This window comes from Condylostylus longicornis, unplaced genomic scaffold (assembly GCF_029603195.1).
Source record: "Condylostylus longicornis isolate FDR11 unplaced genomic scaffold, ASM2960319v2 ptg000030l, whole genome shotgun sequence".
Classification (NCBI taxonomy): domain Eukaryota; kingdom Metazoa; phylum Arthropoda; class Insecta; order Diptera; family Dolichopodidae; genus Condylostylus; species Condylostylus longicornis.
The window spans coordinates 10,615,023-10,759,201 of record NW_026577999.1 but is presented as its reverse complement, the minus strand read 5'-3'; the positions used below and the strand labels follow the sequence as shown (position 1 = coordinate 10,759,201).

Sequence of the window (144,179 nt, the reverse complement as noted above, 5' to 3'; positions counted from 1 at the left end):
GTAAATAAGCAAGTACAAATATATATATATATATATATATAGATGCATGGTTTACGTTCATCACACTGTTATTGAAAAAAGTATAAAGATATAAACAGTTTAAATTTTATAGTACCTACAAAGCACAACATTCTTTAAATTTAAGTATATTATTGTGTATATGTATATAAAATGTATTTAAATTTGGAATTAAAACTACAGGTATGTATTTTGCAAGCTATATGCATTTTTGTTCTTATTTTCGAATGATAGTATCAAATTGTAACAGTTATATTTTTATGTTTTATAGTATATAATTAAATAATATGTATTATGCCTTTCTTTGATTAAATTATTTATTATTTTGTATACGTTTACGTATATATAAGTTTTTTTTTAAAGAGTTACTAAAATTATTAAGTTGTTGAAATTTTGTACAATTAAAATTATTAATACCTCAGGTTATTAATATGGGGATTGAGCACTTTTTATATTTATAATCTTATAGATTATTATATTAGTAATAATTACAAATTAAATTAGAATTTTGCAAAATGATCTTAAATTTTGTAAATTTATCTAGAATTTCGTATGTACTTGTATATTGATATGTACATATGCAGATTTATTAAGAGTGAATTTTGAATTAATTTTATGACATTTTTTAACAAAACAATATTTTTGATATGTACCTATGTTTTACGTTAAGCATTCATTACAAGAACTATTATAGGACGTATTGTGTTGTTGGTGTGATTCAAAGTAATATCGATTATTTATTGCAAGAAATATCGATTATTATCTGGTCTAGTTTATTTTGAAGTACTTAAATAACAATAATGTTATTTTAAACTTCAAATGAATTATGTCGGCTCTTAGCTATATTTAGATAAATGTGTTCAAGTATTTTTCAATTCTCAATTCAACTTCAACTTCGGCCTTTGCTTCGACATTGACGATCCCAAATTCATTTAGGTCGACTTTGACTCCGACTCAGACTCCGACTCCCATTCCGACTCCGACTCACACTCCGACTCTCATTCCCACTCCGACTCCGATTACGGCTCAGAATCCGATTCCGACTTCAACTCCGACTCCGACCTCAAATCCGACTCCAACTTCGACTCCGACTCCAACTCCGAATCCGACTCCGATTCCAACTCCAACTCCGACTCTGATTCCGACTACTGGTTTTGATTCTGACTCTGATCTCTGTTACCTTCGACTGTGTTCATTTGAACTCAATTCCGTCCCTGTAGGTCTCTGTAAGAATAATTAATTAAAACGAGAAAAAAAATAGAGTTGACCTTGTCAACTCTGTGATACCCGTACGAATTTGTTATCCTATGTGCTAATAATTAATGTGCCATAACTAACTATGGGGCAGACTATGACTTTAAGTTGCCGTATTACCATATTAATTTATGCAAAATTTCAGTACTATGTGTTATTCAAAATACTGGTTGTGCCAAACTACTATTGATGTTGTATGGCAGCTACCAGAAGGAGCCAAGAAATTTTAGCGAATTTTATCAAGCACATCGGCCCTACTAATATACTCACTTGTGTGAAATCTCAATATCACAGCTTTTATAGTTTCTGAGATATAGTCAAATAAATTTTGAAGTTGTATGGCAGGTACCAGGAGGAGCCAAGTAATTTCAACGACTTTTATGAGACACATTGGCCCTACTAATATATTCGTTTGTGTGAAATTTCAATACCATAGCTTTAATAGTTTCTGAAATATAGTCAAATACCTTTTGAAGTTGTATGGCAGGAACCAGAAGGAGCCAAGTAATTTCAACGACTTTTACCAGACACATCGGCCCTACTAATGTATTCACTTGTGTGAAATCTCAATATCACAGCTTTTATAGTTTCTGAGATATAGCCAAATAACTTTTGAAGTTGTATGGCAGGTACCAGAAGGAGCCAAGTAATTTCAACGACTTTTATGGGGCATATTGGCCCTACTAATATATTCGTTTGTGTGAAATTTCAATACCACAACTTTTATAGTTTCTGAGATATAGCCAAATAAATTTTGAAGTTGTATGGCAGCTACCCGAACCGGTACCCCGATCATGTCCAATTTAAATAGGGTTCTGGCACTTACTACAATAAATCATTTGTGAAAATTTGGTGAACTTAGCTCAATTAGTTTTTGAGTTATCGTTCGGACGGACGGACGGACGGACGGACGGACGGACGGACGGACGGACGGACGGACGGACGGACGGACGGACGGACGGACGGACGGACGGACGGACAGACAAAGCTAAATCAACTCAGAATTTGACGCTGATCAAAAACATACACTTGAGTCTATATCTAACACCGTTATTTCTTAGCGTTACAAACGGTAAGGCAAATTTAGTATACCCTTCGAACATACGTTCGTACGGGTATAAAAACTGCGAAGAAGATGCTACCAGCAAAGATTTTTAGTATAAACAATATTGTTAATTCATTACAAACTTTTCTTTGAAATTAGGCATAGTTTCAAATTGCAAAAAAATATAACAATCTTATTTGGATTATAAAAAAAGTTTAAAAAATGTTAAAAATAGATTTTTGAAAACATCGTCTGTACTTAAATTATAAATAAGGATAACAGTCTGAAAAATTAATAACATAAAATCATTATTAAATATTTAAAGGTAGAATTAAGTAGAATAAAATTATGTCCTTGCGAATTCTGGTATTTAAAGTATTCACATTAAGAAAAAAATTAATTGAAGAAAAAATAATTTTTTATGAAAAATTTACTTAAAGAATGTACACGTGTTTCTAAATTGAATGTAAATTAAATTACGTTGCAAATCCATAATAAAATTACTTGGGAAAAAAAATAGACGTGAAAACAATTTAAATATCTTGATTACTTAAAACAAGAATGAGAAACTGCACAGGAAAGTTAAGGTTTTAAGATTGAAAATTTCTTTAAAAAAATATTTAATATTTATGGATATTCGTCATAGGGTTGTGATTCTTGTTTATAATACACTAATTTTAACAATATCGCTTAGAAAATTATATTAAAAAAGAATACTATTAATTACTAAAACCTGCTCGAACATAATCGATTATAATTAATCGTTCATTTTAACTAATTGTATTTTTATTTAAATATAGAAGTTAATAAAATTATGTTCGTATAAGATACAGATACTATATCTCGCCATCCGTTTGTAACACTGAGAAACAAGATAAAATATGTGTACATATATTGTCACAGTATGTAATTTGTTCATTTTATTTATTTTGTATTATTAATTTATAAGAGTAAATGCAATAATTTAATTTAAATTTGATGCTGATATAAGTTCCATTATATAGAGTGTTATTTAATGTTAAAAGTTATTATTTATAAGAACTGATATAATTTTCGCGTAGAAAAATATAGTAAAATAACTATAACTTTTGTTAATACTTTTCCTGTAATAGCGTGAGTACTTGTGAGAGTTGTGATACACAATCTTACAAATAATTTTGATATATTTCATAAATTGATATTAAAGCTGCAACTTCTAAATCTTAACCCAAATTGTTTAACAATAAGAAGACAAATTTCTAAAAAAATAATAGGTGGTATGAATTTGAGGCATAAGTTCGTGTATTATTTACTATATACAACTCTTATAATCTTCTTCGGGTATCGTATAATAGAGAAGGTCAACTGTACACTTATTCTTATTTTCCTTTCATTCTTAATTTGCTAATAATAATATGTTTATACTTTTTTAAATTAAATAATAAATATTTAAGTTAATTATTCAATTAATTACTTAAAACTGGAAGAATTAATTAATAATAACCATTCAATAGAAAATTAATTAAATTTTCCAGTGGGGATATTATACGGCTTTTTGCAAATTATTATTTACTTTTTATAGGGTTCTTGCACCAGAAATAATATTGCAATATCAATTTTCTTGTGTAATATAATAATAAAAATAAAAATAAAGTGATGTTCTTCTGGGGAATCTCCTTTGATATGTCACGTACATAAGACATATACTTTATAAATTATATAATATTAAGAAATATTAACAGAAACATTTATGAAAGCATGTTTGGATTGATGAATAATGAAAGTTTGTAATTGCTGGAGCAAGTTATATCCACATACATATACCTATATACATATATAAAATAGGAAGATGACGTTCGTACTGTAAATTTTTATTTTTTAATTTAATTTTTTTTTAATAATAATAAAGAATCTGTCATGTTTTTGTTTTTGAAAATATGAAATTTTAAATGCTTATAAACTTCAACTTGTTTGCTTTGTATTATCTGACTGACGGGAACAGTAACAAATCGATTTGTGCTAGAAATTGGCTACATATTATGCCATTATTTCAAATATTTTTTCTTCTTCTTAAAAAATGTGTTACGATAAACACATCTATATAATTACAGTATATGCGTTATGTTACTTTTGTTACATATTTCGTTTTAGTTTAAAAATAGAATACCTATTATGTGTCGCATAATATCAAATGCGATTGGAAAATTTTGTATGAGAAATTGAGAGAAAGAAGAAAATTTATAAAATATTTTTTTTTATGTACACAATACACCATATGCGTACATACTTCAACATATATATTATATATATGTATATATTTAATGCTATATTACTATAAAAGTAAAATAAATTATATAGTGGAACAAAAATATATTCAACTATAAAAATATTCGTATAAGAGAATTTTTATTGAAGTCTCTTTAGGTTAATTTCCATTTTTAAGGTGTTCCCAAAGGGATGTTTGTTATATTCCGCTTAGAAATATAAATATATGAATACAAAACGGAATTTTAAAGATCAATTTAAAGCAACATGATTTCAAAATATAATTGATTTTCAATGATCACAGAGATTTTTAATTATAAAATTTGATTTATTTATTTTTTTTTTCTTAATTTAATGATTTATTTGATAAGCTTTAAGTCAGTAATATGGTGATGGGGTATGGGGGACGGAGAGGAGGATTTGATCGACTACAACTTTTTCCAGTTCACTTTTTCCAAGATGGATGATATTAAGATTGCATATACGTATATACAAATTCTTAATAAATTTAGATTATTCAAGTGCGTATATCTATTGAAATAAAGCTCTAACTTTCTTATTAATAAAAATTTTTTGCTTTATTAATTTTGTATAGTTTACAATGACACTAATAAGATACATTTTGCATTATCAAATTTGGTACAACACGACAATGCGGGTTGTCGCCCTTAACCCTCTGACATACACTTAAAACGTGGCAGTTTTTCTTGTGCCACCTTTTCATGTATAGCGAAAATTATTTACTGCCTTCGAGCTATCAACAAACTACCTATGTTGTATTTATATTAATCCATTCAATTATATTTAATATATAATAGAAATTTTAAATTTTTTAATCTTCATTTGGGATTCATTTAACTATATTATGATTCCAATACGTCTAAATTTTATATATCATATGAGTGTATATGCATGCCACGTTTAGTCTTCCTATTAACATAAATGTAAGAATTATCAATGGATTGCAACTTGCTACGAAACAAGAACAATTATAATTGCTATGCATTCAATCTAGTATTATGATTTTTTTTTTTGTTTTCTTGAATTATGTTGTCTATCTGGGGTCTTATATTTTTATACATTGTTATGCTAAATTGTGCATATAGTGATGGGTGACTGCAAATTCTCTTTGACATTTTTATTTTTATTTAAGTTTTTTTTTATGTATTTTGATTATGCGATTTTTATCAATTTTATTATACGGTCAATTGGCGGTTAAATGCACACAGGTATTGAAATATTGTGTTAAATTCCTGATATTATTCTTGTGTTTTTTTTTTTAATATTATGCTTTATGTAAATTACACTTGGCAATTATATACACACATATATATAAGTAAAAAATTAATATAAATATTTGCGATGATACACAAGTATATAATAGAAATAAACAAATTGGTGACATGGAACATTTAAGAGTATAAAAGTTAATATGTATAAGAATAAATTAAAATTATGATAACATAAAAAATATGTGTATTAAAAATTAAACACAATACGAGTATTCGAGTAAGCGCGAAAGTTGCATGACAGTGCTATGAATAAAATTATAATAATATATAGTGCATATTATAAAAGAGGTGGCAACTACATATATATTCATAGTGAATAAATGTAGAGTCGTGATCGCAAATATACTCGGTATGCAATAAAATCCAATTTTTGAATTTTTCAGTACAAAAAAACTCACATGAAAAAATGTTCTTTTAATAGTGATAGTAGCATGAATGGATCATGTACATTCTATAAGTCTACAAATATATGTATATTGCTTTGTATGGCTATAGTGCTGAAAAATTTTTGCAATGTGTTTTTGTGCAAAATGCATGTGATAAATGTCAAATTAACGGAAATATTTAAAATTTATGTGGGGAAAATATGTGGGAAATCAAAACAAAAAATTTTTTTTTAAATTTTAATATACACACAACATGTACGTTTATTTTTGTTGCATATAACACTAAATAACCCAATATCACTATCTATTTCAAATTAATGTACATTTTGTAGGTGAAATATTGTATATGATGTAAATTATGTCGGAAAATTTCTATTGAAGATAGAAAAAGTAAAAATTTAGAAAAATGAAAATTAAAAATTTTTCACTCCCATATTTTTGCACTCATTGTAAATTTTTGGCTTTTTTTTTGTGATTCGGGGGGATTTATGAGATATGACGTTATTTTATAAATTTTGTACGAGTATAGGTTTTGCGTTTCGTTGTTAACGCGTTTATTTTAAGTTATGTATAGAAATTGTTTTATATAGATGAAATTTATATATACATATACATAATATTTTTATTGAATTTAATTAAAAATTGAAAAAATAGAAAAGATAAAAGGGAAATAAATTATTAAGTTGGGCTAATTATTGTAAAATACAAAATTTTTGTTATAAAGAAATTATGATGTGAAAATGTGTAAAACAAAAAATTTAATTAATAAAAAAATTTTTGTAATTTTTTGGTTTAATTAATAAATATTATCTTGTATTTTTGTATATAAATCTAAATACAAGTATAATAATAATTATGTGGGTGTAAAATTTGAGATCTTTTCAAAATATAAATTCTAGTTATATAGCGTTTGTTATAATAGTAAATTCTGTTGATACCATCAACTTCTCTCCATTATCTAGACAATATTATTCACGGTATAACGGGATTAAAATTCATATATTTTTGTTAGTAATAACCGCACTAGTAGTAATAACCACTTATATCGTAAATTTGATGTATCAAAATAACTTTGTAAAGTAACACTGACATTGTATATTTCATAAAGTTTAATCAAATGTTGAATTTTAGATATGAGAGCCAATGATTCGCATTTTCAATATGATGTTGTGATTTGTGAATATGTAGGTTTCTTTTAATTTTTTATTTAGATTTTATAGCCTTATTGGTTATACTGCTATTAAATGTAAATATGAACTACTTATATCATCTACCATTGTTTTGAATTGCTTGGATGTACATATTTTGTTTTCTTATTGAAAGTATTTCCCCACATTGCAATACCGAATGTTCCAATACTATTCAAAAGAGTATAAAACAGATTAATAGATCACGAGACACTGATACACGAAGTCATAAGTTTTTTTCAAATTGCCTGCTACTTTCCTTGCATTTACGTAAAATTACTGACGTCTTCGTTTGAATTATAATTTTCTCGTATCTATTGTAAGACTAAAATATTTATAAAACAAATTTGCTCTCAGAGCTGGAATTAATCAAAAATTTCATTTGTACTTCATGAATAGGCACGTCATGGTCTCCAAAAAAAAAAATTCACCAAAAAAATATCTCTCCACATAAAATATTTCATTTCAATTATCACATTATTAAATTCAAATATAAACTTTTTTAATTTTCAAGAAAATAAAATTATGAAAATGGGAAAATTTAATGTCAAGATCATTACAAACTTAGATTGGTTCTTCTTTTTATTAATTTTTTTTTTTATTAACATTGACATTAAAAAATTTTATCTTTCTAAAGAAGGATAGTTCATTGATCTTTATAAAGGTTAGGTATGAAAGTTATTAAAAAAAAAAAAATCCCAATGATTGTAATTTTATTTTTTAAAAACTTTTAATTTCATTTCAATGTAAAATCAATTTTTTTCTTCAGGTTTTATAAAATATTGGGAGAAAAATTTGAAAAAGTTTTCAATTTTATCACATTATTTTTATATTAATTTGTATTACACATAAAATTGAATAAAAATATTTTTATTATGGAAGAGGATGCACATACCAATCCTATGGGTCTTTTTATAATGTCATAATACAAAGTGTTTGAAAATTTATTGTAATCATAAAAATTTTGTAAAGATATGATAAGTTTCAAAAATATTTTCATATAGGCGTTTACATGTACTACATAGTGTATAATATAGATGGGACATGAGCACACATTGTCAGGATATTAAAGACTGAAAATATTTTTTTTTTTTTATATAAAAAATCATGTGAATATATAGGTATTTTGTAAGAGAAGGAGAAAAATGTTTTCACTAGGGATTTTATTATTATTGCTATATTTTTTTGTCCTTTTTTTTTATTAAAGGATAATTTGTTTTCGATATTAATGATAATGACATCCTGTTTGATATGCGATGATGTTATGAAAAGATTTTTGAAAATAAACTTTTCTTTTCATCGTATTTCATAATTTCAAAGAAATTCAGGAGGAAAGGGAGAGGGACTCCCCCTATGTTATGTCAAATTTGTTTTTTTTTATTAATTTTTTTTTTTTTTTAGGAACTTTTTGACTCCTGTCAAATCAATCACAATTTTTTTAAAACATGTGGTTTTTTTTTTTTTTTGGTAGGATTGCCTTTGATATATACTTTGTAAAGACTTGAAAAGTTTGATTTAAAATTAATTTTTTTTTTTAATATTTTAATTCAATGATTTATTGCTATGCAGATACTTTTTTTTTTAATATGAAATGAAATCTCAATGAGAATAATTAGATTGTCATATGAAAGTAATTAATAGATAATTGAACACATTTGTATTAAAAAAATAAAAGCTGTCATTGGTCATATTAGTCGCTATGTGAGCATGGTGTGGATAAGAAAAAGTTTTTATCGTACGCTAGAGTCAATAGAGGTTCTATGAAATGTGTAAGTTTAGTTTTTAAAAAATAAACAAATACAAATTAACATAATTACAAATTTTTAGGTCTTTAAATTGGGGAAAATGCTAAGATTTGTTGAAGCCCCATCACCATCACAAATTGAAAACACTAGAGTACACCCACCTAAATACGAGTACGAAAGACGTTTCCAACTCAGCTCATTTCAATTGTACTTTTAGAAAAGAGCAAAATCTACACCTCTTGCAAAATCTTGGAATTAGCTGTAGCTTGCGTATACGGAGATTTACAAGGCAATCCTTCTGCTAAAGTTTAGAGTCTTCGTCTTACATTGCTACTGTGGTCCATTGATATATAGTCAGCATTGCTAAAGAACAATTTATGTCTCCCGAAGAGCCTTTTTGTTCTGTATGTTCATACTTGATACGTTGTAGAAAGTTTTCAGCTCAATATATTTCATAAAGACTCCGCTCCTCATTGCGGCATATATACATACGGAGTAATCCATAAGATTAATTTTTACTACCTACTTATACTATCGCCCAAATTCCACATAGAATAGGTAGAATAGTTTCAGTGAAAATTCTCTTGTATGCATTTGATATATTTACTCCATAGTTCTGGGCTAATAATTTTAGAAACAAAAGAATTATTGAAGATTCTACGACTTAAATAATTCTTTTATTTTAAAATTCTTTTTAATTATTTTAAATTCATTAAAAAAAATGAAATTTAAATAAAATGTGGATTAATTTAGATGGAAGGTGTTGATTGTTTTATGATAATTTTTTCCAGGTCAACGAAAATAACATTTTTTTTTCTAAATATAAATTTTTATAAAAATAAATTGTTTTTTTAAATTACGAGTAATTACAATATTTTTTCTTTCATAAGAAAAAATCCTTAAGGATTCCTTTGGAATTATAAAATTCTAAAATTTACTCGTCAGGAAAGCACTTACAAAAATATAGTCAATACTAAAATGAAATAAAAATAATTTTCTCTTTCAAAATATTTAAATATAATCTTAAATGATGATGTTTGTTTTTTTTTTGTGTACGATTTGTTAACCACTTTGATATCAAAGTAAATATGGTCTCCTTGGCAAACCCTTATCCTTAAAGATATTCTTTACGTAAACAGAAAAATAAAATCAAAATATTGTAACTTATTTAATTTACGTAGGTGTCACTAAGGATGTTGCATTATTTTTATAGCACAAATATTTGTACGTGTTTATGTAAACACCTCAATGTATATAACAATTTATAAAACGTATATGGTTGAGTACTGTGTATATATATACGATAACATCCTTTCAAAAGAAATTAATTTATTTTAACTTCAACTTTTCAGACAAAAGCAGTTGAAAAGTAGTTTCGTTTTTCAAATAAAGTTGTAAATTTGCTTTTAAAAATATAGTAGACTTTTTTTTTTGTTATCAGCTTCATGGCTACATAATAAATACCGTAATTGTAGTTTATTTTTGGTCTGTCAACATTAATGTAAAGTTTTCATATAATAATTAAGTAACCACAAAATAAAATTTTTCTGAGTTTGTTTAAATTTTTTAGGATTCTTTTTAAAGTTTGATAATGTATGGTGTGATTATAGAAAAGAGTTTTACACCTATGATGGGTAAGAGTAGGTCAGTTATGGTCCGGACTTAAAATTTTTGAGGTTATTAGTTTTGTTTTTTTTTGAAACGTAGCCAGTTGCGTATCTAATATACAAAAGTTAAATTCTTTGATGTGCTCAATAAATTGGAAGCTCAGGTACTGGTCGGCTTTTAAAAAATGCGTACATAAATTAGAAGAAAAATGAATTTTTACGAAAATTTTTAAATTTTTATTTGGGATTTTTTATACATACAACTGGAAATTTAGGTTTAAAATCAAATTGTTCGATATACCTGCGATAGGGCTTTTAAATGTTGTGCTATTTTGTACGAAATTTATTTTCGTAATATTTTAAAACATTTGACTGAATTAAAACATTTGAACATTAAGCATTTACAATGGCTTCCTGCTTGGGCCTCTATTTGTATAAAAATTATTAATTATAGCTATCCTTAGTAACAAAAATTCGACAATTCATAAAACATTTTTACAAGAAAATACAAACAATTATATTTATTAACAAATTTTTAGCGAATTCATACAATTCATATAAACAAATGTGTTCCAAAATTTTAAATATGAAAATTATTTTCGAATTCCCTATATGTACAAGAATGCGTTCAAATTAAAATAATATTAATTGTTTAATGTTATTTTTATAATTTGCTTATAAACCATTATATCTGTTATATAAAAATTATTAATTTTTTATTACTCTCATCATCTTTAATGAATTTTTTTTTTGTGTACAATTACAACAAGTACAAGAAATAAATAATCTATTTTTAATCAAAAAAACAAAAACAATAAAGTTGGGTCAAACCAATGGTTTGTATTGTAGCACTTTTTCCTTCAGCAAGTGAAAATTCTGCTTTTAAATACAGTCTATGTATACCTATCAAACTATTAAAATTATTTTCATTCATATACAAAACTATTTCTAGAATTGCATATATTTAGGATGACGCATATATGCAGTGTTTGAAATAAAGCAAAAATTATAATAAAAAGGGGTTAACATAATGCTCGATTTTAAGGTTTAATTATGTGAGTTAAGAAAAATAATTATATTTTTTAATTTCATGGAATTTACCGTTAGCTTTTTATGTTTATAGAAATTTGAAAAAGCTTGCGGTTTCGGAAATATAAGGTGTCAAAAATTCAAATTTTACAAATTTCAAGAGGCCATAACTTGAGAGGGGAAGGAGATGGAAAAAAATTTTCTTCTAACGAAATGAACTATTTGTTAATGTCTAAAAGCCCATAAAATTTCAAGCTTCTACAGGCTGGGGTCTAGAAAATAAACGACTTTAAAAATTTGGAAAAAACGGACTTTAGATAACGGTAAATTTGAGCGGCCATTTTGTTTTTCTAAAGTTAACCTTTAGTATACCCCGCTAGGGTATAGTAAGCCACTGCCTTTCTGCGTTTGCAAAATTTGAAAAATCCTTATGGTTTCATTGCACTAAATAGTTAAAGAATGGCATTTTTAGGGTTTTGGGGGGGTATAACTTCTAAAGGGGGGGAGATAGGTAAAAATTTTGTTCCACGAAAATAAGTTTCTAGTAAAAATCTATGTACGTACAAAATTTCAGCTTTCTATCTTCAAGGGTGTAGAAGTTTTGTAAACAGACACACGGACGGACGGACGGACGGACGGACGGACGGACGGACGGACGGACGGACGGACGGACGGACGGACAGAGTGAAACTAATAAGCACTTTTTTTTCAAAAATTTTTTGGAAAAGTGCTAAAAATTATTAGCGATGGCTTTTAATTTTTTTTTTTTTTATTAAAATCGAAAAACCAGAAAAAATGAAAATTATCTTTAGTTGTTGTCTGCTACATACCTTTATACTCTATTTAAAAAAATTCTTTTTCACTGATTTAACGTTACAAATGTGAGATACGCTGTGAGTTCATTAGTATACCACCCGCGGAAATAATAATCATAAATTAACATCTGTATAAATGTTATCCACTATTCTATGCGTTTTATCCATACATACATATATATGTCTTTACTTATATACGTACTCTGTAATGTGTATGGTATTGATGATTGTGTACATTTTGGTTTATATAGCAATAATATTACTAAATGTGGGCTATATGCTGTTGATAGCGGCTACCTATAAAATTCTATGAAAATCAATTGAAATAATAAAAAAAAAAAAACATTTTTTTTTCGCACTTGTAATCAAAACAGAAATCGAACTTTAATAAAATCGATGGAGGTTAAGTTTATTAAAAAAAAATTTATATATTGTATAAGTGTATGTACATTTTATAGTACTCAAATTAAAATGTGTGTATGATATACAATAGTACAATGCAATATTCATACACATATACTTATCTATATTTTCTCATTATACCCGTACGAACGTATGGTCGAAGGGTATACTAAATTTGCCATACCGTTGGTAACGCTAAGAAATAACGGTCTTAGATATAAACTCAAGTGTATGTTTTTGATCAGCGTCGAATTCTGATAAAATTGGTTAAAATTTCTTGGCTCTTTCTGGTAGCTGCCATAAAACTTCAATACTAGTTTGGCACACACACTATTTTGAAGAACACAGTACAGAAATTTTGCATAAATTAATATGGTAATACGGCAACTTAAAGTCATAGTCTGTCCTATAGTCAGTTATGGCATATTTTTTCGCACATAGGATAACAAATTCGTACGGGTATCTCAGAGTTGACAAGGTCAACTCTATTTTTTCTCGTTCTAAATTAAAAATAGAGAAAACATATTTTAAATTAGAGAAAAAAAGAAGAGGAAAGAAGAGCAAAATTCTTTTATAAAAAAATTTTTTTTTGTACCTGCCAAGTACCGAATTGGATGGAAAACATTAAATTTTCCTGTTGGTTTCTTAAAATTATTTAAAATTAATTTCTTTTTTTTTATTTTTTGGAAACAAACTTCATAATAGTTGTCAGAATAGAAATCATATATAGAAAAAATAGTCAAATTATAAAAATTTAATAAAAATTTTAATTTAAATCTATATAGGATCTTCGTCCTATGTTCAGCGAATGTATACGAAACATTTTACAGAATTACACGAAAATATTGAAATTCTATAAGTTTTGTAATTTTCAAAATAAATGATATTATTTGTTCATGATTCGAAGACAAAAAATTACAAGAATTTTACATTGTAAATCGTAATTACAGTTTAATGGATAAAAGCAGACAATAGTGGGTTAAAATTATATTAGCATTTAATTCCATTTTAAATTTAGAATTTATTATTTTTTTCTCAATTTGAATCTCGCTTTTTTTCTTCAAGTTATAATTTGGAGCCATTTACTATTACAATTCGTTCATTTGGTCCGATTATATCTTCCTGATTTGGGAGATATAATCATTGAGTCTTCAACACCCTGTATATGGTAGTTGTAATAATCATGTTTTATGTACATATTTATGATATATATATATAAGACTCGTGTTCCCACACTATATGTAGCTTTAAACAATACAAAAGACATGAATTTATTTACTTATAGCATAGTTATGTAACAATATATTTTTCTATTTGCATTATTACGTACTTGATATCAACAAAGTCGAGGATATTATACAAGATTAGATTTTTTTTTATATATTTTTTTGAAGTATTTCCTAGGAATACAATATTGTTATTGGAAATTGGAACAGAGAATATTACAGAGTACCTATTTATTATTTTCTTAAATTATTTAACTTATTATTAAAAAATTTAAGTAAGGTTCAATAAAATTCTGTATGAACTTTTGGAAAGACACTTTGCTTTAATTTCTGTGAAATTTGAAATTGAGGGAAATGTTGGATGATTTTAATATCTCGAAGGCCGAAAATAAATTTACACAATTCCAAAAGGCACCAAGCTACTTGCGCTCTCATTCACTTTATTTTTAAATGCCTAGTTTTCTTTTCTAAACGCCTAAAACAATTAATGTTGGTTTTAATTTTCTTCTACGGAAATAAGGTTTTAATAAAGATCTATGAACGTACGAAATTTCAGCTTTCTATCTTCGAGGGTGTAGAAGTTTTGTAAACATGTCCACGGACGAACGAGCAGAGAGAAACTATTAAGCACTTTTTTCAAAAATTTTTTTTAAAAAAGTGGTAATGCTTTTCATACATTTCTGCCAAAAAATCATATATTCATAAATAATGTCTTCATATCGGCAAGTGATCGGCAAACAGTCGGTAAACTGTCCGAGTCCCAAGGATGAGATGGCTATGCTTAATAAAAATGATCATCTAATCTTCATATTTCATCTAAGAATTTTAATTTTGTTAAACATTAATAACTTGAAAGTACTGCGCCAGTTCCTTCGCTATGAAATAACGAACGCAGTGAACGTACATTAATGAATTGGTATTACGTTGACAATTAATAATAGAATTATTAATCAAACGTGAATTGTCAAAAATACAAGCAAGAAAAGAAAACAAGCTAAAAAACATATAGGGCTGGTGTTTGAAAACATTTTTTAATTTATGAATGAAAATTATTTAAATAATGAAAATAATTTTGTAATATCGTTTATTTTTCTCTTAAATGACATATTCTTAATATTTTTCCCTCAAGAAAATTTCAATATTCCTGAGTTTGATGGTAACTAGAAGAACTTTATAAGCTGAAATTATTTTGAATTTCTAAGAAAATAGGAGAAAAAATTAAAAAATTTTTTACAAATGTAGACAATATTGTACATTTCTTCTTTTATATTTCAGTTATTCTTATCTGATATAAAATTTAAATTTAAAAGCTGGCCTCCATCATGTTTCCTCATATATAAATTTAATTGTGTGAGAAATTAGATAGATTACCCAATTTTATTGAGGATATTTTTTGAAATAAATTCACATTAAAGAACACTTAATATAGAATTCTATTTTTACAATCAAACAATTCATATTACATAGATATATTTTAGTACTTCTAAAATATATTCCAAAAAAAAATTATAGAGATATTTTATTTCTGTTATCTGGTTTCTTTTAAAAATTTAATAAAATGTATGATTTGCATTGCTGTGAATAAGTCTAAACAAAATCGTTAGGTATTCGTATATTTTTAACAGGCTATATAAATCATATAGTTTGTATGTATAGTCAAGAAAACAAATATAAAATTTTAAATAAAATTTGAAAAAAGTATTTTTTTTTTCGAAATTCAAGTAAACATTGTAATTAAATGTATGATTTATGAATAGTATTTATTAAATACAACAAAAAGAAGGATAGGAACAGAATATTTGCTGTCTAAATCTTCTAAATCTCTTTTTTTTTCTTCTTATTCTTGAATATCTTTTGTACACATTTTAACTCAATTATTCAATTAAAATTAGGTGGTTTGCATTGAAAATTTTTCTAAAATTTGCCTGTTATACACCTAAATACCTGAATATAACAAAAAAAAATGTATTTATTTAGGATGATATTTAATACTGATGATGTTTTAGAGGAACACTTTGGCGGAATATGCAAAATCGTATAGAAAATAGGAATACAGCTGAAATGTCGTTTCTAATTTTATTCTTCTGGCTATGTAAATTAAACGAACGAATAGTGGAAAGCAATATCAACCCATTTTTATTCAGTGAATGGGAGATAACAAGCCCTTTTTTGATGAAATTTTCAAATTTGTGGATATAAAATGAATTTCCCACTCCATTCGTCACGATTTCGCTTTTTCGTCTCATCGCATCATTTGTATTTTACGCAAATCGTTGGTAACATCATCTTTTCACCTAAGCCTTAATAGATACTCTTTGGTGCTCTATTTGCGTCCATTCTGGTGAAGTGTCCCAGCCATCTTAACCTTTGTGATTTAATGTATTTTATAACATTCTTTATTATTTATGAGATCCACTAATTCTTGGTTTGACCTTCTTTTGTATTCACTATACTCTTTAATTTTTGCTCCAAATATTTTTCTCAGTATTTTCCTTTCAAATATTCTCAATGTATTAATATCACACTGCGATAGTGTCCATGTTTCTGCACTATAAATTACTATATGTCGTAATATTGTTTTATATACTGTCATCTTGCAGGATCTCGAAAAAAATTTAGATTTGAATAGCTTCGCACTATTAGCTCATTATTAGCTGATTTTTTGCTTAATATCTTTGTGTATATCGTTGCTTGCATTTATTTGAGCACGAAGATAAGTTAAATTATCGAAGCCTTCAAAGTTATAGTTATTGACTGTTAAATTTTCGATCGTGTTAGACGTTGATACAATCATGTACTTTGTTTTATTTTTATTTGTATGCAAACCATCTCGTTTTGTTGATTCTTCAACTTCTACAAAAAACTCTACCAAATTTCTATTACTTCTAGAATCTATTCACCGCCTGGCTTTACACCCGACCTAACATCAAAAGTGTGTATGCTATAAACTAAATACGCCATTCTAAACTAAAACTTTTGTATTGAAAACACAGTACTTGACATGAAAACAAAGTTTTTTTACAATTTTTAAAATGATTAAAATTATTTAACCGAAAAACTCCTTAGGATTTCAATAGGGAAATAAAATTTTATTTATGAATCTATTTTATGAATACGATTTAGATTTATATTTTGAATTTGAAATTGTATAATGATTTTGTACAATAAATTGGGATTTTCGTTTTTCATAGAATAAATTCAAAAATTTTTTTTTAAATTTTTGTAGAATTTTCCTCGCACATGACTAAAATGATGCATATACGATTCATTAAAATATTACTGAGATCGAGTAGCATTCAACCCGCCCCTGGACCTCTCCAAACGATTATCAAATTACACGGGTCACAAGATGGCCACAAACAACCATCGATAATTTAAATTTCCGATAATTTTACTTCTGAATACTTGGTATCCTAGAGTTTATTGATTCGTCTGCAGCATTTGAAATAATTCTAAAAATAACACTTGTACACACAAATTGTAATAATTTCTTTAAATTTTTGTTTTCATCTACAAAATGCAAAACCATTCCAGTGTTTTAAATATGAAATCGTTTACATTATTTTACCATCAGCGTTGTTTATCTCTACATTTTTTTTTAACACAATGTCATTATCATTAATGAAGCAGAGAGAATAATTTAAAAAAAAATTAATATAGTAAAAAAATTTTTAGTAGTTGAACTTCCGAAGTCTTATTTGTTTGTAATTTGTTCTCGATATAAACAAAAAATTTCAAATCTATTTTTTTTTTATTTCAATCGCTGAAAACACTAATAAAGCAAAAGAATTTTTAAGAACGGTCAGGTGTTCTTACGTTGTTAGAAGAATTTTCATCTCTCTGTAACGTTTTGTTTTTTTAAGAAAAAAAAAATCTTCTTTAATAGCAAACAAGTTGTTGATTTTAAATTTCACATTTTCAAAATAATTTTTATTTCTGAGTTTTTATTTGAAGGAATTTTATTTAAATACTCGTATTCACTCAGAACATTAATCGTTCTAAAGAGTTGAAATATTTTTTTATCGAAACACAAGTAGTAGATATTTTTCGCTATTGGTGGGATTTTATGTTTGATGTTTGATATGAAAAATTCTTTTTTTTTCAAATTATCTGGTTTATATAATCAAATTATACACATACGCGAGCTATTGCATAAAATTTACTTAAAAAATAAGTATTGCAAATGCCTATGTAAATAAGCATGTATAAATTCAATTAATTATTAAACCCCACCGGTTACATCGAATATTTTGCAATATTTGATGAATAATTTTAAATTTTGCGATTATTTTAGATTGGGTTACTAAAATACATAATATAATAGATTTATGATGGTGTTTCTCATAAGGTGACAAATAATTACAGGGGTGATTCTTACACCAATTTACATTTATTGTTTGGGGTTCAGATATTCTCGTTTTCGAGCTACAGCCAGTTGAAAAAAAAGACCAGCTTTTCCTTGCGTATAAATAAATGCTTAAAATTTCGGAATCATACGACATATCAGAATTTCCGCTTTTTTTATTTTTTTATTTAATTCTAAAATTCTTGAAAATTTGAAGTCTTGACATTTAAAATCACTCTTTCATAATGAAATATCACTCGAATTTATATACGCACATACGTACACATATAATTATACTAAAAATCTTAATGCCGTATGCCATAAATGTCGTAGAGTAGAGACTGCGATTTTATAAAATAAACACATGTACTAAACTTTAAACAATTACATGTATACATATAACATGTCGTTTCTAATTACAATGTCTCCAATAAAAATATCCAGAATTTTTTTACACGTTAACATAAAATATTTAATGACAATTTCATTAGATTGAGTATATTTACAAAAATATACGCAAAAAAAATATACAATATACTTACGTATACATATACTTATGACAATTTAACACTACAAACATATATGTATGCACATATGTATGTATGTATGTCATAATTCACTTATTAAATGACCGATATTAAAAATTGTCTACCTACCCCGATATCTCTTATATTATACGAAGAAAAAAAAATTAAAAATATTTGTTTGACACTTAAATGACCATTAAACTATTTATGTTTATGTCTTCTAAACGGTAGGCAATTAGGTGACACTTGAAAAACAATTAAGATGAAGGTGCCACCATAAAAATTAGCAATATGAATTTTTTGTTTACAAAATTTTTTCCTAATTTAATATGTATAGGAATGTAAGTACGTACATATGTACAAAAAAAGATTAATAATGTGAAGAATTTATTGAAATGAACTGGAAAATAAAAAAAATTATTTCAAGTCTATTCTAAGATAGTTTTAAAATTGTTTTCTGTTATTGTGATTTCATTAAAGTTTTGTGATGCTTATTTTGGTTGATTATAGCAAGTAAAATTTCAAATTTTTTAATAGGTATTAAGAAGCCCAGATGTAATTAAATTTCTTAAAATTTAATTATTTTTAAACGAACTCCGCTAACATTAACTGTTCACTTTGACTTCGCAGCATGTTATTGTATCAAATTTTAGAAGAAGTGCAGTATGGTATATCTGCTACGATACTAAGTTTAATTTTCTAATTGAAATTAAATTTTATGCAAATATTTTTTTTATACAATTTTAAAATTTTTGCATAAGATGTAAAAATAAATATAAATTGAGCAAACCGAAAATTTTCGAAATTATGTAAACATTTTGGAAAAATATATAAATATTTTATTACCTAGGCGATAAATTGCTAATAAATTTTATTAATAGAACATTATATAACTATATACAATGTGATTTCTGAGTATACATACATATATTCATGTTAATATAACATAGATTTAATTGTACAGCAGAAAAGAAAAATATTAAATCAATTCGTGCAGTTCGATTGTTTTATAATTAGAAGTAAAAGACGGGGTAGATATCAATTGAATTTTTGGTAGATTTCGCTTCTTATATGCATTTAAGTTGTATGTGTTATATGTATTCAACGTAAGTATATTACAATATGGGAATTTGGAGAACATAGTATTGAATTGTAATTATTGTAATAATTTAGTTGTATTAGTTTAATATTCGAAATTTCTTGCAATCACCCAAATTCCGTAAGAATAATTCATAAACCATAAATTAACCGTATTCAATAATGAGATTGGGAATAGAATAATATTGGCTAATGAGAATTCGCAATCCTAATGGTGCTATTTGAATTTTGAAATTTGAAAACTAAAACAATTTCTTCCGTATTAATTCCGGATTTTGCTGTTATGGTCTTCAAAACGATTGACTAATTTCTGAATACTTATCTGAAATAATTTTTAAAAAATAATTGAAATTTTTAAAGAATAAGCAAATTTGTAAGAAATATTTTTAATAAATATTATTGTTGTGGAGTGAAAAACTATAAAGGAAAAGAAAATTAAATATAAAAATAAATAAAAAATAATAAAAATAAAATTTATGATTTTTCTCGTTTCTTCAACTTAAATTATCCTCGTAAAATGTTTTTCCATTATTTAGCAGATGATTTGTGTTATACTTACTCGTATATGTACCGTTATATGGGGAAATTTTCATTTCTTTCCTTTATATTATGTCTTTTTCTTCTCTTTTGTTTTAAATATGGCATAAGTTTTCTAGGAATTAATTGTGTTGTGGTTTTGGCAATTTTCCATTAAATGGAAAAAATTTATTAACAAATTATTATTAAGTTTATTATGATTCTTAAATATGATCGGTTTAAAAGAAAATATAAAATTTATTTTTCTTATTTTTTAAAGTAAATAATTATATTTTGTGGCGACAAGAATTAAATTTTTTATTGGTAGTTTTTCTTTTTTTTAAGAAACAATAAAAATAATTTTTATTTTAAAAAAGGTGTTTGAGTACATTTTTAAAAATTGGTATATAAAAATTAATTTTATATTTCACACAAATTTAATTTTCGTAATCATGGAAAATTGAGGATTATAAAATAAATATTTTTATATATCTTCTAAAATGGCATTAAAAATTATGATATAAAATGGAAAAATATCTTATAAGAGGTTTATTCTAAAATTTGTAGCAGTTCTTCCTGCATAACTATGGATTTAAGTTTCCTTGTGTTAAACAAGTGTTTGTTAAGATGTGTTTTTGTATTATATTGCGTATATATTCAATTTGTAACAATTTAAATTGACGATTGACATCGATCAGATTAAACTGTATGTATAGTTGGTCAGATGAGGTTCTTAATGGTAATTCATTTACACTTTTAATAGCTTTATTTTGCAATACTCTTGTTTTATCTAAATTTTTTTCTGATCCACTTGCACTTTTTATTGACTCCGTCTATGCGACAATTCCAGTTTAGTTCATTGTTATATTCTATAGTAAGCCTTTAGTCTTTTGTGTTAAATATGATGTACCATGTTCTAGAGGTATTTATTGTCAATTTATAACAATTCATAAGTTCAATAATTTTATTGTTATTACAAATAATTTTGCTTTGCATATTGTCATCAGTGTATACCGCAGCTACTTCATCTTCATACATACATATATTTTACCATTGAAGGCAGCGTTGACGATTTCATTAAGATAGCGCAGAAACAGCCTTACCCACCGTGAATTACCCTGAACAATGTCATAGTTTATACTCGTAGCTTCAGCTTTATCTTGTGAATTTTCGTATTTTGTGTATATTGTTTCCATGTTTTCGAGATAGCTTACAAACCATTTAAATTTGATTTAAATGTTATATCTGGACCGTAAAATACTTCCAATCCAATAGAATATATTTAGATTCATTGAGTTGAAAGCCTTTGCCAGATTAAAAAAAATACTATGGCTACCTTCTTTTGGGAGTCCAATTCCTTGTCAATATGAGTTATAAGATCAAATAACGTAGAAGTTGTGCTTGATTTCTTTTTAAAATCGTATTGCTTTTTACGTATTATTGAATGCTATTAGTTGAGTATTGACCAAAGTTTCAATCACCTCTATCTCTTTGTGGGAAATGATTTCTAAAATTTTCAAAATTAATTAACAAGTTTTAAAATTTTTATTTTTTTAAGTACATATAATTTGTAAAGATATTCTCCCATTGGATGAAAAAATTCTATCTTTTCTGGTTTGATAGTGTTTCTGAGTTATATATATATATATATTAATTTGTGACTGCGGTGATTCTAAAAAACAATAATTTTTCACTCTTTCAATTCATAAATTTTAAGAAATCTCTTGTGTTTACTTTATCCTAGATATACCCGATTTATGTTTTATGGGATTTTAATGATATTATCTACATTTTGCAGAATAATATCTTCCATTCACTTTACATACATAAAGATAAGCCAATCCTAAATAAAGGCCTTTTCCCTTTAATTTGAAAGTTAAAAAAGATTTTTTATTTTTTTTATTTTTTAAAAAGTTGCATAATATGTTATATGAATTTAATACAATGAATTTATATATACATACATTTATAGCTTAGGTTTATTTTGTGTGCCCAAATAACCACTATTCAATTAAAGTGGAATGTTTCGGTTGTACATAAGTGGGCGTTTAAAGCATTTTGATCATTTATATCATGAGCATATATAGCTATTATTATAAATACTATATACGCAAATACACACACGTATTCTTATATAATATAATAATTACTATACTGACAAGGATTCATTTATTCTTTCCCCTTTGTTGTCAGTTTCCTTGACCACAATGTTATTTATGTATTGAGAATATTTAAAGAGTAAAAATTTTATTCATATAGATATCATACACGTTAGTTTTAGTTATTCCATACTATGTATATGTGTGTCAATTTTTTAACAAGTCTATATATAGTTCTTAAATGTTTACTCTTATTATAATCAAAAAATTTGGCAATAATTTTTATTATTTTATTTACAAATTTTTATTTTTTTTTTTCTATTCTCTTATTATTTTATTCAAGGATAATTTTTCAATTTTTAAATGGAAGGCCTGAAAGAATTGGTGAATATCCTCACCCTTATGCTCCAAAAACTCCAAATACATATGTATATATACTATAATTTACTGGGTAAATTATATTTAATGAATTAAAAATCGAAGTAGGGATTCTTAAATAAATTAAAAATAAATATTGAATAAATGATTGTAATATTTAATTCTCACTATTTTTCTATTTTCGTATTGTGGTGATATTGAATGGCATAGTAGCATTAAATGTGAATGATTAACATACAGCTATTTCGCTCAATTACTGTACTTTGTATAGGCTGGTGAAGTTGAGAGTGTTATATTATAGACTAAGAATATTATATACGTTTAAGTGAATTAATTGCATAAATCTATAATTAATATATTATATAAAATAAAAAATTTCGACTTTCACTCTTGGGATTTAATTAAATTTCAGATTACGTTTTCTGGATTAAAATTCTAGTACATTATGTAGGAGTCCCAAAATTTCGAAATTTGGCAATTATTTTTCTTAACAGATTTCTGTTTTATTCGTTTTAATTGATTTAGAACTAAACAAAGATAGCTATATGCCTAGTTCGGATTTAAAACAAAATTTTACATACTTTTTCCTTGTACACATTTAAATTTGATATTTTGGGATATTCTTCAAAATTTTTCCAATGATTATCTGCGCCGTTTTTTGAATGAATTTTACTTTTCGTATATTTTATTTAATTTTCGTATTTATAAATTTTTTTGCTTTGCGCTTCTTTTCATGGCATATGAAAAAATAAAATCTTTTGAAAATTTTTCAGTCGGAAAAATGAAGAAAAAAAACGAGAGCAAAAGAAAAAGACATAAAACAGTTTTTCACTTGCAATTTAACCTTCTAATTTCCCTTTTTATGAAAAAAAAAAATCATTCGAATTCTCAATCATTCACGCAATCACCCAGCCAGTCAATATTCAAGTTAATTTGAGCACTTTTCCGATTGAAGTTTTATAAAAATCCAAAAGAATATAAAAAAGAAAAATGAAATTAAATTCTGTTTTTTTTTTGAGCTTTATTAAATAAATTTGGTCAACCATCATATTTGAGAGTGAAAATATATTTTTTTCTTTTTTTTCTATAGAAAATTTAAGATCTTAACTGTCAACCTATAATAATATTTTGTTCATTCGTTTTCTTTTCTTTTGAAAGGTAATATTAACGATGAGCTTCTATTGATGTGATTTATCAAAAGATTTCAATTCTATTGATTGCGAGTAATAAGAAATGAAAAATAAATTTTATTCATTCATTTTTTTTTTATTCTTGATTTTTTCCATAATTTTTAGAGCCTATACCTATATGGAGTGAATAATAAGTTTTGAATTATTTGGTTATAAAAAGCGTTAAAAATAAGTATGATCATGAACTTTAAAACTGTTATACATTATATAAATAGAAATTAGGGAAAAGAATTGCGTCAAAATTAAATTCTATGATTTTATAATTATTTGAGAGTACTTGTAATAATCCAAATGTTTAATATCCTCATTTCAATACATACGGTTGAATATTTCTAAGGAGAATCCGATAAATTGTTATATGCTTATTGTTACATGAAAGTCAAATTCTTGACATTTCATTTTGTAGATTAATTTTCATTTCTGGTATAATAGAATTTTCATATACAAAATATATTTTCGTTTCAAGATTATTCTTTACGGCTTAGGAGTCAATTCAACTGTTATACACCATATGAATTATATTGACGTTTACTTATAACATAACATAAAAATACATAAAGTGAATATATAAAGTGAAATTTTCTAATATTTTACACAGAGTGACCACATGTTTTTGTTTTATTTGTTAATATTTATTTACATATGCTATGTATGTATAAAAATATATATAAACGATAATTTAATTAAATAAATGATTCTATTTAATGGTAAATCTAGTGGTATATCAAAGGTTATCGGATTTCTTTCCCGTCCGAATGATTTATTACGAGTATAACACCTAGAATGGTTTTTGCTCTCAAACAAGAAATAATTTTAATACTGATGACTTGTTAACAAATTCAGTACTAAATTATAATAATACAGAAATCTAACTAGTCCCAATTGCAATATAAACGCATAGGTATATAGATTGAGGAAAAACCTGTAAGAGTATGGGGGAAGTAAAAGTTGGACATTATAAAAAGAGAACGAAATGACAACCAAAAAAACAAAAAAAAAAAAATTCTAATTCATTTTTCTTTTACTATACATCTCGTTCCACCTTTTTCTTTTCTCTTTATTCAAAAGTCATAAAATTGGAAACTCTTAAGAAAATTAAAGAGGCAGAAGACAGAAAATCTAATGATGGGTGAATTTTCCTTGTATAATATTTATAAAAGTATATTGGACGAATGGAAGACAATTTTCAAATATTTTGGAATTTTTCTATTTAATCAAGTAAAGAGATTTAAAGAGTAGAAAAGGAAAAAAATTATTGCTTATGATAAAAAGGAAAGAGAGAAAAAATTTTGTAAGTTTTGTATTTTTGATAAGAGAAAAGGTCTACTATATATGTACAATATTGGACTGTCTGGGCTTTTTGATTCATAATTTGGCTGCCTAATTTTTTCTTTTTCCTTTTGAAATTTTTTCTCGTATTTTTCATATTATTTATCTTTTGTATTTAATTAGATTGGAAATCCTCTTTGAAATTAGCTTCGTATTATGATGATGTGGTTGTTAAATATGTATGAGAAGTGAGTAAAAGAGGGTATTGAAAAGGTCTTGGAAGTTTTATTTAGGAAAGAAAAAAAAATCAATTGTTGTTGTTATTCTTGTTATTAACGGATTATTAATAAACATTTATGAGATTTGTTAATTTTTCTCGGTCTTCTTTTTTTTGTTGTAAAAATTAATATAAGTTAAAGAATTTATGAAGTTTTTCCTTTAACTTTTAACATTATTTGATTTAAATGAGAGTGAAAATGTTGAAATTTTTTCGAAAGTTTCAGACATAATTTTTTTTTTGTTTTTGAAAAGTTTTCCTTTCTAAACACGAAGTATAACATTTTGTATATCAAATTAATATACGTAGACTGGTAAAATACAATAATGGTACTAATAATACCAATTTACATTTATATGTACATACATATGTATATTTATGAGTTATTAAAGTAAAAGTGGCCTTGACCTGTATTTTCTACTTAATTAGATCGAATTATGATCGCATAATTTAATAATATAATTATAAATTCATGATTTTTACTCTTAAATTAATATCGTATTTTGTTATATATATTTACGTGATTAATATCAAGATTAATTAATGTCATTAATGATAATTTAATTATATATAAAAAAAATTTTTTATTAATAAATTTTATTAGAATTGCTTAATGAATGATTTGTGTTGATAAGGAAATAAAAAAATGTGTTAAATTCCTACTAATCGATTTTCGTTCAGTTGTCAAGTTTCTAGATGTTATTATAAAAAATTTTCGAAAATATTTCATTAAATTTGTTATAAAGTCTTTGTCTTTAAAAATATCGAAGCGAAATGTTATATTGCTTACTTTACATTTAGTTTAGTATACTTTATTAACGGAGAGCTTTTCAGTACGAAAATTTTCTTATGAAAGGGTTAAAACTAAAGCAAAATTTTAATTATTAAGAGTCTAAATTTAAATTTTTTTAAACTAGCGTTGTTGCGATTTGTATATATGTGGTTGCGTTTTTTTAGTATTTTTTTTATTTATTTGTTCTAGTCTCTAGTGGTTTAAAAACTTCTCGAAAGCATTAAAATCTTATTCTTTGTACGTCAAGCACGATTATACTGAAATTTGAATGCAAGCTGCTCATGCAAGATTATCATGGAAGTTACCCATGCAAGTTAGTCATGCAAGTTGTTCATGCATGTTGGTCACACATGCTGGTTATTTATATTGTTCATACATGTTGGTCATGCATGTCGGTTATACATGTTGGTCATGCATGTTGGTGATACATGTTGGTCATGCATGTTGGTCATGCAACACACTCTTTTTTCTTTTTTTTTCAAATTTCCAACTATACTTGCTACTCCTACTAAATTTCCAACTAAATTAAGCGTTTGCTTTAAAAACAATTCATTTCGGAAAATTTGTGGTAACAAAAACATGGATGACATTCTGTACGACATAATATTAGAAAATTCAAATTTGCAGGCTTTCCGTAAAGGCTTACTTATCGCAAAGCCATTGTCAAATCTGGTGCATATTTTGTTTTAACGTGAACGGAACCCACCTATATTAATATAAATATAGGTGGGCACCTATATTATTTTGTTCTGATTTTAAAAGATTGTACAATTTGTTTAATATAAACCAACGAACGCCATCTATAATTTTTATAAATAAATAAAATCATGTTAAAGACTTTAATTAAGTTTTTATTAAAAATTTATTTTTTATTTTTTTTTTTTTAATACAAATTGAACTCTTTTTCTGTTTCAAGTTCATGACATCTCGTATAATTCATCCCACAACTCTCTCTCTCTTTCATAAAGAATTTTACAAATACAATAATAGCAAATGTGGGGTAAAATTTCATCTTTTATCATTAATGTATCCATAATTGGAATAAATGGAAAAAAATACATGTAGGTACCTTATACTTATTTAAAATTTATAATTCGTAATATGGGTTCAATGTAACAAGGTTTCTTAAAAGAAGAACAAAATATTTTTTTTCTTATTTTTAACCCATATTTTTTATGTCTTTTTGCTCATGTCAAAGCAAATGAATGTTCATCCCATTTATTCAAAAATACTGAAATTGTAGTACGTATAAAATGTACATGTAAGGGTGTATTTTTACTGGTGTAAATTATTAGAATTTATGGTATATACGAGTATGAGTGTATATTGAATTAATTCAACTTGTATGTTTGTATGTAAAATACAATCGACATATAATAATTTTGAAAAATTCTTTTCTATTTCAATGAGCGTAAAATTTGCTCCTATTTTAACTAAGAATTCATCTTTTTTTTTGTTTTACACCATACTATCATATTTCATTATTATTTATCAAGTTCAAAAAACGACTATAGTTTCCCACTTAAAAGAAATCATATGCCAAAAATTTTCAAATCTATGAAAGCCTGACGCTTTTTCATTCACCAACAAAAATAAAAATTCAAAAAATTCAAAAATTTCAAGCAAAGGCTTCAATTTAAAAAAAAAAAGAAAAAAATTAACAAAATTCTTTTCAAATGAATAAAAAAGTTAACCATGCAAACATTTTTTATCACACATTACGTTACAAACGCTTGCACACATTTTATATTATGATTATATGAAGATACGTAACGTAAAATGGGCTCTGACAGAGCGTATAACAAAAACGAAATATCAAAAAGAAGAACACAATTTTTTTCTTTTTTATGAATTAAATTTCAAACAAAAATTTCACAGTCATGACCTCTATCTGGTTGATAGAATACATTACTATGGAATCTGCTTGTATGTGTGAATGTATTGTATCCTTGGAAATTGTAATTTCAAGGTTGATAAAAAATTATAAATATATATATATATATGTACGTGTATAAAAGAATATATTTTCAATAATATGTTATCAGTGTTCTAGCACATGATAATAAATTTGTGGGTCCAGTTATTGCCTTATTTTTTTTCAAAGTTAATGATTTTTTGTTTTGCAAATGTAAAATAATATTAAGATATGGAACCCAAAGCCCTTTAAAATATAAAAATTTTCTCCTGGTAGTATTCTATTTAATTTATACCCGACTATGTATAGTGTTATTTTACTGCTTGAAAAATTTAAACTCATTGCGAATTCAAAGCTATTTTTGAAGGAATCACACAAATTCTTAAATTTGTGTTAAAATTTGACTATTACAATTACTAAAATTTCCCATAGAGCTTGCATGATCTTTAAAATAATATCTTAGGTGTTTATGTGAATAATAAAAAAATTCAAAAAGTGATTGTTTAATGGGGAAAATGACATTTTGTCTACTATATGGCATGACATATTAGTCTTGATTGCTTTGAATGTTATGTAACAAAAAACAAAAACATAATTTTCATGCTCTTGTTGTGAAAAGCCTTTGTGTACATACTTATATAATAATGTAATTACTATTTTCCCAATATTATGCATAATTATGTGAAGAAACAGCAATTATCACAATCATATAAAAATTGGAAAGTTTAGGTAACGCACTTCATTTGTACAACACAAACCGAAACACACACAATTTATCTTATTTCTACCAGATGAGGAGAAAAATAAAATTAGATATGAGAATAAAATGATGTGAGACAAGCAATGAAAATTTCATATTCATAACTCAAAAGTTTTAATATTAGCATAATGTTATGCTGTATGTACATAAAATTCATTTGAATAAATATTCACGATAAAGGATTCTTTAAATATACTTTTACAATTTGTGAAGCAACGTGGTTTTTTATATCAACACTTAATTCATTTCTTATTGCCTAAAATCTTCAATTCAGATTTTTCAAAAAGAATGTTTTATTTGTTTGTATATATATATATATATATATATATATATTAAGTAACAATTTAATTTAAACCATTAAACATTAACATACCGTTATTAAATCAAATTTATTACATATTTTTGCACGTTTAATGAGTGTATGTGTTTTTTTTCCCCTTTTGTTTTGATCCCACATTGATTTACTAACTCTGTATAACAACTTTATTTTTATATTGAAATTTATTGAAATTTTTTTTCATCTTTATTCGAATAAATTAAAATATTGAATGAATATTAAATAAACTGCGTTGAAATGTAACGTGTGTATTCGTGAAAAAAAATATCAAATTCGCGTTTTTTTACACGTACTCATATGAGAATATTAAATATAGAATGGTTAACATAATTGTGTATATGATTTCGGTAAAGATTGTGTATGCATACTGTTTATTATTATTATTAGTTACATTATATAATATGATTTAATATTTGAGAATATTTTCTAAGATGGTCTCATATATTAGCAAATTTCAAATTGCTAGGTAAATTAATTAAGGAATTGAAACATTTTAATTTTGGAATAAATCAAAGAGAAATATATTGGTACAAAGGAAATAATTTGTTTAAAATTTTTGAAATTTTAAGCTTCTTATTAGATAAACAAAAAATTAGAGTGAAATGGAGACTTTCTTCTCAGCCTTACTTAAAAGAAAAATGCAGAATTCGACCTCAAACAATTCAATTCGAAGTTTTTACAATACAGGTAGTTTGTTTGCAGTTGAGTATTTCGAATAAAGCAATATTTCACAATAGAGAAAGATATTTTCTTTTTTCATATGGAAGGCAACCATATGCGATTCTATAACTGTTCAAAAAGGAAGGCGAGCCGGAAAAGGTTAATTCCCTTCTATTATTTTTCATTAGTATCAATTAGCATATCAGTAGAATGTATTCAGTGTCCTTACCTCATATATGCTTAAAATTGTATGTCTAGTGTTTAATTTTAAAAAAAAATCTTAACATATTACAGATTATTTTTTTTGTTGTTGTCAATTTTTCAAAATTTTAGATTCGTCTGATTGATTATTTAATTGAACATCAAAATATTATAGTATACACATGTTATATTGTCTGGTTCACATTATTTAAAATTATCCTTTCAAATAATGCTCACATATATGTATAAACTTAATTCGGAATCTACATACTCCTAAACCATAGCATTACAAATTGTTTTAAAAAATTTGTTATATATACATATATATATATATATATACATAGCGTACTTTTCTAACAATTTTGCTGATAATTAATATGAAAAAGTTGTAGGTAATTGTGCCAGAAAAAATTTCTTTTTAAGGTGGTTTTAGTTTTCAAGGTACAGGAATTTTATGTGAAGGAAAAGTGATTTTTGCGAAAGAATAATACGAGTATGGTTATGTAAATTATATTAACTATATCTACAAAAATTATGGCAAAAGTTCAAGCAGAAGATATTTCCTCATAAAAATTTTCTTGGAAAATTTTGATTAATTTTTCGAACATCATAAATTATACATTTCATTACATGGAACATAAGTAAATGTGAATATAAATATAATATTAATGTGCAAATATTTGAGAACTTAAATATTAAATTCATGAAAAGAAATTTAATTGTGTTTAACTAACTAATATGAAGCCATCGACTTTAATTCCTGTAATATACTTTATGTGAATTTTAATAATTTGTCAATGTTAGTCGAATAAATAATCGATTTTCTTGAATCTTCTATTGAAAGGAAGCAATATAGATAGAGTCTCTTCGAATAAGTCCCTTGCAAAAATAAAATTTATTTAATTAAGTATTCCTTTTATATATATGTAGCTATAAGGAATTTTATCCTTTGTACATTTTTATTTCGGAAAAAAAAATATCAATGTCATTAGGTTAAGAATTAAATTAAGAGTTCAAAATAGTCATTTTAACATTTTTGAAGATTTTTTTATCAGAAAAATATCAGAATATAAATTGAATTCTGAATGTGAACGAATTATGATGATGAAATAAATATTAAGGTCATTGTCAGTGTTCAAAATTCATTTTTCTTTTTTTTTTTTAATAGAAAATGATGATATGGGCAATATTTTTGATTTATTCTAAAATAAATTTAATATTGATAATAAAATATTATAGAAAATTCTATGTTAACAAACCGATTGAAATTCTTTTCAAAGTAAAAGGTTAATGAACTAATTTAATTATGTGCGTTTTCTTAGACTAAAATAAGATGAAAAATAAAGTTAAATATGATAGATTAAATTATTGCCTAAGATTGTAGATATGGAATGTCAAAATTTTGACAATGATGGCTTTGAAATAAAGTATAAGTTAAATGGTTAGCTAAAGTGGTTAGTAGCAATTATAATTATATTAAAAATGCAGTGAAATTGTCCAATAATTACAAATCCTGCGAGTATATTACTGAAATTTCTGCTATATTTCTATTACTTAAATGACATACGCAAATAACTATATAGGGTCTTTCAAAATATGCCCTCAGATGTTGCTTTTAAAACAAAACATTAACAAATTTGCATGCATACAGGCTGTCACATGAAAATCAAAATTTTAATAGATTCGCTGAATCATAGGGTGCAGTAATCTCGTTCTAAATATTATTTTATATGTTGTAACATTTATAATCCTAAGATTTCTTAGATTGTGGGCAAAATATAAATTTGTCTCTGTTATAGGATACATATTTTCTTAAAAATATATGAGGGTTAGAAAATTATATATAGTATTTATATTATACTTATATTATTATATACCTTAATCGAGTTTTATCAGAGCATCATCATTCTAAGTCTATCGAGTACAGTTCCCATAAGATCCATTAGTATAAACCTCTGTATAAAGCAACAATTTAATAATATTATACGTATAAAAAATGAACATGTAAATGAACAATCAAATTTATAAATAAGAATTAAAATCAATATTGCATCCCGCATAGTTCAAAATAATAAAAAAATTAAAAAAAATTATTAAAATATTTTTCATTAATTTCCGGCGGTAAAATAAAAAACAAATTAATTTTTTTTTAATTTTGAATTGTTTTTCATTTTTAATTTTTAAAATAATAAGAATTCCAGTGGTTCTAGGATAATTGATTTTAAGTTTTTATTTATGAAATTTATTTGTAATAAGCAAAATTATGAAAATAAACATTTTTTTTAAAGAAATTTTGAATTCATTGGGTTAATTAAAAAAAATTTTTTTTTTCGATCGTCATTGTGTTTTTAATGTTTAATAATTAAAATTTCCGTTGCTAGTTTTAATTCTTAATGATTTCCTGTATAATATTTTGATAAAAATACTTTAAAAATAACAAAATTCTTTATAAATTTATTATAGTATCCGAAAGTATTACTAAACTACTGCTGGATTTCATGGGAAAACAATAAAAGAGGTACTCGCATATATTGAATAAATTTTGTTTCTCGGGAAATAAAGGACTCAGTGTGAAACTCTAACTTAACCGTGTCTATCCGTCCGTCCTAGTAGATGATTTATTATAGTAAATACCAGTTTTCTATCTGATTTCGATGTGATTAAAATATTCGTTGGGGTAGTTGCTGTTCAATTTATAAAGTTATTTGCTCATATCGTCAGGTTAATGTTACCACTAGATAACTCGTAATTATTGGTTTAGAGATACTGAAAGATACAAAACTTAGCAATAACAAACAATTTATCATGAAGATTTAAGAACACTTTTAACGCCTAGGTCAATGACGCCTAGGTCAATTATCTAAAAATATAAAATTTTCGATTTATCTAGTTGTAGCATTAACCTCAAGATATATTGAAAATTACTGAAATTTTACAGAAACGAATGCGGTATTATAGCCATTCTTTTATATTTTATGTGGTAACTGAAAGTCAGAGTAAAGATTTTACGAAACACTAATGAAACTTACAATTCTTAAAATGATCATTAATTTGTAGGGGTATTATAGATCTGAAACGGTCACCTCTACCTTTTCTCAAAATTTATTTATTTTATTGCGCACTTCTATGTATTTGTAATAAAATTAAAATTACAACATCCTAGAAGTATGTAATATTTTGCGCCGCATAATTTTCCTATCTAAATTTATTAAAAAAATTTTTTTTTTTTTATTAAATAGAATAATATTTTATTCTTTGGGTATATTAGGAAATTTTAATATTTTCCAGAAGAAATTCAAGGACTTTTTCAATACGAATTTAGTTTAAGTTTTTTTTTCATGTACTACAAGTATAAAATTTTCATTGTGATGAAAAAGTTTTATGTATGTATGCAATTAGAGAAAGAGAAAATGAGAAAATTGTGAAAATATCTTAACTTTGAATTAATTAAGTTATAAAATTTTTAAATGATTTTCTTTGAAATTTTTAAAAGTTTAAACATAATTTTATATGATTTCTTTGATGTACTAACATTTAGGAATGCGGTTTTCTTCATTATTCTAAAAATTGGTATTAAAGCGTCCAAAATTCTATTAAAAATTTCAATCTTCTTTAAATCTTTCACATTAAAAATTTTGAAAAAATCTATGTATATATAATTTAACAGAAATCTTAACAGCATAAAGTTGAAATGAAAAATAGAAAATATTAAAAGGATTAATGGAAGGGATTAAAAACAGAAAATATATATTGTATTACATTCCTTTTACATAAATTTTTGTAGTGAATGAGGGATTTAACATCTTAATGGGTGATGAGATTGTTTTATGGAATTCTTTTCATTATCCTTTTAATAATTATTATTGTTCAAAATTTTAAAATTTAATTCTTCTTAACACGTGTTACCTCATACAATGCACTAAACAGAAATGAATTTGATTATTAAAAATTTATCTATTAAAACGTTTTAAGAGGCCAATGTATATGTTAATGACATTTTTAAATTTTAAATTATATGATGTGAAAAATATATGTAAGACTTTGGAGAAATAGATTTAAAAGCTAATCCGATCATTGGAAATCAGATTAAAATTTTATAGAAAATGTAGGAAGATAATATTATAGGCAATGTAGAAAAATAATATAGATTATCCTTATAACTTTCAGTTTTAAAAATAATGTCAGTGACTTCAGTATTAGATGAAAACATTTTAGCTCATTTCAACTCAATCTATATGTTCTTAAGGTATAGAAGTCTAATTGCAGTAACTGAATTTAAGCTATGCAAAGCAAATTTATTAGATTGTAATTCATTCTTACAATTATTGCAGAGTTGACACGGTATACCTATTTTTAATTTCATTAAATTTTTTTGTACATCACAACCTCGATCCTACTAATAATGAACGCAAAAAATGGAAACCATACCATTTTTTTATTACGCTAAATACAAAACTATAGTATTTTTCTAGTTCTTCTATATTCTTGTGTATAACTTAACACGTTCGCGGACGCTAAAAATTTCAGGGAGCTATAAAAATATACAGGCAATTATTTTTGTAACTAGTTGTAATATTTCAAATCTGATTATAAGAATAGTCAGAACACTGTATTTTAGTCATTATATACAATGAATGTTATGGCAACCACTACGATATAGATAATATTTTTCAACTAGAGTGACATGAATTAAATGAATAAAAATTGGCTTTAAAATTTGAATGCTATAGCATTCACGTCATTTTGCATCACTATGAAAATGAATGCTATAGCATTCGCGTCCGCTAACATGTTAATTTTATGAAGATTTCAAATGACTGATGGTGATAAGTCATCAAATGTTAGTCAAATAAAATTTTCCGTTTAAATAATCGGAAAAACCATAACAAAAAAAAATTAACATTTTAATTAAGATTTCTGAAATATTATTTTGGCAATTTTAATATTTCATGTTTCGTTTAATTGATCTCACATGTTGTGTACACATGTATAAATTGTGTGTGTTCGCTTAAATCAATTCTTTATTTCATACACAAATTTTATGTACACACATATGTACACACAAACAATTAATTTAGTAAAAAACCAAAAACAAAAAAAAAACGCTTTGCTTTAATTAAAAAATTTTCATTTAAAGAGAGAGAAGCGGTTTTTTGTAAAACAAAAATTTGGAAAAAAAAAATAATGAGTTTTTAAAATAAACATTAAATATTTTTTTTTTCAAATCAATTTATTTTGTTTATAAACTTCAAAATATTAGTTTATAAATGTTATTATTTTCAGCTCAGTTTGAGATTTTGTTTATATTTTGTTATTTTTTTAAGAAAATTATTTATTTTAAAAACAGGAAAAGTATAACTTAATTAAGTTATGCATGTCTATGGTAGCTGACTGAAAATTAAATTGATTAATAATTAATTGATTGAAAACTATAAATGGGAGAATAATTGCTATAGAATGTAAGTTGAGAAAAATTTAAATATTTTGTTATAATTATTAATATTATTTATTTAAATGAGAAATTGAAAATTTCAATGCATGCAATATTGTCAACAAGAATTGTCACTCAAGGAATTAGACGTGTCATCCATTTTGTAAATAAAATCCAAGTTTCAAACCAAAAATGTTTTAAAATATTATTATGATCCAAGTTGTAAAGTTTATGTTTTGTAGATGCAGAAAAAAAAAGTTCATTTCATTTGTGAAAACGAATTTTCGATGACATCATAAAGTAGATAATTTTTGCCAAGCATAACAAGACTGTTTAATAATCATTCCTTTCAAGTGTTTTATTTGTGCAAGTTTTGTAATAACGTTTGAAAAATGAATGTCCGCGGAGACAATCTCATCTGTAGTAGTGTTATTTTAACTAATTTTATTGTCGAGCATGTTTTAAGTAAACAATGATCTCGTATAATGTAATTTATTATAAAAATACTATTGCAAACAATATTCAATGACAGTGCCATATGACATTTCTGAATAATGCAAAAAGAAAATAATATTAAAAAATTTATTTATTAGAAATTAATAATTTTAATTACAAACTAAATTCCAAAATATAATTTGTGTAAATCTGTAGAAAATTCAAAAATATTTGCAATATTATAATTGAATTTTTATATAAAATTAAAAATTAAATTTTAAAATTCGGTTGCATACGAAATAATTAAAAGATGTTATTTTACTCATTCAAAATCATTCAAAACAATTTAATTCAATTCTTTTGCTTTAGAGCATTATTTTCAAACCGCAGAACTCAAAACAACTAAAATATGCAAAAAGAAATCATCTGACATCATTCTATGTACAGAAATTTCTTTCAATTTAGCGTAAAACATTAAAAATTTCATGAAAATTATTTTTTCCATTATTGTTATGGGTTATTTTCCCTTTATTTTTGTTCTGAAGAACAACGCGAACAAGGAAAATTTTTGAAACTCTATGTGTACATGTTGTGCATTAGTTGTACAGCAGCACAGCTTTGTAATATTTAATTAAGAAAAAGATGAAGACAAAAAAAAATTTTAATGTAATGAGAATTTAATTGCATTCTTGAAAATATTGGATTTGGCTTGAATGTTTTTTACTCCATACAGGTTTTTTTTTTTCAAAAAATTTTTTTTTTGGTTTTATACAAAATAATGTTTGATTCTAGAGACTGATATCTTCTTTTAAAATCAAGAAATATAAAAGTGAGTTCATTTGGAATTTTTTGTAAAATAGTTTAAATTTAATGTATTGTAGCAAGCAATTTTCTTCCAATGTAATTTTTTTTTAAATATTAATCAAATTATTCGTTAATCTTGTAGGTTTTATATAAAGTTGAATTACGGAAGGAGGAATTCCAGCGACGGTTCAAAGCGACATCTATCAATTTTATTGTTAATATTGGTTTGTACATTCATTATTGAATTTCAATTGCAAGCACATTTTTTGTTATTAAAAATGATTGGAAATTTGTATTATTTAACCTTATCCGCATCTCAATTTTCAACACAATGTCAAAAATATATGAAAAGTCATTGAGCGTAAGAAATAGAAATTTCATAAAACAAACAATAGGTTTTGATAAGAATCAATATGGTTTTTTTGAAAATAGTGGTACAGAACTGACTATTGCAGCTACGTTAAAACAAATGAGCTATATATTGGATAAAGCGTATTAGATCGGAGGCCGTATTTATTGATGTAACAAAGGCTTCTGATATAGTTAATCATCGGAGACCTTGTGATCTGTTAAGCAACATGGGAATAAGAGGTATTTCAAATGCTCTACCATAGAGCTATTGATATTAAAAATATATTAAATAGAGATCTGAAAACCTTATGCTGCTGGCAAGATTACACCGAATTGTACGATATAAGAATTCAGTTCTTAACAAAGGAATTCACGAATGTGTTACTAAATTTAATGTGTTTAATTCTTTCACTCTGCCATTCGATCTTGTTCTCTGTGTTAATCTCTGTGTTTTCTTATGTTAATTTGTTCCGCTCTGCATATTTTGCAAAAAGTCTTCAATTGAATTAATATCCTCAAACTTATTAGTCTTTAATTTTTGGGAATAAATAAATTCCCATAAATTTTTTCAGATATTTTGTTAAAAATAACCATATTCTATGCAGTTTATTTTAAAAATTTTATTAATGTAAATTTTTATTTTTTTTATTTTCAGATAATATTCCAGAATTTCCTTAGGTGTTTGATCAACATTAAAAATAATAAAGAACGCTTTACATCCGTTTATTGAATAAAATTCTGTTTTTTTGAAAATTTAATTTTTAATGTAAAGATTCTATTATCAAAAATTTTTATTTAATAAGTATTGCTATAAAAAATTTTACAATAAGAAAATATTTGAGGAGAAATTGTAAAAAATATTGAAAAGTTTGAGATTACTCTAAATTATTCTTTAGAATAAACAAATTGAAAATTTTCATGAAAAATCTCATATATAATTTTGGTATTCATTTATAATTTTAAAATGTTAAAATACAAATTTATTAAAATTGCTTTAATTATGGTATAATGCTTCAAAATTGTAAGCAATTACATAAAATTCACAAATTGGAAATTAAATTTAAAATTGTATTTTATATTGCTGTTGAATTTATTGAAGAATTACTGAAAATTAATGAAGATAATTGTATTATTATTAAAACAGAGCAAAAAATTTTAATAATTAAAATTGCATCTGAAAAAATCATCAAGGACAGCAATTTTGGAATTGAAAAAATAAATAAGTTCATTGAAAATTGGAAATATGTTATCCTTGAGGAAATTGAAAAATATTACTTGGAATTTATTCAATTGAGAAATTTAAAATTTGAAATTAAAATTCTAAATTTTTCTAAAAATCGAATAAAAATCAATATTTGGAATTTAGAATTTTATTGTATAACTTCTATTTCGAGAAAGTTTTATAAAATTATGCAATTATATTTTAAAGAAATTATATCTGATCGTCATAAAGAATTTGAAAAATTTTTAATTATTGAATCGGAAAATCAAAAAATTTCTATGATCCCCAATATCAACAACAATTCATTTGATATTGTAAATGCAACGAAAAACCTAAATTTTCTTTTAAATACAAAAAATCAAACCAAAGATCTAAATTTAGTTAAAATGTATAACAATTATAAAAATAATTACTCTAGTTATAAGGAAAATAATTCAAATGCCAAGAGTGGTGATGGCGGCGATAGTTATGAAATTGATAGAAATTATAGTAGCAATGATTATAATGGTCATGATGACCATGATGATGATATTTACAATAACAATAATAATATAAATATACAACGATTTCAATCAAATAAATCAATAATGCCATCCATATTTGCAAATGATATACGAAAAGAGGCAATTAATGATAATGAAAATATAGATGTAGTAACATCATCAAAAATGGTATCTGTAAGAGAAACAACAATAGCAACACCCGAAAATTTAAGTAAAGGACTGAAAAATAAAATTAAAAATTTTATTCAATTTAATAATATTAAAAATGATATTGGTGATACTACCATTAGTACTACTACTACTACATCAATTAATCCAGCAACAACGACAACATCAATTCTACCTGAAAATATAACTCCTACTACTGTTACAACACTTGAAAATAATGTAAATTTTTATAGAAAACATTCAAGTAAAAATAATATTTTGGAAGGATATTTTGATAATAGTGATGATAGTATGGATTCTTCAGGTTTAATTTTAACGACAACGAAATATAATAGTGAAAAAATTTCATCATCATTATCATCATCACCAATAGTTATAACATCAACAAGTACAACAACAGCATCAAATTTCTCTGTAACAAATAGTATTTTAGATATATTAAATGATGATAATATTATCAATAGTCTAGTGATAAATGATTCTTTAAATGATTTTAGTAATAATAGTAGCAGTAGCAGTAATAATGTTAATACAAGTGGTGGTATTAATAACAGTAATAGTGATATATCAAATAGTTCAACTATAAATTCAATTGATAATTTTTATAATAATATATCATTTAATTCAATATCTAATATTGAAAATTATAATAATAATTATAAATTATTAAATTTTAGTGATAATTATAATCATAGTAATATTAATATAAATAATAATATAACATCAATAATTTCAACATCATTAACATCATTATTATCATCGACATCAGCAACATCAGCAACATCATCAACATCATCATCGTTTTTGGATTCAACAATAGAACCATTATCATCAATTGAATTAGATATTAGTTATACACCATCAATGTCACAAGTGTTATTGGCACCAACAATTACATCATTAATAAATCATCCGATTGTAACAGATTCAACTTATGTTGCAATGGGTTCTATAGCAAATGGTGCTGGTAGCAGTAGTAGTAATAGTATTGGTATGCCAAATACTGGTAACATATTTACAGCAGATAATAATGGAACAGATTCTGGAATAAATTCATTTTATTTCTATGAGGTAAGTTTGTATTTTAAATAATATAATATTATATACTTTTCCTGAATAAAATAAATTGAGTGAGTCTTATTATAGTGGGCTGTACTATAAAATAATTTTCAATCTTAAAATATCTAAGTGTTATGCATACTCGTATAAGAATTTTTCCTTTATATGATTCCTTAGAATTTTTTGATAAAAACACACGTTAATATTCAAATTTTGGTATAGAACGCGTGAATAAGAGTATAATAAATATTACTATGTAGTTCAATATACAGCTATTCTAAATATTTATAAATTGTAACTGTATAATTGAGTAATTTGTTTTGTTTTCCTTTTCTTTTTAATTTTAAATCAGTAAATAACGTACGTACGTTTAACGCATACACTCCAATAGAATGAATATAAAATTATTGCAAAGTACATGGTGGCGCAAAATTAATTTTATGCCTCAAAATAAAAATAAAAAGTTTACAAACAACTTAAATTTAGTTATTTCTGTTATACTAGTAACAATTTTTGGAAAGAATAATACTTACAGCCTTCTCAAAGGAAAAAGAACTTGAGAACTTTATTCTTTTATTGACTTATCAAGAGGGGGGAAAACGAAATTTGTTCGGGTATATTTAAAAATTTTCCTTAAGATAGCTGTTCTTCAGTAATTTTAGAAAAAATCATATTTGAATAGTGAGTTATGCATGGTTTATGCTTTAAATAACTGGAACGAAGTGTTATAGATGACTACTGGAATTTTTCCTCGATTTAAAATTCCTATACGTGCATTGCCTTACAATCCATGGTGGTAGGCGGTACTGGCTCCTTTGCGAACAACTGCATGAGATCCGGTGGTAGGCGGTACTGGCTCCCGAACCGGATTAAAGGTGCATGTTACAAGTAAAAGCAATATTTTTTTTTAAAGAAATTTTAAAGAAATTTTTATAAATAACGTTTTTCTCCTAAATTTATTGTGGTGATTCAAAGTCATAAATGTAATTACCATTTAATATTTCAACTTTCAAAACGTATAATTAGATAATAAACTGTAATTATTTTCCGATTTGAATTCAAAAATTTCTAAATACGTAAAGAAAAATCAGAATTTTTCTCTACATCGGATCAAGTTTATATTCTTATTAGATTTGCAAACTCGTGCAAATAAAGTATAGTATAGTATAAAATTCAATTATTAAAATGTTATTATTGAAAATTGTAGACAAGATTCATTGTGGTAAATTTTCATTTTTTCTTATTTTGGTTTAATATGTAGGTATACCTATTTGAAATAATTTATGTTACAAATCTACGGTATCACAAAACAAAAAAGTAGCCCATTACTTGTATCAGACATCATTACTAAAAAGATCCTATTTAAATATAATAGGATTTTATAGAGTGTAGGTATAGGTACAGACATACATAGTTTGTTAGCATTTCACAGAATGTTCTATATAATAAAATTGTATAAAATATTATGCTCTTTTTCTATATTAGAATTTTTTTTCCCTCTATATATTTACATTTATTTTTTGTGTAACAAGGTTATCAAAAAATTCAATTTTCAAAATACATACTTTTATTATCTTCTTTAAAATGTAGATATACACGTATCTACTTATAATATACTTATTTGATATTGATGATTCATGGATATTGACTTATTCTTGTACATATCTATATACATCTATATTTATTGTATATTTACAAAGATTTTCAGATTTAAATATTGAATGAATTTCGGGTATGTGAAAACCGATTTAATTCATAAAACGTATTGAATTTTATTACAAAAAAAAAAAAATTGTATTGATTTTCAATAGAAAGAAGAACAGTACCGACATAACAATAGCACTAGAGTACACAGAGAGAATAATAACAGAAAATTTAGAGCATAGCAAAGAAGAGAAAAATTATATGAGTATTTTTTAACTACAATAAAAAAGTATAATAGGTGAACAGCCGTGAAATCAAATCCTTTAGATTTAATACCCAAACTCAGGGGTTTGTACATATATGCTTTAATATATAGATGTTTAGAAATGTAAAAGTAACAGTAAATTTTCGGTTTATTTTCATATTATAAGATACAATTACGGTGTCTCTTTTTGAATAGAAAAAAAAAAAACGGAAAATGTAAATTTGATTTAATATTTTTATTTATTTAAAGAATTTTTATATAGATACCCGTAAGGTACACAGATTTAAGTTAAATGGAATTATAAAAAATTTTAAAAATACTTTTTATAATTAAAAAAAATATTTAAGGAAATCTTCAGTTTTAAATTGATATTAATTAATTTTCAGATGTGATGCTACATGTCATGTTAACAAAATTAAAAGAGGAAAAGTGCTTATTAGTTTCACTCTCTACATTCTTTCGTCCAGTAATTTGTCTGCCTGTTCATCCGTTCGTGTTCTCCTTTTAAATAGAAAAAAAATTTAATAATTTTTAAAATATATTTTAATAGTTTCGATCAATACTTGAGAGAGAAATGACTCCAAATGAGTTGATATGCATATTTTGTTGAAAGAATAGAATTTTGATTAAAAATTGTGCTGTCCTCTTTCTTCTTGTACTGCAATTCTTGAATTGCAGTACAATCACGTAATATCGAAAATCAATTAGAGTTCCAAATTTTTTTCCATGCGGCAATAATAAAATCGTTTTTATGTGAGCATGTCCTCATTTCTTGCGATACAATGTGATTTGTACATATTCATGAAGATCGTCATTAATTTTGGAAAAGTGATAAAGTATATTGAGCTATCTTATACAATAAAGACAAATTATTACTAATTACTTTTTTTTTTATAAACTTTACAATTCAATAATATGTCCACAATTCATGGAGCAAAAAAATTTATACACAAAATAACGTATATACTTATATGCAACTTTACATTCTTTTATATCACTGTAACGCATGTGTGGTGTGACATAGTGACGTATACAAAATTATTTTTTTTTTTAATTTCAAAATTTGAATGATTGACATTTTCTTACTTTATATACGATCATTTTCATAAAATTCAATTTTAAATACAATATTTTATAGTCGAACACCGGTATTATCTGCATTACGGGTGCACTACTTTAACTTTGCTATTAATTTGCATGCATTTTAATCACATATAAATGCATAGTTTATGAAGTTGTATCAAATAACGCTAAATCTGCAAAACTAACTAATGATTTGACTTCTGACAACTTATAAGTGCGCAAAATGAGTTTTAAATATGGTCAAAATTGTTACTTGAATCTAAATTTTTATCTTCTCAAAAATGACTGTATAAATGAATGGTTGCTTTTTACCGAGTTTTGTATTTATCTGCGTTTCATTTATGTGCGTAAAATCATATAGAAATTTTATTTCAATAATAAAGTTTGCCTAAATTTTTATTTGCTCTTAGTTTGGCTTTTAAATATAGTATTTACATATATGCATGCTCGACTGTAAAAATATTTATAGTTTTTGGTTTTATTTCAACAGACGCACAGTTTAAATAGACAGTTTAATTTCTTAGAAATGCGTCAATCAGAAATGTCTAAAACAATTGACTATTTTAAATTCCTCTAAGTGTTTATAAACAAAAAAATGTACAAAAAAACATTCTTATCTCAATTTCTTAGACCAGAAAAGTAATTTGTAAAATCATTCTACTATTAAGTCTACTACTTCAATACTATACAAATATGAATTTAAAACTTATTCAGGTGATAACTCGGCAGACGCACCAACCCATATACTAAGTTGAAGCCTCCGTACGCTCTAGTCCTTGCAAGATAGTCTGCCATTTCATTTCACTGCGCCCCGCTGTGACAGGAAACCCAGGACACAGCCCCCCTGCACACATCGCTTTAAGTGCGTTCCTGTACTGACCCACCAAAACACCTGCTGCTCTTTCCTTTATATTTTCCTTTCACAGCAGCTTATCGTTCACAATCAAGCCCAAGTAGCGCCCACAATTCAAGAGGCGCAGTTCGACCACCGCCATCCTATGCAACAGAAATCGGGCACCTTCCTCCTTCTTGTAAGTAAGACTAATTCTGTCTAGGCACTTACCTGAGACCAGATTGTAGATTGTAGATTGTAGATTCTAAGGGAACTGAGTGGGGACAGGAGCATCCCCCAAGCCACCGCAGCCATTTTTGACTTATTGTAGCCACCCCACTCTCCCGTCTATAATATCCCCGTCCCAATCACAAAGCCGGAGATATCCCTAAGGGAGTTGGACAATAGTTCCCGAACACTTAGGGACCCATGTCCAAGACAATTGCGGCGCCGAACAGCCAGTGCCGGACAGTCGCAGAGAATGTGCACGGCGGTCTCATCGCCACCCCCACAAAATCTGCACAGGGGGGAGCCCGACTTCCCCAGCCTGTGCAGGTGGTATTTCACCGGGCAGTGCCCCGTGAAGAAATTCGCAATAGTGCGAACCCGGCTCCTGCTCATCCCCAGCAACTCCGCAGCGAATCCGCCGGAGCACGCCGGAACAAACACCTTCGCATGACGGCACCCTTTCGTGTCCCGCCAGTGACGACTGCATTCCGCCGCGAGTAGGCAGGCAAGCCTGGCCCCCACGGCGGAAGAAGGCAGACCACAGAAAGGCAGCGGCTGCACAAAGGCAGCCCCAGATCCCCTCCGCGCCAACTCATCGGCAACTTCGTTGCCCGCATGGCCACTATGGCCCGGCACCCAAATGAGCATCACTCTGTTTTCCGATGCCAATTCCACAAGTGCAGCAAGGCAGCTCCAGACCAGCTTGGATGTAACCTGAGCTGAACGGAGCGCCAGCAGTGCAGCCCTGCTGTCTGAGAACACATAGATGGTGCGGTTTCTATACCCCCTTTCCAAATTGATTCTCAGACAGATCTCTATTGCATGTATTTCGGCCTGGAACACTGTGCAATACGGGTCAAGGGTTGCATATACACGCGTGTCCGGGCGGACACCGTATACGCCCGAGCCCACACCCGACTCCGTTTTGGATCCGTCCGCATACCACACGCTCGAACCCGACCTAAGTACCGGACCACCCCGATCCCACGTCCATCGATCAGGAAACAGAACCCTGTACTTGTGGTCGAAGTTGTACCGCGGCAGACAGGTATCTGACATGGTTATCCTTAGAATCGGATCGCCCTCAATGAAGTCTCTGTGAGTTCTGTGGGCCAACTTTAGCCCTGCCCCGTCCTCGCCAGAGAGAAGTCGGTAAGTCACCAGCCGAGCTTCCTTCAATATATGGAGGTGCAGTGGCGGCAATCCGATCATCACCTCCAATGCAGCGGTGGGAGCCGTCCGCATCGCCCCGGTCACTCCCAGGCAGGCCAGCCTCTGTAGCTTTTCCAGCTTGGCCCGCACACCCGCCTGCTGAGCTTTACGGCACCATACAATCGACGCATAGGTGACGATGGGCCTAGCAAGGGCCGTATATAGCCACAGTGCTATTCTGGGACTAATTCCCCAGGTCCCCCCGATGAAGCTCCTACACGTCCACAAGGCCGCCGTAGCTCTCCCGATAACTCTATCGATATGGGTATTCCAAGAGAGACGATCATCCAGGGTTACCCCCAGATACTTCACCTCCCTCGAGTAACTAATACGTTCACCAAACAGAATTGGGCTCGTTAATCTGTCCCTGCTTCTGCGTCTGGTGAAGGCGACCAAAGTGCTCTTGCTTGGATTTATATTTAACTCAACGCCTTTGCACCACCTTTCCACAACACGTAAATTTTGCTGTAGAAGATCAGAAATAGTGCTCTCAAATTTTCCCCGCACGACGAAGGCCACATCGTCAGCGTATCCCCAGACACGCGCCCCGGAGCCCCTGAGAGCAGCTATTAGATCATCCACTACAATGGACCACAGGAGGGGCGAAAGAACCCCGCCCTGCGGACATCCTTTTGCAGCGGAGATGAAGAGTATATCGTCAGCTATGGTGGACTTAATAATCCTATCCTGTAGCATCCGATTGACCCATCTGCTAGTCGTCGCATCAATCCCTCGTTTGTGCAACGACTCACAGATGACATGATATGGGGTGTTGTCAAAAGCTCCCTCTATATCAAGGAAGCAGCCAACTGCTACCTCCCGCACTTCCAGTGAGTTTTCAAGGACCCCCACCAGACTCTGCAGAGCGAGTACAGTAGACCTTCCCGACTGATAGGCGTATTGAGATTCATGCAAGGGATTGCTTCCCAGTGCACCGTCCCGTATAAATCTATCAATCACTTTTTCCATTGCTTTCAATAGAAAAGAAGTAAGGCTGATTGGACGGAAAGACCTTGGGTGGTTGCTTGGTCGCTTACCCACCTTCGGAATATACGTCACTTTAGCCACCCTCCATGCCTGAGGGATGTAACCCCACGCATAGCTGGCGCGAAAAATTCCCAACAGTGCTCTAGCGATATGTTGGAAACCCCTCTGCAAAAATGCAGGATATATCCCGTCATCACCAGGAGATTTGAAGGGCCTGAAAGAGAAAACAGCCCATCTAATCCTGCCCATCGTGAAGACTAGACGGGATCGTTGCCAGTCATCCCTCCTGGGCCAGGGTGCCCCCGGTTCGATGACTGCATTTGAGTGATTCCGAAGAATCTCCGAGTCAGGAAAGTGCGTTGACGCCATAAGCTCCAACGTCTGCCTTCCGTTCTCAGTCATGGAGCCATCAGGACGTTCCATTAGGCCCAACCTACTAGCATACTTTTTGGAAAGCACCCTGTGAAGACGCGCACTGCTGGGGAGTTCATCAATGCCCTTGCAGAACGCCCTCCACGAGATTCTCTTCGCTTTCCTAATTTCTTTATTGTATTTTGTGAGTGAGTCCTTATACTCTTCCCACGAACCTGACGCTTTGGCCCTATTGAATAGCTTCCTGGTCTTTAGTCTAAGCCTTGAAAGCTCCTCATTCCACCACGGGCACTTCCTATTGCTCCGCCTCGGCTTAGCACGGCAGCTCCCGTGATAGGCATTAGTAATAGCCGCCGTCAGGGCCTCGCTGGCCAGTTCGATATCCATCACCGTTCTGACAGAAGCAGGAACGGATCTAATCCCATCCATGAGGAGCGTTTCGAATTGACTCCAATCTGTGGATTGGGGCACCCGATATATTTCTTCTGCCAGGCCCCCGGAGACCATGATATCAAACCTAATCTGCCTATGATCGGACATGGATGTCTCATTTGAGACATGCCATCCACCAACCCTACTGCCGATAAATTCAGTGCAAAGGGTGATGTCAAGGACCTCTTCCCTAATTGCATTTATGAATGTCGGCCTATTGCCTTCATTCATAATCATTAATTTATTGCTATATATAAATTCAAGTAGGCACTCACCTCTTTTGTTTATATTGCTGCTTCCCCAGACGGTGTGGTGGGCATTGGCATCACTTCCTATTATAAGTTGGAAGTTCCTCCTTCCACAAAAGTCCACTAGATCCTTCAGTTGCTCGTCCGGGTGGGCACAGTCCCCCGGGAGGTAGGATGAGCAAACAATGAACTCTGTCCAGCCCCCGCAGGACTTCACCTTCACCAACGCAGCTACCTGATCCTTAGAACAGTAATCTGGAATGGGAAAATACGTTAGCTTTTTACTAAACAAGATGCAAGCCCTAGGCCTGCCCCCAGTTGTATTATCATACAATAGCTCACCTGTTAGGCCCTTAACCTGATCCTTCGCTATGTAAGGCTCTTGGATAAGGGCGATATCGAGGTGATCCTTCATAAATCTATGAGCCAGAACATCAGTAGATGCCCTAGCATGCTGTAGATTTATTTGGATGCACCTCACAGCCATATTATTTCCTCCGGCTCTTGTCTATGGGCTTTGGCCCTTTAGACAAAGGCTTTACATGAGCCTTACCTCCCATTTTCGCCTTTTTACACATCTTGGTGGGCGCCTGCCCTGCCACAGCCTCTTTTGCCGCCCCAGGTGCCACGCTAGCCCCTGCAACAGCAAATACCGAAGCATTTCCGGGCTTCCCAATGGGCTTGAGCCTTTTTGGTTCCCCCGGGACGCTTGTATTTGGCGCGCTGGTCGATGGTCCTTCCGTTTCCCTTGCCGCCATTTTCGGAGCGACTTCAGGCTTTCCAATGAGTTTTGGCTCTTTTGGTTGGCCTGAAGTGCTCGTCGTTGTCGTTGTCGCGGTGGGCACTGGTTTTTTATTTTGTCCTGCCCTGCCGCCAGCACCTTGAGAGGATTTCCTTCCTTTAACCCGAACGGTAACACGGAAGAAATTCAGGAAAAGTCGGAACTCCGCTTTCCGTAGATCTTCCAATCCGGAATCATCCACGGAAAAGGTGATGGAGCAGCCCCCGTCCTTTTCCTTATCCATCCTCAGCACCCTCCAGGAACTTATCTTGAGGCTGGGATTTTGCTTCCCTATCCTACTTAGAAATTTGTCCCTGGAGAGACTGACGGTTGTCTCGTCCTTTGGTACGTAGGTGACGCAGACATGCTGTTTGGGCATGCTGTCGCCATCCAGTACCACGACATCGCAACCGTCCCAAGGCTTTATCTTCCTGCAGACACTGGTTATCCACTCCCTGGTGTCTTGATTGTTGCATGTTACGGATATCCATCCGTCCCTTTGCAACGCTGCAGTGAATTGTGGATGAGAGTCCACAATCCTATCCATTTCATCCATGATGGCTACTTTGATTTTCCCCATCTGGACTTCGGATAGCCTTTCCTCTGGATGCAGTCTATGAGTGATGGCCACCTTGACCTGTGCTACTGCATCCCGATAAGAAGTCATTTTCGGGTTTTGTTGAGGAATGTTCCCAGGGACCTTTTCCTCAACATTGCCCTTCATCGACCTCTTCTTTGAGGGCCCTGCATCAGGGGTGTTGCTTTCCGACCTTTCCCTCTTTTGGGGATGGTCGGCCACAACAACCGATCCGCAGGCCTTCAGCTTTTCCAGCCTTTCCTTCTCGTATCTGCGAGCTTCCTCTGGGGACATGCCATCCCTGATATAAGCCGCGATACGCCGCTTGGATGCACCAGAGAAATATTGTTTTTTTCCCCTGATGTCCAACCTTTTCAGGTCCTCCTCAGTTTTTTGGATAATAGGTCCAAGAGGATCCTGATTATCCGTCTCCATCGGAGGCGAAGCCTTTTCCTCCACTGGCGTGAGTAGGAGTTCCTCCTCTGCGTCAGTTGAGAGAAGCTCTGGTTCCGAAGACCCTTGAGCACTAAGTGGTTGTATGTTGTCCTTAGTGTCGTTGTTGTTGTTGTCACTGTTGTTATTTGTCTTGTTGTTGTTGTTGTTGTTTTCCATTTCTGTCCCACGAGTAGCGCGGGAAAGTAAAGTCACCCATGGCAGAGCCCGGCATACCATGGGAAGGCTCATTCAAACTGGAGGGCGCCTGGTATCCAGAGTCCGCATACTAACGACTAAGCTCCCCCTTAGCCACGCAGTCATCGGCATATGCTGTTCCACCTTGACTTGGGACGCCTGTCGTCAGCTGACGTATAGATATAGGGCTGAAACTCACAAAGCAAGAGGCTCGCCGCGAGACATGACCACGACACGAACGTAACTTTGATCGTTTCAATCACCCCTTTATCCTCCGCCATTACCGGGGCCCACCACTAGGAGGTGACAGTGCGGTTTTGGGCCCCAAAACCGAGACCAGAGTACCCACATTATCCACATAAGCAGTAACTTTGCAGTTAACACCCTCCATGAGCTTGAGATGACTGTCCATAACTAGAACCGAAAGATAATTTATGTAGAATTTTAAAAAAGGAAAATCCGATTATAAGGTAGAAACTTTTAATTTTTCAAATTTATTTCCCACTTAAAACTAATCTAGGACTATTTTGTATTAAGTAATTAAAGGTATTGTCAATGATATTCCCCTTATTTATTATTTTATTAAATAATTAAGTCAATGTTGAATGAGTTGAAAAACTGCTTTTATTTTTAACACTTAAACATGAACGTAGTTCCAGAATTATTGATTGGTTTTTTGCTAAAAACGTTTAGAATGCTAAGAATCTTGCAAATAAAATTGATGTCTCTTGAAAACTGATGCTAAAAATTACATTAGAAATATTTTATATTTAATACAAAAAAAAAATTCCAGTTCAAATGACCATAATTTGTTGCTCATAAAATCAATCGTCTTCATACATTTTTTACCTTTTATGTTAACTTTCATATCTTGTCTTAACCTTTTTCATTATGTCACCTTTTTTTTCCTTATTTCTTTCTCAAATAAGTTTTGTACAAAAAAAGCACTGCCAAATTTGAATGCAAAAATATAGAAGTCATTATTAAATTATTTTATAAGGCATACCATGTATGCCATATGTTAAAAACTTATCGTTTTTCTTATTCCTTTCGAATACCTAAGAGACATATTTGAATTTATTTTAAGTAAAGGTACACGAGTATAAGAAAATATCAAAGAGACATGTTGATTAATTGGAAACTCTAAATATAGACTTTTATATATAGTTGTAAGATTCAGTTTAAAATTAAAATTGTAATCATGTTATGCACACAATGTGTTGTTTTAAAATGTTTTTAAAGGTTAAGGGCGCTCTAAAAATAAATTTGCAATAATTACTTTGTTTAAGAAAAAATAACACTTAATAAAAAATTATTTGTGCGTAATGAAAATTGTAATTATGATGAAATTTAAGATCTAATTAAGTAAATTTAGAATTTTATCAGAAATGTTTATTGAAATTTAAAGATATTTCAAGAAAATGAAGAAAGTTTCCAAACTTACTTCAATTTTGTATAATATAAGAACATTTCAAACTCTCAAGTGCACAAAAACAAGGAAATTATCGAAAATTTCACCAACGTTTCTGTTCACGGTAAAAATATTGAAACTGAAATTCTTATAGGAAAATAGTGTCTTACAAAACTTTCCGCTTTTGCATACCAGAATCTAGACACTTAAAATAATTACATAAATGTTGGGAAATTTGTGCATTGCAGTCGTTCTTAATTTACGGTATACGCAATATTGAAAATATTTAAGAAAGTTTTTGTTGAAGGTTTCTAAATTCATAAAAATTTCTAAATTATTCAGAATTTTTCAATAAAACTTTTGTTTTTCCAAGCGATAGTTTACAAATCAAGCAAGCGATAGTTTTCAGTTTGTTTGAACTGAAAATAAAAATTTTCTCTAAAATAGAAAAAAAAAAAATTCCTTGAAAAATCAGTTTCGTAGAAAAATATTTTCCTTATGACTTTTAATGCATATGGAAGAAGAAGTAGTAATATGGTGGATTATGTAGATTTAAATTTGTGTCCATAGTAAAATTAAGTTGTACATTGCATACAACGCTTATACTACAGTGTGTTCCAAAATTTCGTTAGAGGTTACAACTTAAAAAGAACACAACTTAGAGCCAATTTATAAAAATTAACTATTAAAGTCGAATTCCAAGTTATACAACCGAAAGCGTTATACTGCATTCAAGGACGACCCTTGTGATTATCAAAAATATATTGAAACTAGTGGCTTGAATATTTATTCGAATTGTTTGAAATTTTAAAGAAGCTTCATTATTATAAAAGTTTTAAATTTACAACCTTTTCTTATAATTTTTGACTAATTTTTTTGTGTTGTCCAAAAATCAACCCCTATACTAATTGAATGCTCCTATTTCTTCCACTTCATTTTTTCGTATGCTTTATACAAAAGTTCCAGTTCAGTTATCAGGAAAATAAACTTTGATTTTGTTGATTTTTTTGTTTCTTTTTTTCTCTTTTTAACTTTTGTACAATTATTGTTTTTCAAATAACATGAGAAAATAAAAAGGATATGTGTCGAAAGTTTCTTTTCTCTTTTTTATTTGAATTTTTTATTAATAAAGATTTTTCATGTAAGATATTTTTCGTGTTATCCTTAACATTGTTAACATTTTCAAATGTAGAAAGAAATTGTATTGTTATAAAAGTTTTCTTATTATTCTCGAATAAAATTGCAATTGTAAGTATGTTGCCAGCACTCATATAATATTTTTGTAGAGTATAACTTGTTTCAAATATTCCAAATTATTTTCGTTTAAAAAGTTCAACTGCGGTTTTGTAAACACGGTGAGATGAAAGTGACAAATTTTTGTACTAAAAATTTCTAATGGTCCAACATGGAAATATTTCTTCCTTCATCATGGGTACGATAAATATACTATAGCACTAACATGAAAAATTTTAGGCGGAATCTAATTTGAAATTTTTTTAATTTCATCCCATATTGTACACAATTCTCAATATATCCCATATTGAGCAATACATTGACAAACAACTGCTTTTATTTAGTTTTTTTTTTTAAATTTATTAAAAATTTATAATTCCGGACATCCCGGACATCTGAAATTAACGGGTATTGGTCCAAAATACTTAAAATTCTGTATACATTTTCGAATTATTTTTAAATTTCAAGAAATTCGATTTCTTTTCTATTGTACATTCTCTAATTACTTATTTTTGCTTTCATAATTTTCTCACACACACAATTTTATTTCTGTATTGGAATATCTCCACCCATCTATTTATTAGTGTACAGTAAGTATTTGATGAGAAGAATACAAATGTGTTTTTATTTCGAAATTTTGTATAATTCATGTTCGAAAATTTTAGTATTAAAGGAAAAATGGAAGCAAATCAATTTTAATGTGAATCAATTATTTTAACTATGAATCTTTAACTGCTTATATGTACGATTAAAAAAACAAAAGAAATGTTATCCTTTCATTTTTATATTATTATTATTATTATTATTATTATTTATCAGGGATTAAAATAGAATTAGTTTCGAATTTAATATTTTATATAAAATTGTAATACAAAATCGTAATACATAAGTTTATATGGAAAACTTTTATAGTTGAAGGAAACTATAAAAATACTGAAATATTTTGTAAAATTATTCTTTTGATGTGAAAATTATAAGGTTTCTTAATATTTCTGTGTAATAAAAGTATAAAATGGACAATGGGAATTATTTGAAAAATAATTCTCTAAATGAAGTATAGAATTTGATTTTATTAGCTTTAGTTACTGATAAATCAATTTTTGCATTTTTTTGGCGTAAGCATGTGAAATTGTTGAAATCTTCCGATGTAAAACCATCGAACCATTTGTGATTTTCATTCCCGCTTACATTCCGACTTAACTAATGCCCCTAAAAGCTGCAGTATTGCGGTGTACCTCAATATTTTACTATCTCATCCACTTCTGTGTAAAGACGGTAGACCTTGCTCTTCGTTTTGCCCATTCTATTCAAATGGAGCATTGAGAGACTATGCCCACTGAATATACAAAATCTTCATAAAATAGCTCGGATTTAGACGCCTCATTGTTTTCAGTTCTTGCTCCTTTTAGTCATTCAGAGCGCGGCGTATCAGGAGTATTCAATAATTTTAACTTATTTGATTTTCAATACAAAACAAACAATTTCCGCGTAAAAATAGCAATGTTAGCAACAAAAATAGAGAAAAGTAAATTCAGTATTTGAAATTTTTAAGAAAAAAATAATGATGGCAATGAAACAAATAATGGAAATGAATCTAATATGAAAATCCATTGAACACGGAAAAAGGTATAACAATATTTCCTAAAATAACAACCGTACCTTCCTATTCAATTTCAATTATTTATTTTTTTTAATAAAATTAGCCTTTTTATGTTTATGATGAAATTCATATCGTAAAAGAATTCATAATGTATTTCCAAAGAAATTTATGTTAAAGCTCTTAAATTTTCAATGAAAATTTTTAAGTCTTAAAAACTTCTATTCTTATTCTTTCTTTTTCTGGTATAGTGAGAGTAGCCTTACAAGAAATATTTCTTTTAGTCTGTACAGTTTGATTTCCAAGGATTTTCTATAGAAAGCATTTTTACGTTTCCTTTTTTGTTTCCTTTCTTCTATTCTTAAATTTTCCCATGAAATGATTGAGGTCAAATTTTAAGGATTCACAATTTTCCCCTAATTATTTATTCATAAATTTTTAAAATATAAAAAATGTTTTATTGTTGTTAATAAAATAAATAATTTCTTCAATGGCAAAATGCTTTTGTTTTATAACAAAGTTTTTTTTCTTTTGTTGTGTTACGGTATTGCGATATCTCTTTTAGGCAGACTTTCACATAACTGGTGTGTGTCTATGCTACATTCAGTGTACACATACCAATTAATAAAAGTACCAGAAATAAAATTAAGAAATTATTTTTAGCAGTAGCTACTATGGCTGAGTTGTTGTTTGACCAGCCCCGGAATATTTAGGCGATATTTCGATGAACTCAATATGTTGAGTAGTCAAAAATGTCATAGAGATGTCTCATAGAAGGAGAAAGCAAACTTTTTGCGGGATTGAGTCGAAAAAACTCCAAACCCCGTTTGTAGTTGAATTATTTCGTTTAATAAAAAAATTACCGAAGGAGTTTGAAAGCTGAATATGATTAGTAGTGCTATATTAAAGGATTAAATTTATAAGGATGGCAAGAACTATGCTTAGTTCATTGTCGGACATTCACAATACGGAAGGGATTTTTTAAATAACAATTATACTAAAACTCAGTTTTCATTAAAATTTTCTGTCAAAAGAAAAAAAATTTGAATTTATAATTCTTCTTTTTTTTTATTATTTTGGTGAATTTTAAAAATTCATTTTTCAAAAAGTTTTCGAACAATTTACAAAATTTACATACAGGTGAGCCCTTAAATAAATCTTAAAATAAATTTCACAAATTAAAATTAATTAATAAAAAAGGAAAAAATTTCATTTTTTTTTTATAATTTCTAATCTTTTTTAGGTTTGATGATTTATAATTGATTTTTTCTCTTCTGTTCTAAAGCCTTAACAAGGGTATCAATTAGGATCCTCATTGTTATTTGTTTTCGTTTTTTTTACTCTTAAATTGAAATGAATGTCCTTTTTCAATTTGGTCAGATAGTAAATATTATATTTATGAATGTGCGTGTGTACTATGTGGGCAGGTATATTTTGTATGTGTAAAAAATGAATATTTTATTTCTTATTCCAGATTCTTAGCACACACATATTATTTCTTTTCTATAACTACTTAAAGTATAATATAAAAGAAACCCATTTTTATATTTATTGTTGATACTGAAAGGAAAAAGCCCTCAATTTTCTAAAAAAAAAAAATCAAAAGTTTAAAAAATATTTTTAAACATCTTGCAAAAATGTGATAGAAGAGTAATTGAAATGGGTACGTGGGAAAATAAATACGTTTTATTCCTTTTGTTAGGTTTTCTTGATATCCTTGGAGATGATATACGTATAATAGAATTTGAATTTTGATTTATATACTTATATTGTGAAATATCGAAAGGATGTTAGAAAAATCCTTGTTAAGTACATATTTATAGATTTAAAAATTGAACAGTTATGTTATTATCAACTTTAAGTCTTTTTTATTATCTCTCCTTATTTCTTACTAAAAGTGACTGAATTAGATTCAAGAATTCTTTATTGAATTTTATTTTTAAACATTTATATACGAACACATTCACACAAATTTTTTATAATCCTCTTTAGAAAAAAAAAATTGAATTTTTATGGTTCTATTTACGTATTGCTCACATATAAGGATAGGAATTGGAAAAATTTTCAATTTTTGATATTACTTGAAAATTTTTATGATATTAATTGAAGCAGAAATATTTAATCCTTAAAATAATGCAAGTTTCCTTAAAGAACAAAATGGTTTGCAACTTTTTATTTACTATTTTTGTTTTTTGTGTTTTTTGATGAATTATTTACAAATTCGTGTTATTTCTTTTGCAAAACTGAACATTTCATCGGTGAATGCAACTGGTGTATAATACTTTGAAATCAAATTGAAGTTAATTTTGTTCTTATAAATGTTTGAATACCGTCTAGTACCAAGTAGTACAGTATGCCTTAAAAGCCTATGTTATATTTACATTAATCTCTCAAAAATTTTCTTATAAAAAAGCATACTTTTAGGCGAAACTCAAAAACTAAGAAAAGCATTGACGTTATAATGAAATTTTACAATTAATTAGGTCACTTAAAGTTTATAATTATATTTTGTTATAAAATCCATTTGTCCGTCTGTGTACCTCTTCGTGCAAACATATTATAATAATAAGGATTTGTTTCTGTTACAGACAAACGTTACTATTTAAAAGTTCTTTGGAAAAAATTGTAAATATCCTCCTGGATGTATGCAATCTTATCAAATTTTATGAACTTAAGAGAATAATATAGACTGGGCATTGATGATAAAGAACCACTTTTGTAAATTAATAAATTGAGTGGTGCTACTTTAAAAACCGTTTATATACATTATTCCAATACTTTTCAGGGTCGTCTTTACAAGAATCAATTAAATACCAATGTCATCTATTTTTAATGGCTGAACTAAATTCGAATTAATGGGTTTAAATAATTATTCAAACAGGAAGTGAACCATAAAAGATCAAGCTAGTTTCTAGAGCGAAAATGTTTAAAAAAATATTTTGAAGATTTTATTCGGAAAATTACACACTTTCGCTACGTCATAGAGTGTTCCTTAGGGTACATTGTACTCAAGTACAAAAAATATTGAATTTTTGAAGTTTATTATTTTTTGTTTTTAAATTCCAAAATATTTTTGGTTGAGAAACCAAAAAAAAAGGACAATTTGTATAAATTGTCCGCCCACAATAAAATAATTTAAAGTAATTTAAAATTGAAAATGTTCTTTTATGTCTTGTTTACGTGCATGCATCTGTAAATAAAGGAGTTAATTTTTTAAGGGTTAATAACCTTTTCAAATCTATTTTAATATTTTGAAAATGCGTTTAATAAACTTTCAACATTAAATTTCCTTTTGTAAAAATTTTATTTTTTTTTTTTTAATATGAAAAATTAAAAATATCACAAATTTTGTTCGAGTCATTTCTGGAATTTTCATATTATGTAAGTCTTATTTACACATATACATATATTTTGTTGGCTTACAAATGTACATGTATAGATGTATGACGTAGATTTCAAACGATTTACGTAACTTTTCTTCTCCTCATGCATAAATTTATTATAAAAATTTGCTTGTAACGATGACAATACCTTGAACTATTATAAAAAATGTTTTTTTGGTTGAACAGTTTTTCAATTTTTTTTTTTATTAAATTAGGTATTCAACAGTTTCGCAATATTTTTTTTGTTTTTGCATCAAAGAATGTTTTTTACATCAGTGCCACATGCTGGATTAAATAACGCAGATTTTTCATTGGACACATTTAATAAATTTTAAATACAAATACCGAAAAATTTCCGTAAAATTTTCTTAAAAAAAAATTTTAATTCAAAAAATTTTTAAAAATAAAAGTGCACCGAAAATTGAAGTCTATTAGTAAAGCAGCTAATATTCAGTTTTTTTTTGTATAAATCAATAAAATTCTGCCTTTGGTCCAAAAAGTTTTGCTCTAACAACTTTTAAACGGAAGTTCATCCAATTTTGCCAGCTTGCTTTTTTGTAGTCTCAAAATGTTAAACTACTTTACGCGGCTCAGCACTAATTTAAAACCGATAACATATTTTCTAACTAAATTCTTTAAAAACATAATTTTACAGCACTTTAATATTATTGACAATTTAAGTAAAGAACTGCAATGAGTTTTGAACAAAGTATTTTTTAATTCAGCTGGCAATTCTATAAATAATTTTTTAGTGTCCAATTTGTCGAGAATAATATTCATGTATTTTCACTAATATAGGTACTAAACGTACATACATACATTCATACACAATATAAAATTCATACGTATAGTAAAAAATAGTACAAAATCTAAAAGTCAAACACATTTTTCAAGTGTCATTATTCTCTTTCCTGAGTACTCGTATATGTACTTAGGACAAAACGTCATATTACGTCAAACGTTTAATTTTTTTTCTCTTTTCAAAAAGAATTTTTTTTTTAATAACACCAACAATTTTAACACCTGTTTTATTTTATTATAGAAAGAAAATTTGTGCACAAAACTTTGCTCATATGCCATTAACAATCGACTCAAACCAATCCCTACCCCCCCTTGCCTTTTTTGAAAGTTTCTTAAATCAAAATTGGTTTTTGTTATTATGATTGATAGTGAACCTTATACAGTATGCAAGTGAACATTCGATTTACGCTAAGTATACATTTTAGTTAAATGTGTACCAAGGGAAAAAGTAAGGAATATTTTTTAAAACAGTTATAAGATTTTTGAATTTTCACATTAAAATTATACCGTCCATATAATATTGCTGATGATCACGTTTTTTTACATCCTGATAAACGACACATTTACCATGTATGTATGTAAATTTTTTATTTTATCCAACTCAAACGTGTTAAGTCAAATAAAAGTACCTCTTTTTCTGACGTATAATGAGATAATGTAGGTGACGTTTGTGAATTTTGTAAATTGGGTAATTTTAAAATTTTGTTATTCCTGTTCTTGGTTTTCTCTTCTTTTATTGAAATAATAAAAAATGTAATAAATCAAATTGTCTGTAAAATAATAAAAAAAATTTGAAAGGAAAATTAAATTTACATCTAAATTGTTAAAGAAGAAATTATTAATAAATAAATTTTGACAAATAATGGAATGAAGTGTAATGTCATTATATGAGAATTCATTAAAATATTAACATTTTGTTATACATACGAGTATATCAACATAATGTAATAATTAATAATTTCTAAAAGAGACGCTTAAGTTATTTAACATACACAGATATATTTACTACGACGAATGTATTAACTTTGGATTTTGTTTTTTAAAAACATCTTAAAGCTTGTATATAAATGTAACATCATTTAACCAAAATATCCGAAAATCAATAAGAAATTTAGATTTAATTAAACAGTTTAAAGTCCCAAGAATTTTATTAATGTGAAAAAATTTATTTTAAAACCTCAAACTTAGAAATATAGAATCAGAGATGCTAACATTTGTTTTTAATTCTGATGACCTTACATTTTATCGTTGATATACAAGTGAAAGAATGTGTATATAATAACAATTTGAATTCTAAAGAAGTTCTACGAGTTTTGTATATGGGAATAAGCATAATATGTATACGTGTACACAATAAAAGAAATATCCTTGTTTAGAATGTATACAGAAGTAATAAAAGGATAAACTCAGACATTTCATTTCTCTCTTTTTTTTTAAAGTACATATTTATTTACAATACTATGAAGAAGAAATATTAATTTAATTCTAATAAAAATTCTAATATTGAATTTTATTTTATTGATATAAACGTACCATCCGCCGCCCTCCACATTATGTGAAGGTAAAAAAAAAAAAAATATGAAAAAAATCTAAAATATTTTTGTATTTACAAAATGGTGAATCTAATTTCTTTGAATTCCATTTGCAATTCGAATATGGTATTTTTTGCCTTTATTATTATTTTTATTGTGGATTTGTTAAGCAATAAAATGCCACATAGAATATTAGAAATACGCACTTAAAAGAAGAAAAAAGACGTATGTATTTAAAATTAATTCGGCAATCGAAAAGATTATTTCTTAGAATATTGGGTTTTTTTTTTTTACCAGATAAGTTGACAGAAAATAAAATGTTTTGAATAATAATTTGAAATTTTTCAAAAAAAAAAAATCAAATTAAAATTTAGGTTAAATACATGTAAATTGAAAATATATAAAAATTGCGTTGTACACAACAGCAGAGCGACAAAATCAAAGTGTTCAATAAAGAAAATTAAAAGATTTTTCTTAAAATAAGAAAATTTTGTGCAAAAACACACACAAAAAAAAAAATTATTAATCGCATTATAATTAAAATTTAAGTTTTCCCTATAAGCTCTGCTCAATTATTTTAATTTTATTACCCTAAAAGTATGCAAATATTTTTGAACTACATATTTTTTCTCACAAGTATTAATAATGTAATTAAAAAAATTTTAAGGTTTAAAATAATTAAATAGTGGAAAATTTTTGGTTTCAAGTTGAGAATTTGGGAAGAATTTTTAAAAATGTGAACGTATGTGTGTACATACATATATACCATATACACGTGCATAAATAAATCATTAAATAAATAAGTACCTACCACGGTACTTAAAATAAATGAACTTTAATTGAAATTTTCCACTTCAATATTTTTAATTACATCAATTCCGTTTTTAGATATACATACATACATAAATCATACTTATTCACTCACATGTGCGGTAATTAAACATTGTAATGCTGCAATACTTAAGATTACATACACACATACTTTGTTTGTTATATATGAATTTTATGTTGATATTTTAGGGCAAAGGTTAAATCGATTTTTTTTCGTAAATCGGAATTTAATCGGAAATTTAAAAAAAAATATTTTTTTTGTTTTGAAAGAAACCTGTTTGAATCAGTCAACTTTTATGCACTTCGTGTCAAATCGGAAATATTAATAACATCGTAGATTCATTGTAAATTTTTGATAAAATAAAATAAACTGACATACATATATCAGAATTCATTGCTTTGTTCTTTAATTTGCGGTTATGTAGGCTTAACATGAAAGTATATATAAGGGTTTTATCAAACATTCTAGAGACTGTTGTAATTACGAATTGAAATTTCCGATTATATTAGAATAATTATGAATAAATGTATATCGTTTAATTAAATTTTCAAATTTTGAATTGATATCATTAAGAAATTAGTCAAAAATTTTGAATTTAATTAAAATTTTTAAAAATTAAATTAAAATAAAATTCACAATTGAGAACAATTATTTGTTTTACAATTGAAGACCTTATAATTAATTGGATGCAAGTTTAATCATTTTATTAACATTTTTTACGTAACCTCAACTCCATAATGAACCTTTTTATGAAAAGTCAAAATACAAGCTAATATGAACGCCTTGAAGAATTATTGATTTTATTAAAAATTCTGAAAAAATAAAATTGATAACATTCCTGTACCAAATTCCGGGAAATTATTTATGGATTTAATAAGAAACTTATGAGAATTTTCTTTTGAAGATAAAAAAGTTATTTTCTTTTTAAGGTAAAAATATTGCCCACACATGACTACTTTCATGGTAAAACATAATAAGCCAAATAAGTTCATAGAAATAAGAAAACATTTTACATCGTTTCAATGTTAACTTCAAGATGATTTCGGATATATAGTAAATACATACCCAGTTTTAAAAATCGGATGTATTTTAATCTTAAATTCGGAATGAATTAATAAAAGAGCATTTACATTTGCTGTTTACATTAAAAGAGCCTTAACTAAAAGATTTTTGTTTAGATATTTTCAATCCCATTCCTTTAATATAATAATTTTAATTATGAGAAAGGTAAACATCACCCCACCGATTTGTAGTTGGTTAAAATTATTTATTTATTTTGGTCATAGTTAAAAATACTGTAGCTTTAATCAGATCCTTGTTACCGAGTTAAATTTTCTCTGATAGTCAGGTTAACTGCCTGTATATAAGTCACAAGATTATAGTATATGGCACGATACACAGTATAACAATTGTGATCTGGATTTTGATATCATCCTGATTTCTGATCCAATAAATTTTTTAATAAATCTTAAAAATACTTAAACAATCTTTAAAAAATCATAATAAACACCTCCAATTGGAACTGCTTTTCACTTCACTTGTTCATGAACTTCCACTATTCTAAGTAAATTTCTAAAAGAAAAAAAGAAAAAACAATACGTTTCCTTTATACTTTGGTATTTCGAAAATTCATAATTTTGTTGACCGACAATATGCAATACACACACTCATACACACAAATATAGTTAATAATGCTTTCTTTAACGCTTTATTTTTTATCTGATGGAATTTTTTTTTATTGAAAACAAAAAATTTATTTGTTTTATTTGAATTATCTGTTTAACGCCCTTTATAAAAAAAAAATTTATAATGGCGCGTGTCAAGAAAAAAAAAAGATAACATTTTTAATCACAAACGAAAGATAAATAAAGAATAGAAAAGGAAATCGAAGTGGGACGAGTATGGTAATAAGAGACTAATGAAAATTTAAAATGAAAAATTCTTCAAAGAACTTTGAATAAAATTCAGAGAAAAGCAAACATTTTCAATCACAGAAAATTAACTTTCTATTTAACCAAAGAGAAAACAACATAAATAAGAGAAACGAGAAAACAGGAGTAGTTTAAATAAAAAGTAGAAAGAGCCGATAATGTAGTGCTCCGTGTTTTGCAAATAAAAGACAACAAAAAAGATGAGAAAATCCTTTTGCCTTTCCTTTTTATATGTGATAACTTAAGATTAAATTAAATATTCTGATCACATTTAACAAAACGTAGGTATAACTAATTATACAAACTGCTTTTTAGCACTTTTCCAAAAAATTTTTTGAAAAAAGTGCTTATTAGTTTCACTCTGTCTGTCCGTCCGTCCGTCCGTCCGTCCGTCCGTCCGTCCGTCCGTCCGTCCGTCCGTCCGTCCGTCTGTCCGTGTGTCTGTTTACAAAACTTCTACACCTTTGAAGATAGAAAGCTGAAATTTAATACGTACATAGATCTTCACTAGAAACTTATTTCCGTAGAACAAAATTTTTACCTATCTCCCCCCCTCTAGAAGTTATACCCCCCCAAAGCACTAAAAGTGGCCTTTTTCAAATATTTGTTGCAATGAAACCATAAGCATTTTTGAAATTTTGCAAACGCAGAAAGGCAGTGGCTTGCTTCCAATTGCGCGGTATACTATATTTCAACTTAAGAAAAACAAAATGGCCGCTCAAATTTACCGTTATTTAAAGTCCTTTTTTTCCAAATTTTTGATGTCGTTTCTCTTCTAGACCCCAGACTGTAGAAGCTTGAAATGTTAGGAGCTTTTAGATATTAATAAATAGTTCATTTTGTTAGAAGAAAATTTTTTTCCATCTCCACCCCCTCTCATGTTATCACCTCTTGAAATTCGTAAAATTTGAATTTTTGACACCTTATATTTCCGAAACCGCAAGCTTTTCCAAATTTTTATAAACGCAAAAAGCTAACGGTAAATTCCGTGAAATTAAAAAATATAATTATTTTTCTTAACTCACACAATTAACCCTTAAAATCGAGCATTATGTTAACCCATTTTATATTATTTTTTGCTTTATTTCAAAGACTGCATATATGCGTCATCCTAAATATATGCAATCCTAGAAATAGCTAAATATGAATGAAAATAATTTTAATAGTGTGATAGCTATACATAGACTGTATTTAAAAGCAGAATTTTCACTTGTTGAAGGGAAAAGTGCTACAATACAAACCATTGGTTTGACCCAACTTTATTAAAAATTAAATTTGAAAGGCAGAGAGGGGGGCGGGGTGGCCGGCGGGGAGGGCAGAACGAAATCAAGTCGCAAAACGTAAAAGCATGATTTGAATAATTTTTTTTATAGTTTTCACCCCCACTTTTATGCACACTTATGCCGTTGTTAGTTTTTGCTGCTCTCAATGTAAACCAGAAATTTTACTTGCTCTCAAAGAAAATAATCTGGAAACACAAAATCCCATAGGATTTTGGTGGCCAATTGTAGGGTCTAAACAGTGGAGAGCACAACAAATGCATTTTAAAAAAAAAATTTTTTTTGTACATGCATAACATGTGGTATATCGCACTTTCTTGTTGGTATAAAATGTACCTAGCCTTTTGTGCCGTAAAATAACTTTTGTCTTGAATCAACGGATCTTCGCCAAGCTATTGCAAAACCAATTTGTTGTGATTTTAGATACCGATCTACAAAGATTTTGGATAATTTTGGGAAATTTTACTAAGCTCTGATGATTAACTGCATCATTCTACCAAAATAACTGCAGTTATTCAAAAGACCAAAACAGGTGTATAACAATTATAATTTATTTTCTAGCATGGCAGCAATATTTCCAGTTAATTCGCAATATTAACTGGTATTATTTCTTTTCTTTACCCAATAAACAATAAGCAGGGATTTTTTCTCCAAAAAAAATTTACTAATTAAATTTCAAAAAATTCGGAAACTTTAAAATGAAATTTAACAAAAAAATTTTTTGTTTAATTCGTTTGATTTTCGTAATTTTTTTCTTTTGTAGCTAAATAAGTCGTGCCTCCCACAACACAACCCAAGAATTAAATATTCTTCAATCATATTTCGTAATTTTCGCGCAAAATTTTCTTATGTAATCAAAAAGCACACATCCTAAATTAATGTCAAATTATGCCAATTGAATCCTACATATTATTATGTATGTATGTAGGCAGATCCTGCTGGTGTGAAAACAAAATAATTTTTTTTTCATTCGAAAACATTGTTTAATGCTAATTTTAATATATAACTGCTTTTATTGAAAATAATTTGAAATTATTTAGTGCACTTGTGTATAAAAGAAATTCAAGTGGAAAAACACGTTCATGAAAATAGTCTACACATTCATGCATACACACATGTGTAGTACATAAACCGCTCATTGATATTTTCTACCATTTATAAATTTGGTATTTCTATACTTACACGTAATTAAACATATAGCCGTTGTTGATAGCACACATAAAATTATTCAGTCAGTTTATTTTATTAATTTAACGTATTCATTTTGCAGAACAGGAGGGAAAAATTTTCCCCAGTATTATACAATTGTGATGTGGCGTTTGAAATGATCCTGAAATCTTTGATGTTTTATTTGCACTGGTATAAAAATTAAGATGCTCTTTGTGTATTTGAAGTTGTCTCTTTGTTCTTGGAAGACTAAATTTTTACTCAATAGAAAAAAAATACCAATTTTACTTAAATATCTTAGAGGTAGTTTTAGCGGTTGTATAATGTGCATATATTGTATACAGTAAATAAACAGTCGGTAAAATTGACTAAATAATCTAAGCAATGTTTATGAAAAAATTATTTAGTTATATTTCAATAAAAATTGTGTAAAGATGCTGATCACATATAAATATCTCATACACGTGACAGTTTTTGTTAAATGGAAAAAATAAAAATCTAAATGGGAAAAAGGATACCGTTGTATGAGTCACCCGAAATTTTCATTCCAAATATAGTTCTGCCGTATATAAGTTATTTAAGTCTTTAATGAAGGAATCGGGTAATGGATGAATTTTGTTGTCTATAAAAGATTGAGGTAACGAAGCCTCTACCGTGCGAATATAAAACTACGGCTTACTTAAATCTGAGATTAAGATTGAAGACAGGGATTGGATTCGCTCAGATTTATCCAGTCTATTTGCAATACTGAATTTGTTGAGATGAAAAGATCCAAAAGTTTTTCAGTTTCAGATCAAGAAAGGTCCAGTTTAAATTTTCTTTATAAACAGACAGTCACGATTTTTTAAGAATGAGATGATTTTTAAAAATTTTTGTTGAAAGTTATTCAAAATTATATAAAAGTTAAAAATAGAATCAAGGCAAAAAAAAAATTTGCTAAAAACAATTGAAACGTTTAATTTTTTTTTACCTAGACGTTCAAGGTTAAATTTTTTCTGCGTTTCTATTTAATTATCATGTAATTAAATATGTGGTCGTGGGAAAATAAATTTGTATATGCATTTTGCCTCCATAATGAAAAATAAAATTGTAAGCACGTTCTCAAGAGAATGATGAATTTTAAATCTTATATTCATTCATTTCATATTTTCTATGCCCTGAACCAAGGTAATTTTCTTAAATTCTATAAATGTGTACTTTAGTAATTAAAAGAAAAGAAGTTTGGGAGAAGAATATTGTGTTTTATAGAAGTAATGGTTTGTGTTGCAGAACATTTCATTTGGATTAGTTAAATGAAGGATATTTTTAAAATAAGGGTTAATTTGAATTGATATCTTAATGAAATTCTTTAAGATAAAATAAATCGTAAATTTTCTGTATTGGTCTGCTTAAAAAATTTCTTTCGTTATTATAAGTTAGAAAAAACTATGGAGTGATAGGTGATAATTTAAATATCTTAAACATTCGTGAACAGCATGGACATTTTCTTAAAAATCTTTTGGAAATTTTGATAAAAAGTGAGAGAATTTAAGAGAATAGCTCATCCATTTTATTAAAACTGTATTATTTTTATTAAATCTATTAAATTTTATTAAAAATGGACGGCTCCGTCTCCCAATATCTCTTTCGTTTAGCTAGGTTTGCCTCGGCGAGATCAAAATCTCAAAGGTCTCTGTGAACGAAAGCAGGAAACAGATTTAATTACCCCCACAACATGTTCCCAGTTCATAAGAACGGAAGCATGCCTCCTAAGATCACGTGATCATTTGAGATTCGCCTCTTAATCGCATTGCAGCTAACGAAGCCCTCTGTCGGTCCAGTATACTTAATACCGGCAGATGGAAGAAAATTTCAAGAGCCTGAGTAGGGGTGGAACGTAAGACCATTTTCATTCTTTTAATTTTGCTTATCAATCTGAAGTTCACAGCTGTACGGAACGCTGGCCATCGCACCAAAATACCGTACATTGGGTCCGGCCTTTTCCCGATGGTCTGACGCCCCACCTCTTCCTGATGGCCCTTTTACATGAGTAAAACACTACAATTGCTCTCCTTTTTACGCTTTTGATAAGGTTGAGTGTTCAGTTCATTTTCGAATCAAGAAATAAACCAAGGAACCTAGCCTCCCTGTTAAAGGTTGACCAGATTCCATTGAGTTTTTGCGCAGTTGTGCTTGGTATCATGAATCTCGTGCTAAAAATAATTATTTCCGTATTTTGTGATAGTCAGCTCATAGTCAACAGCCCAGTCAAAGACTAGGTTTAAGTCCTCTGCTAATGAAATAAAAATATTGTCCAAAAATATTTGTTTAAACAGAGGAGACAACATAAAATATAAATTCAGTATGCAAACTTGTTTTTAATCTTCTTCTACTTTGAGTTTCAAATTTTAATTAACCTCGGTTAAACATCTATGTCAGTAAGGAGATTACTTTATCCTTGCATCTTATTGTATTCACCGTAATCAATTATTTCATCAATTTTTGTTTTCAAATAAGGTACAATTGTTATTTTTATTTTTGAACTAATTACTTTTTTCGAGAGTTTCAACGTTCATGTAATTGAAATACATTGAAGAATGAAAAATCTACATCTATACAAACATACCTTTTTAAATTTAAGAATTTCGATGTAAAGTAAATTCATGTCGCAGTTTTTTTTTTGTCTTTTATAGCATTGTACGAGAGTATATTACGAGTAATATGCTTAAAGTCAAAACCACGTTAAATTTAATTTCCAATATTGTTATTTTTAAGGTTATGGAATATAAAATAGTAATTTTGTAAAAATACAATACAAAGGACATTACATAAAATTGTTAACACAGAATAGCACTTAAAATGTTGGAATTCATTTTTGTTATACTTAACAATTATTTTCGATGCATTCATCGTATGAGATTTCCAATATGGGAAAAATTTTTGTAATGACAGAATTTTGTTTAAAAGAAAAAATTGGTTTATGAAGAAAAAATGAAAATGATTTTTTTAATTAAAAATCTGAAATTTTATGAATTTTATAATTATACATTTTCTCTTTTCAATATTTTATAATAATTTTTCAGTTTTATTGAAAATTACGAGAAAAAATTTAATAATTGGTTTGATAAAATTTTGATGAGAGTGTGAACATAATGTGTGTAATTAATTGTATGTGTGAATAATGATAAATTAGTAGGTACGAGTATTTGATAACATGTCAGAATTATCAGAAAATTTAACAACCATGTTTTTCATAATGGCATCATTGGGTGTAATGCAAAAAATAAAACCAAAAATATATTCCCAATTAATCAGCCGAAAATTCAAATCTCCGATCAATATCAAATACATTTGTCTTTTGTAAGTGTGTTAGCAGACGCCAGTGACATATTGTAGAATGTTTTTTTTTTTTTGAGTCGAGTATATTTGTTATAGATAAATCAAGATGAGAAGTGAAGTCACAATTTTCTGGTCAGGAGGATTACCAACAATAGAAAGAGTAGTGACTTAGCTTGTCACTACTTAACTAGTTATAGTTAAAACAAGTAGAACTATATATTTCTAGCCTGTAGTGTTGAAGTCCTAGTGAGATATTGAAATAATTGACAGAACGGAAGTAAATATGGCGTTTTGCCTAAACTCAGCTATTATACGAGTATGCAAAAATTTTACCTTAAAATGGGCCGTTTGTAAAAGTTTAACTATAATGAAAATGAGTTAGCTTCAGATTGAGTAGAAAATGATTCGTGCACCCGCTGTGGTATGTATGTCACCTGAAACTTTGAAATGTAAATTAAACCTTTTTCAGTACATTCGGTTGAATTCTCTTACATAATATAACTATTATCGGGACCCGGAACAGTTTTTCCTATGTGAAATATTTAAAAAAAGAAAAAATTAATTTAAAATTTTTGTTTCTAAAATAAATAAAAACCTTAAATTTATTTTGATTTTCTATTTTTCTATCAAATGTGAACAGTTTGATGATCTTTTTAATATAGAATATTTTTGTGTTTATCTAGATCAATTTCTACAAATTAAGGAAATCAATTCAGTGAATTGTTGTAAAATTATAAATACAAATATCCTTCTAAAATAAATATGTACTAATGTGTATATACATACATATTTTATGCAAACATTCATGAAATCCCAAATCTATTAATTTATTTGCCAATAGAAAACTATTTTTCTTGAATACAAAATATTCAAAAACATAACAGTAAATCTAATTTCCTCATAATATCTTGAGGTATATTACTTGATTTTCTTTAAAACATACATATATTCGCAGGAAAATTGAAAAAAAAAATGGGCTTCATTAGTTTCATCTTGTTCGTCGGTCCATTCATGTGATTTTTTTGCACAATTTAATATGCAGAAAGCTGAAAATTTACGTAAAACAAGATCTTTTTAAGTAAATTAATTCTCATTCCTGTCTTTCCGCTTTAATTTAAAGCTAATAATTTCTGACCTCTCCCCCCTCGAATTATCTAAAAATTTTACTTTTTTTGCAACTTAATCAACAAAATATTTAGTTGATTAGTTAGAGAGAGAAGCACCACACCTCCGTCCGCTAAATCTATTTCAGAGCATTGAAAAGATTTAACAGATCACCTCCAAGAGCTCCTCCAATCTGTCGAACCGATATCCTCCCGAAAACCGTTTTTCCTTCAGCATCACAGCAGGGGCACTGGCAGAGCACGTGACGCAAATCCTTCATCACCCCGAATTCTTGGCCGCCCCGGTAAATATCCGATGACGAAATGCCCAGTTTCTTAGCCATCTTTCGCAACAAACATTGTCAAGTTAAAATACCAACCGCAATATTAAGATACCCCCTTCTTAATGTTCATCCCCCCTTCTTAAAGCAGTTCTCTCGTCCTTCAACAAAATATTAATTTTCTTTGAATTATTCTTCTGAACATGTACCAATATTTTTAAATATTTTAATAAAAATAAAAAAGTAAGGGTGAATAACCTGAATTATAAACTTTAATTAGACTAACAAGTCGTAAACATTTGATTTTTGACCGTTCCCTAGAAGTATGCAATAACAGGAAATATTTTGATTTTAAGAGCATTATTTAAATAAAACTAAATAGAAATGTGCTTCTTTACAAACTACCTGCTTCATCTAACTTTTTTTATTATTTCATCTTATTTTTCGAATTTTCTAAATAAATAATCCTTAAAATGCTTAAATCTGTATTAACATGGAAAAAGAAAAATTTGAAATTGAATAAAAGGGTCTAAAGGTTTTCTTATTTCCATTTTATTTTTATATTATAAAATAAAATTGTATATTTAGTTTTTGCTTTTCATTTTTAGTATCAGCAGATGCCTCCGGTGTATATTCTTTAATATAAAAGTGAAATATAATAAAATAAAGGATATTTAAAGTTCATTGACTTAAGGTGTCTGCCAAAATCTACTACAACATTATTCTTATACGATATTTTATGTTCCAATTTTATTTTGGATTTTTATGTCACAAATAAATATAAGTTATTTATAAAGTAGTTCCATATAGTGTGGTATAGTGTGTTGAAATATTCAAATTTGTGTCTTTCTGCTTGAATATTTTTCCAGTGTTTTTTTTTTGATCACATATAAGTTGTGATTTTTATTCAATGAATTTCTGTTTTGGTTATCTTTAATTTAATAAGAAAAGGATATTTTTGTTTTGTAGTTCCATGGCCTTTTTATTAGGTTATTTGATTATTCTTTGCTTCATTTTAATATTCATAATTTAGTTTATATGTGAGATCATACAGCTATAAAATGAATTTATTTTTAAAATAATTTTAATAGTTTTTTAAGGATTCAAATAACAAGACATAGCAATAATAGTGTTTAATTTTAGTATGTCTTTATTTGAATTTATGTTTGTATTTATCTGAAATATTCTATTTTTTTAATAATTCTAAGACAATTTATTTAGAGAAAAATTAGTAATTTTGTTCACTCTTATAATTTTTGTACTGCTTTCCAAATACTCGAGAAATCAGCTTTAAAAGTAATTTTATTTTGATGACGTTGGAAAATTATTGTTAAATTTTATAAAGAAAATTTAAATAAAAACGTTATAAAAGCAGTTTATGACTTACTTTCACAACTATGCTTTGCTATATTCTGTTGAATTAAATTTTCGAATTTGAGAAATGAAAGGTATATTCCGGCTCATTGCCGAACCGTTCGTCCGAAAATTTTTCGTTTTGAGATGTGTATAACGGCCTATATTTATCATTATTAATTGTACGATAAAAATTGCCTTACCAATTTTTGATTCTACTTGAACTTTAGTAGATAATAATCACGTCCGGCTCTTCAACTTCAATAGATAATAATCACGCTACAATTCTTGTCTCTTGAAGTTTTACCACAAAGTTCAAAGTCACAACTTGTTACAAATATCGATTTGCAACTGTTGAATCCATGAACTTGTGTTTCTTCTTGTGATAACTATAGCAGAAATTAAATAAATAACATTGGTCCTTCTTAGTTCATTCCTAAAAACTTTAAAAGAAGTATTCAAATAAAATCGGACCTATAAATTTATTGAATTTCGAAAATTGAAAAAAGATACTCCGTTTTATTCCCATGCATTTTAATTGTTTGTTATTATGCATCTATTTTTAAGCGACATTCTCTTGAATACATTCCAGCATGAATCCTCATATATAGTAAATCACAAACAATTTTATTACGTGGGTATCACAATTGTTCTCTATTAATAGAAATACTGAAAAATTGATTATGAAATCAAAATTGTGTAAAGTTGAACCAAGTACACGCAATATTACCGCTGCAATTATTTTATAATGATTCAATAACAAAATCTACACCTGAGAATATTCAAGTTATGAATGAAAAAAATATTTTTGCTTGTAGGTGGTTAAGGTTTGAAAACAGCTTGTTCTTTTTTTTTTAAGATTTTGTTTTAGAATAACTTTTACACATGTACGCGCACACATCCATCTGTTGTAGATCCGTATACTTCTTAATATTATACTAAAGGTACATACCTATGTAAGTCATACGTATATGTAAAAATTTAACCTTTTTTTTTGTGGCAAATTCAATATAAATAAGATTATTAATAATAAGAGCAAATTTGTTTGATCAGATATAAAAAAAAGTAATAATAGCAGTATAATGATGTTAAATATGTGATGCATACAAACGTATAATAGGATAAAAAATTGGAATTAAAGCTTAATGAAAAAAAAGGCAAAAGTTGCCGAAAACAGTAAAAGTTATTAATTCAGAAAATTTGATTTTACAAAAAAAATAAAAGTACATATAGAAAAAATCAGCATTAAAAAGAATTTATGTTTATATTTTTAAATCTGTTTATACCTAAATGCAGGCCCGGTTTTCACTTTTTCGTCACCCTAGGCAGTTTCCAAATAGTGCGGCCCCCTCCTTGACCCATTGAAATGCAATGTCCAAAGCAATGGACAATATGTAATAAACATTGCACATGGCACATAATAAATTACTTTATTGTAACTTTATCAAGAGTTTTTAGCTCTTGGTTTTGTTTCGTTGTAAATAAAAAGAATTTTTTTAAAATTCAGTTTTTAGCACTTTTTCAAAAAAATTTAAAAAAAAAGTGCTTATTAGTTTCACTCTGTCCGTCCGTCCGCCCGTCCGACCGTCCGTCCGTCTGTCCATGTGTCTGTTTACAAAACTTCTACACCTTTAAAGATAGAAAGCTAAAATTATGTGCAATGAAACCATAAGCATTTTTGAAATTTTGCAAACGCAGAAAGGCAACGGCTTGCTTTCCCTAGCGCGGTATACTATAGTTAAACTTTAGAAAAACAAAATGGCCGTTCAAATTTACCGTTATCTAAAGCCTTTTTTTTCCAAATTTTTGATTTGGTTTTTCTTCTAGACCCCAGCCTGTAGAAGCTTAAAATTTTAGGGGCTTTTAGACATTAACAAATAGTTTATTTCGTTAGAAAAAAATTTTTTCCATCTCCAACCCCTCTCAAGTTATCGCCTCTTGAAATTTGTAAAATTTGAATTTTTGACATCCTATATTTCCGAAACCGCAAGCTTTTTCAAATTTCTATAAATGCAAAAAGTTAACGATAAATTCCATGACATTAAAAAATATAATTATTTTTCTTAACTCACACAAGTAACCCTTAAAATCGAGCATCATGTTAACCCCTCTTTATACTAATTTTTGCTTAATTTCAAAGACTGCATGTATGCATCATCCTAAATATATGCAATCCTAGAAATAGTTTAGTATATGATTGAAAATAATTTTAATAGTGTGATAGGGATACATAGACTGTATTGAACAGCAGAATTTTCGCTTGTTGAAGGGAAAAGTGCTACAATACAAACCATTGGTTTGACCCAACTTTATTTTTTATTAAGTTGTCAACGGAGCCCCCGTTTTCCAGCGCCCTTTGCTATTGCCTTCTTTGCATATACATATGGTAGATCCGGCGCTGCTTAAATGTTTCAGGTACAGTAAGTAAAGCAATATGAAAAATAAAAATGTTCTAAAATAATGATGCCGAATATTTCGTGATGCCGAAACGATGTTAACCTCCAGAATAATGTGAAATTCCAGGAACATATAAGAGAAAACTTATTCCTTTCACTTTATTTGAAAATTCGGAACTGGATGGGAGAGAAAGAGATGTGTAATTGAATATAAGAATTTCGGTAAAAAAATTTTATTTATAATAATCTTATGAGTACAAAATGTTTTAATGTGGATACATTGAGTAAGAAATTATTTTTAATCAGCCAGACAAATAATGTAAGTTTCATTTTTTATTACAATTACCTTAAAAAGAAATTCAAAATACATTTTTCATTTTTGACAAAGCTTATAAAAATCCTTGTATTTCTTTGAAAAATGTCTACTCGCGAAAAAAAAAAAACATTTCATATCCATTATTTAGAGATCACAAAAGATATTTGAATTAAATTGAAGAATAATTTTATCATTAAAAATGACAAATGTGTAACAGAAAACATTACAACATTCAAATTAATATTAAAAAAAAGAGAAAGCGTAAATGTGAGCGAAAAATCATCACTGTCATAATTAATCAATGTAAAATAATAATTTTGTTTGTTATACGGTCGTGGTTAACAGGAGAAGACGTTTCGTTTTCAGAAAATTCTTTTTTAATTTTACGGAAATTAAAAGCAAGACGAGCGCAAGAGAAATATAGGAAGAGCAATAAACTGAAAAACCTTCTAATATGATGATGCAAGATACTACATAATGGGCCAACAAAAAAACTAACCAAGATCTACTCACAATTATATCCGAAGCAAAAGATTAAACATCCGAAGAGACTTGGTGTATTCTACGTCAATGATATGTCAATGAAATTCTCAATTAAATAAATTTAATCATTATTTCAGAGAGCAACTTGACATTAAGAATTAAATATTTCAAAAGAAATTTTAAGCTATAGAAATGTAGCACCCAAAATATATTCAGCAAAATTAACAATAAATTCGATATCATAACCTAATCTCCCTAAGTTTGTTTAAGGATCAGTGGAATAGAAAATGAATCCCTTTTAATTGTTATTTTTTATATTGATCACAAAATAGAAAACAAAATCTCGGCAACTGTATAAAAAATTTTTTCGTAAACTCTTGATTTATTCCAATGGAAATATGTGAAAACATTAATACCAGATGATATCGACCAGAATTTTAATTTCTGTTAATTATTAATAAAATTTAATTGGTTTAAAATTAATAAGGAAATTAAATTTTTGAAGGAATGGAAATAGGATGGAATTTTTTGTATAAATATTACTAAGAACTGATTTTAATATTTCCTTCATCTCTAATAAAATTCGCAGTAAATGCGTTAATTATTTTAGAAAATAATTAATTCTTTTCTACATGAATAACAAGAGCTTGTGTATACCAGATTCCTTATACATATTTATTAAATTTTTTCTCGTACTATTGATAATACTAGTATTCTTTTGCCTATAGTAACTAATTCATTAGGAAAATATTAGGCAATATGGAAATTTGAAAATTTTTTTTGTTAACTAATTAATCCAATAATATTGTTTTAATAAATATCCTTGAAATTTATGTATAAAGAATGATTATGGAATAGTAATTACATAGAACTTGTTTATTATTTTCAAAAATAAATTCAAGGATAGCTAATTAATGATTATAAAGTATAAGCCAAAACTTTTTACTATGTGAAACAAATAAAATTTACAATCCTTTGGATATAGGAAAAAATAAAAATTTGCCAAAATTTCCAAAAATTTGCAATATTGTAAAAAATGTTTTGGGAATTTTAGATGATGGTGAGACTGGCGGAAATAATTTTTCCTGGTAAATTTAATTATAGTACTCACTGCGATTCTTAAAATGGTATGTGTGGTCAATATACTGTAATATGGGATAGAAATGTGGACATTGAAAATTAAAGACTTAGGCATTTCAAATGACGACATTCCAAAGGATGTTGAGATTATCCTGTGTTGATTACATAACAAACGAAGCAGTTCTTAGAAGAATGAATGCAAACAAGGAGCTATTCGAGAGTATAAATTCCTGAAAACTGTCCTATATATGATATACACCAACTAAATATTCAGGGAAAGAACCCAGGAGAGGTGTTGGTTGCCATGTATTAGAGATTTATTTGGAAAAACAAATGTTGGAGATTTGGTTGATGCAACGATAGATCGAAACGTATATGATGACCTGGTTATTGCAAGCTGTTAATTGTCATGAAGAATCAACACAGATTAGAAGAAAAAAAACTCACTTTTTATGTAGATTTTATTAGTAAATGTAATTTTTTTGTAATAATTTCACTAAGATTATTAAATAAGATTATGCTATATTTTAAAATTTTTTAGAAAATTTCATACTGCTTGGAATGGAATGTATTTCAGACTTACTGCGTTATAATTTAATCTCTAAAGTTAATATTATAGTACGAGCACAGGAAATATATTAGCAATTAGCATGAATAATTACCGGAATGATGATTCATTACATGAAAATTACATTTTCAATTCTCATGTAGTAAACATTGAATCTCAACACAATATTGAAAAAATATTTTTAAATATTTCAATATTTTGTAACGTTACGAGTACATTAAAAATAGTAACCATTAAATTTCAATATGGCTGTCACGTTTTTATTTAATTAAATTTCATTTTCATGTCGCGTATTAGAAATAAAATTGAAAAAATGAAGTAAAAAGAAAATCAGAAAAAAAATAATTAAATTTTGAATTGTAAAATTTTCCAATTCGCAGTAAAAATATTCAATTGTCACCTTTTTTCTCTTTTCCATATTGAATCTGGCATTTTGACTGATAATATTGCTTTTATATTATTGCCTCTTTAAATTATGATTTTTCTCTTTTTTGCATTTAAATATTAGAACACCAGTATTGCCATGAGAATGTTGTTAATTAATGTATGCACATTAAAATCAAAATCAACTAAGTACAGTTTTCTATTTTTTTGAGGAAAATATTTAATAATTCAAAATTTTAGGTAGTACATGCCAAGTTTTCAACAAAAGTATGAGTTCAAAAAGTTTTGACTAAGTAATATAAACTTTTTAAATAATTATTTATGTACATGACAATTTTAAGAGAATTAATTACGATATTTGCAAGTTACTTCATAATTTTCACTTTCGTTTTCGCATACAAGAGTTGTGTTGATTATTCAGATAACTTTAGTTATCGGAGGAGCTGTTTTCAACTTTTATTTATAATTAAAAATTTTCAAAAAAATTTTTGTAATGTGCGTAGAATTTATAATGAAAGTAACGGACGTATAACACGAAAAACCCCACAGGCCAAAATATTATCAAACTATAAATGAAATAAATTTGCATTTGTAGCAATTGACTTTTCGTTTTTAAATGGCATGGCAATTAATTCTTAAAAACGTGAATGATTTCAAGTTCAAAAATTAATTTAAACCTAAATTTATAAATTGTAAAATTCAAATTTGATGAAAAGCATTCCTGGTGATTTATTGAGCCTACAAATCTGTAAATAGAATACAAAATTTATAAAATATTAATTTAATTACCAATTCCGGAATTAATTTTGTAGCAACACTAAATGGTGTTCGTAACTAACATTCTATTTGAAGAATTGTATGTTTTCAAGGACATTGAAATTGAAGAGCAAATAAATTGAATATTTTCCGCTATGATATAGAGAAAATTTCCTATATTTTGTATTTAAAGAGTAATTGATTAAGATTTATGAAATTTTGTTTGAATAATTAATTAAATTGCTATGTCTAAGCCAATTCACAATAAAAATTTTCTTATTCAAAAGATAGAGAAATTTTATTAGTTTTTCTATACACCGACAAAATTGTCATTTCTTTGAAAAATTTACGTTTGGTTTAAAAAATTTTAAATTATTTTTTTATTTCTTTTTTTGTGTTCGAATAATTAATATTCAGAAAATGTTTCTCCTTTTGAAAAAAGTTCAATGAAAAGTGATTAAAGTGACCTTTATACTAGTAAAAAAGTTTTCTTTAACTTTTTGAGTTTTTTGAAAAGATTAATATTTAAGGATTCTGTATTACTGTCTACGAACAACATGTCTGTAGGAAAATAAAAATTAATGTTAATAGAATCAAATATAGACCTGATTTTACAACTAGTTCTGGTTTCAAATTGATAACGTCAACTTGAAAGAGCAAAATCCGAATAGATTTTTTAGGAAAAGTTTTACAGCTCAACACAAAAATTGAAATTGTACAAGTCGTAGATGTAGTAAGTCTAGTTGTAATAAGTCTAATTCCAATAACAAATTATACATTGGAATATTTAATATTTTCGTAATTTATTGAATTGAATACGACAGTAAACAGTTCTGATTGCCTTAACTATTTATATTTTTCTTATTAAATCGGGAATTTTTAACTAAAATATCCCAGGATATCTTTGAGCACTATGAATTTCATTAAGATTGTTAAAAAAATTAAAAATTAATTTAAAAAATAATTTTATGAAAGCGATTTTTTATATTTCCTATTCTATATTCTAGCCAAATTAATGTTAATGGTTAATCTAATGACCAGTTTTAGTTTAAACACGGATCAAAGATTTTAGTGACCTTAAAGTGGCACAATATTTCAACCCGCAACCTGGTAAACAGTCACTGAATTCTCTGTTGATGATTTCCTCCGATCAGAAAAAAAATTTGAAAGGAAAAATTAAAAACGAGGAAGATTATTCTTGCAATCTCATAAATCGATAGGGCAATCGAAAAAAGGCAAATGTTTCCTACTTTTTTTTGTTTCATCTAGATGAGCTGCACCAATCTGGTTTTCAGAATACTACCAAATATCAGGCACAATTGCTCATAATATCTCAGATATTTTAAAAGTAAAAAAAATTAACTTTCGAAATTTCTTTTAAAAATTTTTTTCATGAATGTTTTTTCTCTTTCTGTATTTATTGTGTGCTTTCCATTTTTTCCTCAAGATCCTTGTTTATTTTATTATACTTGTAAGAAGTTTTTAATTCTGATTCTATAAAAAATACCCACATTCATATATGTCGGATAAGAGGAAAACTTTTCAATCTTTAAGTTTCTAATGCTTTTCTTTTTTTTTGGCCCAACATCATTAACCCAATTAATAAAACCAAAATAGAAAATACAAACAATTTAAAATTCATGTCATTATTCTTCAGGTTTTTTTTTTCTTGTGATTTTCTTCAAAACTCTTGTATTTCTAAAATTCTGAAAAATGTTTTTAGGCGTTGATTTTCTTCATTTTGTAAGACAAACGATGATTTTAAAGATTTCTTTTTTCTCGAAGTGTTTTCTTGCTACTGACACTATAAAAAATAAGCATTATAAATATAGAAAAAAAGAATTTTGGGTTCTTTTTGTGTTATTTTTCAGCCTTAACTAAAGAGAAACAAGGAAGGAAATTGTTGAATTGCTTAAGTAATATCCCTTAATTGAAATAATGTTTAAAAAATTAAAGAAATTTGAGTTACTCAAACTGGTTTAAGGAATTTTTCTTTCTGCACCTAAAAGTATGCAATTTTTTCTATTATCAAATTATATCAATAATAATTGAAATTGGGAATATTTTTCAACAGAATGTTCAAATATTTAATTTTATAAGGTTTTGTTGGTTAAGTACCGAAAATATGAATGTGTAACAAAATGTGTGTTTCTAATATCAAGAGAACCTACAGCGGGGTTATTAGCAAATAAGGTAATGTACTGGAAAAATTAAAAATTCTTTATTTGATTTGTATAACACTTAAGCTGTGTCATTCACAAATATGTGGATAGACAAGCTAGTAGACAGTTTCAATAATTTTAGACGACATTAAATTCTCTACACCCAAATGTACTTAAGTAAAAAAATATACCAAATGAATCATAATAAAAATTTGTTATACACTCTCATAGTTGTTTTGTGTTTTTGCTTTTCTGGTGTCGTCGTGACAGAAATTAGAAACTCGTATACAAAAATAAACAAAAAAATTTTAAATGTGTTTTATGCTTCCATCATTTTCCCTTCCAAAATGAAAGCAAAATCGTTTACATTTCTGCTTTTTAGCTTTTTTTATATTACTTTTTCCACTTATGAGTTAAAAAGAATAATTACGTTAAGTAAATTTGTAATAAAATACAAAAAGCGAAGAAACTTTTTTTTGTCTCTCTTTCATTATTCCTTATGGTGAACTTAACAAAAATTGTATGTAATTGCCTGCCTAATACGCTACTTCCCACAATTATCGTTATTGTTAAAACAAAAAAAAAATTTTTTCTGTTTTTTTGGTTTTTGTTTTTTGGGAAAAAAAGGATATTTGTAAAACATTTTAGTAAGTAGAGCAAGTTTAAATGTTGCCTATTTAATCATTTTTGTAATAAACAAATTTACGAGAGTATTATACGTTCTTCTGTTTGGTTTTATGCGATATGATCTTTAAAGAGAATGTATACGAAGCATTGCCTACCCATTCATAATATCGCACAGAAGATGAGACTGTCAAAATTTTTGTTTTCGTTTGGAAAATAAATTTAATTCACAAACATAATTAGGAAACATGTGTGGTCATGTACTATTGATTTAGTGAGTTTAATGATTGATTCAGATTAGTTTTCGAGACTCGAGTTCTTTAAAAATGATTCTGATTTCGTTCAAATTATTGTTAATTTTTTTCCAAAATTTTATTTTTTTCTGGAGTCGCATTTGAACCCTATAATTTCTCAATATTTAATTTAATTTTTAATTTTTCCTACGAGTATAATACTCTAAAATATTCATCTATCATTTTATAATAAAGTAGAGAATTTTCGTAGTGGTCCTTAGGTAACTTTTCGAACAAAAACACAAACCTAATATTATTGTTACCTTGTTAAATAAATTATTCACATTTACACGCATTTGTATAATTACAGTAATAAGGAAATTTGAAAATTTGATAATGACCGAAAAAAAAATTTCCATTAATGACAATTAATTAACCATTAATTTATTAAAAGTATGCCTAAATGCCTATAGAGTAAATTTGTCCAGGAGTAATGACTTAAAATAAGAGAAAAAAAAATTCCAAATCAAAGAAATCATTTAGATTTCGGGAACATTGATAAAAGAAACATAAATGTTGGTGCTGTCTTTTTTTCTTTCTCGAATTATTCATTTAAAATTATTGACCCCTTTCCACTTACTCTTTCAGATTTTCTTTAAAACGAACATTAAAAATGTGAATTTCAAATTTACAATCAAAATTGAATTTTGAATTTATTCAAATACCCTAGGTTTTGAAAAAATTTAAAATACTTTAAAGAAGTTCAGTCCAAAAGTCATTGAACAAGTCAAGGCAGAAAAGTTTTATTCTCGAACTGGAATCGTATTAACCGGTTAAAAATTACTAAAGAGAATTTTGGTACGGCAGTATGAAGAAATTATTTACATAGTCGCAGATTCACAACTAAAGGTTTATTTTTCCAAAATATTATAAAAATGGTAAAAAATTTTGCCATATTATCGAAATTTCATTGACAAAATTTGCAGGATTGCAGGATAACCTAACCCAGAGATAGCCTACTAAGATGTATTTTATTGTCCTCAGTAATTAGCCGGACCGATTTGTATTACCTCTTAGTCAGTACACGCTTTATAATATAAAAAGGACCTCACTCGTAATAGGAAAACCCTATTAGTGAATAGCTTAGACTCTTAGAGAATAAGTTCATAATTTCATTTTTTCAAAATTTTTAAAATTTTAAAACTTTTTAAAAGTTAATATTGAAAAAACAAATTGAAAATAAAATTCTTTATTTTAAGATAAAAGTAAAAAATTTTGAAAATTTATTTTCAATTTCATATTAAAAAAAAAAAATACAATTTTCCTTAATTTTTCTAATAACAAAACTTCAAAAACCACAAATTTCGAGACATTAAGGAAATTTTATTAAATTTTATTTTTTTTATTTTTTGTTTTCAAACAAAAACGCATTTATATTCTTTAATGTAATTATCCTTGAAAAAAAAAAATTAGGTCGGACAAGTAACAATTTTCTTCTTCATTTTGGTTGTTTGTTTGTAATGGAAAAAAAATATTTCATTTCTTTTCCTTTGTTTTTCATTTGACCTCTTCTGTTTAAAAAAAAACATGTTTCAAATTTTGAATTTTTTCATTGTATCTTTTGTTCTTAAATAAAGTCTGCATAATTTAAAATCAATAAACAAAATATTTGTAAAATACGTACAAGAATATTAAATATAGTAAGTCTGATCAGTTGAAATTTATATAGGAAAGTGTAGCATTTTAAAACGCCCCAAATTATTAGTAGAACAGCATTATCCTTAGACATTTGACTACTAAACACAAAATTCAACAAAACTGCCCGGTCAAGTAATTAATTATTTTCTTTAATTATTCTTTATTAATAACTATTTAATGTTGATCACTATATGTAATGTTTATTTTAGTGATTTGCAGTTGCAAGAATTCGGAGTTCATTAAAGAAATTTTCAATTGCACCAAGAAGTATGCAATTTTAAAATAAATTTTTAAAAAAATTTTGAGAAAACTTCACAATTTCTTCAGGAACATGGAACTAAAATTAAGCAAGTCAACGGTATGCCACTTTAAGAAAAAAAAAAAAAACAATTTTGAAAATTTAGTTTAAAATTTTTTTTGAATTACCAACATGAATTCAAGAAATTTTAAATATTGTTAAGGCTAGAATACAAACCTTTTATACAAATTTCTTGATCTCCAATGATAACAAGTTTAAAAAATAATCGATAGATTTGAAATATTTACATATTTTAATTTGATATGCAATTCAATAATAAATATACAAATATGCTTAGTGGTTGTTCTTAACAAAGAAAGCAAGCTGGAAAGCAACTGTTATTGAAGATTTTTCGTTCTATAGAATTCTTTTACGATTTAATTTTGATTTTTCGATTCTTTAAATCAATGAAAAGTTTAACTAATTTGCAAGGACACTCACAACTTTGGATAACCACGGAATTTTTGATTTTTGTTGTATCACAAAGCACAAAATTTAAAGTCAGATTGCAAATTCTTCAACTCCTAAATGCACTTAAAAATTTACATAAAAATAAATTTCTTACAAAAATTTAATAAAATCTCAACTAAAACTTATTATGGAAAAAATTTATTATTTCAATTGTACAAGATATTAAATTTATATTTTTAATATATTTTTTATAATTACATGGATTTCTATAAAATTAGAATAAAATCTAACTGAAAAATCATTATTTTGTTTGTGCGCGGGACAATTGAAAAAATAAAATTGAAAAACTGAAAATATAAATTGAAAAAAAAAAATTGTGTGATGCTTCATAAGCACAAATATTATACAGGGTGTTTCTCATAAGGTAGCAAATAATTTAAGAGATCATCCTTTGATGAAATTCCAGCAAGAAATCGTCCGGGAAGGGCTTCATATATACCCTTTGCCTTTGAATCCTGTTGAGAAAAAATATCTATCTTTGAAATAAGTAAAAACTTGTAACTTCGGAGCCATGTGACATAGAGTATCCATCGGCTGCGTGTTTTACAGGTTGCTCTTTATTCTTCTGCTTTTCGGTCTTACATTCGCTTAGATTTGAATCATAATTTTCGAGATTAAGCCCTTCAAGGTCAGGATTTTTGTTTTTTTTTTTAATTTGTTTTAAAAAACTTCAAATTTCTCGAAAATTTGTGTTATATTTTTTTGCTTTTGCTGCTAGGTTGTAGCTCGAAAACGAGAGTATCTGTCCCTCACCTGTCCATATTACTTTTTGCTAAAAATTGATCAACGAATCATCCCTGAAATTATTTACCACCTTATGAGAAACATTCTGTACATATGTATATATATACATACGATACGATATACATATTTACATTTATATGAAATAAATCGAAAAATTGTTAAAGCAAACGAACTATATTTAGAAATTCAAGAATTCAAAATAATTCAAAAGTACTCCGTTAAATGGAGATGGACTTTTATTTAGATCATTTAAACATAAAAAATAACTTATTTTCATCCTTCATTCTCCATTTTTAAAGTAACTTTGTAATTCTTGTTCTTATGATTTTTGTATTGTTGTTGTTGTTTTGTGCTCGTCACAGGATATTTTTAATATTATTCTGAAGAGAACTTGCTTTTATTTTTTTTTATTTACTGCTAAATTGATTTTTAAAGGCAAAATGAAGTGGAAATTTTTTTTTAGAAATGAAGAATTTTTTGTTTTCATAAATCTTTTTAGTACTTGTCTTTTTCTTGTGCTTTTTTTTTTTTATAAAAATGTCTATTAAAATAAAGAATTGGAATTTTTTTTTTTTCTGTTTTGTTGTTAGAAGCAAACAGACAAACAGTTTAGTAATGAAAACCAAAGCAGAAAAAAAAAAAAATAAATAAAATAAAAATTGAAATTGATTTTCAACTTTTTTTTTCTCTCTCTCTCTCTCCCTCCGTCTTTGTTACATTCCACAGTTTTCTCTTTTAATATTGGGGCAGTCAATAAGTTACAAATTCTTTAAATTTTACTCTCCCGTGATTTGCAGGATGAAAAAATGACATTAGAATTGAATTAGAATGGTGACTGCCTTTATTGGACTGTTTCAGAACTAAATTGCAAGTATATGAATTGCTGTAAGAATGTGTACTTTAAAGAGTAAATTACGACTGCTGACGGAATCAAGAATACATAGATTCAAGAGAATTCGACACTTCCATTCACATATCGGATTTTTCAATTTATTCAAATATTTTTGCATTCTTTCCAATTAGTTGCTTTGAAATTTTAATTATTTAATGACCAAATGAAATTTGTAATATAAAAACCTACCAAAATCGAGAAACTTACGACATTGCGTCTTCTAAATTTTTTTAATTTTGTGCCTCATGCAATGCTAATTTTTGAATAAATATAAAAAAAAAAAATTCTTAAAGTTTCAATAATATTTTAACAGATAATTTGCACAAAAAGAAATTTTGACACTTGTTGAATTATTTTTGTCCTACAAAATTTTACAAAAACAAAAAATTAATAAAAAAAAATAACAATATAAAAGCATTACAGACATTTTTAATTTAAAAAACAAAAAATTTTTTTTTGTCTGGTCCTAAAAATTTCACTTTTATATTATTTGCACAAAATTCAAATTGCATTTTATATTATTGAAGATCAAGAATCATAAAAAAATGTTCATGGTTTCAATTGTTCTCATCCTTTTTGTATTCTTGTTGTTATTGGAAATATTAAAACCATAAGAATTTATTCACTCGATTTACTTGAGAAATGTGTAATGAATAATTTGATTTTAATATTAGAAACGACTAAAAAAAAATTCAATTTAAATTTTTGAATAATATCAAATAATTGAAAAAGAAATTAAAATTTGCCAAATATTTAAATATAAATTACAAGAATATTGATTTTCGGTAATTAATTTTAAGATTTATTAAAAAAGTTAAAAAATTTTAAGGAAAAAAACATAGAATTAATGACAATATTGAAGAGAGCATTCCATACCTTAAAATACACAATGTAACCTGATTTAAAGTCATGTAATCAAGTAAGTAGTTAAAAAATTTTCTACAAGGACTCATTTAAAGTCAATGTAAATTTGTAATAAACACATTGTACATTAGTAATCCAAATACACCACAACGAATATTAAAATTAGAATAAATGAATGAAGGCTTTTGGAAAATTTTCTCCAAAAATAATTTTATATACAAGTTACATATAAGATCTATATTCGTTAAAGGATAATTTAAAAAATAATTAATATCAATGACCTCTGGTTAAAAATTAATTGAAAAGAGAAAAAAAGATAAAATGCTTTTAAAGGAATGTAATTTTTCTTTCAATCATTAATAACATGAAGGAAAACTTATCCTTTTCAGGATTTCCTTAAATGATTTATTTGTTATTTATTTATTGTTAAAATATTTTCAGTTTTATTGTAGAATATTAGGCTATTTCCTTATTGTGAAGATCAAAAAATTTAATTTAAAAATTTTTAATTTTTCTATTTTACAAAATTTTGTATCCGTAAAGTAAATTCATACTGTTTATTTGCAATATATGTACAAGTAAACAGTGAGTGGGCACTATGATTTAATACAAAATACTGAGAAATTATTTTAATGTTATAAAAATTCATAATAAATAATTGAGGGAGAACAAAAACATTGCGATCAAAGACAAATTCGATCTTTAAGAGTACAAAACAGAATCAAACCGGAAAACGAAAACTGCGAACAATTTCCGTTTGTTAACCTAGAATAACAACGGAATAGCAAAATTAACTTACAAAATTTTGTAACAGCTGTACACAGCTGAAACAGCTGTAATTTCGCTTCATTTTGGAAATTTATACAAGTATATGAGTATTCTTATGAATTTTGACATTTCGTTGCGAAAAATCGTTCTTGTTCTATTTTCATTTTAATATCTAAGAGAAAGAAGTTATTGGAAAGAACGTATAACTATGTGTAAATAAAATGAATTGAAAAAGGAAAGAGCATATACACAATTAAATACAATACGTACAAGAGAGACCGAGAATATAGCACGATTAAGAGAAAAATAAAAATATTTTTAATTATGGTTATATTCTAGCTTTAAAACTCATAAAGTTCATAATTCTTTAATAAGTATAGAGAGATAACATGTAGAGAGAAAAGTGTAGAGCTGATCTTTTTTATTATTAATATTTATTTATTTCGTAATTTGGTTGTGAATTTGTAAATTTGAAGCCGATTCATCCAACTTGTCTGTTAAAAGATAATTTTAGACTATTTTGAGAGTTCTATGAATAAATATTAACTAAGTTCGTGTAAAACTAATAGTTTTTTGAAGTAGCAATTATTTCAATATATGAAAATACTTTATCTTCTAAAATTATTCTCAATAATCAGTATAATTGTATACTGTACGAGTATAATTATTGCATACCCTTCGGATGAGAACAACATAATTTTAAATTTTATTCATATTTAAAAATAAATTTACATACTATTGCTACTAAGATGTTACTAAAAATACCTTCTATTTCATACTCGTATTTCAATTAATTTTAATTTGAAAATAATAAAATATTCTAAAAAATTTTAAGTAATTCTCGTAAAAACTTTATTTTCACAATCTTCAAAATTTTTTTTCATATTATTTTAAGAGCAATTCTTATAAAATGGAAATTCAATAGAATAAATTTCATATAGAATGATTTTTAAGAAATTATCCAGAAAAATACTTGATATACTTACGAGTACAAAGTCAAATATATACAATTGTACTTTAAAGGAAATTCACCCGGCAAGTATAAAGAGAGTAAATTTAGTTTTATTATATCCGATTATTTTTAGTTATTTCTTAATTAATTTTAAAATTAATTCAATATTTTAAATAAAAATCTAAATAAAAAATATTTTGAATATATTGGAACCCATAATATTTTGGGAAGATTTAAAAATAAATAAAAACAAAGCAAACCTATTTGTTAAATTAAAAATTTTTTTTATTCCAAAAAAATTTTATTCCCTCAATTTCAGTATACGAACTATAAAGATTTATGGGTATTTGAATATAATGGAGTGAGTTTCTTTAATTCCATGGCATTTTTTGTTCTGTTTAGTTTTTAAATGAGCTAAGAAATTTAACGAAATTATATAGATAATTGGATCCTATTTCATCCTTAACGGATTTCCATTAATTTAATAAGTCTAATATGAAGAATAATACTTTTTTTTTTATTTCTCTAGATATTTGTGTGAAGAATTGTGTTATATATAAATATAAATACTCAAATATAACAATTTATTTTAGTACTTTTGTTATTTTAAATCATCAGACCCTTTTAAATAATCAAAAAACAAGAAAAGGAGAAGAAGAACAGAAGAACAATACAAAATTGTTTTCTCTTTTCTCATTTTTTTTCAACTGACTTTTTCTTTTATCCTGTTTTATATCCTTGCAGCTTTTAAGCATATAAATGTGGACTTTATATTGTATACACACATACACACATATTTGAATAACAATAAATTAATAAAAAATTTTTTTTTTTTCTTATTTTCTTTTTAGACGGAGCAATTTACAGTTCTTTGGATTCTATTTATTGTTATTGTATTAGGTAATACAGCAGTATTGTTTACATTATTTATGAATAAAAACCGTAAATCAAGGATGAATTTCTTTATAAAACAATTGGCCATAGCTGGTAAGTTTAATAATACCACATAACACATTTTAAATAATAATTAAGAAGTTTGAAAAAAAAAAAAATGAAATTATTTTAAAGATTTTTTTTGTTTTTTTTTCTAATTTAAATAAAAATTTATTTACTCAGTTAGGAAGAAGGTGGAGATGACGTTGATTTTGGGTGCAGTTTATTGTTTATTCTAGCAGATTTTCTTTTCCTTTCATTTTTATATTCATTTTTTTATAATACTTTGAAATTCAAGCACTTAAATAAAGTGAAGTGTTGCTTTTTTGTATTAAAAGAAAATTAATCATCTAAATCATATTATCATTTTATAAAAAAAAAACAAAATAACAAAAAGAAAATGAGTAGGAATGTAGAGAAAAAATAAGCGCAGAAAAAATGGAAATTAAGATTGATTAAGGACGCATTAAAAGATATAAATTGAAAATTATTTTAATATTAAAATGCGATTTTTTAAAAAGTCTTCCAAAATAATTTATTTATATCGTTTTATTCTTATGCATATACACGCTCAGAATGACAACAGATTTGGGTATCAACATGCTGTATACCAATATATACTCGGTTATATTTGGTTTTCTAAACCGAATAATCCGCGAAAATATTTCTAATTTTAAATTGAATGTCATGAATACACGTGCGAAATTCCTAAATGTAGTTAGTTATATAATTAAATTAAATTGGCATTTTTAAAATTTGTAAAATTTATTTTTAGTTTATTAAAGTATTTTTGCTCATTAGAGATGACCACATCAGCTTTTTCACTAATTACATTTTGGTTTCCCTCAAATCGAGATTCGGGAACTAAATTAAAATTCTGGTAATTGAAATTCGATTTCATTTACAATTCCGACAATTAAAATGATGAAATAATTGAGTAAGACTGATATACAATTCTATTTTTGACACCTTATATTTCCGAAACTGCAAGTTTTTCCAAAATTTCAATAAAGACAAATAGCTGACGATAAATGCTATGCCATTAAAAAATATAATTTTTTTTCAAACTCACACAATTAAAGGGTCAATAATTCAAGAGTTATGCTGATGGCTCTTTTAATTTTTTTTTTTTTGCCTCATCCTAAATATATGCAATTTTTTAAATACATTCGTATATGAATGAAAGTATTTTTAATAATATAGTACACAGCTAAATTGGCATTAAAAGCAGTATTTTCACTTGTTGAAGGGAAAAGTGCTACATTACAAACAATTGGTTTTAGCCAGCTATATTTTTATAACTATTTTTAACAACACTTTTTGTTCGAAAATGAAAAAAAATAATAAATTGCAAAGATTAAAAATGAGTGCGATGACAAAACCTTTAATTTGTGAGAAACAAAAAAACTTTTATTCTGAAATTAATTTTCATAACGATCTAGATATTGAAAAACTTTTGTCTTTAAAGAGAAAATTTTTTTTATTGTTCTTTTAAGCAAATCAGAATTGAAGTTTTTGCAAAGCTATATGTGGAATAAATATTAGAAGAAGCCAAGAATTAAAACATACATAAAATGTCAGCATCTATATATTAAATAACTTCATTGTGGTATTCAATAATCTAGAAAATATCAAGAAACTACACAAAATCAAAAAATTTTAATATTTCTTTCACGAACTATAATAAAGAAATAATTTAATAAATTTTCATAAGACTCCCTAAAACCCATATTATTCGGTTTGAATCCTAATAAAATTGAAGAATTTCATTGAAAATATGTAATCATATAAATGTGTACATATATACATAATTATATATATATGTATGTTATATGTATATATAAAGAGCTTTAAATTAGGGGCATTAATTTCCACTAAAATATAAAAGAAAATATTTATTAATCGCTATATAAAATGTCTTTCTAAACTTTTCCAATTTAAAGTTTAAAAAGTATATTAAAATTTTGATTATACCCTAGTCAATGTTCATTTACATATATATATATATATATATATATATATATATATATATATATATATGTAATAAATCATATATAAAAACTAAAAATTCTCCCCCATAAATAATTTAAAAAATACTAGAAATCTTTTGTTATATATAATATCAAAATAAATAAATCTGTATAACAGTTTGTATAATTGTAATATAAAAATCTTAAAATTTAATTTTTATATAATAGAAAACAAAAAGTTGGCAGAACTGATTTTAAGTTCTTTAAGAAATAATGGTTGATGGCAATAGAGAAGGAAATAACTTTGTAATTAATCAAATTAATAAAGGATATTCACTTCACTAAAATATTTTCTTAATTGAAATGTTTTTAACCTTAAGTTGACATGTTTTTTAAAATAATAATTTTTATTTATAATTCTTAAGTATTTTTTGAAAAGTATTAAGCTCTACCAAACAGTTTTATTATTTAAATTGAAATTCAAGTAACTTTTATTTCTTCATATTTCTACTAAATATAATTAAAAGCATTAATTTCACTTTAGTTATTTTATAATTTGCTGTATTTGAAAAATTGTAGAATGACTTAATTAAATTTTAAGAGTATTTATAATTTCTTTCTGCGATTTGAATGTATTTATACTATTTCTATGATAGTGAAATTAAAAATGAGAATATTGAATTGTGAGGAAATTAATTAATTTGTTAATGTGGTTATACAAGGGTGAACTTGTAACCTCTCACAACATAAAGCTTGGGTAGTGCTAAATCGAAATCATCTACTTTTCAGCTTTCCATTCTATATTAATTTTTTAAATCGGTTAATAATTAGGTGGATCGCGATACACCTTTTTTATCGAAACGAAAATTTTTCAACTAGGATTTTGGAGTTAAATATTCATTCGTAGCCCTCCCTCTCCCTCCTGGAATAATTTGTTTTATGAAATTTTCCAATCTTTCTACTTTCCAGAGATTGTACCACTTTACAACTAAATTCATTCTGTATACATATTGTATCATCATTGAACTTACTAGCTGACATCATTGAACTTACTAGGTACGTGACGAGCCTACCGTAATATTGTACGATATATATGTATAAAAGAACTGTTATTAACTCGGGCTGTATAGTGATTCTCTTCTAATTTAAATTTTTATGAAATTCATAATCAAAATTCTGAGATGTGTTTTGTATACTCAAATGTTTCAATAAATATTGCTTGTTAATTATAATCTCGATTAATAATTCTCTTCCTTTCATCTTTACTAAAGGTCCTTATTAATGAATATTTTAAAAATCATTATAAGCAAATAAAATATTATTTTGATAATAAAATTTTATTTGATAATAAAATATTATTTTTATCTATAAAATGCAAATTAAGTAAAAAATTGCATACTTTTAGACACACATTTGGCATAATGAAATCCCATCGAATTTAAATATTATTTTTTAGAAAATTAAATAGATATAGCCAGTTTGATTATTGTCGTTTAGTATTTTTAAGAGAATAGAATTTTATTTCGTTATTTATAGCAGAGTGGCTAATCTCCAATTAAGCTAAGTAACTGAAATGTTGGACAATTCTCAATACGTTTTTTAATTCATTCACAATAAGGATTAGGAGTGTATAAACAAATATTTTATTTTATTGAATTGCTTGAAATTTAATTACTTATGTTTTTTCAAAATATTTTTACTATTAATAGGATTTCATTATTAGAATACAGTGGATATAGATAATAGGATATGTAGGATCTGAAATTTCTTAAATATTTTTAGCAATATTATACCCTATAGTTTAATTCACGAAAAATTTTCTACATTTTCCGTATTTATTTTCAATTTTCATATTATGAATTTTTTATACAATTCATTTTTCTATTTTCATCCTACTGCCTAAAATCATTAAGGAGGTTTTTATGTTTTTAAGTAAAAACTTATGCATAGCATAGGAAAAAAAGAAAAAAAGTTGAAAAACTTTTCGCGTTTTTGTTTTCAAAAAAGTTTCCAAAAAATATACGTATACATTTCAAATACACACACACATAAATTTTCTATATGATATTCTTGTAAAGGAGAAAATAAATAAGATTTAGAGAGAGTAAATAATTTTTTCCTTTTTAGCACTTTTCCAAGAATTTTTTGAAAAAAAGTGCTTATTAGTTTCACTCTGTCCGTCCGTCCGTCCGTCCGTGGACACTTTTGGATAGAAAGCTGAAATTTTATATGTACATAGATCTTTACTAGAAACTTACTTCCGTAGAACAAAATTGTTACCTATTTCCCCCCCTCTAGAAGTTATACCCCCCCGAAACCATAAAAATGGCCTTTTTTAACTATTTGTTGCAATGAAACCATAAGCATTTTTGAAATTTTGCAAACGCAGAAAGGCAGCGGCGTGCTTCACCTAGCGCGGTATACTATAGCTAAACTTTAGAAAAACAAAATGGCCGTTCAAATTTACCGTTATCTAAAGTCCTTTTTTTCCAAATTTTTGATGTCGTTTTTCTTCTAAACCCCTCCTATGGAAGCTTGAAATTTTAGAATCTTTTAGACATTAATAAATTGTTCATTTCGTTAGAAGAAAATTTTTTTCCATCTCCACCCGCTCTCAAGTTATCGCCCCTTGAAATTTGTAAAATTTGAATTTTTGACACCCTATATTTCCGAAACTGCAAGCTTTCTTAAATTTCTATAAACGCAAGAAGTTAACGGTAAATTCCATGATATTAAAAAATATAATTATTTTTCATAACTCACACAATTAAACCTTAAAATCGAGCTTATGTTCACCCCTCTTTATATTAATTTTTGCTTTATTTCAAAGACTGCATATATGGGTCATCCTAAATATATGCAATCCTAGAAATAGTTAAATATGAATGAAAATAATTTTAATAGTGTGGTGGGTATGCATAGACTGTATTTAAAAGCAGATTTTTCACTTGTTGAAGGGAAAAGTGCTACAATACAAACCATTGGTTTGACCCAACTTTATTCTTTTACTTCTCATTTTCTCTATGAAAATTTTATGGTAACTTTTTATTTAACCAAAAAGTTGTTATCCATTTCTTGTAAATTAAATTTTATATAAGTTTCTTGTTAAAATTTAATATACCTTAAGGTATCTTAAATTATTTATTCATTTTTATATTTATATATATATATATATATATATGTCAGTTGAATATAATACTTTTGATATTACGTTACAATCTTTATGATAAAATCACTTTAATACCAGAAAATGAAGAAATTTCTTTTTTTTTTCAATAATTCATAAAAGAAAAAGCTGAAATTCTTAAAAGAGAATATAGAAAATTTTTCTATTTAAGATTGGACCATACCGCACCAAAATCAAATTGTTTTTCTAAGGGAAATTTATACGTGAACACAAATTGTTTCAAATCCCATGTTATTTCGTTTTTTTTTTTTAGAATATTTAATGTAAAAATATGGCTCACATCTTTTGTCATACCGCATAATATTTATAAGATAAAAAAATATAAATCCTTTTTTTTCTCGATATGAAGTAGATATTGATTGAGCAGTAGGATCTATATAAAATGAAGTAAAATAAAACTTCAAATAGTGAATATAACAATTTTGGGTACAGGAACATTACGGCAATTAGGATCATGACTTTCGGCACACCGTATACATTATATAATCCAAAAATCTTTTGAAAATTCGTTAATCATGAGGCGAAATATGGTAATTATCCCCCTCTTTTTTAAATTAATTGTTCCGTTGGGCAAAAATCATTAGTAGGATTCTGAATTTTTTCAAGACTTTTTTGTTAAATCACACTCTTCCTTCAAAATAAATTTAAATAGATATAAAGATATTCCAAATCCTTTCTTTTACCGATTACTTTTACAAAAAATTTATCACGAATTCCACAACAATTGAGAGATATCTCTTGTACTCCCAGAGTACCGGATAGAATTCCCAAAAATAATTCAAGATAATTTTTATTTTTTTTTTTTTTTAACCGCCTCCTTTTATAATTTTTCAATTTCAATTGGAAGGAATACGGATTTTACAATGCAGCTTCTTAAGTATGTTAGTAAAACCGATGTGAATTTCTATGATGCTTTCCTTACCCTAATGTAATTACCAATGCAAAACGCATATGATCGTCTTCCAATTAAATTTATCTTATATTCTTCATTTCTGTATTCTGCTGGATTTCCATATAAGAAATAACCTTTTAAATAGAAAAAATTGCTCCATTTACAAATAATCTTTCTGTACTTGCCAGTATTAAATGAAACGTATCTTTCGTATTGAGGCTAAGGTTACTCTATTACCTAATGCTTATATATTTAATACACTTTTCCATCATCGTAACCGCTCTCACCTCACAATTAGGTTATTGAACACATATTATGAAAAAAATAGTGTACAATCGGGAATATTTCAAAATTAGGTTTCATGTTCATTTGAAATAAAATATACAAAAAAAAATGGTAAAATCTTTTACTGACAACTTCTTTTTCTTGTTATTTTATTTTGATCATTTGATATTGGGATCATTGAACCTTGTTTATTTTATTTGTATGTATGTGTATACATATAGATAGAAGGAAAAACATCCGGATAAAAATAATTTCTTATTTCTTAAATTATTCTTAAAATTGTTTTTCCGTATATGATTGAGCTGGTTATTTACTATATTTATGTGGTATGTATATCCTTTTTCCGAAAGTATTAAAAGAATTGTTTGTGTGTATTATGCATGAATTACAAAACCCACCACAAAATGAATTTATATAAGTGTTTGTTTTGTGAATAATACGGATATGATTATCCTGACAAAAAGTATTTTAAATCAATCAGAAAAAAAATGTGAGTAGATATTTTTGCCTCCTTTTCATACAATTTGAATTCAATAACATTTTTAGATTATTTTATGATAAATAACAAAAAATATGATAATTTATTGTTTTCAAATACAAAGTGAAATTATTTTGAAAAATTTTATTTTCCATTTACTACTATTAAAGAGCTTACCATTAAGTTTTAAGAATAAATTTTTTATTAGAGAGAAAATTAAATATGAAAGAAGTTTTCTTTAAATTAATCAATAAATTTAAGGAAGTGTTATTGGAGGATTAGATTTTTCTTCTTTAATCAACAGTAATTTAATTTAATACGAAAAAGTATGCAGAACGTTCTTAAAGATTAAAGCAATAGATTTGATCAAAACTCTATATATAAGACGAAAAGAAAGCAAGGAAAAAGGGTTTCAGTAGATCTAAACAAACAGAATTAAACACTTCAAAAATTTCATTATGAAGACTAGTTTTTTAGGCCTGTATAACAGTTATCCAAACATGTCTAACGATTTCACAAAAATTTCTAGGATATATTTGAGCAGGCTTATCAGATATGAAAATTTTTAAAACAATTTTTTTAAATTATATGGCAGCTAGCGAAATCCGTTACTCGACAATTACAAATAGGTAGAAAAGGAACAATATCGGAAGGAATGGTAGCGTTTGTTTTATTTGTTCTTGAATTATGTATGCAATGGAACGGATGATTTGATCGAAGTATCTAAACCAACGTTGAATGTTATACTGAGCAAAATCGTGAATGTTCACAACATAGATGACTCTTTCAAGTGATTACAAATTCCATATCAAAGTTATTATGCCCTCCAGTTGGATGTAGAATAAAAAAAGGGATGAAGTTTCGAATCGCCTGCTATGTGAATACAAGGCTTTGGTTCAGTTAGCGTGGCTATTTCTTATGATATCCGTTTATTATACTAATTTAATTGGTCTGATAATGCACTAATGATCCTCTGAGCCACTGTGAACATCACACAAATTCTAGACTGGGTCTCTAACTTTCAAAAATCAAAATCGTGCCAAAATATTTTCAATTGTGCAGTTGCTTTGTTGTTAGATTGTGTCGAATTTAAAAGTTATTTTATGTCCACAGTCAATCTGTTTCCATAATATTTCTAATTTTCTTTATTTTAAAATTAAAAAATTTAAAATAGCAATATTCAAAAAATTTTTATCTCTTATATTTTCAGATTTATGTGTAGGACTATTAAATGTATTAACTGATATTATTTGGCGTTTAACAATAACATGGAGAGCTGGTAATGCTGCTTGTAAAATAATAAGATTCTCTGAATGCTGTATAACATATGCATCAACATACGTTCTAGTCGCATTAAGTATAGATCGTTATGATGCAATAACTCATCCAATGAATTTTTCAGGTTCATGTAAGTAAAATATTTTAAAATTAATATTCACACACATACATACATATATTTCATGGAAAGATGGTGAAATTACTGCTTAAAAATTTTTCATTATTCAATTTTATTAATTCTTTTTTGAATTACAAAATGAAACAAATGAAAATTTTTTTCCATAAAATTTCAAATACAGTTTTTTTGTTTGCCATTGATTTTTTCTTTTCCTTACTTTTCGTTGTTATGATGATGTGATAATAGTAACGTATATAATGGGGTCAGTTTTTCATCATCTTGAGGTCAGCAGATGTAATGGGGTCAGATTTATAGTTATGTACTTGTATCCTAGTGTGATGTAGAATCAAGGCGATGTCCTTGTTATGTAATGGAGAGATTTTCTCTTGTTCGATTTCTTTTTGTTATACTTTGGTTGTTTTTCTACTTTGTTTTTTATTTTTAATGTTGTAAAGTGTAAAAGTTCAGTAAAAAGAAATAAAAATTCATAAAGATTTTTTTTTTATTCTGTTTTTTCTATTTGAATTAAATATAAATATGTATTTTTTTCTATATTATAATTCGATATGTCATTGCGTATTAAAAATAAAGAATAAGATATAGAATAGGTACGTCACATAAAATAACCCTTATTATACAACCCTTATTGGGTATTGGCTTGGTGTTCAAATATCAAATTGAGAAAATCCAGTTGGGAAAATAATATTTCTATGAGTAAGGCTTGGTTTTGAAAATATGAAATAATAAATATTTGTACAATTAAAAAAATTTGGAGCTAAATTTTCGCAAAATAATTTCTCCTGCCCCAATAAATATGCAATTTTAATTTAAATAGAAAAAAGTTAATTATCTTTTGGATTTTAAATAGTTTTTCAATTTTACTGAAACTTAGTCATAGAAATGGCCCTGTAATTTATTAGAATTAAGTTGTACTGCTCTTCAAATTCTTGGAATTTGAAATTTTCGTTTAATGTTCAATAAGTCAAATCAACAGTTTTTTTGTTAAAATTTTGTTAAAGTTAAGTTGAGAGTATAAGTTTTAATCTAATCGTCAAAAAGTTAGTTTTTCTATTTTTTCAAAACATCTTTACAAACGGATTTTTGTCAGAATTTTTTTTTCCTCTAGAAGAAAATTTTCTGCTACTTCTCTTCCCTTTTAAATTATCGCCTCAAAAATTTAGGAAAATTTCTTTCCAAAATTATTTTTCTTTAAAAATTATATTGAGCTACTTTTAATTTTTATTCTCATCCAAAAAGTATGCAATAACTATTGTATATTCTGAGAGAATTGTTTTTAAAAATAAGGTATACATTTACATTCGTTTGAGGAAAATGTGCTACTTTACAGACCATAGAATGATTTATTTTTATAATGCACTAACGAGTACGTGCATTACTATTATTTGACATAAGTTTGACAGTTATCCTTTAACAATAATAATCTCATACACAAGGTTAAAATTAAAAAAAAAAAATTTTTTATATTTACATTTATTTTTGTTTGTTTTTCCACAATAATTATTTGATTTTTTTTTTGTTTTATTTCAATTTAATTATAGGGCAAAGAGCAAGACGTTTAGTAATATTAGCTTGGGTAGTAAGTGCTATATTTTCAATACCAATATTATTTTTATATGAGGAGGCAATTATACAAGGACAATCACAATGTTGGATTGATTTAGGTTTAGCATGGCGTTGGAAATTGTATATGAGTTTAGTATCAATAACATTATTTTTTATACCAACAATTATTATATCAGCCTGTTATGCTATAATAATCCGAACAATATGGGTAAAAGGATCTGTATTTATACCAGCTGGTAAGTTTTTAAACAAAAAACACTTATGCATTAATATTAAAAATATTGAACTTAATTTTTACAATAAGTATTCAAGGTTGGAAAAGATTTTTTTATTTTTCCTTTTTATTTGGTTTTTCCAATAAAATTAGAAAAGAAAAGGACCAATAATAATCTGTAAATAAAAAAAACAAACATTATAATTGATTTTCCTTTTTTTATTCTATTCCAATACTATATTGTGGACTTTGTAAAGTAATGAAAAAGTTGTGTTTATCTTGAAAAGATAATTAAAGTTTTTAATCTCTTAAAAGCTGCAGAGTCTTATGAATTTTCATCTTAAATAAAATCTGTAAAATAAATTCTATGTAGTCGATTATAATTTATTAAAAGGGAATAGAGAGATTTTTGGTAGCAATTTCTTTTGAGACAAAAAAAATGCAAAACAATTTGAATAAAATATATTTGCTTTCCAAATACTTTTTGGCAACTACAACAGAAATTTTAAAGTATGCATGTAATGCATTCTATTAATAATTCTAAGGCATTTGTTATAAACACATTTATGAGTTGCAAGTAGCGATCATATGACACCATAATCCACATTCCAAATTACTTATAGGAATAAATCGCCTGAGGTTATTTATTTTCTTTAGAACCTGAAATATTGATTTTAGAAACAAAGGGCTAGTATTTTTCCTAGCATCTTTCGGTAAAGAACTGAAATAAAAATGTATTTTTCAAAAATAGTTTCTTAATTATACAAATACACGTAAATTTTCTCGAACTGGGCTCTGAATATTGAACTGTTATATGTCTGTTTGTAACGCACTTTACTTAAATAATGGATTAAATATGAATACAGTAGAGTCATTCTTATTATATATGCTTTGATACTAATCATTAAGGGGTTTCAATAACCGAATTGTGAAATCTTATTTGGTTGATTTTCAAATTATATAACAGTTATATAGTCGTTTGGATTGTTAATAAGTGCTCTAGCTAATAAAAGTGCGAGTCTATGGTACATATACAAGAATTTTATGATAGATAGGTAAAAAAAATACTTGACAGCGTATTATTTTATATTTATAAATTGTGGTCAAATCAAAAAATAATTTTAAAATATAATATAAATTCTTATCTACATATTTTTCAGCATATTTCCGACAAAATTAGAAAAAACGAGAAAAAATAGAGTTGACTGTGTCAACTCTGTTATACCCGTACGAATTTATTATCCTATGTGCGAGTAAATATGCCATAGCAGACTATGAGACAGACTATGACTTATGCAAAATTTCAGTACTGTGTTTTCAATATTTTTTAAGATATGGCCAAACTACTAATAAAGTTGTATGGTTGCTACCAAAAGGGACCGACTAATTTCAACGACTTTTATCAAACACATGGGCCCTACAAATATATTCGCTTGTGTGAAATTTCAATACCATAGCTTTTATAGTTTCTGAGATATATAGACAAACAAATTTTGAAGTTGTATGGCAGCTACCCGAACCAGTACCACGATCATATCCAATTTAAATAGGGTTCTGGCATTTACTATAATAAATCATTTTTTAAAATTTGATGAACTTAATTCAATTAGTTTTTGAGTTATCGTTGGAACAGACGGACGGGTGAACGGACGCACAGACAAGGCTAAATCGAGCTAACTCAAAATTCAATGCTGATCAAAAACATATACTTGAGTCTATACCTCAGACAATTATTTCTTAGCATTACAAACGGTAAGGCAAATTTAGTATATACCCTTCGAACATACGTTCGTACTGGTATAACGTTGAGAGCTTTTCGGAAGTTCAAGGTACTAACAAAGTACTGTAATTTCTTAAAGTTAAGAAGTACAGCTTAAAATTTTCACTAAATTATATACAATTTCCAAGCAAATCAATAAAATTCATATTATGTATGTGTGTAGCTCCAAACACAACAAATTTTATATGTAGAAGCAAAATTCTAACAAATGATATTTATGGATGATTTCAAAAAACTCTTAATCCAAATTCACAATATTGTGATGTAGTACAGCTATTAAAATATTCATAATAATTATTAAACCCTTAAGCATATTATTGAACAACGAAATTATTGAAGCGGAAAATAAATTAAAATATTTAAAGCCTCCAGTTATTTTGTAAAACAAAATTTTTATTAGCTATTAAGGTTAAGGTTACTTTTAATTAAAAAAGGTTATCAAAAAAAAAAAAAAATTACAAAAAATATCCTTAAGGAATTTGCATGAAAAACTTTTCTAATCTGAAAATAATTTTGAGACCTTTAAATAGACTACTACAAAAAGTGAATTCCAAAAGTAAAGTAATTTTTCGTATAACAGTTTTAAATACCACACGAATTTTATAATAACAGCAAGAGTGTACACCTTGCTTATTTGCGACATTTTTGATTTAACAGCGACAAACATGCTTCTCAAATCTTAGTTGACTCTTGGTTGGTTCTCGATAAAGAGTAAAAACATGTCCTATTTTCTAAGATTCTCAGATTTATTCTGAGAAGTTCTGTAGAAATTTCGCTTTCATTTTTTGGTAGCATGTTGTCAATATAATTTTGTCGCTTTCAATTTGTTTAATAAACACGATCAGTTCGAACGATTTGAGCATTCTGCAAAGGGTATACGCATTAAATTTATGCTCACGTTTATTTTGTTCTATAGATTCTAAAATTTGTTTTTTGCGATTTGTTGTTAGTGCCTACCCTTGTGTCTAAAATAAATGAATATCATAAGACCTAGGGGTTAATCGTATATCTTTTAGCTAATTTTCATATTTTATTAACGTGAAAAATAGAAATCTCAATACAATTAAAAGTTAATTACTCGTATTATAAAATAAAAAAATTCGAAAAAGAAATATGAAAAATTTTCTAATGAAGTGCGAGAATTTCAATAATGCAATTAAAATTTCGTGATGATTTCAGAAAAAGGAACAACAAATAAATTGTGTGACAATCGGAAAATCATTCCATGAATGCCAACGGTACAATAACAATAATTAATTTCACTGTCATTTTTACTTTCATTACTTTGTTATTCAATCGTACTCCTAAAATGCAAAATTCCTCGAAAACAAAAATTTAGAAGAGTTTTCTTTTTAATAAGACAAAAACAATTAAAAATTTTCCCCTTAGATCAATTAATTTCAATTCATAACTTTTCTAATTTTATAAGACAAAAATTAAGAACGTTGTTAATTTCTTTTGCAAATTTATGGCTTATTTATTGTTTTTTCCTTATTCCAATTGAAAATTAAATAATTACCAACAAATATACATGCATACTTTTATGAAACATATAAGTGCCTATAAGAGCATACCTACATACAATTAAAAATTTTCCTGTCTGAAAAACTTTTCAAGTGCGTTAATTTTCTTTTAATTGTTTCGCAAATGAAAACAAATATAAATTTTTTTTTGTTTTGTTTTTGCTTCCATTTTTTGCTCTCTCTTAATATTTGATCTAATTAGAATTTGAAGATTTGAACTTTTTTATATTTTAAAATATTCAAATGTTTCATAATATTCTTAAATTACAAAACTTTATGAGATCTTTCAAATATAAAAAGAAAATATGAACGACACTTGAAATTTTTTTTTCTAAAAAAAATTTTCGGAAAAAATGTGCTTATAAATTTTATTTTTTCTACTCGTCCGACTCTGTATACGTCCATTTGTAAAAAAAAAATTCATGGTGCGTTCGTTTAGAAATGCTAGAAATTCCATTTCATAATCGGTCCGTGGACAATTGAGAAAAGGAATTTTAGAAAAGACATTCAAAATGCTATAGATGGGAATTTCAATAAGTAATATGTAGGAGATTAAGAACGACTAAACGCACTTTAAGAACATCATAGGTTTGGACAAGAACCAGATGAGAACTCTTACTGGCTTCTTGACGAGGTACTACAGGCTTAGGAAGCACCTCAGATAGACGTATAAAGCACCTGTTGCTTTCTGTTGGAGGAAACAGAAATGCTCTTTCTGAGAAGTTATGGTGCTCTTACAGGCAAAAGGAAGGAACTACTGGAGAATCATATGTATTCACTACAGCTTATTTGCGTTTTGTCGAGCCTTATAAATTATTTGAAGAAGAGGTGGGTATCGGTGAGATGTGCTTCATGCATGTTTTACGCTTAGCCCTCCTAAGCCTTCCTAATACGGTAGATCTTTGACATATGCCGGTCGCGATGCACTGTTACTCAACTTTTTCTTAGTTCTAATCAATTCAATCGTCAAAATTGCTTTATCATTTTGATGTAAATTTATAACCCACGATTTTGATAAAACCATTATTGTGTATAAAAGATATTGTGTTAATTGATTTCTGCGGAACCAAAAAATTTAAAATTCAAAAATAAACTTTTGCAAATTTTAGAATAGAAACTATTTTAATAATATTTAAATAGGAATTAAGTTATTTTTGTTTTTATAGAAAAACTACGAGTACAACTTCTTAAAAACAAATAAATTTCAAAAAATTTTAAAATTTCAAGGATCCTTAATTTTATAGATTTTAGACTACAATGTTTAATTTTTAATAAACAGAATCACTTATCACTTTTACCTTAATACGGAAATTAAAAATTACTTTGTTATCTTTACTTAATTGTTATACAAAAACATTCTAAAATTATTAATATGAAATTTCCTTTATTAGCCCAGTTAATTAAGAATTCTCAATTAATTTATACTAAAACATATTGGATTTACATATTGGCTGTTAATTTAACAGCCGAATCGTGTATCTCGATTTTTCATCTCACCTTTTATTCACTTTCAAATCAGAATGCTTCGTTTTTCTAATGAATATTTCATTTCTCCACTAAGATTACTCATTTTTTAATTGGATTTTTGAATTTCTTTTCAAATTATCGACTGAACCTCTTACCTTCAAAAACAAAATCAATGAAACTTGTATGCATTTTGAAAAAAAGCGAGACAGGCAATGCGGAAAAAATTTTCTCACTCAAAAATTATACAAATATATGATAGTCATTTACATTCCTCTCACTTTTAGCGAGTTAAACAGTGAGTTTATACGATCGCTTCCCAAAATGCAAATGAATCACAGAATTCTCTGTATATGCTTGAAACTTAAAATATTGCCTTAATAAATTTCACCCAATCAACACATTTAAATTAAAATATTTTAAAAATTTTAATATAAAAAATTTTTGCTAAAACAAAATTTTCAGTTTAATTAAAATTCAAAATTAATATTTAATAAATTGATGAATATTTAATGCACGCGTTACACTTAACAACCTTTTTTAATATTTTATTCAAAAATACTGATAATCGTTCATATATACAGTCGCTCAGCTCAAAGCTCAAAAAAGAACTTAATTATTGTTTATAGTAAAACAGAAAAGTATAATCATTGCATACATATATTTTACCTAAATCTATTAAAAATCTTTCTGATGACTTTAATTGTTGCTTTCTTTTATTAAAATTGTCGAATTTTTAAAAAGTTAACCTTTAAGTTAGATTAGGTACATACATACATTTATATGGCAGATCCTTTTTATAAGAAGCTGAAAAAATAACAACCCTATTTTGCATCCCATTTTATTTTCCTTTTAATTTTAGTGTTTTTTTTTTTGTCTTATAAAATTAAAATTTCCTTTTTCACCATCAGAAATCAGCAGAATAAACACAAAGAAGAATAGAAAAACATGAAGTAGGTTGGAATATTCGTTTTTCTTAATGGCAATATTTCACTTGACATACATACATTATTATATATTTATGTTTAAAAAAAAAACATTTATACAAGCAACCATATATTCAGTGCCAGGTCTACTTTATATGCAAAGTAAGCATATGCAAAGCGGGCAGCAAAACAGGGGCACAATTATTATGTGCAATGTTAATTGCATATTGTACATTATACTTTGAAAACCGGGGGTGGGGAGAAGGCAGCGTTACTTTTGGAAACCGTGTGGGGGCGCTAAAGGAAAGAGAACCGGCCCTGTATATATTATATTAAATCCTTTATAAAACAAATTTTAAGTGAAATTAACAGTTGTTCTTTTATAATTTCTACTTGATGTAATTCTTTCTAATAATCTAATAAAGGAGTTAAAGAAAACAACCATATTAAAGTTTAAAGCAAGAACACGAAAAAAAAAATTAATAATTTAAGTAAAGAACTAGAAAAAAAAAAATAAAAATCTTGTTTAACTTGTTTAAAATTCAAATAGGCAATTTAAGTCAAAAAATTTTTTATTAATGTAAAAACACGCGCACTTTTCCTGAGGGTTATGTACACGTATGTATATATATATATATATAGCTGATATCGAAAGATTCAGAAGGATTCACTTTGAAAGTTATACTTTAAGTTTTATGAAATATTTATGGGTGTGTGTATTTGATTTCATATAATATTTTTTAGCTTAAAGTATATTTCGTGTTTATATTTAGAATAGGTCGGTCTGACTAAAATTTTCTTTTTGTTGTTTGATGCATGTGCTTATTAGGTATTTATGTAAATTTTTTTAATTCAAGTACATAAAAAACGCATGTAGAAGATAATTTGCTTTTTTTTCCCCGATAAATGCTTAAAGCCTTGAAATTGTTGCATTAAATAAAAAATTTACTTATTGAGGAAGCAATTTTAAATTTTTACATAAAATGAAAATGTTTATGGAAATTTAGAAAAAGTTAATTGCACAAATACCGAAAAAAAAAAACAAACGGGAAATTTTTTTTTAGAAAAATGAAGGCATATTTATAACCTATTCATCTCAATGAGGTTACATGGTCTAAGTGAATAGGAGGGGGGCGAATACAGTTGTAAATCTACCTATTTACTTTGGGTATTAACAAATTTGTAGAAAGTTATTCAGAGTCAATAAAATGTTCGATTTCCACCTCTAATTCTTACAGTGGTTATATAACTAATTCGGAAAAAAGTTAGGCTTTCAAAAGAAAACTACCGTCCCGATAAATTCACTTTTCAAAATATTACGAGACTGAAACAACATATCCAATCCGTTTCTGCTCACAACAAGAAGTTTCTTCCTAATATTGTATTTGGATCATTTTCTTCTGCTTCAGAAGACATAGAGTCAGAATTGTTAGATCATCCATAAATCGTAATATTAGGAATATAACAGTTATTAGTTAATAATTCCAACAAACATATTTAGTCAACATAAACATCCATTGAGAGACAAGCCGCAAACAAACAAAAGACTTTTTAAATTTTCGGTTAAGACAAGCGCTTCAACACCAAATTTTAAAATTATTCGACGTCCCTAGACTCTAGAGTTCCGAAAAATATATTTATAATTTTATAGGTTATTTCTCCTATAATTTTATAGGAGAAACTGGTATAGTTTATTGCTATAAAACTACTATAAAATTATTTCAAATGTGTAAAATTTTCAACAAATTTCATTTTCAACTCAAAAAAGCCAAAAATTTTTTTTTATTTATTAAAACTGTTTTCCTTATATATCTAGATAAAATATTTACTTTTGAATTTACGATATACTTGTAATACACGCAGTATGACAGTAAAACAATATAACAGTTTTAATTTATTTCATATAACACATAAATAATAAACAAACAAAATTACATAACACAAAATAAAATTTTTTTTTTAATTTTCAGAAAGAGCTGGCAGAAATAGCACTTGTATGGCATCACGTCGTGCTAGTTCACGTGGTATTATACCACGTGCTAAAGTTAAAACAGTTAAAATGACATTTGTTATTGTAATTGTATTTGTTATGTGCTGGTCACCATATTTTGTATACAATTTATGGGAAGTTTTCGCTCAACCACCAAAAACACAAAAAAGTATTGCAATATCAACATTTATACAAAGTTTAGCACCACTTAATTCTGCTGCGAATCCTTTAATTTATTGCCTATTTTCAACACAAGTGTGTCGTGCTCTAAAGTAAGTATAGGTATAAACAATAATATTATTAAGTTACAGAATATAATATATATATATATTTTTATTTTATTATCCTATATATGAATGCGTAGGAAAATTTATATATATATATATATATATATATATTTTAATACTTGTAATACAAGCTCTACATAAAATAAAATATGTGTGTTGGAATATACTACTCGTATGTATACGATGTGTAGTATACTTATAAAATTTAGTATTACAATAAAGTAAAACCATCGTATAGTTGAAACAATCTATATCTTTTCCTATACTAATTCAGAAATATTCTAATAATTTTATTGTTTTCATTTTCTATATTGTTTATGGCATTGTGAAACTTAACTTAGTTGAAATAAAATTGTAAAGTTGATAGACAATTTTCTCAATGAGAATTATGGTCTGTAGTTAATTACATATTTTTCTATTCTATTTTTGTTCTTATAATAATTTCCTTCCGGAATGCATAGATACAAGTGAGGAAGTAATTAACTTACTATAGATATAAGAACCTATAAATTTTCTTTTAAGTCTCTTAAATATAAAAAAAAATTATGTATATGAAAACTTTATTAGATCTTCAAATGCAGGCCTATGTACCCGGCACTGTGTTTTAATATAGGGATTATAGGTATTTAACTCACACATTTTCACTACATAGTAAAAAAATTACTTTGCTTTTCTTCTTAATTTTTCTTGTTATATAAGAAGAAAAAATTACATGTACATGAAAAGTCTATTGAGAGCTATTTGCCACTCGAAAATTTTGAATATCAAATTAAAAAATCTGACAAGATGATGCAAATATCCTTTAAGCATTTCCTTCAAATCTTATGAAGATGACAAGTATCTAGAGAAATGAAAATCTTGTTCTTAGTAGAGGCCTTCATTCTCTGATTCAAGTTTTTTTTCAGAATTTCTCAATTAATTTCGTTTTTGGCAATCAGAACTTAAATATTTCAAGAAATTCCGTTAATTATTCAATTTAGATAGGGAAAAAATGGCAAAGACAGCCACTAGCAAAAATTCGGTTTTTGAATTCGATATTCCTGAATTCCGGAAGTTGATAGTTTAAGTTTCAAGGAAATCAATCGATTATTTCCCTGTAAATAAGTAATTTTTATTGAAAGTCTTGAAAAATATTAAAATGTTTTGCCCCGCTGCAGTTAAGCAAAACAAAATGTTTATTTTATATAATTTTTTTTTTTGCTCTTCTAAAGTAATTATACGTTGTACATTAAATATATTTTCACCTATATATATATGTATATAATGCACATAATATGTTTGTACATAAATGTACAAAATGAAGTGTGCTATAAAATAAATTTGTGTTTTAATATCGGGATTAAAGGTAAAATGGGAACAATAACCTTATTTTTAACTATGTGTAGGCAGTAATAAAAATCTTCGTATATACAATGAATCCCATAATTTAATGGTTTATAGTAGTGATTCTATAGAATTGAGTATAAGTACCTAGCTAGATATAGGATAGTAAGGATAAATTCAATGAATTCTTTTAAAAATCTTAATAATTCTAGGATATTAACAGAAAAAAAATTGTTTTCTATAAATTTTTTTTTTTTTAATTTTTCACACGTTTTTTAAATAACAACAAAATTTAAAGTGGCGAGATGGTGCAGGAAATTAATTTGTATTATAAGGGTTTACAATGGAAATTTTTTCAAACCTGTTTGAATAAAATGACCAAAACTTTAAGGTTAAATATTTTAGTTAAAATTTTGTATTTTAAGCTTTTTTTCATATTTAAATGAATTTAAATATTTTTAAAAAATTTTTTCAATTTTCAATTTTCTTCTACATTTATTAGACGAGTACCACCATTTCGATGGTTTTCATGTTCAACATGTTGTACAAATCAAAGTAATAATAATTCATCACAACATCGTTGTACAACTGTTAATCAACGATTACATAATAGCTGTGATTCAATGCGTACATTAACAACATCATTAAATGTTTCACGTAGATCAAATAATTGTATGAGGCCAGCACGTGTTGTTATCGTTGAACGACCGAAAACAATTTTAGCTATGTCAGAAGTATGATAATAATTTAATTATTAATATAATAATTAATATTTTTATTAATGTAAAAATTAATATTATGTATTTTGTGTAATTATAAGAAAATAGAAAAAAAAAAAAATTAAATCATCACTAGTATTAAGTAAATTTGGAAAAACAAAAAATAAAAATTTGACAAGTAAAATAATAAAATTAAAATTGAAATTTATATGTATATATATATATATATAATTAAGCTGTACAATATATAATTACATAATAACACATAAATGATAATTCCAGTAAGTGAATGTAATTTAGAAATTATTGTGAGGGAAACAACACGAATTTGTTAAAAAAAGTGCGTGCAAGTAGCTTAGCGCCCCATCTTATATTGCACTTAATTATACGAATGAGCAATTCTTATTCTATAATTCAGAACAATAGCAAATTAATTTCTAAATTGCTTCACTTGCTATATGTACATAAGATTTGTGTGTTTGTATAATTTATTTGTGAAATCAGTAATATGAGATTATTTTGTTTTTTTTTTTTTTCAATTATTTTATTAAATTGTTATACTCAGTTAATGTAGCTGTAAGATTATGCATAATTTTTTTAACTGTTAATATTGGTTTCAAATAAGTTATTGCAATGTTAGCGTAAAATAGTCGACTTTGTCAACTTGATCCATTACACGTCAACCCGTAAAATTTTTCTTGACCGTATTCTATGTTACTTGAGTTTAAATCTTGCACTCCGTATATCTGCATTACCTATCTGATTCCAAATTAACTCACAGGTATATAATATGACAATTTACCGCCTCGCACTGTCATATAGTAATGCTCTTTCATTTCATTCTCCTCTATATATAGTAAAATTCTACAAAGATAGAACAGCTTTGGACTATTATACTCACTCTTATTATGTTTACACATATTAAGTTATCAGAAAAGAGTTAGCTGCGTTTAAAACGGGCCATTTTTACCATTAGAATCGGACCTTTTCTAAATTTATTTTACTGTATAACTATGTTATACTTAAGGACTCTAAGTACATTCTTACTATTTCAAATATTGTTAGATATTCTAGTTCCAGATATTTTAAATTTAAATTTTTGTTTTGAAATATGATATAGGTATAAATTTTTTCAACAATTAGTCGCCTGAAAGCAATTTTGATTCATACCCCATTTTCATAATTTTTAAAAAAAAAAGCACTTGCATAAATTTCCGAGAATAATCTTTCAAAATATGCCATCAATTTTTTGTTTCATTTAATTTTAAAGATACACAGACACTTTTATTGATTCATCTTCAATTTTTAATTCGATTTGGACTGTATTTTGATCTAGATTCAAAATTGTTGGGAATTTATGCTCTTGACATAAAGCAAACAGCTTGAAATTTACATTTAATATAAAAAATCTTTTCTCCTGCATATTTTACATACATAAAATTTTAAAATCTTTAAGAATTTTAAAGCTTCTATATTTTTTGTAACCACAATCTAGTTTCTATGTTGTGTTGCAACGCTACATATCTACTGAATATTATATTTAAGTAAACAAGTAAATGTTATACATAGATTATTCAAAGCGCATCAATTAATTGTGTCCTATATAAAAATTTTTTGAACCTTAAATGAAAATTAATTAAAATTAAATATTGTTATATTTAAAAAAAAATAGAATCGAATAAATTAATAAAAATTATAATAAAGAAAATAGCAAGAAAAAAAATATTAATTATTTAAGAAAACTTCTCTAGTCTTATAAAATAAAATTTATTAAAAATAATTTATAAATTTTTGTAATTTTTAAGAAATCTATTGCATTTATAAATAAAATATATTATATAAAATTCTATACAAGTATATAAAATTATATTATACAAACATATTTAAAATTAATTATTAAAATAAAAAAAAATTATACTTGTATATATAAAATAATTTTTTTCATAATAAAAGGAAAATTATACAATTAAGTCAAATATTCTCGCTTTTGTTTTCTAATAAACTCTGTGCAATTATATTGCTGCTGCTGTAAAAATTATGTTCCAAAATGCACTAATAAAATATTATTATTGTACTTGTATAAATGATATTATCATGTTTATTATTTAATTATATTATTTAAAACTAACAATAATTCTTGTGAATTTGTGATGTATTTTGTAAAAATTAAATGTTTTGTAAATAAATGCAAAAAAAAAAATTTCAACAAAAAAAAAAACTCATTTAACTTTGTTTTAATTTATTTTTTCAATTTAATAATAAATTTAATTTATTATAATTTTGAAATTAATATTTAAAATTAAAAAAAAAAATATTTCCAAATTTATAAAATATCATTGACAAGAGATGAAAAGAAAATTAATAAAAAAAAAAAAAATGTTTAAAAAATTATGTGTTTGCATTTTTTATTATGAGAGTTTCTAAAATAAAATCATTGGCCATCCAGACACCTTATTTATATTTTGGACCCGAAAATCGAGAGAGAATTTCATAAATTTCTTTATACGATTGCATAACAGATGGCAGATGATTGGTTAGGATGAAAGAAAGAGTCAAGGCAAAAAACATATTAAAAATTTCGTTGCTCAGACTGAACTCGGACCGTATACATAATAAAAGTTTTCGGATAATACAATTCTAACTCAATATATTCAGATAAAGAAATGTTTTAGTATACGTCCGATAAATCAAAAATTTGCAAAAATTGGGAGTTTTCGTTTATTCAGTTCTAGAATACTTCTAACTTGTAGTACGTTCGAAAATTCACTCAACACACACTAAAAATATAGATCGTTCGGAAATTACTGGCTGCAATAAAGTACGTTCGGAAATTTAATCTGCATTAAAGAAATGTTAGAAATGTAGTGCAGACCTCAAGTATAAATTTTGTCGTTATCTCCTGAATTTTGTTTTCTTTTTTAAATTTAAATTCAAAAAAAAATTTTAAATTTCAAAATGACAGATTCAGATATTGAAGGATGTTAAAGTAAGTTTTCTTTAAGTTTTCAAATCTTGTTAAAATTTCCATATATTTTGCAATGAATTGGAAGGCGAAAAGTATTGAGATATAATTTTATAAATAATGTCATTTATGTTATTTTCGAATGACAGATTATTTAGAAGCTTTAGAATTTGTAGACTGCGTACACAAAAAAAGTTTTTGCATATTTGTAGTATATTCTAATGTAGAACTTTCAGCGCAGCGTGCATAAACGAAAACCCTCACAGTATATGCTCAATTGCTACAAAAAACTGGTATATTCAAATATTTCAATTAATATCGACGATATACATACCACGTTTTTAAAAAAACATAGTTCGAAATTAGTACTATCTAGTAATTTACTATAAACGTAAGTACATACATTTATAGTTGTCAAAGAGTGTGATAGTACTATTGTGTCAATGTAGTTAAATCACAAATTTAATCAAACTTGGAGTTTAATGTTATTTGCTGCTTATTCTTGACAAATAAAAAACATCACCCTTTTTTAACTACCTTAAAAATGCTACCAGCTTCAATATCTTACAATACTAAACATTCCAACTAATAAGAAACTGTTAATGTATAAAATCGTTCAGGTGTATTGCAAGAGATTGAAATTCAAATAAGTGAATTACAAATTTTATTACTTTAAGGATTAAATTATTTTGAAGGTATTGTATGAAAATTTTAAAGAAATTCACTTTAATTTATAAGTTTTCATTATAAATTTTGCTTTATTTGCATCCAAATTGTACAATAAGTTTATCTTGATCATGTTGCAAGAAAAATCTATTCATTAGAATAATAATATAGGCCTAATGCATTTTAAACATTTTATTATGTAAAATTTTGAAGATAATTTATATAGAATATGATGAAATATTTTTAACATAAAAAATGTTTTCAACGAATTGGCCCAACTAAATTTAGATATAGAAACATATGAAACCCAAAAACAATAAAATATTATCTAAAAATTTTCAATAATATGAGAGCAATTTAGAATTGATTTCCATCATAATATATTTCTTCAGTATCATAATTTTCATCTGTTGTTGGAGTATATTCTCCTTCATCTTCAATTTTAACATTTTGATTTGTTTTACTATTGTTATTCGATATAATTTTATTCTGATGCTGATAATATTCTTTAATATTATATAATATATCTCTAACACTCATTTCATTTAAATTATTATCCTGAATATCGTCATTAGTACGAGTATTACATTCCATTGGAATATTTTTTTTACAATTTAATATATCAGATGAAATCTGCCTTTTATTATTATTTTCATTTAATTTTTGTTTAATAAAATTATTGAGAATATCTGGTATCGATGAATTATCAATAATATTATTATTTGATTGATTCTCAATAATAATTGGATTATTTTTTACACCTGTTGATTTCAATTGATTATTTTGTTCCGGTAATTTTAGATTATTTGAATTAGATTGATTATTATTGTTATTGATAACTGGTACATTATTGTTATTTGTATTTTTATAACAATTTTTACAAAATTGTGTACAATAAGGAGTTATAAAAGATGCCTGTTGATAATTAAGAGAATTTTGTTTCTGTTGATTGTGCCCATTGTGTAAATTATGTGTATAATAAGAAGGATTAGTTCTTGTACATGAATGCTGTTGTATCATATCTGGTGTATGAAATGGTGTATTAAAATTTTGTGATATTAATTTCTCATAATCCAATTTCATACATAAATATTTTAATTGTTTTGACGTATCCTCGCCAAAATGATTGATTTCTTAAATATAAAATAAATTTTGAATTTGATACAATTGTTAGGAATTTAATTTTTAATTTACTTTCCCGTAAATCTTTAACACATTCTTCTATAGTAGCTTCATTTTTCTTTATTAAAGTTGCCATATTATCTAAACGATCATTAATTGCTTTAAATTTTGATGAAGTGATTTCTGAAACTTTTTCCTAAAAAATAAAACAGTATAGCAAATTAAATTTTAAAAAATTTGAACTCATTAATCAATCAGAAATTATTTTTAGAAAATTTTTACTTACATAAACTACATGACTTATTGCTACTTTCATAATTTCCATACATTCTAATGATTCATTAGAGAAAGCCTTTGCATGTTTAACATTCACGTTATCACCGTGCTCATCGACAATATAATAACGTTGTTTGGTTTTATGTTCTAAAAATGATTTAGAACGATTTATTTTCTTCTGAAGTCTAGGACGAGAATATTCAAGTAATAAATCAGTTTCTTTAGTTTCCTTTTCATTATGATTTTGGCTTCGCAGTTGATGTCGTTTTAATTTGATTTGTTGTAAGTCATCCATTTGGCTTTTAATATCATTATCCTTAATTTTGTGTGATTTTTTACGAATTGTAATGGTTGTATCCCTTTCTGGTTTATCTTGATTTTGGTATAAAGTTGATGGTATTTTTATATGTATTGGCTTTTCAGTTAATGGTTTTACTCGATTATTACTTGATTTTATATAACTCGGTTCCATTGTTGATAAAGGATTTGTTTGTGAAAAATTTCCTAATTGAAATGGAGGGCGATTCAATTTTGCTCGAACCATTTTAAAAATTTTTTATAATTATATAAAAAATTAATTCTAAAAATTTTAACGAATTCTCTTTAACTGCAATTAGATTGATGTAAATAATTAAAATGTGTGGAAAGAGCCGATTAATTCATAAGCTTTATAAAAAAAAAATTTTCAATATTTTTATAAAATACAGCAGACACAAAATTCTAATGCTATTACATGAAATATAAAACTGAGATTTCTAGAAATATAAAATTTTAAAATTATAATTTTTGTTCAACATATTAATTGAAAAAGAAGTGATTTATTTGACCTGTAATGACTGACCGTATACAGAAAAATGAACAGAAACAAATGCAGGGGAACATCTCGTTGAAAATATTTTTTTGCGGCTCTGCAGCAGAAATTCGTTGCAATACTTCCCTCATTATATACAATACGGTCAGATATAATACAATCTTATTATATCTGATTGTATAGACATCTTAGAAGTTTTAAGGAAACGTAACGAACATACGAAGATTATCCGTTTTACACTTAATTTGCAATCAACATTTAAGACTCTACTGTCACAAACTCTTTTTATTAATAAAAATAAACAAGAAACTAGATTTTTATCAAACAAAACTACTTGCCGTACATTAAACTTTATATTAAATATATTTGAGCCAAGACTCTTAAACATTCGTAACGTGGATCAATTTCCAAGAAGAAAAAATTCTTATTCATATACTTTTTGATATTGCTTGTTCGTTTGCTCCTGTCCGAAATGAGTTTGATCGGCATCAAAATCTGCACCAATTCAGCCAATCCCGACAATGACCAAGACTCAAATAATAAATTTCAAAGAACTTCAAAATATTCAATGTCAAAACTGTAAAATCGGCTCAAGCTCAATTTTCGAAACCTGATATTCCCAAAAAAATTCATTAGTTTTAACATTCTGAGCTTAAATATTAGTTTTCAAACATTGCATACAATAAGTGGGGTTATGTGATGGCACCACATTTAACATACCGATTTTTCGGTGAAAATGTAATTTTCCATGATAGAAAGCTTTATTTGTCAGTATGTCTGTGCCAGTGTATCTCAAATTCTGCCCTCCTGATTTTCACGAGAATTTATTTTAAAGTTTACGTTGGAGATGAAACGATTTGATTAAATTTTGAGACAAATTATCATTTGCGAATAACTGGATCTCAACTATCGGCCGATTTTATATATTTCCGTATATCTCAGGAATTAATTGACAGAATTTCTTAAAATTTATCAATTGGGCTCTCATTATGAACGAAATTGACTGGGAAATTGCGGAGAAATTGGATCATCAAAACTAAGAACTAAATTTACATTTTTCTATAGGTATATTAACTAAAAAGTTTACTAGATTTTCATATAATGAAATTTGTATACGAAAAACATTTCTGTCATCATTGCGAGCGATTAGATGCTGCGCCCACTTCAGATTTTTTTTTTTTATTTTATTGTTTAATTTTGTAAATATTCTTATCATCTCCTATTAATTTTATATAAGTACCTTATAAATATAGAGTTGAGTAAATAAAATTTTAATCTTATTTATTAAAATAAATGAAACTATTCAAGACTAGTATTAAAGAAAGTCTGTTTAAGACAAAATGCGTTGACTGAACAAAAATTATTAAAAATTAATTCAAAAAACAAAACGTTCAGAGACCAACAAGAGATGGATGTTAATACTTTAAAAATAGCACTTCAAAAATTTGATATATTTGATTGTGCATTTCTTATATCAATTTTATTGTTATCAATTTTAATTAGTGTTTATTTTATATTTTATAAAAGTAGAAAAATTTCTAATAAAACAAGAACAACTGAAACTGAAACACAATTATTCGATACAAGAAATGATGAAAAAAATGTAGAAGAATTTCAATATTTAGTTGGAAATCGTCAGATGGCAGAATTTCCAGTTGCAATGTCATTAATTGCCAGGTCCGAGAATTTAATATACATAATTTAATTTCTGATTTTTTCTCTAAAAACTGGTGTAGCATTATTTCAGGAGTTTCATTAATTGGGTTATCAACAGAAATTTATTTATATGGAATTCTGTATGTGTATACAATCCCTACTATTATTTTGGCGGCTAGCGTTTGTTGGTATATATTTTTACCAATATTTTGTAATTTGAATTTAACTTCGATATATGAGGTTTGAAAAGTTTCATACAGCAAAGAATTGTTATATTTTAATTCATTTATTTTTAATGATTGCAGTATTTTGAGATGCGTTTCAATAAAAAAATTCGATTGTTCGGATCATTTGTAAATTTTATTGGAATTGTAGGTGCTACATTAACTAATATTTAAAAAAAAATAATAGTATTCTTTTATATTTATTAAAAGTTATTTTGGATGCCAATGGTAATTTACATGCCTGGTTTAGTAATGAATCAATGTAAGTATAACAGTTATACAGCTTCATGTTGCTTTTAAATTTTGATTATTTTGAAATTCATTTAGTTATCGGTATTAATATACATTTATTTTCTGGAATTATTAGTTTAATATGTGTGTTTTATACTTGCCTGGTATGTAATTCATAAATATTAAAAGAATGCCAAGTAAGTAATTGCTCATACTGATTTGTTTTATAGGGTGGTATTCAAACTGTAATTTGGACGGATTTTTTTCAAAGTTTTATAATGCTAGCATCTATAGGTTTAATTATGATAAAAGGCATTGTAAAAGTAGGAGGTTTACAGAGAATAATTGATATTAATTATGATGGCGATAGAATTGAATTACCGCGGTAATTTTAAAATTATTTAAAACTATTAAATTCAATCAAAATGTCTCCATTTATTATAGATTCTGTAATATTGTGTCTTCTAACACTAATTTTTCACTTTAGAATATTTATAGATCCGTACACTCGTTATTCACTGTCAGCCATTTTAATTGGCGGTACCGTATCATGGATAGAAGGAACTTGTTGTGGACAAGTTATGATGCAACGATTTTTATCAGTTTCATCAGTTAAAAAAGCAAGAAAAGTTCTTATTTATTACATTACCGGCATTAGTCTATTACTTGGTGTATGCGTTTTTAATGGATTAATTTTATATGCATATTATCATAATTGTGACCCATTAACAACTAAAGTAATTTAATCAAATTTAATATTCTCAAATTAAAGTGTTATTCATTTTGTCTTTAGTTAGCAGAAATTAAGGATCAATTATTACCATTATTTATAATGGAAATATTTCATAAAACACCTGGGATAAATGGTTTGTTTATAGGAGGAATAATGAGTGCTGCATTAAGTACACTTTCAACTGGTCTAAATTCATTAGCGGCAATATTTCTTGAAGATTTTCTGAAATCATATTATTCGAAATCATTGTCAAATTATCAAACAAAACTAATCTTAAAATTAACCGTTGTTATATTTGGTCTATTCAGTTTTATTTTAACATTTTTAATTAAAAATTTGGGAATTATATTTCAATTATCAAAGATTTTGGGTGCCATTTGTGGAGGACCACTTTTTGGTTTATTTCTGGCAGGAGTTTTAATGCCTTGGATTAATTCATCGGTAATTTTACAAAACGTTTGTTTTATTTCGAGATTTATTAAAATGAAAAAAATTATTTACGTTTTAGAGTGCATTAACTGGATGCTCATTTGCATTCATTTTAATATCATGGATATGCATTAGATCTCAAATTTTAGAGGGAAATTCGATTTATATTCAAAAACCTGTCTCAATTACTGAATGTAACTATACTTTTATTTTAAATGTAAATCAAACAGCGCTGATCCATGAACTCAAGTAATATTTGTCGATCAAGAAATAAAATTATTGAGTGTAAATAATAAATTTTTTTTTAGAGAATCTGGCAATCAAAGTATCTCATATTTATGGTATTGTCCACTTGGAGCTTTCGTAACAATATTGGTAGCAAATTTGGCCTCAATATATTTTGGACATATTTGCAGAAAGAACTGGGATAAAAGATTAATAGCTTCTTTTTTATGGAAATTAATTCCGGAGGACAGAACAATGGAAAACTGCACTGAAATGAGTTAACATAAAAATTTCAACATTATTTTCTTATTCTCACAAAATTAAATAAAACCTACTTAAATTTAACAACAAGAAGTAATTTAGCTAAATATTTTTACACAAACATAATATGATACAAAATTTCAAATTTAGAAACTCAAATTTTAAGGATTTTTAACACAAACATCAGACATTAAAACAGTTTCAGCTTCCTTTGATTCATCCATTTCATCAATACATTTTTTACATTTAAAGAATTTTCTTATCAATGGTGCCAGCAATCTCGTATCGTACTGATCAGGGTCATTTCTTCCAAAAAAGCATATTGAAATATTTCCAAAAATAATTGCTAGAAAAGCACCGAAACTTGTATACCATAAAAATGACATATGATGGAAAGCTGGACTATTATCTAAGTTTTCTTCTAGTACTTCGGGTGTTGATTTTATTGTATGATTAAGAGCAAAGTCATAGTGGCAATCCTCAATTGATGTTGGTTTTGTCGGGAAAACTAAGAGCCCAGTTGCAATATCTATTTGAGCTTTTATGCAAATATAAGTCATTATCACAAATGATGCCAGTCCGCCAGCAAATGCGCTCTGCAAATTGAAATTTGTAATTTTAGTTTCACATCAATTTTTAAAATAATTTTTATTATACCTTCGAATTTAGCCATGGCATGCAGACTCCCATTATAAATATTCCAAATAATGGTCCATTTGATATAGAGCTTAAGGTCATCGATAGTTGCAGTACCATACCCAATTGTTCGACAACAAAAACCAAAAGAATACTTATAATACCAAGAACTACAACTGTTGTTCTTAAAAATAATCCAGTTTGCCGTTCAGTTAACTCGAAACTGATATTCGGTTTTAAAAAATCCTCCAAAAATATAGCGGATAATGAATTAAGTCCGGTTGACAATGAACTTAGTGCTGCACTAAATACACCTGCAACAAATAAACCTGGTAAACCTGGAAATTCTGACAAGACATCCATAACCAATAGTGGTACCAATTGATCTTTGGCTTTAGCGAGCTAAAAAAGTTCAAATTTAAATTGAATGATTAAAACTTTTTAATTTCTATTTTCTTCTTTTTTACTTTTGTCGTTAATGGATCACATTTATGATATTTGGCAAATATTAGCATTCCGTTATAAAATGTACAACAATATAAAAATACTAGGCCAAAGGTAAATATGCATAATGCATGTTTAGCCGATTGAGTTGATGGCAAGGCTAAAAAACGTTGTGTCATCACTTGATTGGTTGCCACAGCTTGTGTCCAATATAATGTTCCTCCAATATAAACAGACCAAATACTTAATCGAACTGATGGATCAAATGTTACTCTAAAAATTAGAAATGTACCATAGCTTTAGGTTCTAGTTTAATTTTGAATATTAACCTACGTCGGTGCTTCAATACGACCGCTTTCAAAATTTCTCTTAAACACTTCTCCAAAACCACCAACACCAAGTGTTCCTTTAAATATAACAATTAAAATTGATCCAAACATAACAAAACTTTGTATAACATCTGTCCAAACTACTGCTTTTAAGCCACCCTGTAAAAATAATAATTATTTTATAAATTGAAGTAAGGCAATGTGATATCTAAAATCAAATTGAATCAAATTGATTTCCAAAATTTATACTGCAATAGAAGTTTACTTACCACACATGTGTAAAAAATGCAAACAATGCAAACAACTGGTGTTACAATATGAATGTTAACCCCGGTTACTGAAATTATCCAAAAACAAAATTTAAAATATTATAATTTGTAATTAAATTAATCACATTTCACCTTGATTAAAAGCTAGAGCTGGAACAAATATCACAATTGGCAGCCATATAATCTTGAAATAATATAATATTAATTAATATTCTGAAAAAAGCAAGAGATATGTATCTTACCACAGCGAATGTAAACAGGATGGAGCCAAATAAACGGATTGTTTTATCAAATCGTAACTCAAGATACTGAAATCAAAATTTAGAATACATAAAAATAAAAAAAATTTAATTATAGTAGAATAAAATTTCAAATATTTTAATTCTTAAAATTTTATAGCTTAAAATAACCAAATTTTACACTTACATCTCTTGTCCAAATTTCTTGTATTTAGATAGCTTAAAATGAAAGTGACCAGATAAATTTTGAACATAGTCTTTATTACTTAAATCATTTAAAATATACAAAATTGTATGTACATATAAAAATAATTATTTGATCATAATCTGAAAAGTTTTAATTGAAAATATTCAGGTATACTTGTTTGATCGGAATGAAAAGAGAAATACCATGTTCACACCACAACGAATAACACGCTATTTTCGAATAACATGTTATACATAGTAGTTTTTACAAATTTGTTCGTCAATAAACGTGTCTATTTATGTTTTCCGTAATGGGTTAAATTATTTGCTTTTATTATGCAGTTTCAAGAAATTTCCAGCGAAATTTGAATAAAATGTGCTTATTAAGTTTTCATCTCTCCGTGTGTCTGTTAACTTCTATACCCTTTATCACAGAAAATCACCAATAAGTAAAGGAAAAACAAGGGAAATATGTCTATTCCATTCTCTATAACAGATTCAACAGTTATAGTTCAGTATTAAATCAACTAAATATTTGAATACCTCTAACAACTTAAGTTGTTGTTTAAGGGTATTATGCTATACTTTACAAACCATCAATTTAACATTAAATTTAATATTGTACATTCTTAATGTGCTTAAAATTTTCATTTAAAATATAAAGTTGTTTGTTTTTAAAAAATTATTCTCAGAATTCTTTGAAGAATGCATGTTATTAAGAATATCATGAGAGTAAAAAATTTCTAAAAAGAGCAAAGAAAAATAAAATTGCCAATTACTGTCACACATACTTTAGAATTTTCAACAATCTTCCGCTTTAAAAATTGAGTATTATTCGAAGAAGTATAGTATTTTATACAACATTATAATACATGTTTTGGTACATGTTGGATAATAACATGTTGTTAACCAAAGTTCTTCTCTACAAAATTTTTACAAGTAACTCAGAGGGTTACCAGAAATCAAAATAATACTTTTTAATTATTTGAAATTGCAATTTAGAATGCATGTCAAAGATGTCAGTATAAGCGACATGACTGAATGATGTCAACATCTCTGTAAACAAGGTACTTATACGATTTCGAGATGAAGCTAATTATATTTGCGAGTGTAATTTTTATTGTAAAATTTAAATTTATGGAAGGTTTTTAAATAATTCTAGAATAAAGTATTTCAAAATTAAAAAATGTAATTAATATTTTTAGAAAATTATTATATTTTTATAGCAAATTCAAAATTGGATCATGTGTAAGTAAAGGAATAAATTCTGTAAATAAATTAATTTTTATAAATGCATATACAACATGGCACAGAACTGGTGTGAATGTTTGGATGGTGGATAATTCCTTAAATTTTTTTTGGGTATGACGAGTAATTTTCGAGGATTAAAAAATCAGATTGAAAAACTCAGTTCGTTGACGATATTATAAATATTTTCATAATATCGCCAAAGCTGTTGTAATAAGAGCATTCTGTTGTTCTCAATTTTTTTCTCAATTAATAAACCTACATTACAGTAACCGGTATTGCTGATATCACACTAATCAATTTCGAGAAATAATTGCTTAAACATAAAATTTTGAGAAAAAAATCCAAGGAATCACCTCTCAAGAAATTAACACTAGTTCCGGACTACCCTGTAACACAATGAGACAAATTTTAATATTGTGATTTTTCACATTTCTTAGAAAAAAGTCAAAGAATAACATAACAAAAATACTAAAAATGTATTTCATCCGAATATATAATAGCGTCGAGACATTAAAATTTTAATTTTATTTAATTTAAACTATTGATTTAATTTAATATTTTCATTATGATCGTTATTCCCATTATGGTTTTCATGATTTTCCATTTTATCATCAGCTGTAATAATAGTTTGCATTTCTTTAATTCCAGATCTTATGCTAAAGTATTCTTTAGTTTTAATATATTTTCTTATGACTGGAGAAAACAGAATTGGATCCATATCTTCAGTGTTAGCAAAACCAAAAACTAATGTTGATAAACAACTGCATACAATTGTTGTTATGCAACCAAATACAGTATAGAACATAAAAGACATGTGATAAAATGGTTTCTCCAAATTACTATTGAAAAAAAAAGTATTCAAAAAAATATGAAAGGAATTAAATCACATATTTTGCTAATTTATAATTACATGATAGAACGAAATTAATATTATAAAATACATACTCAATAAATGCATCATCTGAATGTATTGGACTCGTATAGTTATGTAGATAATTACAACCTTCAACTGATGTTGGTTTTGTTGGAAAAACTAATTTTCCAGTTGCCATATCGATTTGTGCTCGTATCGCAACATAACCCATTAAAATAAATGATATAACACCGCCGAATAAAGCACTCTATAAAATTTCACAAAATTTAACAATTTGTAATTTTAAAATTTCATTATAATTTACCCTTCCATTGACCCATGGCAATAGAACACCAACGAAAAAAACTCCTAGTAATGGACCATTTGTTAAAGCACCCATTGTTGCTGATAATTGTAAGACCATTCCTAATCTTTCAACAACAAAAACTAAAGCAACACATACAATACCACAAAGGACAACAGCAGTTTTCATAAAAATTTCTGTTTGACGTTCTGTTAATGGTGTTTTTCGATATGGTTTAACAAAATCTTCTAAAAATACTGCAGTTAATGAATTTAATCCTGTTGATAATGAACTTAATGCTGCACTAAATACTCCAGCTACAAATAAACCCGGCATACCAGGAAATATTCCTAAAATATCCATAACCAATAATGGTACCAATTGATCATGGGCTTTAGCTAACTTATTTTGAAAAAAGAAAAATATTAGTTAAAAAAGCCATACGATTTTAATCAAAAATCAATACGATTAAATTAAAATCAATACGATTTTATTTAAAAAATTTAGAAAATGCATCTTACCTTTGTTTTTAAAGGATCACATTGATGATATGTTGCATAAATTAATAAACCGTTGTATATACAAAAACTATATAAAACTATTAAACCTATAACGAATATAATTAAAGCGTGACGTGCTTTTTTTAAATTTGGTAAAGCTAAAAAACGTTGCATCATAACTTGATTTGCACAAGTATTTTGTAACCAATGTACTGTACTACCAATAAATACTGACCATACAGAATACCTGGTTGTATGGTCCATTGTAAAACTTTAAAAGAAAAACCGAATATTTAATAGTTAATTTTTAGAGTAATTTAAATTAATAATATGTATGCTTACTGAGGACCCTCTAACCGTCCACTTCCATAATTTAAATTAATTACTTCACTTAAACCACCAACATTCATTGTTCCTTTAATAATAACTAAAATCATTGAACCATACATTATAAAACTTTGTAGAACATCAGTCCATACAACTGCTTTTAAACCACCCTGTTATACAACATGCAAATAAGAAAAAAAAATATGAAATTTAAAGTCTAAAACGCTCTCGTATGCCGCATATACTAACCACACAGGTATAGAAGATGCAAACAACACACACCACCGGAGTTATTATGTGTATATTGATTCCTGTGACTAAAAAAAAAATAGACAAATTACTGTTGTAACATATATGCACGCATAACACATTAGTGTTGTGATAAATAATATATACCTTGATTGAAAGCTAATGCTGGCACATATATTACAATGGGTAACCACAGCATCTGCAAAATATAGATGAATGTTAGATTTAGCAATTACTTTAGTAAAATTTTTCGTTAACACAATTTACCGTTCCAATTACAAAAAGCATTGAACCAAGTAGTCGTATCCTTTTGTCAAATCTCATTTCAAAGTACTGAAATTTAAAAAAAAAGAATTAATTAATTTGATATATGTATGTATAAACGTCACAGTGTTGTAAAAGTTTAATTTTAATTGCTTTATATTGCAAATCATGAATTTTGTTAAGTACATACATTTTTAAATATAAGGGTGTGTGCGTGCATAAACAAATTAAAATTTAAAGTAATTTCAAATTCAATTCAATCAGATCAAAAGGTTAAAAATAGGTAGTGTAGGTGAGCAATTAAGTAAAACAACAAATCAATAATTTTAAATTTACCTTATATTTCGCCAATCAAAATGCAAACATACATTCACATAAATAACACTAAATTATTGCATATACATAAATACATACACGTTATTGTTATTTTTAATAAAAATGTTTAATTTCAGATTATTTCTATAAAAAATTCAATATTTTATTTTTTACTTACCCCTAAATTAAATTTAACTCTCGTAACGTCTTCATAATTCATAATAAATTATATCCGATACCTAAAAATTCACCACACACATTTGATAAGCACTCAACAAAATAAGTACTCAATAACAGCAATAAAATCGATCGTATTAACTTTCTGAAACCGGCTCTAATAAATGCGTTAGTAGCCTTATGAGACTTTATGTTCTACAATCTAATACTGCATCTTAGTTGTATTAGTGTTTTCAAACTAATAACAAGACGCAGACGAAACAATCTCGTTATTTGTACGAAATTCGAATAATGCCTTTTATTATAATTTAGTAATTTCGGCTAAATTCGGCCAAATATAATCCCAACAAAATTTACCTTTGCAATATTTCAATATTGTGTCTTGAGTTATTTAACGGACATAATGCAATTGAGATTTTGTCGAAGGCATTATAAAAGCTTGTGAAATACATATAATTTTTCTTTTAAATTTCGCGCAGTTATAACATTTATTTGAGCGAAATTTCTTTGTGATAACCTGAATATTTTTAGAAATTTTACTTTTTAAACAGTGGGTAGTGATAATTTTCTAAACCTCAGTGTCTCAGTTAGCTGCGAGTATCAATTTAGTGAAAAATTAATTTGTCAGTCTAAATATTAGTTTTTCGGCTCTTGTCTACAGTGTCATAACATGCTTTTATGAACAATTTCTAACTTTAATATTTGATTTTATGATTATCATAACTTTATTATTTTGCATAGATTATTTATAATTATTAATGCATGTAAACCAAATTTCACATCTTATTCCATGATTTTATGAAATTTTTAAAATCTATTATCATATATAACATTATTTGAAGTGGTTTGATATTTAACATTTTGTAGAAGCATCCATAAATAATTTATATATTTCAAATTTTTTTTAAATATTTTCACAGCGAACATTGCATTATGTAAATTTTAAATAAATTTTGTTCTATTTGAATATTATTTTTTCTTATAGTACTGTAAAATAAAATCAAAACAATTTTTAATCAAAATTATTAACTTTATATTCTGAGATCACATTAATTTAAATAAATTTCGACAGTAATTTATTACTTCAAAACATATAAATCAAACGAGAGAGATTTTCTTTTACTGTTGACACATTCATCTTTAGGATATATGTGCGCCTATATTTAATAAATAATAATAATACACGGAAAATTTTAATTTATATGTGTACGTCAAGTAAAAAAATTCATGAAAATGTATGTACACAATATGTAAAACGAGATTACGTAGAGTTGAACCACTGTCAAAACTGTCAACTTTGCGTCAAGTTTACGTGTCAAATTCCTAATATCCCTATATGATAACATGAAAAGTGACGTTGGGAGTTGAATAAGAACTACCATAAAACAAGGTGAATCAAACCATCATACCTTTTTGCATATTACTGATATTTTACTCTGGAATATACGAGTAACTGTTTTACTTTTGTAAAGTTGTATAACAGCTACTTGAACCGGTGCCTCAATTAAATCGAAATTAAGTCTGATTTTGGAATTTTCTATCAAATTATTCAAATGATTGTAAACTTGAGTGTTTCGGTTTTTGAAGTACAGCCGAAACAGGTTAAAAAAACAAAACTAAATTCACTACTGAATTAGAAAATAGCTCTTAATCTATGCTGCAAATCCTTAAAAAATTATTGCTTCTGTAGTATTAAAAAAAAACATAAATATGTAATGTTGAGTTATTGTAGTTTTTTAAGCTTATTTCCTCATGTTATTTTTATATGTTAAAATAGGCAGGAACAACTTTTTTTTTTGTTGTATAACATTAACGCAATTACTTTTTTTTTTTGGCATACAAATTTTCTATTTTCCCAACAAAAATTTTAAGTTACGAGTACATGTAATAAATAAATAAATTTAAAGAACTTTGGTCTTTATTTGACATGCAACAAATCATATAGGGATAAAAGGAATACGTCAAAAAATACGCATATTATTGTTCGCTATCGCATACATTTGCATATAATGACGTGACTATAATGAAATATTTTTTGCACATTTAAATTAGGCAAAATAAAAAAAGAAAACAATGACAAAATGTTTTAAATTAATTTTTCTTCCTTTTTAAATGGTCATTGACTGAATTTATAATATTTAATAGTAAATTTTAGCTGGATAATGAACTTGATTAAAATTTTTAAAATAAAATTCACTCCATTTCATGAGAATATGACAGTTTTTAGGTTGTTGTTATTTTTATTTTAAAACAAATTTACAGTAACTAGCAAAATATTACATTTTAGTTGTTAAAAAGGTGATTTTAATTCACTATCCTCGTAAAATATAATTCGGAAATTCATACATGTATGGTTGAGTTACAAATCTGTGGCGATGCGATAAAACTGAAAATTTGGAAGAATTTCAAACACTTATACTAAAGTCGAGTTTTAAAAAAAGAGCAACTTAAATTTCATTCTCTTATTCTTAACGAGATTTTCAGGACGATTTGTATGTGATTATGGTATGATAACATTTTGAAATCGTGTTTTGAAAATTGTAATTCGCTTAAAAATTTTTGACGGACGCTTTTCTCAAACTAATTTTTTAAAAATATTGATAATGTAAATGTTATAATAATGCCTGAATTATTTTTATTCCATCAATATTGCTGGTGGAAATTACGAGAGACAAACTAATATTTTTGTCTTACGCCAATTATTAGCATATTAGTTGGCGTAAAACAAAAAATATAAGTCAATGAACCTGATAACTTAAGAATAATTCATTACAGTACTAAATATTGTTCGTAAAATATACTTTCACAAGTGTTACCAAAAAAAGTTTTCATTTTATTTTGTCAACAATGTTAAACTAATTTTTCAGGGAAAAAGCTTAAAACCGATCTTGTAAATATGAAATTTGTTCGAAAAGTTCTCATACAGAGAAAAATTAATAACTAAAATATTTTAATTTCTTTTTTTTTTTACATATCGAGAAAAAAAACTTTATCCTTCATTAAAATCTCATAAAAATAAAAGTAAGGATGTTGGAGCTTAAGTATGTCAAACTTATAATTTTGATTATCAGATCACAATTTTTATTGAATTTGGAATATAGTGCAATACTCGTATTACACAAAAAAAATTTTTTTATAAATATAGAAGCCTATCCAAATTGAGATTAAATCCAAGAATGTCAAAGTCAGACGAAAATAATGTTATACATTCTATTATAACTTTTATAAAATTTGTATAGTATAGAGTTCGATTTTACATTATTGTGATTTTTAAATGCATATATGAACCAATAAAGTATATGGGAGCATAGGGCATAATATGTGCATGAATATAGAAAAACCCACAATTATAATATCTTATATATATATATATATATTTTTATTATCCTCTTACTAAAAATTTTCCACGAATTTTGTCTGTATATGAGGGCAAAATAGAAAAGAAAAGTATCGAAAACTTTATTCTCAAAAATAAGAATAACTTATACCGAATTTAATTAAAATACAATGTGCATTATCTATATTGGGGACACGTACAAATTAATATTTTTCTTTAACAAATGACAGGATAAAAGAAAAATATGGAGTAGATCATATATTGAAAGTATTGAACTGGTGATTATAGATAAAAATCCTTATTAATGTGCAATTCCAAACATAATAATATTTGAAATATTTTTATTTTCTAAAAATCTAAAATAATAATTTTTTGATTTCTTTTTAATATTATAAGCGCTTTGACCTTTAATATGTGTATTATGCATAATTTTGCTAACCTTGAATAATGAATTTTGAATATATTCAAGTATATGAAAAGATGCAAAAAGTTTATAAAATGGAGTTGGTTAACTTCATACTGTACAAGTCAATAACATTAAGAAAATATTCAAATGTGGTGTGGTTTCAGTAAAATTAATATTTGTACAATAATTGCATAGAAATAACAATAAGCAAAAATAATAATAGGTAGCATATTGTAATCAATTAAAAGTCGTCGAGTAGGTTAGACCTAAAAACTTTTTTTCTGAATTTTAATAAAGTCTAAGGCTATCTTGTATTATTTAAATTTGTTTAAGATGTAGACATGCCTGAAGCCGATCAATATATACCGACCACATTGCAAATTGAGAATGGGAATATTATGGTTGCACCGAATTATAGAAATGCCAAACACAATATCTTTGAGTTTGTGTGTACCCCTGCGTTTTCTCAAGATACAAAGAATAGATCAATAGATCCAAGATACCAAAAAAAAAAATACTGTTGTGGAAATTTTTTGATCACTAGAAAGCAATTTACGTACTTATCTATAAATATTTATACATATAATTTCTTAAACTTACCTCATATGTTGATGTTAGCTGCAAGTTACAAAATACTGGTAAGAAGATATGCCATGATATAAATGAAGAAATTATGATCGTTATCAATAGAAACGCATATTGTGTCCCATAAACATAAATTTCTGTTGAAGTGCCAAGTAAAGAAATACCGGAAATAAAGCTAAAAATAAAAATATATTTTATATTGAAATTTTTTACAAATTAAAATTATTTTTTTTTTAGTTACAACAAAAAAGAACAACACAGATTTAAGAACAGATAAAGTTACAGATCTTGGTACAAGTAGTAACAATAATAAAGATTTCGAATATCAGCTTTGGTACGGTGCTGCCTTCTGAGCCTCTTCTTATGTTCATCATTTACTTATGTTCAATAATTTAAAATCTAATTCAATTAGTTTATTAGAGTTCTGAACCCTATTTAGTTTAGACAAAACTTGACACTAGTTCGATTGGCTGTCACTCAATACATACGTACGGTTATCACAGGACCAATATATTATTTTCCTTAATTTATTCTAATTTTTTAATATATTTTCCAATTCCATTTATATGTAGTATTCTAATTAGAGGGAGTCCCCTTGAAAAGGCAATGGTTTCTCCCATATTTATTCATAGTTTCATTCATGATTCTTTATATTTCTTTTTCTGGCTCTGGTAAAATAAGAACATTTTTTCCCAATGATTTTATTATATTATAAAGCAAAATTAATAAAGGTTAAAGTTCAGTTACGTGATCATTCATCTTACAATACCTAATTCTCTAATAATACTTTTTACATCTTTTTTTCTACATCTTTTATCGTTGTTTTTAGGAACGTAAATATTATACTTTACACTGTTTAACCTTGACTTTTTATTTATTATAATAGGCATTTTTGTTTTACAATACTAATTCCGATGCAACTAAACATAATAAAACCGAGAATAATGGAAATTTTATATTTTAAGACATAAACTTAAATTAAGCATAGAAAATCAAAAGAACATAAACTTTGCTCTTATACTTTATAAATGTTTTTTTTTTTTTTACATAATGGTCTCATTAGTTTATTTTTTTTCCCATAATAAAAGATACGATTATCTACATATTTGTTTTTCTCGTCTACTCACGCGTAAGCGACAAAATTCTTACACCGATTAAAAACATAAGCTTCAAAAATTTTTTATTGCAAAAATCAAAATGTATAATGTTGCACTTGTTTATAGTAAAATTCATGCAAGCTTTGTTAGTTTTTCAAATTATCTAAACAAAAATTGTTGGCACTGTATGGGAGTTAGCCGAATCTACTGAGCTATCTCACAGAAACGTTTGGTAGGACATATCTGGACGTACAATAAGACACATGACTGCCGAATTTCACGCAACTCTAGCTTTATTTGTTTTTGAAATATTTGAAATTTTCTTTTTGAATTGTATGTGTTACAAGCGCCATAACAAAGTTAATACATTCTTCACAAAAGTACGGACTGCAGAGTGTGATAAGATCAAATTAAAAGAATTTCAATAAATTTTGAAAAGTTTCACTTTTAAATTAGAGCAGTAGGATTAAGATTTCTCTAAAGCATGATTTGCATTCAAACTCCCTTACTCTAAAAAGTTCCTATAATTTATGTTAACTAAATTTTAAACAATTATCGTAAATTTTTTGAATTATAAATTTAACTCAAAAAAAAAGTATTAAATAAATTCGAATCCAGTTACATTGTTACAGTTTAACCTTTTAAATAAATTCTAAACTTTTCTTAAATACAAAAATAGATTTCATTCCCGTAATAGCACGTGTGAACTTCCGCGGAAAAATAAAGTATAAATTGCTAAAAAAAGCAATTAGAAAATTATTAAGTCAAAAATTTACATGAATAATCAAAAACCAAAAAAAAAAATTATTTTTCTAAAATGCTAACTAGCTTATATAAAAATTTAGAAATTCAAAAATTAAGAAAATTTCTTCAAAAATTCTTTAACCTCAATTTTCAATAAAAATATCTTGAATTTCTAAATAAATTTAGAAAAAAAAATTCTCAAATTTGATTTAAGAAAAAAAAAATTGATTTCCTTTTCCCGTTTTTATTTAAATATCCTATTGATTGTATAGGATTAAATCAGCTATTGATGAAGCAAATTAGAATAATACTTTAATTTTTCGCCATAAAATTTGAATGCACTCGAAAATGAAAACGAACTAAGTGTTTTTTTTTTTAGTTCAATAGATCAACGTAATAAAATAGGCTGGAATAAATCTAATGCACTTTATTAAACTTGGTCAAACAAATAAATTTAAATCTATGACGAATTTATATAGCTTTGGCGCTGAAATGTAAATTCTTCTAAAAAAATATGAATCGCTTCATAATTCCAGCTAGAGCTTCATACATGATCATATAAGAAGGTTGTACATAAAATATGAGGTAGAATTATTCTAAAATAGAAAAAATGTTAAAATGATCCGAAATTGGTCAAAAATATAGGCTATCTGTACGAATTAAGGCAAAATACTTTAATTAGGGAAATTTTCAAAATAAAATCTCTCTTTTGGATCACTCAAACACTTTGTATATTTTTTATATTTTATGAAAATTTTCTTAAATTTATTACATAGATCATTTAAGGAATAATAGTAATAACTATAAGGATTACAAAGACTGTTAAAAAAGAAAATAAAATTTTTAGTTGCAAACGTTTCAGCTCTTTATTTTTCTCACTAAAAACACTTTTAGGACATAAAATGTTTTTACGATTAGGTTATAAAAAAAATGTTTTCCCAAATGTAATTTCCATTTTCCTTTTACCCTCAAGAATAAGAAAAAAAAAACGCTTTTTTCGCGATTATAAAAATAATAATTTGAATACTTACATTATTCATTTTTGAAACTAAAAACTGCTCTAACTTAAATGTCAAGGTTCATAAAACTTTTAATATATTTTGATTGCTTTCTAAATATATTTGATGGAATACGTTCAAAGAAAAAACAATAAGAAGCAATTAGAGAATTTGATTTTTAAGCTATTTTAAAAACAGGAAGGTCTTCGTGGGCATTTTATTTAGCTTACGTGTTTATGCCTTATAGCATTCTTAGGAATTTTAATTTCTTATGCTTTTTATAGAAATTTTAAAGTTTACACGCATGTTGTTGGAAATATGTAAGAATTGCAAGAAATTATAGCGTTTAGTAGAACTACCGAAATATTCAATAAACCATAAAAGTCTAAATTCATACAACAAAATAAATTAAGTAATGAAAATGTAACTCAGAAAACACTAATTTTTATAACAAAATTAGATTCGAATACCATCTCAAAGGACAATTACTTTTTCATTCATCAATATTATTTTAAAGTTTTAATAAATTGAAATCCCTTGACATATTTTATTTGGTTATGGTTTTTTTTTTTCAATTTAAATTTAGAATTACTTAAAACGTTATGGAAATCTACAGTGACGGTCAACTGAAATAATAAAATTGTTTGTTTTTCTGTACGATCATTCCGAAAAAAATCTAATGTTGCCAGCACCTAACCAGAACTCAAATATTTAACTTCAAGACATTTGATGAATAAGTTCCGTAGATATCGTAAAATATGTAAAATCGGCCCAAGTTTGATTTCCGAGCCCTGATCTATCCAAAAAGTTTATGAGTTCATTATTTTAAGCCGCCCTAATTTAAATATTAAAGTTCAAGGAATTTAATTGTTAATTTATCTTTATAATGCAAAAATATAAGATCGGCACGGAAAAAGATACAGTTCTCGAGTCCTTTTCCATATATTTAAGCCATATATTCCAAAAGTTGATAAATATGTGTCATAGCAAAAATAAACCCATATACAAAATTTCATAGAATTCGGTTCAGCTGAACTTGAGATACATTCGTACACGCACATGCCTATATCTCCCCAAAAATAGCTTATTTACGCTTCGCGACCATAAAGAAGTGCGTTCCCACCGAAAACTCGACATCCGGAATTGGTGATATCACAAAGCCTCTCTGATTGTATGCAATGCGGTCAATATTCATTATTCTATCAAAATCACATGATCTTTTTTTGCATACTTTTGGGTGCAACAGAAAAATTAGAAGATGCAATAATATAATGACGCAATATTAGAGTTTTTTGTTTATTCAATTTATATTGAAAACTAATGGGCTTTAACGTTCTTTAAACACAGTCTATATAGAAATCTCAATAATTACATAAGTTTTACAATTTCACTGGTATTGCCTATAATTACTTATACAAAAATATAAAATGACTATTCTACAATTTCACTTTTCACAATTTATAAGAACGCGCCACTGATTAAAAAATTACGAAATACGCATATAAGAAAAATTTATATTTGAAATTCTCAAAAACTTGAACAAACAAAACTTAAAATATTATATTTGCAATATAACAAACAAACAAAACAGAAAAATTAATGTATAATGATGACATCATACAAAACTCATTATTTTAAAAATTATTAAAAGTTTTTCACCGTGAAATACAAAATAATTGAAAACTCTGAGAAAACAATTGAGTTGTTTTTTTCCAAAGAATTTGTTATACTCATCTTACAAGGATATTGTACACAATATACAATCTAATGTAATGGGAGTTTTATTTGTGAATATGAGATAAAAATATTTAAGGAAACTTTAACTGTCATTAAAATTTTGTATAAAAATGTAATAAATTTTTCACATATTTTACTTATGATGCTTGCGTACACATTCACATAAATTTTAGGCATCCTTGATTTTCTTTTAGAAAACACGTACGTATAATATGCCATTTGAATCTACACATCACATAAATTACAAAATATAAGCTTTTTAGGTGAAATTTTATAATGTTTTGTCAGAGAAAGGTTTATTTGAATTGTCATACTTGTTGTCATATTGTTTTTCAATTTACAAAAAAAAAAAAATTTTTACAATTTATTACCTATAACAAAATTGTGTTATAAATAAAATTGCAACTAGGATACAAAGAGTTCATGGGCCTAGCCTTGATAACATGATAATGATAATAAGGCATAATGATCTTTGATTTTCATCAAAGAAAATTTTCAAATACGAACAACATAGAAACTGCTTTAAACTTTGTCGAAAGTGACAAGTATATGGTGAACATAATTATTAAATTAATTATTTTTCAAATTCTATCTCTTATCACTTTCAACCAGTCTCTTCTCTTTCATATTTTAAAAACTGGAATTCAGCATTTTTAATTTTATTATTTTGTAAAAAATAATTTGAAATTAAATCTAAAAACTTTTTGAAAGTACAAAATTCTTAAAAATTTTATATATTGTTTATAAATAATTTATGTTATTAATATTATTAAGAAAATTCAAATTTTGAATTATTAAAATTAATAAAATTAGAAAATTAGGGGATAAGCTACTTTGAATGAGATAATCTTCTTGTAAACGTTTTCCTTTCTTTCAATTAAATTTATTAGAACTTTTAATTAAGTTAATTAAAAATTTGATCAAATATACTTACCACATACAGGGTGAACCTGTAATGTGATATAATCACTCGGAATCCGAAAGGTAGGCACATATTATGAAATCGGGGATTTCCGAGATAATATGGTTTTAAACCGTTCAGTTTGGAACTGAATTATCTCGGAAATAGAGTATTGCACGAAAAAAATTATTAAGAGGTTAGTTATTCCTTCTTTATTTGACTTATTTCCTCAATAACTTTTTAAGTAATACCTTAAAAGCCACTTTTCAGCTTTCTGTTCAATATTAATTTTTTTCCAATCGGTTAATAATTATTGAAGTTATAGGCATTTAAGACAATACACCGCCCAGCAACAATTTTTTTAACAAAATTGTCCCACTTCTCTGCCCCGATAGATTAAACCATATTATAGATTAAACCATCCCTTTACATATACATTTTCTGCAAAAATAAATCATATATGGAAGTTAAGAATGTAGGCAATGGACGGAAGTTGAAGAACAGTATAGATGAGAAAACTAGAAGAAGAGGGTTGGACTTGTGCAACGGCAAGGGCCCTATGGCCGAAAAGGAACGGTGCAAGAACGAGGCAGTTAGTGGCTTTGAGCATGGAGATCTCAGGATTGCGATAGGCATCCTGTCGGAGCACTATTTATTGGGAAAGAGATTGGGCATTTCCTCATCGGATAGTTGTCGGGGACACCCAGATATTGGGGTGATGGAGGATGTGTATCATGTGCTGTGCGAGTGCGCTGCTCTGATGCGGAGGAGGGAGCGCTTTTTGGAAGGATATCGAGTCGACGGATTGGAGGAGCCCTCAGAGGTGTCTCTGAGTGATCTGCTGCCCTTTTTCAAGGGTCTTCAATAGATTTAAGGGATTGGTTTGTGCTGTGGAAGGATGCCGAAGGGTCTTCTGCTGGCCTAGTGCTGGGTGGCAGTGTTGAGTCTGCCGCCTCCCCTCTCTAAGCTAACTAACTAACTAAGAACGTAGTCGATTTTACAACCATATAAAATATCGTGGTAAGTGAACAACTGTATAGAAAATAATTAAATAAAACCTTTAATTTAAAGACTTTCCAGCTTACATATATTTACTGCCTAATATAGGACCGGAAGCAAGTTTTTATGCTAGAAAATATTTTCTAATTATATTTGAATTAATTTAAATCGCGAACATAATTTAATTAAACAAAGTTCCATGTGATGTGTAAAATTTTGAATGCCATATTAATTAATTTTTAAAAACCAAAAATTTTCTTTTTACCATAAAATCGAAGATAAAATAAAGGACAGTAACCTTTTATATTATGGGATAATGTTTTTTTAATCTGATTTTTTATTTTTTAAGAACATTCCCAAAAATTTTTACTCCTGTTTTGTTTTTCCCCCTTTTTTTTTTGTTATGATAAAAGGGCCTTTATATACATATACAGTAAGTACTAAATAAGCATACTATGTATACATATTTTTTTATTTTTGTTGTTATTTATTTTATGGCCTTATTTTTTGGGTTTATCTTTTGATGATTTAATATTTTAAAATACTGATTATAGAAAACAATGAAATTTATTAGGTTCAAATATTTTATGGACTAGAATACAAACATCAAAATATAAAAGAAAATTAAATAAATTAAGTTCTTTTTGAAAGAAACCATTTTGTTTTTCAAGGAAAAAGAATGAGAAATATTACAAAAAGGAGGATTTTAAATCTTGATTATGTTGACGATGAGATTTTGTTTTTATTGAAAAATTGAAAATTTTATTTATTGCAAAAATATTAATAAATTTTTTAAAACTTTTGAAATGCTTAAAACAACTGACTAGAACGGAAGAGTTTCCAAAAAGTTAAAAAAAAATTAATTTAGAGTAGGTACTCTACAACAAAATAATGCATTTTGGAATGACTTAACCCATATCAATTTAAAAATTCATCCTTTTTAAACATTTCAAGAAATTTAAATTTTTACTGTCGAGATTTTTGATTAATAACACTTACAATAGCAAATTTAAAGTAATAATAATCTTAATTTGAAAATTTTAATTTAATTTTCCAATTATTTAAATTTGTTGTAGATTTTTTAATAAAATTTGATTTACATGTTTTATCATTCGAAAATAAAAACCAATAAAGTCCAACGACAAACACTTTTAAATGGAAACTAAATTTATAAATGAAGTTAATTGCAAAATATATATATAGAAAATATATTCACATATATATGTATGTATACATGCAATGAAATATTATTTCATTAACAGTATGCTAACCGCAGTAAAACCAATTTAATTTCTAATAAATAATTTTCTTTTCAAATGTAATGGATATGCAATCTAAAATGTAAAATTCTATTACGATATAAAGGGAAAACAATTTTCCGTACAATTTATTTATAGTTTTCACAAAAAAAATCAATAAAATACTTTGAAACATAAATTTTCTAATTCAATCTCATACATATACTTAATATGTATAGTTTTTAAAATTTTTACAAAAAAATTTTTGAAAAAAGATCTTGTTAATTTCACTGCGTCCGTCTGTCTGCCCGTTTCTGTTTACAAAAGCTTTCTACCCCCTTAAAGATAGAAAACTGAAATTTCATATATGAATTAATTTTTACTAAAATTTATTCCCGCAGTAGAAAATTTTCTCCTCCTCTCTGTCCTCTTTGCCAATCGGCCCCTCGTAGACCTAAAAATATGATTTTTTGACTGTTTTAGGCTGGTTATCGTAAATGCAGAAAAGTAGTGGAATGCATTTTTTTACCGCAGCACAGCTTTGTTGATCTTAAAAAAACAAAATGGTGGTTTCAATTAACAGTTCATTAAAATACGTTCTTTAATTGTTGATACCGTCTTTTCTACAGCTAATTTAGACGATTAGCTTTAGCAGTCTGATAATTTAGAAACTTTTACCTACTTTTAAATACCTAATTAATTTTACTAAATGAAAATATTCTTCCACCTAAAACTCAAATTATTGCACCTTAAAATTTTGTATTTTATTAGTCCCGTATATTTCTAAAATTGCAAACTTTTCCAAATTTCTATAAATGCAAAAGGCTAACGGTAAATATCATGCCATTATCATTTTTTCTTAACTCACTTCCATAAGCGGCCAATTCAACCATTATTTTAAGCCTTCTTTCAATGTTTTTGTTTTGCTCATCCTAAACGTATGCAATAATTTTATATATAATTTGATATATTATTGAAATTAATTTAATATTAGGAGATATTTAGAAACTACTAATTTTGTGTAACAGATTACTTTTAGAAGTAGTATATTCACTTTTTGAAGGGAAAAGTTCTTCTTTACAAACCATTGATTTGAACCAACTTTTAAAACTAAATACCGCAATGATAAAAAATATTCTCTACATATATAAGTATATATACGTATGTGCATTCGAAGTATAAATTTGAATTTTCTCTTTGATTACTTGACAATTAATTAAGGGAAACCGGAAAGATATTAAAAAATCAAATGAATATTGGAAAAATTTGAAATTTAAAATCGAAATTGAATAATTCGTTAAATTTAATTAAAAATAAAAAAAGGTTACTTACAACCGCGTGAGTGACGTTTTTAATAAAACAATAAATTTGATTTTAATAGATAAAATATTGCATTTTGAATTTGACAGCATAAATAAGAGAAATTGCCATCAAAAAATTAAAGTGCCCATAATAATAAAATGCCATTATTCAGCACATTCCCATGTATGTATGTATATATAGACATAACGTATATATATTTTACCATTTCTCTAACTCCTATTTCATTGTAATTGCTACTAATATTTCATAAAAATATTAAAATTAAAATTTAAACTTACCTAGCTACTAGTGACATTGATACAGGAAAAGTTTGCATTTTTCTACCACCGACTAAATAATCTAATGCTTCAGAGCCTCGTCTCGCTTGTACACCGCCATTACTTTTATTACGTTTAGCTTGTTTATTTTTTTCAACAAATCCAAAATAAATTCCAATCATAGCACAAACAACTAACATAAGAACAAAAACAAGATAATCAGCCCAACCAAATAATTGTAATGATGAACTTAAATCACTAACACTCAATTTATTCTTAATTGTTGTGGTTGCAATTGTTGTAAAATCTGGTGTTTCAATTGTTGATGTTAAGGTGTTATCAATTAGTGATGTCGCTAAAATTGGTATTTTTGTTGTTGTTGTTTGAATTAAATTTTCATCTGATGATTCTTTAATTATATTTGTTGTTGCTGTTGTTGTAATTGTTTCAATAATTTTTGATGTCATTGATTCATAATCATTATTTTCATTATTCGTAAATGTTGTACCAATTACTGTTGATAAAGTTGATGTCATTGTATTATCAGTATTACTATCAGAAGGTAATATTGTTGATTGCGATAATAGACTTGTTGCTGATTCTGTTGCTATTTCCATACCAGAATTTGTTGAATAGGTTTGAGAATCAATAGTAGTAATATCCATATTTGGCTTGGGTGCTTGTTTTGGTTTTTTTTTTAACCAAATAAATTATTAACCCGAAGTTTATTAACCCGAGGGTTTTTTTCGTTTTTTTTGTTAAATCCAAAGTAAAAAAAAATTGTTTTATTACGCTCTTTCAGTTTTGTTCAAAGATTGAAAAATTATCCTTAACTTAACACGAATAATTACGTAGTACCTACACAAAACGAAAAAGGTTTAATCTTATTTAAATGATTTTTTTTATATATATATTAGGTATTGAAAAATTACAGGTGAAAAATGATTAATTTAAATTTTTGTTGTTGTTTTTTGTTTAGTTTTAGTTGTGCACCCCTACTGTGTTTTCTTTTATCTTTAATTTTTTTTTACTTTTTCGCTTAATTAAATTGAAATTTGTTCTATGAAGAAAATTAGTTTTCTTTTTTTTCTTTTATTAATTTCTGTATTCTGATTAAGAGAAAATTATCAACAAAGTTAACTTGTAATTTGTATATTTTGCGTAGTAAAGAATGAAAAACGTCGAATTATCAATTAAAATAATAAATTTTTACTACGTAGATTATTTGAGATGAATTTTATAGGTACATACATTTTAGTGGCAAAAAAATATTAAATGAAATTACAAAAATTAACAATATTTAATATTTTCTTGATTTTAACGTTGCCCTGTTGATCTTTGTAAAATAAATAATCTTTATCATAAATGTTAGAATATAAAAAAATTATACAGTTGTACTCTTACTTTTAGCAGTAAGTCTAAAGTCTTTAAATAAGTTCATAGCTTTTAAATAAGGGTTTAGAAATTTATAATCTAAGGTTTAGAAATTCATGTGAACTGACTAAATTTTAAAAATTTTATTATGTAATTTTCTCTAAACACTTTTTAAAAAATTTATCAATTCATACTGAATTCGTCTATGACATATTTTCGCAATATACACTTATACATATTTAAAACATAGATCGTATACTGATATTAAAAAAAATCTTAATTTTATAATGAAACCCTTTGCAAATCTGTTGAATTATACTAAATTTTGTTTAATAAATATGAAAACTAAAGTAAATATTTAAAAAATATTTTAATATTCCAAATGTATTTAAAATTTTATCCCATTTCTATAATATTATACTACAAATATAACCTGACACTTAGAGTATCACAATTATAATATTATAATTGACCATAGTTTGTATTTGACCACGGAGATTCTTGCCGAAATTTATTAAATAATTCATTTAAAGTGAAAATTATGTCTATAGTACAATAACTCGAATTCAAACACCCAAATTCAAATTGCATTCTATATAATATACAAGTAAATATTAAAATTTACCGAACAATTGGCAATACTATTTTTTTTAGGTTAAGGATTATAGAAAAAAAAAAAATATAAAATTATAAAATTTAGTATTAATCTCGAAAATTTGTTTTCATTTTAAACTTTATTGTATGGTGATAGCACGTATAACGGGTTAATCCAAAGGAAAATTAATATTTAAATTTTCCGTTTTAAAAATTTTAATTTCATAGAAGGTAATCCTTTGCATTAACAATGTTTGCTTCGCTTACTAAAATATAAAATAATTTTAAAATCAAAATTTTAAAATTGAACTACATTCAATAATGCTTCAGTTTTACAAGGAATTAATTTTGATTGCACATTTATAACAAAACAGCAGCTACATATATTTTTTTATATAAATTAAATTAAAATTGTTTCTTAAATACAAAAATATTATGCAAGTATTAATCAGCACTTAATTTTGTAAATTTCTTTTGTTATATAACACACCCCGAATTTCTTATAGTCGAGCAAAAACTTAAATTTACCATTATTATATTTGATTTTTATATTATTATATGAAATTATAATCCAATTTTGTAAATGAAAACTATTTGAATCCAAAATTTAGGAAACAACAACCGTGTATTTTACTGGATGAGCTTCAATTTTAAACTGATTTCTTAAATCAGAACATAAAAATAAGTGAAATGAAATTTTTTATATTTTAAATTATTTTCATTTTATTTTCATAATTTTTCTGTTTATTTTTTTTCTTATATCATTATATTTTATACTAAATATTGGTATTTGTCATCCTTCTTGAATATTTTACGTCCAACTTAATATATATAGAATTAACTCAGAAAATTTTTTTTTGAACTTGTACCAACTAAATATGTTCCATATTTATCTCGTTTAATACGTGAATATACATACAAACACACGCATAATAATATATTTAAATAACTTGTAGAAATCCAGTTAAAATTGAATTAAATATAACGCTAATTCAACACAAATAATTCTATTTTATTATATGTGATAAAATATAAATAGAGTCTATTTTGCTGTCTACTGATAAAAACTGATATATCACAATTATCAACTCTTCGAAATAATTTGTAAAATTTTGATTAAACCTAGGAGACATTAAATTTTATATTTTATTAATGTAAGATAGTTTCGGTAAATTGACACTACCGAAAAATTGCAATAAAACACTACTCATCTAATGAGTTATATAAATTAGTACATTATTACTGCAATTAGGAAGTCATCTATTTATTTCTCGATCCCCGGCAAAATATATTACAAAAATTAATTAATAAAACTGGAATTATTCTCTTGAAAACTGTTATACATTCTCTCAAAACTGTTATAAATTTTGTATAACAGTTTTGGTTATTATAAAACTTTATTAAATTTAAATATTGTAGTATAAAATATATATTGAAGTACAATTATTGCTTACATTAAAAGTACAACACAACATTTAAAAATTTTGAGATACACATTTTGTTTTTACAAAATATACTACGTAATATTATTTAAAATTTAATTTTAAATATTCTAATCTCAACATTCTTATTTCAGTTTTTGTATATAAAAATGGTATATAATTTACCTACACATACCATATTATGTACATTATTATATATAACAGATTATATCCAAAGATCCAGTATTACGAGAAAATAGTAGTATAGTTTAGTATGATTTACGCGATCTCATTGCTATAAGAATTTTTTTTTTATATACAAAGTAATAAAATAATTTAAATTTATTATATTTAAAAATATATATATGTATACATAAATGCAAATATTTTTTCTATTATACGTTCAAATATTTATTTGAGCTCATGATATAAAAGTGTGAATGGAAACGGATCATAATCCGGACAGTAGAATATTTTATTTGTGAATTTGTCAAGAATATTTTCTTAATTTACGAATGATAAGAAAATGTAAATAATATAAAAGAAATAAGAAAGGTTAAAAGTAATTCAAATTTATTTTTAATTTGAAATGATCTTTTATATTTTTACCGATCATATTGTTCTATTTAAATAAGGCAAGTATTGTTTTCGGATCTACTATATAGTTTAATTAGGTTTTAGTTTCCCCTCGGAAGAGAAATATGTAACTTATAAATAACAAATCTTTTCGATTCGATTTATTTACAATTATTTAGCTGTAACTGTTATATAATTTATATATTTACGTAAAATTGCTTTGAGTTAAATGTTCTACATTAAATTAATAAAAATCATAATTTCACTATGAAATATTTAAAATATGTGTTAATCGCATTAAATATTTCTGGATTTTGAATGCATTATCTTTTTTATATTGATTATATAAATAAAATAAAAGAAAAGAATATTTTTTTTAGTTTCTTATCAATTTTGAAAAATTCTGGAAAGGGAGGAAAAATGACGTGAAAAAAATTGTTATCACCAATCATAAATTTTATTGCTTATACACCATATTTTTTATTAATTTGTCATACTGGAAATATAGCAATTAATAATTATTAAATTTCAAATACCAAAGATCAAAATGTTACTGACATTTGCTCAAAGATTTTCTATTACACATTTGCTATTATATGAATATTATGGAATTAAATTAATTTTGCGATAGATTAAGAATTTGCCATAGATAAGGAGAGCATAAATTGTATTTATTGTTTCAAAGAATAATTTCAAAGAAAAAAGTACTCAGAAGTTTAAGTACATACGACATACCTGAGATCTATTATTTCGGCAATTCTAAAATTAAATAAAACTGGTCATTCTATAGTTTATACTAATTTAAATTTAAAAAATTGTCCCTATTATTGCAAATTCTAACAACTTAAAAAAACAAGAGCACTTTGTTACATAAATAAAAGTGATTTCAGTTGCGTGCTAAACAAATTAAGCACTTAACTATAAAAAAAAAGCAGAATTCTTTGAGACAAATAAGCACATAAGAAAAATTTTGTATATAGGAGAATTTAATTTAAAAAATTCTCAGGGTGTTCCCTCCAAGGTGTATTGGCATATACTACCGTGTAGGTTTTCGTTTGTAAAGAAAAAAAAATGTTCCACCCCTGAACTCTATCGCAATAAGTTCTCGAAGGTTGAAGGCTCTAGAAAGAAAGACATTTTTTTTGGTTGAGTTTATTGAGAACAGGCTAAACACACAAAGTTCACGTTGGTATGTGCCGGTAACTTAAGGCCTTTTGTGGAACAATTTCTATCCTTACAAACTACGTCTTCGCTAGTATATGTTATTGCACCACTAATGGGACCCTTTATAACTTGTATACGTTTTTTATGTTTAACACTAAATAAATATCATTATATCATTACTATTTTGGAGAAATACATGTATTTTTAAAAGTAAATTTATTATATTGTCCGCCATATAATTGAATAACTTGATCTCTTGATGTACATATTATTTACATAATAAGAAAGTTTATAATAATTACTATATATCACTCAAAAAAAAAAAAACTACTTCCTTTATGAGTTCAAGTTCAAGTTGTTTACATATGTATAAGTAGTACATCTTAAAACAAAAGAATAAAAAAATATATGTACATAAAATACATGCATATATTTCAATTAAAGGCAATTTATGATATATGTACATAAATAAATCTTTAGTGTAAAGCGTATGACATAGCATTTTTCATATAAAGAATTTGTACAACAAAAGTAAAGTGTTTCATATGTGCATTATTTATTTTCTACATTTGTTGAACTACATAATAATAAATATAAAATAAATAAGAAGACAATCTCATTCATTAGCACTTTTTCACAAAATTGAAAAAACTGCTTATTAGTTTGACTCTGTCTGTTTATAAATCTTCTTGGCTCTCGAAGATAGAATGCTAAAATTTTTTACACAAATATAGCTATGCTACAGAAATTAATTTCTGTAGAAGAAAATATTTAAACATCTCTTCTCTAAAATCTGTTGGTCTGACAAAGTGCCAAAAATATCGCAAAACAGCATTGAAATGACTTTAATCGCAAATTAGAACAATTTGAATTTTCGGCTACTTGTATTTTCGAAACTACAAGCATTTCGAAATTTTTATAAAAACAAAAGCCTAACAGTCAATACTATGCTAGCAAAAAAGAAATAAATATTAATTTTAACTCACTTAGTTAACCGTCGAATTGGACCATTATGATAACGCCTCTTTTAATTTTTTTTTCTTTTCATCCTAAATATATGCAATATTTTAAAATATTTTGTGTATTAATGAAAAGAAAGAAAATATTTTCACTTGTTCGAGAAAAAAGTGCTAATTTACATTTCATTGGCTTGATTCGAATTTATTTTTATTTAAATTTGAAATTAAAAGAAATAGCCTCTTGACTTAAATTATGAATAATATCTTAAATAAACACAAGTTAATATTATATACAAAGGTATGTAATTTAATTCTACACACTATACACATATATCGGGCTACTGTTTTACTAATATATATTCATAAATACATACAAACATTTATGCATTTATACAATTGTTATTTATTATAAGTACATAAGTCATATGCATTGTACATAGTGAAATTTAATTTGTATACACATTAATAAAAATGTGTTTGTCATTATGTGATCATCAACATCTAAGTGTTATCATTAAATTATTATCATAATATACTAAATAAAAGAAGACAAGAAGCTTAAATACACATCATCAATATCTATACAAATATGTATATTATATTCTCACATTATATGGTCTTATATGGTTATATGTGTTCTCCTACATTTTTATAATAGCAATAACCTTATTAAATACAATTAGATAATTGCAAAATTTAAGCTAAGTAAATAATATAGTACTGCATAAAACAATAATGTTACACTTTTTTTTAACATACATATTCTTATTTACATATCAATGTGTGTAG

At 26.5% G+C, this 144,179-nt stretch overlaps 3 protein-coding genes across 4 annotated transcripts; 2 read left to right on the top strand and 1 right to left on the bottom strand.

Annotated features, from left to right (window-relative positions):
• The first annotated feature begins 40,426 nt into the window (after positions 1 to 40,426).
• On the top strand, positions 40,427 to 107,821 carry LOC129607895 (cardioacceleratory peptide receptor). The gene is made up of 6 exons (XM_055519140.1): positions 40,427 to 40,600; positions 87,642 to 87,777; positions 95,746 to 95,943; positions 97,491 to 97,751; positions 105,393 to 105,684; positions 107,525 to 107,821. Exons 1-6 carry the CDS (start codon positions 40,472 to 40,474, stop codon positions 107,760 to 107,762), a joined length of 1,254 nt encoding a protein of 417 aa, XP_055375115.1. The 5' UTR covers positions 40,427 to 40,471; the 3' UTR covers positions 107,763 to 107,821.
• A 6,229-nt stretch (positions 107,822 to 114,050) lies between these two features.
• LOC129608146 (sodium-coupled monocarboxylate transporter 1-like) lies at positions 114,051 to 117,358 on the top strand. The gene is made up of 12 exons (XM_055519475.1): positions 114,051 to 114,157; positions 115,109 to 115,255; positions 115,315 to 115,474; positions 115,540 to 115,605; positions 115,669 to 115,720; positions 115,786 to 115,853; positions 115,920 to 116,074; positions 116,177 to 116,426; positions 116,483 to 116,707; positions 116,786 to 116,863; positions 116,931 to 117,100; positions 117,160 to 117,358. Exons 1-12 carry the CDS (start codon positions 114,051 to 114,053, stop codon positions 117,356 to 117,358), a joined length of 1,677 nt encoding a protein of 558 aa, XP_055375450.1.
• A 4-nt stretch (positions 117,359 to 117,362) lies between these two features.
• LOC129607814 (sodium-coupled monocarboxylate transporter 1) lies at positions 117,363 to 139,930 on the bottom strand. 2 transcript variants are annotated; one of them, XM_055518998.1, is made up of 11 exons: positions 139,799 to 139,930; positions 137,324 to 138,160; positions 128,024 to 128,183; positions 123,192 to 123,257; positions 123,072 to 123,123; positions 122,925 to 122,992; positions 122,691 to 122,845; positions 122,370 to 122,619; positions 121,870 to 122,250; positions 121,637 to 121,812; positions 121,044 to 121,530 (listed from the first exon to the last, which is right to left on the bottom strand). In XM_055518998.1, exons 2-11 carry the CDS (start codon positions 137,965 to 137,967, stop codon positions 121,230 to 121,232), a joined length of 2,253 nt encoding a protein of 750 aa, XP_055374973.1. In that variant the 5' UTR covers positions 137,968 to 138,160; positions 139,799 to 139,930; the 3' UTR covers positions 121,044 to 121,229. The 2 variants fall into 2 exon arrangements, with proteins under 2 accessions (XP_055374974.1, XP_055374973.1); XM_055518999.1 differs by lacking the exons at positions 121,044 to 121,530; positions 121,637 to 121,812; positions 121,870 to 122,250; ... (3 more) ...; positions 123,072 to 123,123; positions 123,192 to 123,257 and adding exons at positions 117,363 to 117,933; positions 117,995 to 118,375; positions 118,441 to 118,690; ... (2 more) ...; positions 119,148 to 119,199; positions 119,258 to 119,323.
• Positions 139,931 to 144,179: the final 4,249 nt, after the last annotated feature.

What these genes read in the sequence shown, in the direction of transcription:
- LOC129608146 (XM_055519475.1), top strand. Translation starts at nt 114,051, where the DNA reads ATGAGTTTGATCGGCATCAAAATCTGCACCAATTCAGCCAATCCCGAC. An exon ending in ATTTAACTTCGATATATGAG is followed by an intron (nt 115,475 to 115,539) that starts GTTTGAAAAGTT and finishes TAATGATTGCAG; the next exon opens with TATTTTGAGATGCGTTTCAA. An exon ending in TGGTTTAGTAATGAATCAAT is followed by an intron (nt 115,721 to 115,785) that starts GTAAGTATAACA and finishes AAATTCATTTAG; the next exon opens with TTATCGGTATTAATATACAT.
- LOC129607895 (XM_055519140.1), top strand. Translation starts at nt 40,472, where the DNA reads ATGGGTTCTATAGCAAATGGTGCTGGTAGCAGTAGTAGTAATAGTATT. An exon ending in AAAACAATTGGCCATAGCTG is followed by an intron (nt 87,778 to 95,745) that starts GTAAGTTTAATA and finishes TTATATTTTCAG; the next exon opens with ATTTATGTGTAGGACTATTA. An exon ending in ATCTGTATTTATACCAGCTG is followed by an intron (nt 97,752 to 105,392) that starts GTAAGTTTTTAA and finishes TTTAATTTTCAG; the next exon opens with AAAGAGCTGGCAGAAATAGC.
- LOC129607814 (XM_055518998.1), bottom strand. Translation starts at nt 137,967, where the DNA reads ATGGATATTACTACTATTGATTCTCAAACCTATTCAACAAATTCTGGT. An exon ending in TCAATGTCACTAGTAGCTAG is followed by an intron (nt 128,184 to 137,323) that starts GTAAGTTTAAAT and finishes TTTTATTTTTAG; the next exon opens with CTTTATTTCCGGTATTTCTT. An exon ending in GGACGGTTAGAGGGTCCTCA is followed by an intron (nt 122,620 to 122,690) that starts GTAAGCATACAT and finishes TTTCTTTTAAAG; the next exon opens with TTTTACAATGGACCATACAA.